Source organism: Salvelinus namaycush, chromosome 3 (assembly GCF_016432855.1).
Source record: "Salvelinus namaycush isolate Seneca chromosome 3, SaNama_1.0, whole genome shotgun sequence".
Classification (NCBI taxonomy): Eukaryota; Metazoa; Chordata; class Actinopteri; order Salmoniformes; family Salmonidae; genus Salvelinus; species Salvelinus namaycush.
In genome coordinates this window covers 59153094-59297272 of record NC_052309.1, presented here as the reverse complement: position 1 = coordinate 59297272, position 144179 = coordinate 59153094, and the positions used below count along the sequence as shown (strand labels likewise).

Below are 144179 nucleotides of genomic sequence, written 5' to 3'. Positions count from 1 at the left end.
ACGCGAGCTCTCTTCCACGAGCTCGGTGACGAAGATCTACCCGTCGTTCTATGCGGATGGCGAGTGCAATCAAAGAGTCCACGCTGGAAGGAACCTCCCGGGAGAGAATCTCATCCTTAACCTCAGCGTGGAGTCCCTCCAGAAAACGAGCGAGCAACGCCGGCTCGTTCCAGTCACTGGATGCAGCAAGAGTGCGAAACTCTATAGAGTAATCCGTTATGGATCGATCACCTTGACATAGGGAAGCCAGGGCCCTGGAAGCCTCCTTCCCAAAAACTGAACGATCAAAAACCCGTATCATCTCCTCTTTAAAGTTCTGATAAACGTTAGAACACTCAGCCCTTGCCTCCCAGATAGCTGTGCCCCACTCCCGAGCCCGACCAGTAAGGAGTGATATGACGTAAGCGATCCGAGCTCTCTCTCTTGAGTATGTGTTGGGCTGGAGAGAGAACACAATATCACACTGGGTGAGAAAGGAGCGACACTCAGTGGGCTGCCCAGAGTAACATGGTGGGTTATTAACCCTAGGTTCCGGAGACTCGGAAGACCAGGAAGTAGCTGGTGGCACGAGACGAAGACTCTGAAACTGTCCTGAGAGATTGGAGACCTGAGCGGACAGGGTCTCAACGGCATGACGAGCAGCAGACAATTCCTGCTCGTGTCTGCCGAGCATTGCTCCCTGGATCTCGACGGCAGTGTTGCGAGAATCCGTAGTCGCTGGGTCCATTCTTGGTCGGATTCTTCTGTTATGCTGGTGAATGAGGACCCAAAAGCGACTTAATAGAAACCGAGTCTTTATTCCAGTCTTTAACAAACAATGATACTCCTGGATATTATCCTAGGTAAATCCAAAACAGGAAACTGAAATCCTCTCGTCAGTAGAGAGGAACGACTGGAGACGCGACCACAGACTGCAGGTCGCTTCAGGAAGGCACAGGCCGTAGCTGACATAGACACCTGCTCACACGCAGCATCTGAAGAAGGCAAAAACACGACAGGGCGGAACAAGGACACAGAACAGCAAACATCAAACAAGAATCCGACAAGGACAGAAGCGGAAAACAGAGGGAGAAATAGGGACTCTAATCAGAGGGCAAAATAGGGGACAGGTGTGAAAGAGTAAATGAGGTAGTTAGGAGAATGAGAAACAGCTGGGAGCAGGAACGGAACGATAGAGAGAGAGAGCGAGAGAGGGAGAGAGGGAGGGGGAGAGAGAGGGATAGAAAGAGGGAAAGAACCTAATAAGACCAGCAGAGGGAAGCACAGGGACAAGACATGATGATCAAAGACAAAACATGACACACAGTCAGAATTCTCAGAACTGTTGTCTACGAAACTACTGCTTACTATGGTACCATCTAGTGCTCTAAAAACGCTAAGTCTTGTTTTATGGTCAGTTTTTTTCACGTTCAGAACGAGAAAGTGTTGGCTATATAGAAATAATGACACTCAAATTAAACATTATTAAACTAAATAATGGGGGTGTACAAAACATTAAGAAACACCTGCTCTTTCCATGACAGACTGACCAGGTGAAAGCTATGATCCCTTATTGATGTCACCTTAAAGAAGGATTTTTAAGCCTAGACACGGCTTGTGTATGTGTGTCATTCAGAGGGTGAATGGGCAAGACACAAGATTTAAGAGCCTTTGAACGGGGTATGGCAGTAGGTGCCAGGCGCACTGGTTTGAGTGTGTCAAGAACTTCAACTCTGCTGGGTTTTTCACACTCCAGGCTGTGTAAGGGCTATTTTACCAAGAAGGAGAGTGATGGAGTGCTGCATAAGATGACCTGGCCTACACAATCCCCCGACGTCAACCCAATTGAGATGGTTTGGGATGAGTCGGACAGCAGAATGAAGGAAAAGCAGCCAACGAGTGCTCAGCATATGTGGGAACTCCTTCAAGACTGTTGGAAAAGCATTCCAGGTGAAGCTGGTTGAGAGAATGCCAAGAGTGTGCAAAGCTGTCAGCAAGGGTGGCTACTTGGAAGAATCTACAATCTAAAATATATTTTGATTTGTTGAGCACTTTTTTGGTTACAACAGGATTGTTATATATGTTAATATATGTTATTTAATAGTTTTGATGTCTTCACTATTATTCTTCAATGTTAGAAAATAGTAAAAATAAATAAAAACCCTCGAATGAGTAGGTGTTCTAAAACTTTTGACCGGTAGTGTATGCCTAGCCATTTCTGAGAACCCTAACCTCGAAAGCCATTGACCAATTTATGAAGGTTGATATTGCTAATAATATAAATTGGAACCGGCAATTTAAAAAAATATTTTTTCATATCTAAAAAGCTTATTAAATAGGATCTGGTATGAGAAGTCAAACAGAGCTAATGTAGAATGTAGCGTTAGTACTATAACTTCTGTTCCCAGGAGGAAGGAAAATGAGGTACAACATACTATGAGGAGTCACACTCTCGCGACTTCGGTTGAAGGATCTGAAGTCAAACTTGACAAGGCCAATGAAATCCACGTGAAATTCAATGTGACCTTTGAGCCACGGTAATCTTGTTTATGCACTCTGGACATGCTTTAGTAGTATCCAACCTGCTAACTACCATCAGGTCTTAATGGCCTGGTACTCAGGGCTCTATTGTCCCTTTAACCACTCTAACATCAATACAAATGCAATCAGAAATCACATCAAACACTTTATCATAACAGTAGGCCTATTGTACTTTTTAAAACTCACCTCACTGTGATGAATTTGAATAAAGAATTTCAACAGCATGGTTGTTGTTTCAAAGCCTAACACAGGAAACAGACAGCGCTTTCTAAGGTGATGATTAATTCACAACACCCATACCATATTAGAGCTTATGCATATGATTGAGCCCAAGCCTGAAAGAAAAACCTGAATTAAAATTGTGCCATTATACAATACACAGTCTACCACATTTTAGGCATGGCAGAAAAACATAAAACAAAACTGATTTAAGATATCTTTGGTACATAATTGTTCTAGCATTTGAGTGTGGACTGTATTATTATGCATAGTGGGTGGACTGGATACCCTATGCTAAGCTCCAAAATGTATATCCATGAGTTAGGGAGAGAAGGTACAGCCCTAGGCAATGTTGCTGGTTCATTGATTATGCAGGGTGGCTTACAGTTAGCCTACAATTAGTGAGTTTGTATTTAATTTTGAATAGCCTAATAATAGGGATTCTTTTTTTATTTTCATAATTAATTGGGTGACACATTACCTTTAGCAATACAGAATATCTCACTACCATGCATTTACATCTCTTCCTCTCTGTCCTTTATTCCTTGCTCGAGCCGCAGATGGGCTGTCAACAGTTCAGTGAAATATGTTTCTTTACAAAAACATTTTACTTTTGATATTCCTGAACAGATTTCACTTGGTTTCCAAAATTAAGCACTGGGTAGCTGCAGAAACAAGGTTGATGAGCCCATGGCATTCAGAGTTTGGGCGTAATATCACCTGTCGGGCAGCGAGAGCATGCTCCTCAATCAGTGGTTGATGCATGGAGTGAAATAAGTGTTGTTATATTTACTTCTCAAAGCAAGTGCTCTGCTATAAAACAAACTAGCCTACAAAACGGACTGGCGGGAAAGCCCGTAGCCTCCATTCGCTACTCTAGTGCATACAGATGACGTATTTTCCCCTGCCCCTATTCCTGCCCATGGGCCATTCTAAATCGAAACAAATTTTACATATTAGTAAAGAGCAGATTAAATTGAGAATAGTCTGACGGGTAAAAATATTATCATTTGATGGGAGAACAGCTTGCAAATATTTTTTTTTGCTACTTTCTCAAATCATCAATAGCCTATAGTCACACCATGCAGCCCGTATATGTTTTGATTTCAAAGACATTCTATGGTTTATATCATTCACAACAAAAGTTGCCAAATAACTCTAAATCTAGCATACAGGACCTGTTTCAAATGATTGCTTTTATGCTCAACAACTTTACTCGCTCCATAATGGGAAAATATCCTTTCTATTTTATTCAGCTAAGTTCAATTATATTCTTCTTACTAAACTCAGCGACAAAAAAAACATCCCTTTTTCAGGACCCTGTCTTTCAACGAGAATTCGTAAATATCCAAATAACTGAACAGATCTTCGTTGTAAAGGGTTTAAACATGGTTTCCCATGCTTGTTCAATGAACCATAAACAATTCATGAACATGCACCTGTGGAACGGTCGTTAAGACACTAACAGCTTACAGACGGTAGGCAATTAAGGTCACAGTTATGAAAACTTAGGACACTAAAGAGGCCTTTCTACTGACTGAAAAACACCAAAAGAAAGATGCCCAGGGTCAATGCTCATCTGCGTGAACGTGCCTTAGGCATGCTGCAAGGAGGCATGAGGACTGCAGATGTGGCCAGGGCAATAAATTGCAATGTCCGTACTGTGAGACACCTAAGACAGCGCTACAGGGAGACAGGACGGACAGCTGATCGTCCTCGCAGTGGCAGACCACGTGTAACAACACCTGCACAGGATTGGTACATCCGATCATCACACCTGCGGGATAGGTGCAGGATGGCAACAACAACTGCCCGAGTTACACCAGGAATGCACAATCTCTCCATCAGTGCTCAGACTGTTCGCAATAGGCCGAGAGAGGCTGGACTGAGGGCTTGTAGGCCTGTTGTAAGGCAGGTCCTCACCAGTCATCACCGGCAACAACGTCGCCTATGGGCACAAACCCACCGTCGCTGGACCAGACAGGACTGGCAAAAAGTGCTCTTCACTGATGAGTCATAGTTTTGTCTCACCAGGGGTGATGGTTGAATTCGCGTTTATTGTCGAAGGAATGAGCGTTACACTGAATCCTGTACTCTGGAGCGCAATCAATTTGGAGGTGGAGGGTCCGTCATAGTCTGGGGCGGTGTGTCACAGCATCATCGGACTGAGCTTGTTGTCATTGCAGGCAATCTCAACGCTGTGCATTACAGGGAAGACATCCTCCTCACTCATGTGGTACCCTTCCTGCAGGCTCATCCTGACATGACCCTCCAGCATGACAATGCCACCAGCCATACTGCTAGTTCTGTGCGTGATTTCCTGCAAGACAGGAATGTCAGTGTTCTGCCATGGCCAGCAAAGAGCCTGTATCTCAATCCCATTGAGCACATCTAGAACCTGTTGGATCGGAGGGTGAGGGCTAGGGCCATTCCCCCCAGAAATGTCCGGGAACTTGCAGGTGCTTTGGTGGAAGAGTGAGGTAACATCTCACAGCAAGAACTGGCAAATCTGGTGCAATCCATGAGGAGGAGATGCACTGCAGTACTTAATGCAGCTGGTGGCCACACCAGATACTGACTTACTTTTGATTTTGTCCCTCCCTTTGTTCAAGGACACATTATTCAATTTATGTTAGTCACATGTCTGTGGAACTTGTTCAGTTTATGTCTCAGTTGTTGAATCTTGTTATGTTCATACAAATATTTACACATGTTAAGTTTGCTGGAAATAAACGCAGTTGACAGTGAGTGTAGCGATCGTCTTCGGGAGAAAGAGAGGAGGACCAAAGCGCAGCGTGGTAAGTGTTCATGATGATGTTTTTAATTAAACTCAGAACACTAAACAAAACAATAAACGATGTGAACAAACGAAACAGTACCGTGTGGCGACAAACACTGACACGGAAGACAAACACCCACAAACCAAAAGTGAAACCCAGGCTACCTAAGTATGATTCTCAATCAGGGACAACCATTGACAGCTGCCTCTGATTGAGAACCATACCAGGCCGAACTCAAAACCCCAACATAGAAAAACACACATAGACTGCCCTCCCCAACTCACGCCCTGACCATACTAAATAAAGACAAAACAAAGGAAATAAAGGTCAGAACGTGACAGTGAGAGGACATTTCTTTTTTTGCTGAGTTTATAAAATCACATAAAATAAAATAATGGCACGGGACTTAGAAGCATATTTTGTCAGCTAAATGAACGAGTCTACAGCCTATGGCATGGACCATAGGATGTTCCAAAGGCGCCCATCAGCCGTGTGGCCTGGAGACGCTAAACATGATTGTTGATTAATGGTCAATTACCATGAGACCAACAGTCTTTTGCATGGCAATAACCAGTTGACAAAATGGCTTGACTGCCACAGCCCTAGTCATAACGTGACATTCCCTTTCAGTCAGTCTACTCCAGTACAACATATTATGGGGAAATAGAATCTGACCCCATGCCGACCCAAAAGGATACTAAGCCCGGGCAAGATGCGGCAGTCTGGGTATTGCGCACATGGTGCTCTGCCTAGTGACTTTCCCCTGTCCCAGCTGTAAGCACACTGGGAGCAGTGACATCAAAGTGATAAAAACTCACAAAAGTCTGTGGTGATGCCCAACTCGCCTCAGCACAAATGTCTCCTACAGTCAACCCTTCTGTGACAACGAGCCTCACTCGGTTAATATGTGTCCCGGTAATAGGCTGGCACCCAGTAGACCCTGCGAAAAACTGTTATTATACCCAACAGTCATGGGTACCAGTGCCACAGAACCTTACAAGGTGCATGTCCATTTTTCATTCATTTTCCAGCTGGCAAAATATTCTGTCAAAGTGGAAGAATTTACATAATTATTCAACCCCCTGAGTCAATACATGTTAGAATCACCTTGCCATAGATTTTCAAGCAAATGTAATTCAAAACTAACTCGGCATTCACTGTCTTCTTGGTAAGCAACTCCAGTGTAGATTCGGCCTTGTGTTTTAGGTTATTGTCCTGCTGAAAGGTGAATTCATCTCCCAGTGTCTGTTGGAAAGCAGACTGAACCAAGTTTTACTCTAGGATTTTGCCTGTGCTTAGCTCCATTCTTTTTCTTTTATTATCTTGAAAAACTCCCCTGTCCATTATGATTACAATCACACCCATATCATGATGCAGCCACCACTATAATTGAAAATATGGGGAGTGGTACTCAGTAATGTGTTGCATTGGATATGCCCCAAACATAACACTCTGTAGGACAAAGAGTTAATTGCTTTGCCACATTTTTTGCGGTATTATTTAAGTGCCTTATTGCAAACAGGATGCATGATTTGGTTAGTATTGTGGAGTAACTACAATGTTGTTGATCCATCCTCAGTTTTTTCCTATCACAGCCATTAAACTCTATAACTGTTTTAAAGTCACTATTGGCCTCATGGTGTCACGCCCTGACCTTAGAGAGCCGTTTTATTTCTCTATTTGGTTAGGTCAGGGTGTGATTTGGGTGGGCATTCTATGTTTTCTATTTCTTTGTTTTTGGCAGCCTTTTTCCCACCTAATGTTGTGGGTAATTATTTTATGTTCTGTGAGTGTTTGTGTGCGCCACAGTTGCGTCACGGTCGGTTTTCTGTTTACCTGTGTTTGTGAAGGTTTCACTTGGATTAAAAGATGTGGAATTACATGCACGCTGCGCCTTGGCTCATTTATGACAGGGAGTTTGAAGATAGCGAACGTGACACATGGTGAAATCCCTGAGCTGTTTCCTTCCTCTCCGACAACTGAGTTAAGAAGGATGCCTGTATCTTTGTAGTGACTGGGTGTATTGATACACCATCCAAATTGTAATGAATAACTTCACCATGTTCAAAGGGATATTCAAAGTTGGCTTATTTCCATATTCAATGTCTTTTTCTTTTTTTTAAGTCTATCAATAGGTGCCCTTCTTTGCGAGGTATTGGAAAACCTCCCTGGTCTTTATAGTTGAATCTGCGTGTGAAATTCACTGCTCGACTGAGGGACCTTACAGAGATGAGGTAATCATGCAAAAACCTGGTTAATCCTTAAGAGTCTTGACGCACCTGTGAAATAATAAAAATATTCCCCATCTAAATCTGTCAATTTAAGCTAGAGATATCAGTTTTTGCATGGAATGAGTCTCAATCCATGGCATCCGTCTCTGTTGGCCTTCCGCATCTGTGGTGGATGGTGGCCGAGCTACAGCAGTGTTTCTCAGACCATGAGACAATCCAAAAATCAATTCTCACAAAAACGTCTGTAGCGTCCAAACTAATATGTGACTCGTTTCAGAAACTAGGCATATGTCGCACGTCACTACTTCACAGAAGCGCCATTTAAACAAACTTGGAAGAAATGCATTTCCGGAACATGTGAACTTTCATGTGCCTTAATAACAAACCTGTATGCCATCTGTAAATGCAAATACAATTGTTATATTACGAGCCTAGTTGGTTCAGCAACGGAAAAAGACGGCAACCTTACCACTAGCCATGATTGGCTGAGATAATGAGTGGGCTGGACATGCCGAGAGATGAGTTCGGATTGGTCTGCCATGTAGCACGTTTCTGTCTATAACATGAGCTGGTCAGTTTGAAAATCAGTGGTGTGATAGTTAAAGAGATGGAGAAAACTCTGCCGTTTGATTGCAAATATGCAGACAGAGTCAAACAGAGAACACACAGAAGGCTGTTGTATGAAACATCTGTCTCCGGATTACATCTTCAAACTAAGGGCAACCATTGCATCCGTGACAGAGAGGGAGAAGCGTCGATCCATGTATACGGGTAAGATAGTCTAGCAAGCTACATTTTCAGATATTACACGATACTAAAAATTGTCAGAAAGTAGTTTTCTTTTCAAGTTAAAATGTACTGTTAGCTAGCTAGCTAACGTTAGCTGGCTGGCTAGCTAGCTAACGTTACGCGTATGATCTGTGTAGTAATATTATTTGTATCTCAGAGCCATTTGCATTGCTAGTTATAGCCTAATGTTAGCTAGCTAACATTGAACCTGGTTGGTTAGCTACCTGCAGATTCATACAGGGTAGTACTATTATGAGTTGGGATGATGGTTTATTGCTTAGCTAGCTAGCTGCATGTCTGAACAACTATGCAAGTAACCACTTCAATAGAATGTGCATGATGCCACTACAAAAACTGTCGATAGACGTACTGTAGCTGGTAAAGTCGATCTGGCTATCTACTCCGATTTCAGAGCACTCTCTTCAGGTGTGACAGAGCGCAGAATAACTGACAAATTTACAAACGCTCAACACCCATTGAATATGGCCGGTGTCAGTAAACATTAAATATTGAATTAATTAATTAATAATTAATTCAAGTAATGAAATTGTTGCCAGCACATGGTTCTGGATAACATAAAAACAGTCTAACCAGCTCTGCTAGGGTGAGTAAAATGGTCAGAGTGAGCTGTTCTCTCATTTGTGTCTGGAAGTAGCTAGCCAACATTAGCTTGGGTGCTTGCCTATTGTTGTTTGGTCAGAATGCTCGGATAAACCCTACAGTCGTGGCAGCCCATTCTTGCATAATCAATGCTTGGAATTTGTCAGAATTTGTGGGTTTTTGTTTGTCCACCCGCCTCTTGAGGATTGACCACAAGTTCTCAATGGGATTAACCTGTTTGGGCTGCAGGGGGAGTATTGAGTAGCCAGATAAAAGGTGCCCATTTCAAACGGCCTCGTACTCAATTCTTGCTCGTAAAATATGCATATTATTATTACTATTGGATAGAAAACACTCTCTAGTTTCTAAAACCGTTTGAATTATATCTGTGAGTCAAACAGAACTCATTTGGCACAAACTTCCTGACCAGGAAGTGGAAAGTCTGAAATCGAGGCTCTGTTCTTCTTCCTGCCTATAAATGGGCATGATACGTAAGAGTATACGTGCACTTCATAGACCTTCCCCTGGATGTCAAGAGGCTGTGAGAGAAGAAATTTAGTGTTTATCTTGGTCTGAAGTGGAATACAAGCTCTTTGTATGACGTGTCCCTCATTTCCGGTACTCTGGGGAGCGCGAGGTGGACAGTGGGATTGCCTTCTGTTTAGCTGCCGTTATAGGCGACTACTATCTCCGGCTTTGATTTTATTTGATACATGTGACCATATCATCGTAAAGTATGTTTTTTCAATATAGTTTAATCAGATTATTGAAATTTTTTCGGGAGTTTTGCCGTGTTCCGTTCTCTGACTTTGTTTACGATGGAGAGATTCGCGCCACTTGGCTAGTGCGCTTGCTAAATCAAGAGGGAAAGTGGACGTTCTAAATCCAAACAACGACTGTTCTGGACAAAGGACACCTTGTCCAACATTCTGATGAAAGATCAGCAAAAGTAAGAAACATTTTATGATGCTATTTCATATATCTGTCGTACATGTGAACTAGTCGTGGGCGCCCACCTTTTGGGTACTCTAGCTATACCGAAGCTGGATGTCGTAATGAAGTTATTTTTTAGAATTCTAACACTGCGATTTCATTAAGAACTAATGGATCTATCATTTCCTATACAACATGTATGCTTTAGTTATGTTTATGACTAGCTATTTGGTCAGAATATGTGTGTCAGAAAAAGTGTCCGAAAAAAATCTGGGCGTTGTGGGAAATAGTAGCTAAGTTAGCAGAATGTATAACCATTGATTTCAGCTCTAAATATGCACATTTTCGAACAAAACATAAGTGTATGTATAACCTGATGTTATAGGACTGTCATCTGATGAAGAAAATCAAGGTTAGTCAAAAATTATATATCTTTTGCTTGTTTGTTACGATCGCTAACTTTTGCTACTGGGAAATTGCTTGTGTTTTTGGCTATTGTGGTAAGCTAATATAACGCTATATTGTGTTTTCGCTGTAAAACACTTGATAAATCGGAAATATTGTCTGGAATCACAAGATGCCTGTCTTTCATTTGCTGTACACTATGTATTTTTCAGAAATGTTTTATGATGAGTATTTAGTTATTTGGCGTTGGTGTCTGTAATTATTCTGTCTGCTTTCGGTGCAATTTCTGATTGTAGCTGCAATGTAAACTATGATTTATACCTGAAATATGCACATTTTCCGAACAAAACATAGATTTATTGAATAACATGTTATAAGACTGTCATCTGATGAAGTTGTTTGTTGGTTAGTTTGGTTGGTTCTTGGTTAGTTAGGTTGGCTTTGTGCATGCTACCTGTGCTGTGAAAAATGTCTGTCCTTTTTTGTATTTGGTGGTGAGCTAACATAAATATACGTGTTGTTTTCGCTGTAAAACATTTAAAAAATCGGACATGTTGACTGGATTCACAAGATGTGTATCTTTCATTTACTGTATTGGACTTGTTAATGTGTGAAAATTAAATATTTCTAAAAAATATCTTTTGAATTTCGCGCTCTGCCTTTTCCGTGGAATGTGGGAGGAGTTCCGCTAGCGGAACCCCGGTGCCAGACAGGTTAATGACTTTTTCATTGGCAAGATAAGCAAACTTAGGGATGACATGCCAGCAACAAATGCTGACACTACACATTCAAGCATATCGGACCAAATTATGAAAGACAAGAATTGTACTTTTGAATTCCGTAAAGTCAGTGTGGAAGAGGTGAAAAAACTATTGGTGTCTATCAACAATGACAAGCCACCGGGGTCTGACAATCTGGATGGAAAATTACTGAGGATAATAGCAGACGATTTTGCCACTTCTATTTGCCACATCTTCAATTTAAGCTTACTAGAGAGCGTGTGCCCCCAGGCCTGGAGGGAAGCTAAAGTCATTCTGCTACCCAAGAATAGTAAAGCCCCCTTTACTGGCTCAAATAGCCGATCAATTAGCCTGTTACCAACCCTTAGTAAACTTCTGGAAAAAATGTGTTTGACCAGATACAATGCTATTTCACAGTAAACAAACTGACAACAGAATTTCAGCATGCTTATGTAGGGAAGGACACTCAACAAGCACACCACTTACACAAATGACTGATGATTGGCTGAGAGAAATTGATGATAAAGGGATTGTGGGGGCTGTCTTGTTAGACTTCAGTGCAGCTCTTGACATTATTGATCATAGTCTGCTGCTGGAAAAACATATGTGTTATGGCTTTACACCCCCTGCTATAGGTCAGGGTGTATATACTACAGCGACAGAAATGACTGCAACACTCAACAAAGAGCTGCAGTTAGTTTCAGAGTGGGTGGCAAGGAATAAGTTAGCCCTAAATATTTCTAAAACTAAAAGCATTGTATTTGGAAAAAAACACTGACTAAACCCTAAACCTCAACTAAATATTGTAATAAATATTGTGGAAATTGAGCAAGTTGAGATGACTAAACTGCTTGGAGTAAACCTAGATTGGAAACTGTCATGGTCAAATCATATTGATAGAGCAGTAGATAAGATGGGGAGAAGTATGTCCATAATAAAGAGATGCTCTGCCTTCTTAACAACACTATCAACAAGGCAGGTCCTACAGGTCCTAGTTTTGTCGCACCTTGACTACTGTTCAGTCGTGTGGTCAGGTGCCACGAAAAATGACTTAGGAAAATTGCAATTGGCTCAGAACAGGGCAGCACGGCTGGCCCTTGGATGTACACAGAGAGCTAATATTAATAATATGCATGTCAATCTCTCCTGGCTGAATTGACTTCATCACCACTTTTATTTATGAGCGGTATTGACATGTTGAATGCACAGAGCTGTCTGTCTAAACTATTGGCACACAGCTCGGACACCCATGCATACCCCACAAGACATGCCACAAGAGGTCTCTTCACAGTCCCCAAGTCCAGAACAGACTATGGGAGGCACACAGTACTACATAGAGCCATGACTACATGGAACTCTATTCCACATCAAGTACTTGAAGCCAGCAGTAAAATTAGATTTAAAAAAAAAACAGATTAAAAAAACACCTTATGGAATAAGGGGGACAGTGAAGCAACACAAACATTGGCACACACACATACACACACAAACACACACACACACAATAACATACACATGGATTTAGTACTGTAGATACAGTTGAAGTCGGAAGTTTACATACACCTTAGCCAAATACATTTAAACTCAGTTTTCACAATCCCTGACATTTGATCCTAGTAAAAATTCCCTGTCTTAGGTCAGTTAGGATCACAACTTTATTTTAAGAATGTGAGATGTCAGAATAATAGTAGAGAGAATGATTTATTTCAGCTTTTATTTCTTTCATCACATTCCCAGTAGGTCAGAAGTTTACATACACTCAATTTGTATTTGGTAGCATTGCCTTTACATTGTTTAACTTGGGTCAAACACATCCTTCCACAAGCTTCCCACAATAAGTTGGGTGAATTTTGGCCCATTCCTCCTGACAGAGCTGGTGTAACTGAGTCAGGTTTGTAGGCCTCCTTGCTCGCACACGCTTTTTCAGTTCTGCCCACACATTTCCTATAGGACTGAGGTCAGGGCTTTGTGATGGTCACTCCAATACCTTGACTTTGTTGTCTTTAAGCCATTTTGCCATAACTTTGGACGTATGCTTGGGGTCATTGTCCATATGGAAGACCCATTTGCGACCAAGCTTTAACTTCCTGACTGATGTCTTGAGATGTTGCTTCAATATATCCACAGAATTTTCTTTCCTCATGATGCCATCTATTTTGTGAAGTGCACCAGTCCTTCCTGCAGCAAAGCACACCCACAAAATGATGCTGCCACCCCCGTGCTTCAAGGTTGGGATGATGTTCTTCGGCTTGCTAGCCTCCCCCTTATTCCTCCAAACATAATGATGGTCATTATGGCCAAACATTTTTGGTGCATTATGGCCATATTTTTGTTTCATCAGACCAAAGGACATCTTTCCAAAAAGTACGATCTTTGTCACCATGTGCAGTTGCAAACCGTAGTCTGTCTTTTTTATGGCGGTTTTGGAGCAGTGGCTTCTTCCTTGCTGAGCGGCCTTTCAGGTTATGTCGATATAGGACACGTTTTACTGTGGATATAGGGTTAGGGTACTTTTGTACCTGTTTCCTCCAGCATCTTCACAAGGTCCTTTGCTGTTGTTCTGGGATTGATTTGCACTTTTCGCACATAAGTACGTTAATCTGTAGGAGACAGAACGCGTCTCCTTCCTGAGCGGTATGATGGCTGCATGGTCCCATGGTGTTTAAACTTGCGTACTATTGTTTGTACAGATGAACGTGGTACCTTCAGGCGTTTGGAAATTGCTCCCAAGGATAAACCAGACTTGTGGAGGTCTACAATTTTTTTTTCTGAGGTCTTGGCTGATTTATTTTGATTTTCCCATGATGTCAAGCAAAGAGGCATTGAGTTTGAAGGTGTGCCTTGAAATACATCCACAGGTACACCTCCAATTGACTCAAATGATGTCAATTAGCCTATCAGAAGCTTCTAAATTCATGACATCATTTTCTGGAATTTTCCAAGCTGTTTAAAGGCACAGTCAACATAGTGTATATAAACTTCTGACCCACTGTAATTGTGATACAGTGGATTATAAGTGAAATAATCTGTCTGTAAACAATTGAATCCTACAGACGAAGAACCATATATGTGACAATTGTTCAATTTTAAGATAATCAGTTATTTTTATATTATTAATTGTGTGTACCACATTAGGTGTTTTATGGTTGACAAATAATTCACCATACCCATATCTTCCAACAACAATTAATATTTTTTTGTTATTTCAAAAAATATTTTTTTTATTGTCGTTTAAATTTTTAGAATGTGGAAGAACAGTATATCTCCAGTGAGGATTTCAGTTTGTGGAAGAACAGTATATGTGACATTTTGCATTACTCTTGTAAGATGTCCTTTTTTAATACCTGATATGATCTTTTAAGTACTTTCAAGTACAGATGCCCTTCATGTAAATAACTTAACTGCAATATGTAGTTAATTCATTTGTATGGAGGTTCATTTAAAGGTGGTCTATCAACTTCAGCACTGATGACTTTTCTTAAAAGTTGAGTCATGAAATCTTAGTCTCATTTAAAATGAAGCCCTCAGTGTGAACATACCATAGAATAACTACACAAATAGAATACAATTTAATTAATTCAATCAAAACAAGCACAACTTGTACATATCAAATATGGATCAATGTGATGTGCCAATATGCATGTCCATTATGCAGGTCCCTACGGTCAATATTACAAAACGTTCAGAAAACCATTCACTTTGCGTTTAACACTATGATCAGCAATTAAGTTTTGAATTGCATTAAACCCATGCTAAAGGCAAGAAATGTCCTTCTGTACTGAGGTGACAGCAGTAAATAAGTATTAACTGCTTAGAGTTAATGCTAAATGTGTCAGGACCCGGTGCGAGAAACAGTCACTAATAATCGGCAGAACCCAGAAGATGAGGCAGACACAGCAGTACTAGAGATGGTGGTTTAATTAAAGAACAAAATCTTCAGGCAAAGAATCTAAATCCACAATGTCCAAAATAAAGCAAAGAGGCAAAAAATGGATATCTTCCAAAATACAAAGAAAATCCACAAAGTGGTAAGAACAGCAAGGGAAAAAACAAACCTCAAAAGACTAATCCAAAATACACAAGAACAAAACCAGAGAACCTCTGGAAAATCCAACAAGAGAAAATATATGTTCAGAACAAGGCTTGGGCTGGGGCTGGGTGCTAACATACAAACACTGAGCAAAGAACTGAGGAACACACAGGGTTTAAATACTAACAAGGGAACGACACACAGGTGCAAACACTAATTAGAGCAAGGAAAAAACAAAAGGTACAAAAAAGGTGCAATGGGGACATCTAGTGACCAAAACCTGAACAGTCCTGGCCAAAACCTGACAAAATGTGGTGACAGAGAGACGTACTGTATATTGTAATGAATACAAAAAGGGAATCAAGATCAAATGAATACTCACTGTTTGTAATGACTTATTTGTTTTTAATTAATTCAGATTAAAAAATGTTCAAATGATCACACACAAAATAATTCTCAACAGAACACATTGTACATAACATTTTCTACACTATATTAATGCAATATATTGTGCTGGTTCAAATCCTACACAAATTGATTCACATAGAAAACACCTATACTATACATTTAATTTCCTACAATAGGGGTGACATGTCTTCTGAAATGTATTCAGATTCAACATACTATACAGGTTCAGGGGATCATAAACTCACAGAAAAAACAGTTAATTATGTAGCTTGGTTTAACAATAAATTATTCACTCTGCAGTGATTTATAAAAAGAGTGTGCAGCAGCTGGCAAGTAGTTGAGCATGGTCATCAGATCTTGGTACTTGTTTTTTTTGATGGGCAAAGGACTCTCATATGCTCTAGGGTAGTGGCTTGCAAAAAAGTGGAGGTTGAGGTGTAGCTCCTTGTTTTGGTTTGGAGATCAGCCACGATTTCCATCCCTCAAATAGACTGTGGCTCTGTATGGCGTAAAGATTCCAAGGATCAACTGAAATTAGAACAGAAACATTTTAAGTTCCTGACATCAATAAACAACTTTCATAGTCAAGCATTAGGATATTTTATTGTTAGAACAACATGTTGCATGTTGATGGGATGTTAGTAAACTATTCTCTGTGCAATACCTGTGACTTTTAACCACCTCACTGAGGTGATCTGTAGTCCAGCTGGTCGCTTGAGGACAGAATCTGGGAGGTGCCTGATGTCTTCACATTGCATCCTCATCACCTTGAATGGTTTTGCTGGTTGTGCTTCAAGTATCATCTTTGAAACATCATCAGGTGTATGAAGGACTGACACCTTGCACCTCTTCTCGATGGTGGCAAAAGATCGATCTCAAGGAAGAAAAGAATGACCAGACCATGAACTTCTGCTCAACTTGGGTAAAGTAACCCATAGAGACGAGCATCGACATCAGATTGAGCATCCGCCAGTTGTTATTCTGCCCACAGCATCTGTCACTGAAGATGATGAACTTGCGCACCTCTGGTTTGGTGAGTGGCGTGAATTTTGTCTTCTCCCACTTCAATATGCAGCTTGCCACCTCAATGAACCCTCGGTGTGCAATCCCCTCATGCCAAACACACATGTATGCAGGATCTTCTTTTCCAAGTTCCTGGATGCAAAGGTTAACATTTGACAGCTGCCGCTGGTAGTAGACATTGGAGTGGGTCAGATTAGGGGTGTACATCACCCCTGTAGATCCACAGAAATGACATGGCAGTCAGCATTGGCTTTAGCCCACTCAGTGTCACTTTGAAGCTGTGTGTAGGCCTTTTCGGCTTTTCGATGGTGCAACTCACTTTCAACTCCAATCTTCCTCTTCTCCTCTTCAGATGTTGCTGCTGACATCTTAGTGAAGAATGCGTCACATTTGCCACAGGTGTCACTCCTTGGTTGGCCGAAATTGAGACTCTGCTGTTTGAAAATGCTGTGGTATTCTTCTCTTCTCTTCATATTTTCACTTGCCTGAAGACAGCTGTTGGTTAGCTGGAACACAGACATGAAAGTGACCTTGCACATATTCAATCTCTGGCCTGCTTGCTGTACATGGTATTTAAAGGTTTATTTCCATCGTTTGTTCTCCTTTGTATCCTCAGGTTTACGTCTCCGTTTCACCTCATGCTGCAATAAAAATTGACAATGATAAATTCAGAATTGAATATACTGTAGCACATTCAGGGTATTGCTTGATCAGGACCTCCATCTTTCACACACTCCCAACCTATACACAGAATGAGTTTGTATTGCACCATTGTGTAACACTGCACTTTTAGAGTTAATTAATGTACGTATCATTACTGTCAAAGTTAAACTATGCAAGTGTTCAATATAGCTATTATAATAATAGGCGTTTTGTCTTATTTCTAACCTGTTCTAAGCCGGAGAGAATCAACGCTTGTTGTTTCTCGTATGGGACAGTGTAGAAACTGTTGAACAGATGCAGCTTGCCCTCATCAGTCAACTTTCCACAATCCTTTCTGCACGTCGTGGAACACGCTCTTCCCTGCAGGATACAGTGTAACGTTACCTATAACTAGCTAGCTACTGTAGCCATGTCGAATCATCCGGTGGATGGAGAAAAAGTAGCTAGCTATGTTTCTTCTATAATCTAGCAATAATATTTGTAACGATAATGTATAAGTCAGTAGCCAACGAACTTTAGCTAATATGTTTTCTCTATAGTTACAAATTAGACAACCCAGAACATACATGTTAGCTACTGTACTCTATAGCTAGCTTGATTGTTTGATATACGGTTCTTCCACATACCTCTTTTGGACAGCTTTTCCCAGTTTTTTTCTTGACCCTTACGATTTGTATAGGGTTTTCCCGCATCCCGTAAGATCTTCCTTTGCCTGTCTTTCCATTCTTTTAGTTTTGTTTTACGTTTCTTTCCCACATTTCGGCGATTTTCATCAGCAACAGAAAAGTTGTGCACTTGTCCGTCCATTCTGAGTGGTGCACATAAACGGTTATTCCACGAGAGCCTATCTTTAAATTTAAAATTATTGTTAATTAGCGCGTGGAAAGCTTGTGAAACCGGTTCACTATAGAAAAAGGTTGTCCAATAATGATTTTTCATGTATATCTCTTTTTTTTTTGTCACATATATGGGTCTTCGTCTGTAGGATTCAATTGTTGGAAAAATGACTTGTGTCTTGCACAAAGGAGATGTCCTAACCAACAAGAAATTTGTGGAGTTGTTGAAAAATGAATTTTATTGACTCCAACCTATGTGTATGTAAACTTCCGACTTCAACTGTACGTCTAACGACAGTTGTCGTAGTGGCATCATGCACATTCTATTGAAGTGGTTACTTGCATAGTTGTTCAGACATGTAGCTAGCTAGCTAAACAATAAACCATAATCGCAACTCATAATATTACTACCCTGCATGAAACTGCAGGTAGCTAACCAACCAGGTTCAATGTCAGCCAGCTAACATTAGGCTATAACTAGCAATGCAAATGGCTCTGAGATACGAATAATATTACTACACAGATCATTGGCATAACGTTAGCTAGTTAACTAACAGTACACTTTAACTTGAAAAGAAAACTACTTTCTGACAATTTAGTATCGTGTAATATCTGAAAATGTAGCTTGCTAGACTATCTTACCCGTATACATGGATCGACGCTTCTCCCTCTCTGTCACGGATGCAATGGTTGCCCTTAGTTTGAAGATGTAATCCGGAGACAGGTGTTTCATACAACAGCCTTCTGTGTGTTCTCTGTTTGACTCTGTCTGCATATTTGCAATCAAACGGCAGAATTTTCTCCATCTCTTTAGCTATCATACCACTGATTTTCAAAACTCGGTCCTCCAGTAAGTGGAGAGCTAATACGTGATATCTTTCAAAAAAGCGGCTTTAGAAAGGATTACCTACACAGCTCATGTTATAGACAGAAACATGCTACATGGCAGACCAATCCGAACTCATCTCTTGGCATGTCCAGCCCACTCATTATCTCAGCCAATCATGGCTAGCAGTAAGGTTGCCGTCTTTTTCCGTTGCTGAACCAACTAGGCTCGTAATATAACAATTGTATTCGTATTTACAGATGACATACAGGTTTGTTATTAAGGCACATGAAAGTTCACATGTTCTAGAAATGCATTTTGATTAAAAAAAATAAAGTTTACGTTTAAATGGCACTTCTGTGAAGTAGTGACATGCGACATACGCCTAGTTTCTGAAACGAGTCACATATTAGTTTGGACGCTACAGACGTTTTTGTGAGAACTGATTTTTGGATTGTCTCATGGTCTGAGAACCACCGCTGTAGCTCGGCTACCCTCCACCAATTTGCCGGAAGTTATGCATGCTAGTCAACATTAGCCATGATAAGGCTTCTAGTCTAAACTAGGCTAGCTAGCCTCTTTGACTGCAGCACGGTTCGTTGATATTTAGAATAACCAAGCGACTTAACGCTAGCTATGTATACTAAACAAGAGATTATTATTCCACTTTTAGGAAACCTGAATAGCTAGCCTGAATAGCTAGCCCTAATCTGTGAGTTAGCTAACCTGGCTAGCACGCTATGCAGCGCTTGTTAGCTAGATTGGTTTCGAAAGTTTACTTTGGACCGTAACCAGCAACAGAGCGCAATCCATCTCTACGTCCCTTAGCTCAAACTCAGCTGAGGTACGGGCACCGAGGAGAGGAGTCACCATCAGACACACCAAGCCCTCTAAAGAATGCTACACAATTGTCAAGAGAACCTGCGCCGCGGACTAGTAGGGGAACAGTGCCCGCCGTCTGCTAATCTTGCACACGAACTGATTCAAGTGAGGGCAGCGTGAGCATGCACCGAGCCCGAAATATACAAAACAACAAACCTGAGTATCTTTTAACTCATTGGGGCTTGGTCGCAAACCTGGCTTCTTAGACTTCATTGTTTTGGTCGCGTTAGCCATTTTACTTATTGCAATAGCCAGGTCAAGCTATCTGACGAATAATTAATTGTTCATCATTAGGAAACTTATGAGAACCATACAATCTTCCGCACCTAGCGTCCAAAGGGTGAGCACGCTCTACCACTAAGGGACAGTTCAGTTGGTGCAATGTAAGACAAATTGTTGCAAATTGTTTGTTTAAGTAGCATGAATCATTCCTGTTCACACTGAGGTTAAGAGCGGAATAATTGAAGGAATGAATCCAATCCTCAAGCTTATCCCCTGTGGAAGGCGGGGTTTCCAGCGAGGCGCGGATTTCATTTGCTTTGCCAGGCGTGATTTTAGATCCTTCGACCCAAGTCGCGAGAATGCGTATGTTGTACCTAAATTGACTGACTGAAAGGGAAGTGGAATCTGAGCACAGCTTGAGTTTGTTTTGAGTGACTGTCTTGTTGTGGGAGGTGGAGTTGACTGACCATTATGGGAGACAGTGTGCAGGAAGGAGTCATCCACCAGGAGGCAGTGTCCCTCTGACCAGCACTGAGGCTCTCCTCCCACTACCAGCTCACACTGAGGCGGGGTCTGCACTCCTAAAAAGTGGTGGTGTCAAAATGATAGATTCATGGCAATTATATAATTACACTGATTTGCATTGTATACAGCAGACCTGACCTGCATACTAACACTTTGTTAACAAACAGTGAAGTAAAAAAATCATTTTTGGGGGGTTATGATGGAGTTAGATAGTTGTACTAAGCTCATGAGGCATTTATCAAACGATATATCATTAATTTCAATGATCGTTAATATTAGACTGCACATTTAATGGACAAAATCATGCACAGAGAGCATGTAAGCAAAACTTTGTCAAGAACCATACTGAGACCCAATGATATGTGGGCTGGAACATGTCTGTCTCACTCACCGAGGTGGCAGCGTAGGCGAGTATTGGTGGGGCCATACACTCCCCCTAGTGTGGCCCCAGGCCCTAGCAGCCAGAACCCGGCTGACCCCAGGGAGTTGCTACTTATGAAGGTGCGCAAGGAGAGAAGAGTGCGGTAGGTGCAGGGACAGGAGCGGCAGTTCCTTGCTACACACACGCCTGCGCTGTACAAGGGGAACACAGCTTGGCCCTGAGAGAGACACATAGACCTGTTACACATAGACCTGCCTTGTCACACAAACAACTGTGTTAAATAAATGTTACACACACCACTGCACCATACAAACACAGCTATTTCAAACCCATGTACCCACACGTGTTTGTATTGTATGTGTTTTGAACTGCTGCACTGCAAGCACGTTAGCACTTATTTTTTTATGTATGACAATTTTATAGTTTTGATAATGTTGCCTCAATGCTTTTCCACTATACAAATAAGGATAACGTAGCCATGTGGCTTTTGTAGGCTGGTATTTAGTTTAATAATTACATTTGTGTGTCATTATTTGTATCAACGATAGAGCCTAGGGGAGAGTGGGGTAAGTTGAGCCAAAGGGGTATGTTTCTGAAAGATTTTACCAAATATTTAAGAAGAGGTCATCATTTCATTGAGTCTATGAAGGAAGAAACCACATGGAAAAAGTGGTAAGGAAGTTAGGTCCAAAAAACATTTTCATTAAGTCAAATTAATGTATTGTGTTAGAGGTTTCATGATGCTTGTCCTTAAGCCAAAGTAGTTAATTTTAAGAATGTTCTATACATCAGTTGGGGTCTCTATACGTTTCAATATGAGGTCTTAAACCTAGCATGAAAGTGCATCATTCTAGCTCAGTGGGTTAATACAGTCAAAATGTTTGTCTTCGGGCAAGTTGTGGCAATCGGAGGAGTTGAGATGGGACTTCATATACCAGAGGGACAGGCTAATGGCTACTGGCAAGCAGATTGTCCTTTCCGGCCCTATCCCAACATACGATTGTGGAGTTGATCGCTTCTTCCGGCTATTTGCACTAGACTCATGGATGAAATCCAACTCTGACCTGAAAAAGTGTTGGATTTTATCGACAACTTTGATTTATTTTGTGAGCAACCTCATTTCTCAAAAACGGAAGGCCTGAATAGAAGAGGAGCTAGAATCCTGAGTTCTAATATTGCAAATATACTAAACAAGTGATAGGATTTCAGTCCTGGCCCTCAACAGCTAACCCTCATTTATTCTGGTATCTTATACCATTTCAAGCCAGACCTACAGTATTTTTAAACAAGGGGTTACCTACTGAACATAGCACGTTTGTGCTAGAGACTGACCATTTGATCTGAAATCCTGCAGCTGTAGGCTTGGCCTGATTCATGTAAATACCATAAGTTTGATTTCGAAAATGGATTTTATAGTAATTCTGGCTTCTCAAACCAACGCAAACAGATAGTCTGAAAGATATTTGTACTGAGCTAAACTTAACTCCGCTGATAACTAAACCAACCTACCCCAACTTTAAACACCCTGATGAATCTACTCTTTTAGATATTACTCTGACAAATGTCCCTCATAAGTATATAGCCAATGAAATATTTGCTAATGAGCTCAGTGACCATTGTCCAATTGCCTGAATAAAATATGTTAAACTACCTAAATCTCAGCCATTCATTATTACAGATCTATTTTTATTTATTTTAATGAGTAACATTTGTCTTACCTGGGGTTGTGTGACAGGGGGTGGGGGGTGGGGGGGTGTCATCCATCTCTGAGTCGGATCTGGCCTTTAATTGTTTTACCTCTCTGTTCAAGATAAGCATGCTCCATTTAAAATAGACAGATCTAATCCATGATTCACCCATGAATTGTCTGAAAAAGTACAGGAAAGAAACTTAGCCTGGGCTAAGGCTAGGTTGACTGATTCTGCATCTGATTGGCAGTCGTTCAGACATTTGAGAAATAGATGTCTAACTCTGATTAGAAAGGCAAAATTGACATCTTACATTTTCTGAGCGTGGTGGAAATCCAGCTAACTTCTGGAAAGTGGTCAAGTCCTTGAAGCTAAATTCCACCCCCTTATTGCTCCAGCAGGTTATGACAGTCCCTGGTCCTCTAATAGATCAAATGAACATTTTTGATGCTTTAAATAGCTCTTTTGCCTCAGCTGGCCACCTATTTGAAAGAATAGTTTCTGAAAATTCCTTTAATTCCACCTTTAATTAAAAGAATAATAATTTAAAAAAAACAGCTTGCAGAGAATGATCCACTCCTAGGCACACATTCTTTATTTTCAACCGTTTGTCGTCTCTGATGTACTAAGTGCCTTGCTAAAAATCCATGTAAAAAATCTCTGCCCCACTTATTGCAGAAACATGAACCTATATTTTTTACTTGACAATTGTTTCTGGTATTATCCCTAAGATCTGGAAAGCGGCACATGTCCTCCCCTACACAAAGGCAGAGACCTTTGGAAATTGGATGGTAGTTATATATCGTGCCTTGTCAAAGTATTAGAATCCGTGGCCAACTCTCAACTAAGAACTTTTAACTTATCATTCTATTCTTAAATGTGCACCAATCTGGTTTTAGACCTGGACATAGCATAATTTCAGCTGCTACGCTTGTCTTAGATGATATGTTAAATTGCTTAGATCATAAAAAATATTGTGCTTCCTTATTTATACACCTGTCCACCACTACCTACTAATTCAAAGGTTTCTTGCAAGTGGTTTAAGAATTACTTGACAGACAGAACACAATGTGTATTTTCTGATGGTGTGAAGTCTAGTTTCCTTGATATTATGAAAGGTGTACTGCAAGGGTCAATTATTGGGACCTGTTCTTTTTACTGTTTATATAAATAGTATTGGTATATCTGTTAAAACCTGTAACATTCATCCATATGCAGGCGATACGGTTACGTATGCCATTTCCTCAACTGTTGACCAAGCTATGTAAGAGCTGCAAACTGACTGTTGCCATACAAAAAGCCCTTGTTGGCTTAAAACTAAATATGTTGTTTTCTAATTCATGCAAAAATGTCTCAGATGGATTAAACATTTATTCATTGGATGTTCTCTCATCCATCGAGTTTGCACCTATAAATATCTGGGCATTTGGATTGACAAACATTTTATGTAAAAAAAAAATGAGATAGTTAAGAAGCTGATATTTAAAGTGTTTTTTTAACAGACCATACCTCTCCCTAAACAGCAGGAAGCAGATTGTACAGTCAACCTTCCTGCCAGTCCTGCCAGTGACACACTATATCAGAATGCAGCCACTACTCTAAAACCCTTGGTGCAGTTTACCACAGTGCTCTGTACTTTACCACAGCTGACAGGTTTAACCTGTTTGGGCTGCAGGGGCAGTATTGAGTAGCCAGACAAAAGGTGCCCATTTCAAACGGCCTCGTACTCAATTCTTGCTCGTACAATATGCATATTATTATTACTATTGGATAGAAAACACTCTCTAGTTTCTAAAACCGTTTGAATTATATCTGTGAGTCAAACAGAACTCATTTGGCACAAACTTCCTGACCAGGAAGTGGAAAGTCTGAAATCGAGGCTCTGTTCTACTTCCTGCCTATAAATGGGCATGATACGTATTAGTATACATGCACTTCATAGACCTTCCCCTGGATGTCAAGAGGCGGTGAGAGAAGAAATTTAGTGTTTATCTTGGTCTGAAGTGGAATACAAGCTCTTTGTATGACGTGTCCCCCATTTTCGGTTTTCTGGAGAGCGCGAGGTGGTACCTGGATTTGCCTTCTGTTTAGCTGCCGTTATAGGCGACTACTATCTCCGGCTTTGATTTTATTTGATACATGTGACCATATCATCGTAAAGTATGTTTTTTCAATATAGTTTAATGAGATTATTGAAATTTTTTCGGGAGTTTTGCCGTGTTCCGTTCTCTGACTTTGTTGACAATGGAGAGATTCGCGCCACTTGGCTAGTGCGCTTGCTAATTCAAGAGGGAAAATGGACGTTCTAAATCCAAACAACGACTGTTCTGGACAAAGGACCCCTTGTCCAACATTCTGATGAAAGATCAGCAAAAGTAAGAAACATTTTATGATGCTATTTCATATATCTGTCGTGCATGTGAACTAGTCGTCGGCGCCCAACGTTTGGGTACTCTAGCTATACCGAAGCTGGATGTCGTAATGAAGTTATTTTTTAGAATTCTAACACTGCGATTTCATTAAGAACTAATGGATCTATCATTTCCTATACAACATGTATTTTTTAGTTATGTTTATGAATAGCTATTTGGTCAGAATATGTGTCAGAAAAAGTGTCAGAAAAATATCCGAACGTTGTGGGAAATAGTAGCTACGTTAGCAGAATGTATAACCACTGATTTCAGCTCTAAATATGCACATTTCCGAACAAAACATAAGTGTATGTATAACCTGATGTTATAGGACTGTCATCTGATGAAGAATATCAAGGTTAGTCAAAAATTATATATCTTTTACTGGTTTGTTACGATCGCTAACCTTTTGCTACTGGGAAATGGCATGTGTTTCTGGCTATTGTGGTAAGCTAATATAACGCTATATTGTGTTTTCGCTGTAAAACACTTAATAAATCGGAAATATTGGCTGGAATCACAAGATACCTGTCTTTCATTTGCTGTACACTATGTATTTTTCAGAAATGTTTTATGATGAGTAATTAGGTATTTGACGTTGGTGTCTGTAATTATTATGGCTGCTTTCGGTGCAATTTCTGATTGTAGCTGCAATGTAAACTATGATTTATACCTGAAATATGCACATTTTTCGAACAAAACATAGATTTATTGTATAACATGTTATAAGACTGTCATCTGATGAAGTTGTTTCTTGGTTAGTTTGGTTGGTTCTTGGTTAGTTAGGTTGGCTTTGTGCATGCTACCTGTGCTGTGAAAAATGTCTGTCCTTTTTTGTATTTGGTGGTGAGCTAACATAAATATACGTGCTGTTTTCGCTGTAAAACATTTTAAAAATCGGACATGTTGGCTGGATTCACAAGATGTGTACCTTTCATTTGCTGTATTGGACTTGTTAATGTGTGAAAGTTAAATATTTTAAAAATATATATTTTGAATTTCGCGCCCTGCACTTGAAGTGGCTGTTGTCATATTGTGGGCGGCCTCGGGCTGCAGCCATAAGAAGTTAATACTAATCACTGAATCCCGTATCAGAAGGTTGGCTGGACCTCACTAAAGTCCAGTAGATAATTCCATTACAAAGCTCTGCTCCACAAGCTTCCAGCATACCTCACATTTAAGATATAAAAACATGAACACCAAACCCGTTTACAAGGTTGGTTATCTCTTGAAGTCCCTGTAGTCTCCTTTAGTTTTCATGCCCCCCCCCCCCCCCCCCCCCATTTTGGAAGGGCCTTTACATCTTGATTCCTTAGTGCCTCTAGAGCAGTTTATCACTCTGATGATGAATGTGCTAAATGACAGCTGTTATTGTTTTGATTGAGTATAAAAATGTGTCTATTTTTGATTGTGGTGCAGAAATTGTAAATAGTAGTCTAACCAACTATAAATTGTAGAAATGTATGTAAATATAGAACACATTTAATGAGTAAACTAAAAGGTGTGCAACATGAAAATATTGTACCATTTTAATTGTGTAATTTATTGACGGTCCTTAATTTGTAGGGCTGGGATTGCCAGGGACCTTACGATACGATATCACAATACTTACAGTGGTTCGTCCTTTAAAAGTTGCAGCGTACTGCAGCACAGCTTGCATGGTGCCGCAGAATTCTATGGTACGTTATTTAAGTGCCAATCACTGGTACCATTAATGCTAGTTAGTGCTAGTTTGACCACCAGAGGGCATCTTTGAGAAGTATTTGATAGCCTTCAGCAGTGGCTGTACTAGAGAATTTAAAACCTTTTATGTAAGAAAATAGTATATGGGACTGATTTTAAGAAATTTTGCTTAATTAATTTGACTATTATTATGGTGTTTCTATTACAAGAAAAACAAAAAAAACTCTAGGTTTCCGTTAGGATGGAACGGAAAATATGGCGCTGTACAACGTGACGGTCGGGAGTAGGCTACAGTGCTGGGCTATTTAGCTAAAGAATCCCTGTGTCATGCAGGCAGGCCATGCGGGAGACCAGGGTTCAATTCCCCAACGGGGAGGAAGGAGTAGGCTGTCCTTGTAAATAAGAATTTGTTCATAACTGACTTGCCTAGTTTAATAAAGGTTACACTAAGAGAATAACATTTCCACTTTCTAATTCTAGTCTAACCAATACCCAAATGGAGATTCAGTGAAAATAAAAATCTCAAAGATTTTTCAAGACCAGTCCCCATGCTTGTCTCAGAGCAGCGCGAAACGGTGCTAAAATAGTTGTAAGCTAATGCTTCAAATCCTATTGTTTCTAACTTCAATATGCTCTTTAAATAAATAAGACCTACACCACTTTAACAGCACATTACTCAACACTAGTGAGACTCATGTCGCCTACGGTAGGCCTACAGTATATCGGAAAATATGACGTGACTCTCTGCCAATAATTACATATAGAGGATTGGAGGATTCTAAATTAAAACCAAAAGCCGCCTCATTGATCTCTTGGTGGCGGCCGGCACGGGTATATGTGGCAACGCATTTTGCATTGCGATGCGGTGACTTAGACAGCGGCACCACTGGGGAGGCCCCATCCACAAAGTATCAAAATACAGAGAGGTGTTGGTAAAGGTATATTGTCCTACTAATAGCCCATAATGGGCTATTATAATACTGTACATGGTGTCCAGGTCAGGATAACCAAAACATTTATTTATTAAAGACTATCAGAAAGAATGTTGGTACTTATTTATTTTGATCCAAAGCCATGAATGAGTGAGTCACTCAGCTTAATGCCAAAATAATATTTGTAAAGGCCAAAACATTTATTTCTGTTTTTAGAGGGAGAGAAACACTGGGCCAATTGTGCGCTGCCCTATGGCTCCCAATCACGGTCGGATCTGATACATAATAATAATAATACTTCACTGAGAACCTAAGAAATACATTTGATGATAGAATTCTCCCACTACCCTCCATCTAGGCAAGTCTATTGTCCAGCTACCTGCTAGAACAGCGGGAACGTTTCCCTAGTCAGCGCCATTATTAGTGCAATGCCCCTTAAAGTGTTGCTCTGTGCTACCCAGTGTGGCGGGTAGCACCCCCCCTCCCTCCTACTCCGTTCCCCATCTGCTAAGTCTGTCTTCTGTGCACGGCTCTGTGGCCCATCCCGTACCCCCTGCCCTCATACATTGAACCTTGCACGCTTTCAGTGGATACAGCTGGAGAACTGCAATCCCATTGTGCGCCACTCGGGAGCCATGACCAGTATATATTGTCTGCTAATAACAGGGTTAATAATTTATCTGTGAGAATATCCAAGGGGCTTTTATATAATTCTAAATTAATAATAATAATAATATTAATCGCTTTGTTTAAAAAATAACAATATTTTGGAGATGATTTCGTTTTCAAATAACATAAAATTAGCGAGAAAGATGCCATTCTTGAACATGGGATGAGACATTGTTACTAATTTGTAAATCAAGCCAGTTTGTTATTTAGAATAATTTATTTCTGTTTTTATAGGGAGCGAAACCAAAAACCTGCAGTCATCTCATGGGTCTCCCAGTCGAGGCCAGCACATGTATTGAACCAGCATCTGTAGCAACACAGCTTGCACTGCTATGCAGTGTCTTAGACCGTTGCATCACTCAGGCGCTGTATAACATGACTGGTCAGGAGTGGGCTACAGTACTACAGTAAGAGCCAAATAATCCTAACAGTTTTAGTAAGTAATACTGAAGTCGTACACAATTATCAGTTTCTATTTAGGTTTATGTCACCAATTCATTGTCAGTTAGAGACACAGTAGGACCCAAAAGCATAATCAGTGCTCTAACTCCCCCCTGCGCTGGTCTGGAGCAATGAAGTGGTGACGCAGGGTACCGTTCTAAACCACAAATTACCGCTAAGTACCGCAGCATAAAACTTTTAGTGGAACAACCACTGTAGGTGCTGATACGATATGTATTGCGATTCTCTTGATTCTATATGTATTGCGATTCGATACTGTAATTTTATATTGATTCAATGTTCCAAACTTATTGCTGCAGAGGGAAAAGTGAGAGTCATGAGATAATTGTCACGTTCTAACCATAGTTCTTGTGTGTTTTACTTGTTTTAGTGTTGGTCGGGACGTGAGCTGGGTGGGCATTCTATGTTGTGTGTCTAGTTTGTCTGTTTCTATGTTTGGCCTAATATGGTTCCCAATCAGAGGCAGGTGTTTTGTGTTGTCTCTGATTGGGAATCATATTTAGGTGGCTTGTTTTGTGTTGGGGTTTGTGGGTGGTTGTTTCCTGTCTTTGTGTTCGTTTCACCAGAGAGGACTGTTTCGGTTTGCCACGTTTGTTATTTTGTTATTTGTAAGTGTTCACGTTTTCGTCTCGTCTATTAAAACATGTTGAACACGAGCTACGCTGCGTCTTGGTCCGATCCCTGCTACACCTCCTCTTCAGACGAAGAGGAGGAAGGCTGCCGTTACAATAATGAGTGTTGATCAGTCATGTAAATTAAAGTGCTGAAAACTAATTGGCTCCCTATTTAAAAAGAAGATGGAGAACAAGCTATGATGGAAAAATACTGGAGTTTTGGTGCAGGTAAAGCAAACTAGCGCAAAAATTATATTGCGATATTGTCAAAACAATTCGATATATCTTCAAAAATAATATCCCGACATGTAACTGTATAGATTTTTTTCCCCCCCATCACTACTAACTAGCCCCATAGATGTCCAACCAGCTTTGTCAAGGTCGCACACCAGTTCAGCCGGCCGAAGTGAATTGGCTAAAGAAATTGGGTAGCTAGTCAGTTCAGCCCCCCTTTAAATCAACTTCCGGTGGATTGTGGCATAGCAAGAGTTAGAAGTGCACACTTGTGGCATCAAAGCTTAGTGGAAGCTTGACTGCAACGGTGCAGACTGCCTCCATTTGAAGTAAATGACAGGCTCAGAGGCTATGGAGACATGAAAAATGTATTCCTTCTCCCTCTGTTTTGGAAGGACTCACTAGTGTGACATGACTGGATCTGTGAAAGCTATGTAAGAGAACCCTTGCTTTCACCTAATTGTCCAATCAGGTTAGATTAGTGACTGAACAGGTACATGCTCATTGGGAGTTGTAGGTTTGTGTACCTTAGGTCCCAGGCCGGTCCAGCCAATCTTTGGATCAATGCCTCTCTGGTAGACCGCCTGAAACTCTGCGAGGATTATGGGATAGTTGGCCTCCAAGACCTCAATGTCATGTCGATGGGCGTCACGTGGGAAAAAAGGAATGCTGGGGACATCTGGGAGGAAGAAGAGATGAGGCTTTTGGATGGAGGAGCGATCATTTAATGTGGCCTGAGAAAGACAAATCACAGAGAAAGAACTAAACATTAGACATTGGTTAATACACATTTATTGTAATTGATTTACACTGAGGATGAAATCAAACAAAAACATGCAAGTGATGTTTTGTAAATATTTTTATTTTTGCTTTCTGTTCTTTAAATGCCAACTACCAGGACACCAAACACACACAGGGAGGCTGGGAACAACATATAGCAGCACCCCTGAAGCAGGTTAGGGATCGTCTTGCTCAAGGGCAAAACAGTAGTTCACACTTAGGAAAGAGTTCTTCAAGGGTTCTTTGGTAAGGGTGATGGTTCTATGTGAAACCATAATGACTCAAGAGCCCTTTGAGGCCTTAAAGGGGAAATCTTTACTTCAAATAATAACACATTTGCCACCCCGCCATTGTTTTAGTAAACAGTTGAGGGATGTCATAGGAGAAATGTCACGTGACCTCCGAAACATGATCCGCCAAGCCGCGCTTCTTAAAACCCACTCGCTTAATGCGGAGTGCTATGGGTCGGTAGTCATTTAGGCAGGTTACCTTAGTGTTCTTGGGCACAGGGACTATGGTGGTCTGCTTGAAACATGTTGGTATTACAGACTCAGACATGGAGAGGTTGAAAATGTCAGCGAAAACACTTGCCAGTTGCTCAGCGCATGCTCGGAGTACACGTCCTGGTAATCCATCTGGCCCTGCGGCCTTGTGAATGTTGACTTGTTTAAAGGTCTTACTCACATCGGCTATGGAGAGCGTGATCACACAGTCATCCGGAACAGCTGTTTCAGTGTTACTTTCCTCGAAGCGAGCATAGAAGTAATTTAGCTCGTCTGGTAGGCTCGTGTCACTGGGCAGCTCTCGGCTGTGCTTCCCTTTGTAGTCTGTAATAGTTTGCAAGCCCTGCCACATCCGACGAGTGTTGGAGCCGGTGTAGTACGATTCGCTCTTAGTCATGTATTGATGCTTTGCCTGTTTGATGTTTTGTCAGAGGGCAAAGCGGAATTTCTTATAAGCTTCCGGGTTAGAGTCCCGCTCCTTGGAAGCGGCAGCTCTACCCTTTAGCTCTGTGCAAATGTTGCCTGTAATCCATGGCTTCTGGTTGGGGTATGTACATACAGTCACTGTGGGGACGACGTCCTCAATGCACTTATTGATAAAGCCAGTTACTGATGTGGTGTACTCCAATGCCATCGGAAGAATCCCGGAACATATTCCAGTCTGTGCTGGCAAAACAGTCCTGTAGTTTAGCATCTGGCATATAGACCGAGTCACTGGTGCTTCCTGCTTTAGTTTTTGCTTGTAAGTAGGAATCAGGAGGATAGAATTATGGTCAGATTTGCCAAATGGAGGGCGAGGGAGAGCTTTGTACGCGACTCTGTGTGTGGAGTAAAGGTTGTCTAGATTTTTTCCCCCTCTGGTTGCACATTTAACATGCTGATAGAAATTAGATACAACTGATTTTTAGTTTCCCTGCATTAAAGTCCCCGGCCACTGGATGAGCGTTTTCCTGTTTGCTTATGGCGGTATACAGCTCATTGAGTGCGGTTTTAGTGCCTGCATCGGTCTGTGGTTGTATGTAGACAGCTATGAAAATACAGATTAAAACTCTAGGTAGATAGTGTGGTCTACAGCTTATCATGAGATACTCTACCTCAGGCGAGCAAAACCTTGAGACTTCCTTAGATATTGTGCACCACCTGTTTACATATATGCATAGGCCCCCACCCCGTGTCTTGAAAGAGGCTGCTGTTCTATCTTGCCGATAGAGTGTATAACCCGCCAGCTGTATGTTCTTAATGTAGTCGTTCAGCCACGGCTCAGTGAAACATAAGATATTACAGTTGTTAATGTCCTGTTGGTAGGATATACGTGCTTCAAGTTCATATTATTTTCCAGCGATTGAACGTTAGCTAGCAGGACAGAAGGCAAAGACAGATTAGCCACTCGTCGCCTGATCCTCACTGATTCCGCAAAATCTCAGTTTCCCTCGGCAGCGAATGACGGAGATCTGGGCCTGGTGGGGTGTCTGTAGTATAACCTCCTGTCCGACTCGTTGAAGAAAAACTCTTTGTCTAATCTGGAGGTGAGTAATTGCAGTTCTGATGTCCAGAAGCTCTTTTCGGTCATGAGAGACCGTAGCAGTAACATTATGTGCAAAACAAGTTACAACCAACGTGAAAAAACAAACAAAATAGCATGGCTAGTTAAGAGCCGATAAGACGGCAGCCATCCCCTCCGGCGCCATCTTTCATAACACTTTCATATACAGTGTTTGTTTACAAACAATAGAGTAAAAACAATGTCAATGATGTATATAAACCCTGGAAGCCACCGGCCGCTATATTGGTACACCTCAGAAGGAGCAGTCCTCCATAGGAATAAATGGAATTCTATTGTATTTCAATAAAATGTATTTAAACCACAGCATTATTGAATACTTGTTTCTGATTAGTTTGAAGGGAATTCTAGAGTGTGCATTATTTAAGTGTTAATGCCTTTGAAGCCGGTGTTTGGAGGAGATATTGGCACGGGTGTTGTTAGGTCCGTGCCAATATATCCTCCAAACACCAGCATTATCTCTGTTGTTGAAAACGAAATGATAGTCTAATGTGAGATAATGTCTAGATGCTTTTTATAGTGGAAATCAGGTTTACAAATTGCCTGGCTAGGCTGATGAGACAGTGGATTGTGCAGTCTGATGGAACATAGTAAATTAGCATTTTAACATAATAGATTTAGCCGGTGGTAACTTGTGGAATAGACACCGGCTGGAATGTGGTTTTAATCTTGAGAATATAGGGGGTGCTGTTTCGACTTAGCGAAAATTGGTCTCCAAATTAAACTGCCTAGTACTCAATTCTTGCTCGTACAATATGCATATTATTATTATTATTGGATAGAAAACACTCTCTAGTTTCTATAACCGTTGGAATTATGTCTCTGAGTGAAACAGAACTCATTCTACAGCACTTTTCCTGACAGGGAGTGAGATTTCAGAAATCTTGGCCCCTGTTCCCAGGTCAGTTTTAAGGTCCCTGTGAATGCTATGGGGATACAAACACTGCCTACGCCTTCCTCTAGATGTCAGTAAGTGGTGACAATTTGAATGGAGTCGATTGCGCAATCTGGGACTGTATAAAAGACCAAAGGGCGGAAGTACATTTCTTTTCCTCCCTGCGCCTGACGCACGATGGACGTCGGACTGGCCTCCTTCCAAGCTTTGGTTTAGCCAGTAATATATCTCCGGTCATGTTTTTACTCGTTATAGGTGTTAAAAACATCATAAGGTAGTTAATTTAACTTCTTGCCACTATAGGGGGTGCTGTTTCGCATTAGCATAATTTGCTCTACAGATTAAACTGCCTAGTACTCAATTCTTGCTCGTACAATATGCATATTATTGTTATTATTGGATAGAAAACACTCTCTAGTTTCTATAGCCGTTTGAATTATGTCTCTGAGTGAAACAGAACTCATTCTACAGCACTTTTCCTGACAGGGAGTGAGATTTCAGAAATCTTGGCCTCTGGTCCCAGGTCAGTTTTAAAGTCCCTGTAAATCCTATGAGGATACAAACACTGCCCACGCCTTCCTCTAGATGTCAGTAAGTGGTGACAATTTGAATGGAGTCGATTGCGCAATCAGGGCCTGTATAAAAGGCCAAAGACCGGATGTACCGTTCTTTTGCTCCCTGCGCCTGACGCACGATGGACGTCGGACCTGCTCTCTTTCCAAGCTGTTGTTTAGCCAGTAATATATCGCCGGTCATGTTTTTACTCGTTATAGGTGTTAAAAACATCATAAGGTAGTTAATTTAAACCGTTTTATAGCAATTTATATCCGTTTAGTGCGATTTTGAGGCATTGCTTTGTGATGCACTTTGAAGCGCCGGGCACGTTTCGGGGTCCCGGTCGAACGTTAGTGGGCATTTCGACGGACAAGAGGACATCTTTCGACCAAAAGAAGATTAGACCCAAGAAAGGATACATTGCCCAAGATTCTGATGGAAGATCACCTCATAGTAAGAAATATTTAAGATGATAAATCGTTGTTCTGTCGAAAAATGTTAAACGCATATTCCGCCATTTTTTTTGGTATAGCTTCGCTTGGCGAACCCTGTATTGCACAGTAAGGATAATTTTAGAAATGTAATTCAGCGATTGCATTAAGAACTAATTTGTCTTTCGATAGCTGTCCAACTTATATTTTTTTAGTCAGGTTTATGAATAGTTATTCATGAGACAAGATCACTGTGAAAGATGGCGCCCGACATTTTCAGGCTAGTTTTGCTAGTATTGTCATTGTATAACCACGGTTTTTTGTGGCTAAATATGCACATTTTCGAACAAACTCTATGTATGTTGTAATATGATGTTACAGGAGTGTCATCGGGAAGAATTCTGAGAAGGTTAGTGAAAAAATTTATATATTTTGGCGATGATAACGATATCGCTCTCTTTGGCTTGAATCAATGCTCGGGTAACGTTTGCATATGTGGTATGCTAATATAACGATTTATTGTGTTTTCGCTGTAAAACACTTAGAAAATCTGAAATATTGTCTGAATTCACAAGATCTGTGTCTTTCCATTGCTGTGAGCTGTGTATTTTTAAGAAATGTTTTATGATTAGTAATTAGGTAATACACGTTGCTCTCTGTATTTATTCTAGTCGAGTTGTGATGGTGGGTGCAATTGTAAACTATGATTTCTACCTGAAATATGCACATTTTTCTAACAAAACCTATCCTATACAATAAATATGTTATCAGACTGTCATCTGATGAGGTTTTTTCTTGGTTAGTGGCTATCAATATCTTTATTTGGCCGAATTGGTGATAGCACCTGATGGAGTAAGAAACTGATGGAGTTAGAAAAGTGGTGTCTTTTGCTAACGTGGTTAGCTAATAGATTTACATATTTTGTCTTCCCTGTAAAACATTTTAAAAATCTGAAATGGTGGCTTTATTCACAAGATCTGTATCTTTCATTTGGTGTCTTGGACTTGTGATTTAATGATATTTAGATGCTACTATTTAATTGTGACGCTATGCTAGCGATGCTAATCAGTGTGGGGGGGGTGGGGGGTGATCCCGGATCCGGGGTTGAGAGGCGGTAAAAGTTAAACCGTTTTATAGCAATTTATATCCGTTTAGTGCGATTTTCTGGCATTTCTTTGTGACGCACTTCCAAGAGCTGGGCACTTTTCCAGTACATGCCGAACGTTAGTGGCCATTTCGACAGGACAAGAGGACATCTTTCGACCAAAAGACGATTAGACCGGAGAAAGGATACATTGCCCAAGATTCTGATGGAAGCTCAGCTCATAGTAAGAACTATTTATGATGATAAATCGTTGTTCTGTTGAAAAATGTTAAACGCATATATCGCCATTTTTTTTGTGTAGCTTCGCTTTGGCGCACCCTGTATTGCACAGTAAGGATAATTTTAGAAATGTAATTCAGCGATTGCATTAAGAACTAATTTGTCTTTCGATAGCTGTCCAACTTATATTTTTTTAGTCAGGTTTATGAATAGTTATTCATGAGACAAGATCACTGTGAAAGATGGCGCCCGACATTTTCAGGCTAGTTTTGCTAGTATTGTCATTGTATAACCACGGTTTTTTGTGGCTAAATATGCACATTTTCGAACAAACTCTATGTATGTTGTAATATGATGTTACAGGAGTGTCATCGGGAAGAATTCTGAGAAGGTTAGTGAAAAAATTTATATATTTTGGCGATGATAACGATATCGCTCTCTTTGGCTTGAATCAATGCTCGGGTAACGTTTGCATATGTGGTATGCTAATATAACGATTTATTGTGTTTTCGCTGTAAAACACTTAGAAAATCTGAAATATTGTCTGAATTCACAAGATCTGTGTCTTTCCATTGCTGTGCGCTGTGTATTTTTAAGAAATGTTTTATGATGAGTAAATTGGTAATACACGTTGCTCTCTGTAGTAATTCTAGTCGCTTTGGGGAGATTTGTGATGGTGGCTGCAATGGCAAACTATGATTTATACCTGAAATATGCACATTTTTCTAACAAAACCTATGCTATACAATAAATATGTTATCAGACTGTCATCTGATGAAGTTTTTTCTTGGTTAGTGGCTATTTATATCTTTATTTGGTCGAATTGGTGATAGCTGGTGATGGAGTGAAAAAATAGTGTAAGAAAAATGGTGTCTTTTGCTAACGTGGTTAGCTAATAGATTTACATATTGTGTCTTCCCTGTAAAACATTTTAAAAATCAGAAATGATTGCTGGATTCACAAGAAGTGTATCTTTCATCTGGTGTCTTGGACTTGTGATTTAATGATATTTAGATGCTAGTATTTACTTGTGACGCTATGCTAGCTATGCTAGTCAGCTTCTTTACTGGTGGGGGTGGTGGGGGGTGCTCCCGGACCCGGGTTTCTGAGGCGGTAGAAGTTAACATCTTACATCTTAGTCATTTAGCAGACGCTCTTATCCAGAGCGACTTACAGTAGTGAGTGCATTCATTTCATACTTTTCTCTAACCAATCAGCATTCAGGATTAGACCCACCCGTTGTATAATTCTCTGTAATGCATGGCAATAACTAACAGTTACATGTTTGAGCTGTTTCTGAAAGCAAAAGTAAAATTGAATTAGATTTTCATAATAGCAAGCTAATATTTATGAGGACTGATGGTTTGGTTAGCTAACTACTTGTAACGCTTGTCGTGGTTGGAAGAAGAGGAGGACCAATGCACAGCGTGGTAAGTGTCCATATTGATTTAATACGAAATAATGAACACTGAACAAAAACAAGAAAACGACAAACGAACAATCCTGTACGGTGAAACAAAAACACAGAACAGAAAATAATCACCCACAAAACACAATGAAATACAGGCTACCTAAATATGGCTCCCAATCAGAGACAACGACTGACACCTGCCTCTGATTGAGAACCATACTAGGCCAAACACATAGAAAAGGACAATAGAAAAAAACATAGAAAAAACAACATAGAATGCCCACCCCAACTCACGCCCTGACCAAACTAAAATAAAGACATAACAAAGGAACTAAGGTCAGAACGTGACACTACTGTAGCTATCAAGTAAACTTGGTAGCTACTTCAGTGGATGTTGAAACCATTTCTAGCAGCAAATGTGTTAAATTATAGCAGTGGTATAAGCTGGATAATCAACTCAGGGCTCAATGCGTTCTCTGAAAATAATGCAACCCAACGGAAGGTTACTGCCAATCGTGGCACACACCTTCCTCGTCGTGAATTCTTTTCCAGAGAACGCATAGCCCCTGTTTGATTATCCCTTAAGTATTTCTTGTTGTAGTGGGGACAGTAACATCAGTACTCTAAAAATAAATACTTGAAGGAATATGTTTTTATTTATATACGGTGAGTATACAAAACATTAAGAACACTTGCTCTTTCCATTACATAAACTGACCAGGTGAATCCAGATGAAAACTAGAATAGAATAAAACTTTGTCCATCCAGGATGGAAGGAGCTAGGTAAAAATTTGGCAGTACGTCCAACCGGCCTCAAGTGTAACCACACCAGCCCAAGACCTCCAAATTCGTCTTCTTCATCTGTGGGATTGTCTGAGACCAGCCACTCGGACAGCTGATGAAACTGGGTTAGCACAACCAAAGAATTTCTGTAAAAACTGTCTCAGGGAAGCTCATCTGCGTGCTCGTCGTCCTCACCAGGGTCTTGACCTGACTGCAGTTCGGAGTTGTAACCAACTTCAGTGGGCAAATGCTCACCTTCGATGGCCACTGGCACACTGGAGAAGTGTGCTCTTCACGGATGAATCCCAGTTTCAACTGTACCGGACAGAGTGCACCATGGTGGCAGTGGGGTTATGGTATGGGCAGGCATATACGACGGACAACGAACACAATTCCATTTTTTATGAATGGCAATTTGAATGCACAAAGATACCGTGACGAGATCCTGAGTGTAACGGTTGTTCTCCTCCTCGTCTGAGGAGGAGCATGGATCGGACCAAAACGCAGCGTGTTGTGAAGACATGATGAATTTATTAGACAAGACGAACACGAAGTACACTTGATAAATTACAAAATAACAAAAAAACAACGTAGACCGACCTGAACATGAGAACTTACATATAACGAAGAACGCACGAACAGGAACAGACTAGACAAACGAAACAGTCCCGTGTGGTACATAAACTGACACGGAAGACAATCACCCAAAAAACAAACAGTGTGAACAGCCTACCTTAATATGGTTCTCAATCAGAGGAAACGTCAAACACCTGCCCCTGATTGAGAACCATATAAGGCTAATTGACAATGAAACTAAACATAGAAACAAACAACATAGACTGCCCACCCAGCTCACGTCCTGACCAACTAAACAAAGCTAAACAAAGGAAAATAAGGTCAGGAACGTGACACTGAGGCCCATTGTCGTGTCATTCATCTGCCGCCATCGCATTTCAGCATGATAATGCACACAGGATCTGTACAAAATGTCCCAGTTCTTCCATGGCATGCATATCCAGCATGTTTGGGATGTTCTGGATCGACATGTACGATAGCGTGTTCCAGTTCCCGCCAATATCCAGCAACTTCGCACAGCATTAAAGAGGAGTGGGACAACATTCCACTGACCACAATCAACAGCCTGATCAACTCTATACGAAGGAGATGTGTTGCACTGCATGAGGTAAATGGTGGTCACACCAGATACAGACTGGTTTCCTGTAAAGTACTTCAGTAAAATTACTTTGTCGCATCTGTACTTTACTATTTAACAACTTTTACTATTACTTCACTGCATTCCTGAAGAAAATAACGTACTTTTTACTCCATACATTTTCCCTGACACCCAAAAGTACTCGTTACATTTGGAATACGTAGCAGACAGGAAAATGGTCCAATTCACATACTTATCAAGAGAACATCCCTGATCATCTCTACTGCCTCTGATCTGGCAGACTAACTAAACAAATGCTTTGTTTGTAAATTACGTCAGTGTTGGAGTGTGCCGTTGGCTGTATGTAAATAAAATAAAAACATTGTGCCATCTGGTTTGCTTAATTATTTATATACTTTCTTTCTTTTTTAAACCAAATACTTTAAGTCTTGCTCAAGTAGTATTTTCTATTAAAAAGGTATCTTTACTTTTACTCAAGTATTATAAATTGGGTAATTTTTCCACCACTGGGTATTTGTGACCAACAGATGCATATCTGTATTCCCAGTCATTTGAAATCCATAGATAAAAGCCTAATATGTAGATGAAGGCCTAATGAATTTATTTAAATTGACTGATTTCCTAATAGGAACTAACTCAGTAAAATCTTTCAAATTGTTGCATCTATATTTTTGCTCTGTATATATTAAAACTATTAGTTCTTAACAGTAAGCTTTTTGAAAAATCTTTCCAACAATCTCCTCTTAATAATCACCAATCCTTGGTGTGAAATAGCAATGGAATTTATAGGCTTACTGCTGCTTTGGCCTATAGGCTATATATTCCAAACGATCATTTCTTTAGCCGCCAGTGGCTCACGGTGTATCAACGTGTCCATATGGCAGAGGCTGGTAATCTTGCATTAGTTGACTTTTAACATAGAGACGATCATTTTAACTCAGATTTTTATGATTAACCACGTGACAATGATTTTGAGAAACAAAAAAGATAATTGAAATTAAACTGTTCCACAAAAATGCACATATGAATATCAGATTTTTTTTAATGTAAGGCATAATAAGTATCCTATTTTCAAAAATCAAAATTGCACCATTTTCTTAACCCATGTTCTCTCAACTTCGGTGTCACATCTGCTGCTGCTCCGGCGTACGACGTTGCCAGAGTACTAACCACCGGTCCTGGGATTCATCATTACGCACACCTGGCACTCATCATTATGCGCACCTGTTAATCATTATGATTCACACCTGGACTCCATTACCTTCATCATCTCCTAGTGTTTACAAAGGTTTACAAAATTAGTTTACAAAAGGATAGTCTAATTAAGGGGTCTCCAACAGGTTGATCGTGAGCTAGAAGTAGCTCGCAGCCCATCTATGAGTAGCTCACCAAACAATTGATAGTACATGCAATTCCACCGCTAACTGTCAAACAAATCTCACAAGTATCAGACACCGCAATCTCCCAGCTACTATTTAATCAATGCAACATTGACATTATCCCACCCCTGTTTAGCCACAATTGGCTTAAAAAGCCAAACCTAACAATATCTGCCAATTAATTTCCAGCAATATTGTCTGTCTGTCTGTGTGGTACATGTGTTTGTCTCACTCCATGTGTAGCCAGTTGTGATAACTGTCTTGTGGGTTGACAGAAAAACTTTCCCCTAAACGCTCAATAAAATGCTAACCGCAAAGTAGGCTAACCTGGCAGAAGTACTGTATATCATGAGTAAGTATATCATTAGTATCTATTATTTGCAAATGTTGCGCTAGATTCTGAAGTAATCCTGCTGCTGCTGAAGGCTGTTCAGAGTGGCCATTGTCGCATTCCCGACACATGAGTATCCGTCAAACACCACAACAAAGTCGAGGACGGGACCAGTATATTAAATCAATGCCTAGGCTACATGAGTGTGTCTCCTGCTTTTCAGAGTCCAAAAGAGCCCCTTTATTCAGTTTGGCGTGGGAGGAGGAGAAGGAGGGTAACTACTCCTCCCTCTTTGGCCCAATGACTTGAGAGAAAGTTGACTGGGCTGATGTCGGGGGACACTCAAGAACTTGGATACCTGTGTCAACACCTGCTACCAACTAGCCAGCTTGCAATGGAGTTCGCGCCGCCTTGAATAGCTAACGAGCGTTTCCAGCGCTGTAGAAGCTGAGTTTGTTATGTTTTTGTCCGGTACAATATTGACAATCCAGAGCTCCAATGTAGCAATTGTTTGCTGGTGGAGAATTACAGGAATGAGGTGGCTATGCTTAGCAAACAAATCTCAATTATATGCAAACTTATGGGGAAAACTAATTGAAACCTTCTTAACTCGGGCCAGATGGATGTTTCCCCGCCTTGTCATCTGTCCCTATCCAAATGGCTTGTGCTACCTGGAACTTGCCTGCCTACGAAAGTATTTCCATCTGCTTCTCCTCATCCATCCTGTAGTGAAGTAGACTGAGAACAGCAAGAAGAATGTTCCAATCAGCGCTGGTCCCATTTCACAAGTAGTGGAAAACGAAGGCAGCGGCATGCTGCTAAGCGGACGGGAGTAACTGCGAGAGGTTCGGAGCAGATTGACATAAGGAATAGCTTCGCTGCACTGGTGCCTGATCTACCTGCGCCTTCATCGCTGGGACTGCCTGTGTCTGCGGCGGCGGTACTGACTCCAACTACGTTGTCAAGTTTAGCTCCTTTCCCCCTCTATGGATCTGACGGGGCACTGGCTGCTGTGGGAGGTCTAGACCTATCGCCGGGAGCAGCGGGCGTACGCTATTTGTATTTATTAGGGATCCCCATTTGCTGTTGCCAAGGCAGCAGCTTCTCTTCCTGGGGTCCAAGCATATTAAGGCACTTACATTACATGTAAAAGAAAATATAAAACAGTACATCATAACATTACACCACTACATAGCTACAATACAAAATGTATAATACCACCATACAACAATATTACAATGTACTGTACGTGTGTGCTAGTGCGCATATGCGTGTATCTGTACCTTTGTGTCTCTTCTCAGTCCTTGCTGTTCTATAAGGTGTATTTTTAGAAAAGACGGGGAGAAGCCTATCCATAATAAAGCATTGCTATCTGTCTTGTTTTGCACACTTTGTACAAAATAATAAAATGCAGTACTACAGGATATTTCTTAACGTAGCTCTTTATTAGCTAGCTATAACTGGCATGTTCACGTATCGCCAACCAGGATCAAACTGCCCATCACCTAACCATTTGGGTGGTCTTAACCAATCATAGCACAGTATGATATGGCGTAAAATGCATCCAATTATAATTCAGTATGTTTACACATATGAATATTACATCCCCCTTCTTTTAAAACAAAATAAAAATGTTTACATATTCTAAGAATTTCTTTTGAAATCATGCTCTGCAGTTTGAACTCAAGGTAAGTAACCATTTATATTGCATACTATACCAACTGAATCAACATAGACTGAAACAATAATCCAACATACTGTTACTTTTCAAACAAAGGATTCTCAGCAACTCAGCTTTCACTGTAGAAATAACATCTTAACATTTCAAACAAATACAATACCAAAGCATTTCAAGTGAACTTTCAATAACAAGTTTACAGTCTGGAACTCTTTTAGGGCAGCGATCCGCCTACACCCTTTGACATTTCACAGGTCTAGGACAGCTCTGGGCTTGACCTCTCTTCCTGACCTTGTGCGATATGATGCTGAGCATGCTTCTGTGTCAGTCAACAGTTCTTGTGGTGTTGCAGGTAAGTATGGTCTATGTTGTGCTGTGTGTGTGTTTAGTCCATCACGTTCTCTTTCAGGGGAACAGTTCATCTCATCAGTGTGTTGTTCTTTTGTGTTCAGTAGGTGACGGCGATTGCGGCGGTACACCGCTCCTTCTGCGGTGCGGACGTGATATGAACGTTCAGTGTCAGCTGGCTGGATGACGACTGCTGGCTTCCAGAGGCCATGCTCCTGGATTCTAACTGACTCTCCGTCGATCAGTGGTGGCAGTGGTCTAGCTGACCTGTCGTAGTATCGCTTTTGTTGTTGTTGTCTCTGTGCACGTTTTCCATGCATTTCCTTGTAGCTGACGACCTCAGGTTGCAGCTGCTGGTTGGTGCTGGGAAGGATTGAGCGAAGTCTGCGGCTCATCAACAGCTGGGCTGGTGATTTGAAGTTGTCAACTGGAGTGTTGCGGTATTCAAGGAGACTGAGGTAGGGGTCTCTCCTATCTGCTTTTGCTTTATCCATGAGTGATTTAGCATTCTGCACAGATCTTTCAGCAATGCCATTACTTTGAGGGTAATGTGGGCTTGTGGTGACATGTGTAAACTCCCATGCTTTTGTGAAGGATTCAAACTCATTTGATTTGTAACAGGGCCCATTGTCAGATATTAAAGTCTCTACAATGCCATGCCTGGCAAAGGCTGCTTTCAGCTTGTGTATCACAGCTGCAGATGTGGTGCTGTGAAGCTTGTCGAGTTCGAAGTATCTGCTGTAGTAGTCCACTGTTACGATGTAGTCCTCGTTGTTCCAGGTGAACAGATCGGTTGCCACGACCTGCCAGGGTTGGTCTGTGATACAGTGAGGTAACATTGGCTCTTTGGTGTTTGAGGGGCGTCGTTCAAGACATATGGCGCATTTACCAACAATGTCCTCTATTTGTTTGCACATTCCGGGCCAAAACAAAATGTCCCGTGCTCTCTGTTTGCACTTTTCCATGCCCATGTGTCCAGCATGGATCTTTGTCAAAATCTCTTCTCTGAGACTGGTAGGAATAATGATTTTCTCTCCTTTGAAAATAATTCCGTTGATCTGTGATAGTTCATCACGATGGTTCCAGAATTCTGAGACGCTCTGAGGGCATTTTCTCCTCTCCTCAGGCCATCCATCCTGTATGACTTTCCTCAGCTGTGCGAGTTGTGAGTCCTTTTCTGTTTCTGCTTGGATCTCCTTCAGTTTTGTGTCACTAACTGGTAAGTTGCTGTACACAGTGTGCACTTGCATGTCCATGCCTTCACTGAGGCTGCTGTCCTTATAGGTAAGAAACTTCCTGGAGAGTGTGTCTGCGACAGGGATGTCTTTGCCTGGACGGTGAGTGATTGTGAAGTCGTATTTTTGTTGTTGAAGGATCATTCTCTGTAGCCTTGGTGGGGCTGCGGCTAGTGGTTTCCTCATGATTGACTCAAGGGGCTTGTGGTCGGATTCCACAATGACTTGTCGTCCATATATGTACTGATGGAAACATTTACATCCGAACAGAATGGCGTAGAGCTCCTTTTCAATTTGAGCGTAGTTGATTTCACAGTCTGTGAGAGATTTGGAAGCGTAGCCGATGGGCTTTCCTTCTTGCAGTAGCACTGCACCTAGTCCATACTTCGACGCGTCCACTTGGAGTCTGAGCTCTTTGTCGGGGTCGTAGTAGGCAAGGATTGGTCCTGGTTCTCTCGTGATCAAGTCTTTCACATTCTAGAAAGCAATGTCGTGTTGCTTGTCCCAGAGAAACTCACTGGACTGCTTTAGCAGTTGATGCAGGGGTGCATTAGCATTGGAAAGGCTGGGTGCGAACTTGGCTAAGTAGTTGACCATGCCAAGCACTGTTTCCAGCTCTGCACAGTTCTTTGGTGGCTCCATTTCTTTTATGGCTAAGATCTTCTGTGGATCTGGCTTGATTCCAGTCGCTGTAAGAAGATGTCCAAAGTAGCTGACCTCTGTAGCGCCGACTGTGCTCTTCTCGGGGTTGAGCCGGACTCCTCTCTCGCGGGACCTTTGCAGCATCGCGCGGAGGTTTCAGTCGTGCTCCTCTTTGGTTCGACCATAGACAAGGATGTCGTCCACAATTGCCACAACTCCGTCAAGGCCTTCGTACACTTCGTCGATCTTTCGCTGAAACTCGTCTTGGGCTGAGATAATCCCAAAAGGCAGGCGACGGAACCTGTAGCGTCCAAACGGTGTGTTGAATGTTGTGAGCTTAGATGACTCTTCTGTGAGCTTGATAGCCCAGTCGCCTGATCTAGCGTCCATGACACTGAAGTAGTGTGCTCCCGCTAGCTTGTGTGTGATGCCATCTAGCGTCGGTAAAGGATAATGGGGGCGTTTGATAACCTTGTTCAAGTCTCTTGGGTCGAGACATACTCTGAGCTTGCCTGTGCGTGGTTTCTCCACCACCACTAAGGCGTTTACCCAGTCAGTCGGTTCTGTAACCTTGGTGACTATGTCAGATTGCTCCATGCTCTCCAACTCTTTCTTCAGACGGGCACGGAGAGCAAGGGGAATCTTTCTCGGTGGGTAGACCACAGGGATTGCGTCTGGGTCAAGGTGAATGGTACATTCTCCTGGGAATAATCCTATTCCTGTAAAAACATCAGCAAACTCCTCCAGTACATTGTCTGTCTCTACTGGTGCTGTCACTGATAAAACTAGCTTGATGAGGTCCATGTCTAAACATGCTTTAAGACCTAGCACTGCAGGTGCTCTAGTGTCAACAACATAAAAGTCCAACATCATGTCACTTTCCTTGTATTTGCATTTGAAAGTGCATGTGCCTTTTACTGGGAGCTGTTCACCACCATAACCAGTCAGTCTGCGCGTGGTGGGCTGTAGCTCGCACTCAGATGTCAAGCTGCAGTACTTATTCAGAGGAAAAATGTTTACTTGTGCACCAGTGTCTAGTTTGAACTTTAGCTTTGTGCCTTGTGTTCCTATCTCAATGTCAGCAAAGGCTTACTCTGTCTCTGATATTTGACTTTTCTGTGTCACTGAATCAATAAACAGTTCATCAGCGTTTGACTCTTTGATTGACATTTCATCTTCACTCACTGTGTGTACTGTTTTTCCACGGTAAGCTCTGCACACCTTTGCAAAGTGATTCCATTTTCCACATTTAGTACACTGTTTGCCTTTAGTTGGGCAATTTCCTTGTTCGCCATGCACTTTGTATCCACAATATCCACATGTTTTGGGGCGTTTTGAGTCTGTGTCGCTCTGTTTTGGAGTTATGTCTCTCTCCGTTCTAAAACGCGCTCTCTGCGCACCTGAGGTGTGCTTTGATGTCTGCCAGACTGTGTGCACTGCTTGTTCACGTGATGCACTCGTGCTGACGCGCAAAATGGTTTTCATCTGAGCCTGTGCTAGCTCGTGAGATCTGGCTATGTCGATAGCTTTGTCCAGCGTTACCTCAGACCCAACATTCAAAAGTTTCTCTCTCACTCGCGGTGAGTGTATTCCAAATACAATACGGTCCCTGACCATCTCATCCTTGTTTGCATAATCACAGTCTTTCACAAGCAGACGCAGCTCTGTCACAAACTGTTCAAAAGACTCGCTAGCTCCCTGTACTTTCTCATGGAATTTGTACCTAGCGAATATCGTATTGGTCAACATATGCTTCAAAACGATCGTAGTATGTTTTCAGTACCTTTGATTCAGCCTCGGTAAGTGTCCATGTGTTGTAAATATCTCTCCCTTTTTCACCGATCCAGAGGAGTAGGTAGCTGCACTTTTCCTCTTCTCCTCTTTCCTTCAGAGGACCCGTGAACATGAGCTCCACATGCTGTTTGTACTTACGCCATGCATCGGGTAAGTTTGTAGACTCCCAGTCCATTCGAGGTGAAGGAACTCCATCTTTTAAGACCTTTTATTCTGACACCATGTCTTGTTTTGCACACTTTGTACAAAATAATACAATGCAGTACTACAGGATATTTTTTAACGTAGCTCTTTATTAGCTAGCTATAACTGGCATGTTCACATATCGCCAACCAGGATCAAACTGCCCATCACCTAACCATTTGGGTGGTCTTAACCAATCATAGCACAGTATGATATGGCGGTAAAATGCATCCAATTATAATTCAGTATGTTTACACATATGAATATTACACTATCAACAAAGCAGGTCCTACAGACCCTAGTTTTGTCGCACCTGGACTACTGTTCAGTCATGTGGTCAGGTGCCACAAAGAGGGACAAAAATTACAATTCGCTGAAGCACTTCTTGGAAGACCTTTGACATTAAATTCAATCCTTGGTCCAAATGCACTACCTGCTGAAGCCCAAACGTTGAAAATAATTTCACCAGGACCTTAATATTGGGAGCCGTGATTTTCCTCATTGGAATGGCCTCAGGGAAACGAGTGGCAGCACACATTATGGTTAAGGGAAACCGTCTACCACTCTTGGCTTTGGGCAATAGACCCCTGGTCTAATAGCTTGGCTAGGTGTGAATGCTGTGGTCAGTCATCTGAGTGAGGGTAGGAGCGCAGACTGTTCACTAGAAATAGACTTCGAATTCAATTTGTGCCACCACAGTTCACAATGCATTAGCAAGCTGCGAGAACACTGATACCTGACGGTAATAGCGTGTCCTTTATTTATTTTGTATTAGACCTTCCCCAAACCATAGCCCTAACCTTTACCACTTGGAATTATTAACCTTGAGTTATTTCTGTTTTAACCCTGTAACCACACAAAATTAACCCTGTAACCACACAGAAATGTGGAACGTTACCAAATAAATAATAGCATTTAGTTGCATTGGTAGAGAGGTAGGCAGAGAATGGAGTGAAAGTGCACTACAAATCTGTGGGCTAGGTGTAAATGGTTTGGCAGCCTTTCCAATAAATTGGAATACAAAAGAAGCCATCCACCCTTGATGGGCTATCAGACAAGAGAGCGAATAGACAAGAGAGCAAGGGCTCCTGAGTTCTTCTGCAATATAGAATTAAATATAGAATTAGAGTTGGATGAAAGTATATTTTAAAAATGTGCAAGGATTTATACAGTATATTAACCTCAACATCAAAATCTTCATTCCAATTCCATACCTAAAACCTTGATTTTTGGACAAAATTACCTGGATTGGAATATTACTACCAACGACAATGAAGAAAAAAAACTTCTAACAAGCCAAAACCTGCAGAAGAAACAAAGCGGAACCTGGAAATACCATCCAACACAAAGTTGAGTGAGTAATGTTCAGTCTGAACCTACTTTCCGAAGCCAAAAAGTAAAAGACAATCTCTAGGTAATTTTTTTATATAAAGTTGATTTATTAAGGCTACCAAGCTGCTAGGAAAGAACCTGACTGAAATTAACACTGAAAGTGTGAGGTGTGAAAACTCACTTTTATAGATAACTTTGACACCTTCTGGAAACAGAAGATACTCTACAGGAATGATGGAGTCCATCCAAACCATCTTGGCTCCTGGACTCTGTCCACGCATTTCAAGGCTGCGTTGAAACAATGACTTATCAATGACCCAAGACCAGCTCAGTTAATCCCTACCATTGTGACAATGAGTCATCATAATGCTGCATCAAATGTACATTATCCCAGGGGCATTAGCAGACAATGTAAGTAACTTAAAAATTATGTCCCACTAATTTCCCTGAATACCTGTCACGTTCCTGACCTATTTCTGTTAGTTTGTTGTATGTGTTAGTTGGTCAGGACGTGAGTTTGGGTGGGCATTCTATGTTTTCTGTTTCTATGTTGGTTTAAGGGTTGCCTGGTATGGCTCTTAATTAGAGGCAGGTGTTTTGCGTTCCTCTAATTGAGAGTCATATTTAGGTAGGTTGTTTCACAGTGTTCGTTGTGGGTGGTTGTCTCCTGTGTCAGTGTTTGTCGCACCATACGGGACTGTTCGGTTTGTTTTGTACTTCGTCATTTTGTGTAGTCTATTTTTCCCTGTTCGTGCGTTCTTCGTGTTTATGTAAGTTCGTCGTCCAGGTCTGTCTACTCCGTTTGTTGTTTTGTTAGTTATAGTGAAGTTCGTGTTTTTTCGTCTTGTCTTTAAATAAATTATGTGTTCACAACCCGCTGCGCCTTGGTTCCATCACTACTCCTCCTTTTCGGTTGAAGAGGAGGAGAACAACCATTACAGAACCACCCACCAATCCAGAATCAAGCAGCGGTGTAATCAGAGGAAGGGACAGCGCAAGAAGGAGGAATGGACTTGGGAGGATGTTTTGGACGGGAAAGGTTGCTACACATGGGAGGAGATCCTGGCTGGAAGGGATCGCCTCCCATGGGAACAGCTGGAGGCACTGAGGAGAGCAGAGGCAATCGGAGAAGGGAACCGGCGTTATGAAGGGACGCGTCTTGCACGGAAGCCCGAAAAGCCCGTGAGTACTACCCAAAAATTTCTTGGGGGGGGGCTAAGAGGTAGTGGGCCAAGGGCAGGTAGGAGACCTGCGCCCACTTACCAGGCTAACCGTGGAGAGCGGGAGTACGGGCAGACACCGTGTTACGCAGTAGAGCGCACGGTGTCTCCTGTATGTGTGCATAGCCCAGTGCGGGTTATTCCACCTCCCCGCACTGGTAGGGCTAGATTGAGCATTGAGCCAAGTGCCATGAAGCCGGCTCTACATATCTGGCCACCAGTACGTCTCCTTGGGCCGGCTTACATGGCACCAGCCTTACGCATGGTGTCCCCGGTTCGCCTACATAGCCCGGTGCGGGTTATTCCACCTCCCCGCACTGGTCGGGCGACGGGGAGCATTCAGCCAGGTAAGGTTGGGCAGGCTCAGTGCTCAAGGGAGCCAATACGCCTGCACGGTCCGGTATTTCCGGCGCTACCTCCCCGCCCCAGCCCAGTACCACCAGTGCCTACACCACGCACCAGGCTTCCAGTGCGTTTCCAGAGCCCTGTTCCTCCTCCACGCACTCTCTCTATGGTGCGTGTCTCCAGTCCGGTGCCTCCAGTTCCGGCACCACGCACTAAGCCACCTGTGCGTCTCCAGAGCCCTGTACACACTGTTCCTTCTCCCCGTACTCGTCCTGATGTGCGTGCACTCAGCCCGGTGCCACCAGTGCCGGTACCACGCACCAGACAAATAGTACGTTTTGAGAGTCCAGTGTGCCCTGTCCCTGCTTCCCGCACTAGGCTTGAAGTGCGTGTCTCCAGTCCGGTGCCTCCAGTTCCGGCACCACGCACCAGGCCTACAGTGCGTCTCAGCCGGCCAGAGTCTGCCGTCTGCCCAACGGCGCCTGAACTGTCCGTCTGCCAAGCGCCGCATGAACTGCCCATCTGCCATGAGCCTACAGAGCCTTCCGCCAGACAGGAGCAGCCAAAGCCTTCCGCCAGACAGGATCAGTCTGAGCCATCCGTCTCCGCAGCGCCATCTGAGCCATCCGTCTCCGCAGCGCCATCTGAGCCATCCGTCTCCGCAGCGCCATCTGAGCCATCTGTCTCCTCAGCGCCATCTGAGCCATCTGTCTCCTCAGCGCCATCTGAGCCATCCGTCTCCCCAGCGCCATCTGAGCCATCCGTCTCCCCAGCGCCGTCTGAGCCATCCGTCTGTCCCGAGCCATTAGAGCCGCCCGTCTGTCCCGAGCCGTCAGAGCCGTTAGTCAGTCAGGAGCCGCTAGAGCCATTCGTCAGTCAGGATCTGCCAGAGCCGCCAACCAGACAGGATCTGCCAGAGCCGCCAACCAGACAGGATCTGCCAGGGCCGCCAACCAGACAGGATCTGCCAGAGCCGCCAACCAGACAGGATCTGCCAGAGCCGCCAACCAGACAGGATCTGCCAGAGCCGTCAGTGAGCCATGAGCGTCCAGAGCCGTCAGTCAGCCATGAGCGTCCAGAGCCGTCAGCCAGCCATGAGCGTCCAGAGCCGTCAGCCAGCCATGAGCGTCCAGAGCCGTCAGCCAGCCATGAGCGTCCAGAGCCGTCAGCCAGCCATGAGCGTCCAGAGCCGTCAGCCAGTCATGAGCTGTCCCTCAGCCCAGAGCGGCTATTTGTCCAGAACTGCCCCTCAGTCCAGAGCTGTCTCTCTGTCCGGAGCTGCCTTTCAGTCCGGAGTTGCCCCTCTATCCTGAGCTACCTCTCTATCCTGAGCTACCTCTCTATCCTGAGCTATCCCTATGTCCTGAGCTATCCCTCTGTCCTGAGCTATCCCTCTATCCCGGTGCTGCCCCTTGTCTCGATGTTACCCAAAAGATTAAGTGGGTGTAATATGAGGGTGGTCATTTGTAGGGGGAGATGTAAGCTGGGATTGACTATGGTGGGGTGGGGACCTCGCCCTGAGCCTGAGCCACCACCGTGGTCAGATGCCCACCCAGACCCTCCCCTAGACTTTGTGCTGGTGCGCCCGGAGTTCGCACCTTAAGGGGGGGGTTATGTCACGTTCCTGACCTATTTCTGTTAGTTTGTTGTATGTGTTAGTTGGTCAGGACGTGAGTTTGGGTGGGCATTCTATGTTTTCTGTTTCTATGTTGGTTTAAGGGTTGCCTGGTATGGCTCTTAATTAGAGGCAGGTGTTTTGCGTTCCTCTAATTGAGAGTCATATTTAGGTAGGTTGTTTCACAGTGTTCGTTGTGGGTGGTTGTCTCCTGTGTCAGTGTTTGTCGCACCATACGGGACTGTTCGGTTTGTTTTGTACTTCGTCATTTTGTGTAGTCTATTTTTCCCTGTTCGTGCGTTCTTCGTGTTTATGTAAGTTCGTCGTCCAGGTCTGTCTACTCCGTTTGTTGTTTTGTTAGTTATAGTGAAGTTCGTGTTTTTTCGTCTTGTCTTTAAATAAATTATGTGTTCACAACCCGCTGCGCCTTGGTTCCATCACTACTCCTCCTTTTCGGTTGAAGAGGAGGAGAACAACCGTTACAATACCTCTGATCCTACAGCTATTGTGTGCAGTAATCGTGAGCCAATGAACCAGAGTTACACTGTTAGCACTGAGGCGGTGTGCCCTAGTAGGAAGACCACTTTGTGCAGCTCATCCTGCACTATCAGCTCCAATATAACTAACATGAGCAAGTCTACTTCTGATAAGCTTCCCAGTAAAGCATTACAAACAATCAAGAATCCCAGAAAAGTGCAAAAAATTGCTCATATTAACATATTCAGCCTGAGAAACAAGGTACATGAAGTCAATAACTTGCTTGTAACAGATGCCATTCATATTCTGACTATCTCTGAAACTCACTTAGATAATACCTTTTATGATACAGTGGTAGCAATACATGGTTATAACATCTACCGAAAAGACAGAAATGCCAACGGGGGCAGTGTTGCGGCCTATATTCAGAACCACATTCCTGTAAAGCTTAAAGATGATCTAATGTTAAATACTGTTGAAGGAATATAGATACAGGTTCATCTGCCTCACCTAAAGCCCATTCTTGTGGGAAGCTGCTATAGACCACCAAGTGCTAACAGTCAGTATCTGGATAATATGTGTGAAATGCTTGATAATGTGATATCAACAGAGAAGTATATTTTATGGGCGATATAAATATTGACTGGCCCACTCAAGTAAAAACTTCAAACTGTAACCAGTGCCTGCAACCTGGTTCAGGTTGTCAGTTAACCTCCAGGGTATTTACAAATAGCACAGGAATGAAATCATCAACATGTATTGATCACATCTTTACTACTGCTGCAGAAATTTGCTTTAAAGCAGAACCCAAATCCATAGGATGTAGTGATCCCAATATAATAGCGATATCTAGGAAAACCAAAGTTCCAAAATCTGGGCCTAATATAGTGTATAAGAAGTCATACAAGAAGTTTTGTAGTGATTCATATGTTGATGATGTAAAGCATATTTGCTGGTCTGTGGTGTGTAATGAGGAGCAACCAGACGCTGCACTTGATACATTTATGAAATTGCTTATTCCAGCTACTAATAAGCACACACCCATTAAGAAAATTAGTAAAAACTGTTAAATCTCATTGGATTGATGAGGAATTTAAAATTGAGGCAAAAGGTATGGCAAATATGTTTGGCAGCACAACTGATTGGCTAACGTACTGCAAAATAAGAAATCCTGTGACTAAACTAAATAAAAAGAAACTACACCATGAAACAAAGATAAATTATATAAAGAATGATAGTAAAATGCTTTGGAGCACCTTTGTCAGGATTCCAAAAGTGGTGAGTGAAGGAGTCAGGCGCAGAGAGCAGGGTAGTTCAAAAAGGACGTGGATTTAATATTCCAAAATACCAGAGAGACGGTCACGCCACACACACAAGGGCGTGTAAAGTCACAGTCCAAACAAACAGGACTAAACAGAATAGGAACAGACACCACTAGAATGAACGAAACACCACAAACAGAAAAACAAGCCCGCGAAAAGTCGGCGGGCCAACTGGGTTTAAATAGCCCACAATCAAACCTAAACACGAAACAGGTGCAACAAATCAGACACAACTAAATGAAACAGAAAAGGGGATCGGTGGCAGCTAGTAGGCCGGCGACGACGACCGCCGAGCGCCGCCCGAACGGGAAGAGGCACCATCTTCGGCGGGATTCGTGACAACCTTAAATGACATTTTGGGAAAAAAAGCCAACTCGGCTACATCATTCATTGAATCAGATGGCTCATTCATCACAAAAGCCACTGATATTGCCAACTACTTTAATGACTTTTTCACTGGCAAGATAAGCTAATTTAGGGATGACATACCAGCAACAAACGCTGACACTACACATCCAAGTATATCTTACCAAATTATGAAAGACAAGAATTGTACTTTTGAATTCCATAAAGTCAGTGTGGAAGAGGTGAAAGAATTGTTGCCTATCAACAATGACAATCTGGATCGAAAATCACTGAGGATAATAGCGGACGATATTGGCACTTCTATTTGCCACATCTTCAATTTAAGCCTACTAGAAAGTGTGTGCCCTCAGGCATGGAGGGAAACTAAAGTCATTCCGCTACCCAAGAATAGTAAAGCCCCCTTTACTGGCTCAAATAGCCAACCAATCAGCCTGTTACCAACCCTTAGTAAACTTCTGGAAAAAATGGTGTTTGACCAGATACAATGCTATTTCACAATAAACAAATTGACAACAGACTTTCAGCACGCATATAGGGAAGGACACTCAACAAGCACGGCACTTACACAAATGACTGATGATTGGCTGAGAGAAATTGATGATAAAATGATTGTGGGGGCTGTCTTGTTAGACTTCAGTGCAGCTTTTGACATTATCGATCAGTCTGCTGCTGAAAAAACTTTTGTGTTATGGCTTTACATTAACTGCTATAATGTGGAATTACTTGTCTAACATAAAACAGAGGGTGTTCTTTAAATGGAAGCCTCTCAAATATAATCCAGGTAGAAGCAGGAATTCCCCAGGGTAGCTGTTTAGGCCCCTTGCTTTTTTCAAATTTGACTAACGACATGCCACTGGCTATGAGTAAGGCCAGTGTGTCTATGTATGCGGATGACTCAACACTATACACGTCAGCTACTACAGCGACTGAAATGACTGCAACACTTAACAAAGAGCTGCAGTTAGTTTTGGAATGGGTAGCAAGGAATAAGTTAGTCCTAAATATTTCCAAAACTAAAAGCATTGTATTTGGGACAAATCATTCACTAAACCCTGAACCTCAACTATATCTCGTAATGAATAATGTGGAAAGTGAGCAAGTTGAGGTGACTAAACTTCTTGGAGTAACGCTGGATTGTAAACTGTCATGGTCAAAACATAATGATACAACAGTAGCTAAAATTGGAAGAAGTCTGTCCATAATAAAGCATTGCTCTGCCTTCTTATCAACACAATCAACAAGGCAGGTCCTACAGGTTCTAGTTTTGTTGCACCTAGACTACTGTTCAGTCGTGTGGTCAGGTGCTACAAAGAGGGACTTGGGAAAATTGCAGTTGGCTCAGAACAGGGCACCATGGCTGGCCCTTAAAAGTACACAGAGAGCTAACATTAATGGCATGCATGTCGATCTCTTATGGCTGAAAGTGGAAGAGAGATTGACTTCCTCATTACTTGTTTTTGTAAGAGGTGTTGACCAGCTGAAGGTACCAAGCTGTCTGTTTAAAATACTAGCACACAGCTCGGACACCCATGCATACCTCACAAGACATGCCACCAGAGGTCTCTTCACAGTCCCCAAGTCCAGAACAGACTATGGGAGGCGCACAGTACTACATAGAGCCATGACTACATGGAACTCTATTCCACATCAGGTAACTGATGCAAGCAGTAGAATCAGATTTAACAAGCAGGTAAAATACACCTTATGGAACAACAGGGACTGTGAAGAGACACACACATGCATACTCACACATTATGATATTGTTGTATGGTGGTATTGAACATTTTGTGTAGGGATGTTAAATGTACAGTTTTATCTTTAGCTCATTCAGTACAAACATTTACCTTTTGTTTTATGTATATGTAATGTGGGTGCTTTGGTGTGTTTGGACCCCAGGAAGAGCTGGCCTGTCTCCCCATCTGGTACAGGTACCCCCGCCACACTCCCCCCTCTCTCCCGAGTTTCGCTCTCCAGCAAATATGCACAGTTGAGGCGAGTGACTGAACTTACAATGGCTAGACCCAAGTTGTTATATTTTTAGCTTGTGCTTTATGCTATTTGCCTCATGACTCCTGCGTGCTTTGTTGACTATGAACTTGCTTGTTTACCCAACCGTGGGACAGTCTGTTTGTTCCCACACTCGGGACTCTGACTCTATTGGTTACACGGACTCTTGGCCTTCCATCCTATTCTAACCACCTCATGTTACCTGATGAAATTGCTGTACAATATGATCTTGTTGCCATCTAATGCACATTCAAATGTTATAAATGAACACTACAGAGCTCTCCCTGTCCTCTGCCTTAACCTGATTGTATTACTACTGATTATATATGGAAATGTGCATGTACACCCTGGCCCATCTACTGTTGCGAGCCCCAATTCTGATTTCTACTCTCGTAAAAGCCGGTGTTTTCTGCACGTTAACACCAGAAGCATATTACCTAAAGTTGATCAATTGAAAGTGTGGGTTCACAGCTCCAATCCAGATGTGTTGGTCATTACTGAGACGGGGTTAAGAAAAAGTGTTTGAACACTGACGTTAACCTTTCTGGTTATAACCTTTTTCGGCAAGACAGATCTTCCAACGGTGGTGGAGTGGCAATCTTTACCAAGGAACACCTTCAGTGCTTGGTTGTCTCCACCAAGTCTGTCCCCAAACAATTTGATTTGCTGGTTTTACACATTAAACATTCAAATGCCTCTTTGTTGACTGTTGCTAGGTTTAATCAGCCACCATCAGCACCGGCTTGTACCCTAAATGCCCTAAGCTCTCTCCTGGCCCCTTACACTAAGTCTGAATTTGTCCTGCTAGGTGACCTAAACTGGGACATGCTTAAAATCACCAGACCAAGTCCTAAAGCAATGGGACTCCCTAAGTCTTTCTCAGAATACCAATCCACAAGGTATGACTTCAAAACACCATGAAAAGGCTACTCTCCTTGATGTTATCCTTAAAAAATAATCCTGATAGGTATCAGTCAGGTGTTTTCTGTAATGACCTTAGTGATCACTGTTTTACAGCCTGTGTTACAAATGGCTGCTTAGTGAAACATCCTGTCCTGACTTGTCATAGACGCTTGAGCAAGCATTCCTTCATGATCTGGCCTCTGTAAATTGGTATAGAATCAGCTTGATCCCCTCTGTCGAATACACTTGGACCTTTATTAATATTTTTTGTGGTATCGTTAACAAATACACGTCCAAAGTTTGTTCCTTTAAGGAGCAGTTCTCTCCATGTGGGTCTAACCCAAAGAAGTTCTGGAAAACGGATAAAGAGCTGGAGAATAAATCCTCCTCCTCACAGCTGCCCATGTCCCTTAAGGTTGCTGCCCCCATCCTCGCCAAGCCTGTCTCTCCTCTCTGGGGAGGTTCCCATTGCTTGGAAGGCAGCCACGGTGCGTACTTTATTTAAACAGGGAGATCAATCTGATGCTAATTGTTATAGGCCAATTACTCTTTTGCCCTGTTTATCAAAAGTGTTGGAAAAACTTGTCAATCAACTGACTGGCTTTCTTGATATCTATACTATTCTCTTGGGTATGCAATCTGGTTTCTGCTCAGGTTATGGATGTGTCACTGCAACCTTAAAGGTCCTAAATTATATCACCATTGCCCTTGATTCTAAGCAATGTTGTGCTGCTATTTTTATTGACTTGGCCAAAGCTTTTGATACGGTAGACCATTCCTTTCTTGTGGAGTATTGGAGTATTCGTGTCTGAGGGGTCTTTGGCCTGGTTTGCTAACTACCTCTCTCAAAGAGTGCAGTATATACAGTCAGAACATCTGTCTCAGCCACTGCCTGTCAACAAGGGAGTATTTAGATTTCTGTATTTTTATATCAAAATGCTGAATTTCCTAAATTACCTAAAATGCATTAAAAACAGTATTTATTATTAAATAAACAATGATTGTTGTCTCTGCATTGAATTGCCAAATAAATGTGTTTTTTATTGCATTGTACCCGAGTGCATTAATGTTCCAGTCAGCTACAAATACACTACTCATTTCCACTCGTTTCCTGACCACGATTGAGCTTTGTGATCTGGCTCCAGGCCATCTGACATCCTGCTTATGGTGTCGATATGACGCCTGAAGTCATTCACCGGCTGTGTTTGACTGTGGCCAGTGATCACTTTGTGGACACTGACTACAATGGGGACCGGTTGAAACCTGGTTCTGTTCCCACCGTATTTTCACCATTGACGGGAAAGCTCCAACCATTCAAGATATGTTGCTAGCTAGCTAAGTTGCTAACACTCGTAGCTCGTCACCACAAAGTAATTTTTAATGTTATTTGTTTGCCATTCCTTTTACTAGTTTATGGTGTTTTTAACTTAGCTACTACTGTTAACGGTAATGTTACGCTGTCCTACTGACTGTTTTTTTTATTTTGCTTTGTGATGCAAGTCCCTTTTTCATCATAACGTTACTGATAAGAAATAGTATATTCTTTTCTACTAGTCATCACAGTTTTCTGTAGAGCTATTGATTGCATAAAATGACTTGCCCTAGTTAAGCTCCATGAGTAGGACACAGCCCTAGCCAGAGCCATATAGATAAATATATGGCTCTGGCTCTAGCTGGTGCATGAGATGTAATGACAAGAATCTAGCCCAACCTTTACATTATTTCAATTAAAACATTTATAATATCAGCTCCTGAATTGACATGCAATGACTGACTTTCTGTTTATTCCCGGGGAAAAAAATACCCCAACCACCAAAACGCACGGTCAAGATGCGCGGTCAAATGACAAAAACATTAGTAGACTAAACATCCGCCAACTGGCCTTGATAAATAGTGAAACTCAGCACAAAAGCAATAATGGAAGTATAATGAATGTGTCGATAAGACAACAATAAAAAATTATAAATTATTGTCAGCTTATGCTTGTGTGCATCTTCATGCAATGGCCTCAGTTGGATTTCATTTAGCTGTTATCCCTTGTCCTAACAATTGACACAATTTTCGTAACTTTCACTTGCTTGACACACTTTGACATACCTTTGGTTGTAGTGCGTAATAATCTCCAGTTTTCTCTTTATTGTCCCCCCACAATCTTCAGCACTGTTGCGGAGTACAACGGCTGTGCAAGTGCCTCATTTTGTGCAGAGGGAGGCAGCCCCTATCTCACTTTGTTCATGTTGCCGGGCAGACATGTTTTCTTTGCAAGCAACTGGTTTGTCAATGACAGTGAAGTGAAGAAATTGTCCATGGTGACATTTCGCCCCTTGCTAACTTAAGGTTTCACGAGCGTTATCACCACATTCTCCATCACTCGCTCACCTGCTGCCCGTAATGGATATTTTCCCAGATATTGAAAGCCATTCAGCATGTACAATTATGCACACTCACACGTGCTTCTACACACGCTTGCTGTTTGGGGTTTTAGGCTGGGTTTCTGTACAGCACTTTGAGATATCAGCTGATGTAAGAAGGGCTATATAAATACATTTGATTTGATTTGTAGCCTACTCCAAGTAGACTGATAAGACTGCTTTGATTAGGTGGACTGATATAGGGTACATACCATTTTAAAGCCATGTAACTTTTTGGGCGACCTTACCAAATTCATATAGAAATGTGAGTCATTCGCACTGAAAGCAAGTCTAAGAAGCAGTAGATCTGTTCTGTGTGCACTATTTCTAAACTTCCCATTCTTAAGTTTCGTTTTAGCATCTTTTACTTTCAGTTTCGTACACCAGATTCAAACAGCTGAAATACAATATTTTTTGACAACGGTTTACATGGTATAATGATTCTCTACTACATTATACTTGCTTGTTTTGTCAACTGTTAGAATTTTAGCAAACAGAAAATGGCAGAGCGATTTCTGCATATTGCATCTTTAATATTATAATTAGAATGGATCAATACAATGGAATAGCCCACCCTGTTCTTCATTCATAAGTGGTGATTACATAATTATGCATCACTGTTTCCCCTTGCTTATCAACTCATCCATTCTACCCCTTTCTCCCCATTATACTTGACTTAATCTTTTTAATCTGTTGTTATATGTGTTAAACTAGTTTAGGTTCAGTTTCAAGGAAATTATCGGAGTGTGTCACGTTCCTGACCTTATTTTCCTTTGTTTTGTCTTTGTTTAGTTGGTCAGAACGTGAGCTGGGTGGGCATTCTATGTTATGTGTTTCTATGTTGGGTTCATTGTTAATTAGCCTTATATGGTTCTCAATCAGGGGCAGGTGTTTGACGTTTCCTCTGATTGAGAACCATATTAAGGTAGGCTGTTCACACCGTTTGTTTGTGGGTGATTGTCTTCCGTGTCAGTGTATGTACCACACGGGACTGTTTCGTTTGTCTAGTCTGTTCCTGTTCGTGCGTTCTTCGTGTTCTGTAAGTTCTCATGTTCAGGTCGGTCTACGTCGATTATTGTTTTGTAATTTCTCAAGTGTGCTTCGTGTTCGTCTTGTTTAAATAAATTCATCATGTATTCCACACAAGCTGCGTTTTGGTCCGATCCATGCTCCTCCTCAGACGAGGAGGAGAACAATCGTTACAGAGTGATTATCTGTTGGGCACTGCACTTTTTTGAATGGGAAAACCATTCAAAAAATGACAGGCCCTCCTAAAACTCCAGTTCTGTTTGTGATATTAAGATTCTAACACAGACAGTATGTTATACAGACTTATTTAGAAAAAGTCTTATAACTTATTTTAAAAATTGCAGAGTAATAAATGAAGATAATTCATGAGCAGCCAGAATGACTGCTTTAGCGTTAAAGGTGGACTCAGCAATATGATGTAGATGCAGAAAGAAAATGGCATCGTGGGTCAATTTCTGCAACAAGTAAGAGCATTGAAGTGCGAGGCTCAACTCCTCCGCTGTTTTGGTGCACATGCACAGAAAGTGTGACTGTGTGAGAGCGAAATGTTGCAAATATCACCATGTTAAAATCTTTAGTGTTGCTCTTGGTTAAGTCATTTAGCGGAGTCTACCTTTAAGAAAGGGCTTTTCACAGGACCATAAAAGTTCTATATAGAACCTTTTGAACATGGTTGTTTATAGAACCTTTCAAAAGGGGTTCTATATACACCAAAAAGGGTTCTGCTATCGTTACAAGCCAAATAACCCTTTTCTGGTACTATATAGAATCATTTCTGTGAAAGACTGCAGTCAAAATTCAGTTTGTGTCATATTTGTACAACAGCTGGTGAAACTAACACTGTAAAAGTGTTTTTTAAATGTGATCAGTGTTATTGCTGATAGTTGCTAGCTGAAAATACAATCTACACAGGACCTTTTTGGCCTGCCTGGTGACATCACCAGACGGTATAAATGAATAGACCAATAAGAAACAGAGTTCCAAACCTCTCTGCCAATAACAGCTAGTTTTCAGGTTACATATTCCTCCCAAGTCCTTCACTCAGACCACTCCTAGACAATCCTAGCAAAATTCTTCCATGAGAAAAGTTGTATTTTCTAAAAAGCTATTTTTGTTTTGTTTTGAATATTTTAATGGAAAACAGTAAGGTTGTTCTGATAGCTGTACTTCTGTACAAACTATTATATCTAGTGGCGAAGCTGGTTAACGTTACTGTAGCTTTTAATTTGCTAACTCTCGGTGCAGAGCTATTTCCTGTCAGAACAATCCGAGCAACAACAACAGACAGACTAGCTCAATTTTATCTAAATCTTACTAGGCTTTGGTTAAAGACGAATCTGTAAGTACTTTGAGTTATTAGGACATGCGTTTGCTATTTCAAATTGTGTTTCTAGAATATTGATGTTGTTTACATTTATTCTAGTTTTCTAAATTCCGATGATGCTAACTAGACTCTTAAGTCCACATTGCCGTTCAATAGCCTCATCCTTTATATATATATGGAAATGAAAATCAATAGAAGAAGATTGAGGCTCTTCCACCTAAAACCAAGCCTGGGCACCAATATAGATTCCCACATATTTCAGTCTGAGCTATAGTGGCAGTTACTTTAGCAAGAAGAAGAATAAAGATACGCATATTACTGAACAGGAGCACGTGAGAACTCACACTACTGCTTCATGATCAGATTCGAATAAAAAAGTTATTAAACGCATTTTTTTTTAAACTACAACAGCACCTCCAGTAGACTTCAACCTCAAAATCTCTACAGCAAACATTCTGTAAAAGATGGAGACAAGAATACCTGGTGACCCTCCAGTCATGCAGATGGCAAGTTGACAAACCTAATCTGCAAGTTGGAGATGTCGTCTTACTAAAAGACACGCAAGTCCACCGAAATGAATGGCCTGTTGGACTCATTGTCAAAACTGTACCAAGCGGTTATAACAAAGTCAGGGATAGTGGAAGTGAGAGTCATGAGACAGGGCACCCCTACGGTGTTCTTCAGATCTGTCTCCCAATACTTTGTTGTCATCTAGTGGCGAAGTTGGGTACTGTAGCTTTTAATTTGCTAACTCTCGATGCAACGCTTATTCCTGTCAGAACAAACCGAGCAACAACAACAGACCGACTATTTTTCCATTTTACTAGGATTTGGTTAAAGATACATTTGTAAGAACTTTGAGTTATTAGGACATGCTTTCGCTAATTCAAATTGTGTTTCTAGAATATTTATGTTTTTTACATGTTTATTCTAGTTTTCTAAGTTCCGATGATACTAAGCTAATTGCGCTAACTATCGCCCATTCACTTAACATTGTGTGTTAGCATGCTAGCTAACGTTTCGTGACGGAATTTAGCTTCTTTGGGTTTTGGATGTATATAACTATTTTAAGTGTTCAGATATCTCGTGACAGAGGTAAATTATAGTTATTAAGCTATATGGACACTTAGATTGTGTGTATATGTTTGTGATGTAAATTGTCATCATTTCTGCATGGTCATGTTGGCTAGATAGGCTTATTTTCTTGTTGCTAGCTCGTGATAGAAATGCTGTTCTTTATTTGTATCCATTTGTGTGAATGTATATAGTGATTTTTCTAATACATTTTCTCCTTTCTGTATCTGTTACAGTTTTACAAACTAAATATCTTCTACTAAAGATTCTTAACAATACCAGTGCCTCCCTAATTCTTTATTGGAAGAGTGTAAGCTGTCTGCCAAGCTTTGTAGCTTACACATTGTGAGGGCAGAACAAAAGTACTTAATTGTTACACAGAAATGATTTGATATTGAGATAAAAACAGCAGAATTGGGCCTTTTAAGTGTGTAGGTGGAACCTGAGATTCTGATTCACCTTTAATATCGGTTTCATCTGGTGTCTTTTAAAAATGCAGACAATTCTTTCCAGTATTGGCACAGATACACAAACACTTGGTTTACAAACAATGGAGTAAATCAACCACTAACAATTTATTTTTATAGTCCATCTGTAGATGCTCTACAGACTATTAGTAACATTTCAACTAAATATCTACTAACCCTAAGCCTTAACCCTAAACTTAACCCTTGCCATAACCCTTACCTTTATTCTATACCTATCCCTAATCGCAAAACGTAGAAGGGGTTAGGATAAATGCGGAAGACACATTTCAGTTAAATGCATTCAGTTGTACAACTGACTTGGTATCAATCACCCCTTTCCTTTCCAGTTGCTTATGAAAATATAGTTTGTTGATAGTATGACCATCTGTAGAGCATCTACAGATAGATTATCCGTACTATCCAAATAAAGTGTGACCAACCAACCATCATCTTTTGGGTTATGATGGAGTTAGACAGTTGTATTAAGCTCATGAGGCATTTCATATTATTCAAAAATCAATAGTTATATCATTCATTCATTGAAATGACTGTAAATTTCAGATTTCACATTACCTGCTCCCGGAGTCCTTTATGAATGCGTCCCATGCCAGCCCAGCTGTAGCGTTTTGCATACTCCTGCAGTGCTGCATACAGCTTCCTGCCACTCGCTGTGGCCTGGGCTGGGAACAGGGCATGGCTCAGCACAGGGGTCAGGTATCCTTGCCCCTGCTCCTCCTCTCCCGTCTCCATGGTGATGCAGGGAGTCCCCCGATCGCCAGTGGCCACATTTGATGTGGCACTGCACACTGCTCCAGCACAGCTGCCGGCGCGGGACAACACAGAGCGCCTGGAGCCGGACTTGTGCTTACCTGGGATGGCTCGGCCTGGAGCTGGCGGGTCAGAGCCCACCCTGTAACAATACCATAGGAAGAGGAGCAGCAGGGTCCACAGAAGCCCATTCAGAGGACAGACCCCCAGCTCAGCACAGGGGGGCAATGGGAGCAGATCCATGGGCCAGTCCATCCTACAGTGATGAACTGAAATAACAGAGGGGAAGTAAAGGAGAAAGAGCAGGAGATAAGTATGCTATAGAAGGAGGAAGCGAGAGAGATATCAATAGGTGCCAGTTTTCCAGACACAAATAAAGCCCTGGACTATAACTAAATAGGTCTATCTTCGGCATTCCAGGTGACTACCTCGTGAAGCTGGTTGAGAGAATGCCAAGAGTTTGCAAAGCTGTCATCAGGGCAAAGTGTGGCTACTTTGAAGAATCTCAAATATAAAATATATTTTGATTTGTTTAACACTTTTTTGGTTACTACATGATTCCATATGTGTTATTTCATAGTTTTGATGTCTTCACTATTATTCTACAATGTAGAAAATAGTACAAATAAAGAAAAACCCTGGAATGAGTAGGTGTGTCCAAACTTTTGACTGGTACTGTAAATATTCAGACCTTTTGCTATGAGACTCAAAATGAAGCTCAGGTGCATCCTGTTTCCATTGATCATCCTTGAGATGTTTCTAGATCTTGATTGGAGTCCACCTGTGGTAAATCAATTGATTGGACATGATTTGGAAAGGCACACACCTGTCTATATTAGGTCCCACAGTTGACAGTGCATGTCAGAGCAAAAACCAAGCCATGAGGTCGAAGGAATTGTCCGAGGAGCTCAGAGTCAGGATTGTGTCGAGGCACAGATCTGGGGAAGGGTACCAAAACATTTATGCAGCATTTAGGTCCCCAAAAACACAGTGGCCTCCATCATTCTTAAATGGAAGAAGTTTGGAACAACCACGACTCTTCCTAGAGCTGGCCGCCCGGCCAACCTGAGTAATTGGGTGAGAAGGGCCTTGGTCACTCTGACAGAGCTCCAGAGTTCCTCTGTGGAGATGGTAGAACCTTCCAGAACGACAACCATCTCTGCAGCACTCCACCAATCAGGCCTTTATGGTAGAGTGGCCAGACAGAAGCCACTCCTCAGTAAAAGGCATGAAAGCCCACTTGAAGTTTGCTAAAAGACACCTAAAGGACTCTCAGACCATGAGAAACGAGATTCTCTGGTCTGATGAAACCAAGATTTAACTCTTTGGCCTGAATGCCTAGCGTCACGTCTGTAGGAAACCTTGAGAGGTTCTGCAGAGAAGACTCGTGGCTGTAATCACTGCCAAAGGTTCTTCAACGAAGTACTGGGTAAATGGTCTGAATACTTATGCAAATGTAATATTTCAGTTTTTTGTTTTTAATACATATGCTAACATTTCTAAAAACCTGTTTTTGCTTTGTCATTATGGGATATTGTGTGTAGATTGATGAGAGAAAAAATTTATTTTATCAATTTCAGGGTAAGGTTGTAACATAACAAAATGTGGAAAAAGTCAAGGGGTCTGAATACTTTCCAAATGCATTGTTTATTCATTCAAAATAAATGCTCTGTAATGTTTACCTTGGGTATTGGGATCAGAGTAATAAGTTCCAATTATTGTTAAAGACGACAGGTTAAAACAATGTGGTGTAAACTCATCAGCAGGCGGGATTTTACCTGCAGTTCTTTCAGATCATGCTTTTAGTCGTGTTACTAAGTTTATTTTTTCTTTCTTCTTTTTTTTCACCTTTATTTAACCAGGTAGGCCAGTTGAGAACAAGTTCTCATTTACAACTGCGACCTGGCCAAGATAAAGCAAAGCAGTGCAACAAAAACAACAACACAGAGTTACACATAAACAAAGGTACAGTCAATAACACAAAAGAAAAAAAAAAATCTATGCAGCGTGTGTGCAAATGTAGAAGAGTAGGGAGGTAGGCAATAAATCGGCCATAAAGGCGAAAATAATTACAATTTAGCATTAATACTGGAGTGATAGATGTGCAGATGATGATGTGCAAGTAGAGATACTGGGGTGCAAAAGCGCAAGAGGGTAAGTAATAATATCGGGGTGAGGTAGTTGGGTGTGCTATTTACAGATTGGCTGTGTACAGGTACAGTGATCGGTAAGCTGCTCTGACAGCTGATGCTTAAAGTTAGAGAGTAAGATATAAGACTCCAGCTTCAGAGATTTTTGCAATTCGTTCCAGTCATTGGCAGCAGAGAACTGGAAGGAAAGGCGGTCAAAGTAAGTGTTGGCTTTGGGGATGACCAGTGCAACATACCTGCTGGAGCACGTGCTACAGGTGGGTGTTGCTATGGTGACCAGTGAGCTGAGATAAGGCAGGGCTTTACCTAGCAAAGACTTATAGTTGACCTGGAGCCAGTGGGTTTGGCGACAGATATGTAGTGAGATTGTTGGGGGCTACTTTGTAAATGACATCGCCGAAGTCAAGGATCGGTAGGATAGTCAGTTTTACGAGGGTATGTTTGGCGGCATGAGTGAAGGAGGCTTTGTTGCGAAATAGGAAGCCGATTCTAGATTTAATTTTGAATTGGAGATGCTTAATGTGAGTCTGGAAGGAGAGTTTACAGTTGTCCACATATTCTAGGTCAGAACCGTCCAGAGTAGTGATGCTAGTCGGTTGGGAGGGTGCGGGCAGCAATCGGTTGAAGAGCATGCACTTAGTTTTACTAGCATTTAAAAGCAGTTGGAAGCCACGGAAGGAGTGTTGTATGGCGTTGAAGTTCGTTTGGAAGTTTGTTAACACAGTGTCCAAAGAAGGGCCAGATGTATACAGAATGGTGTCGTCTGCGTAGAGGTGGATCAGAGAATCACCAGCAGCAAGAGCGACATAATTGATGTATACAGAGAAGAGAGTTGGCCCAAGAATTGAACCCTGTGGCACCCCCATAGAGACTGCCAGAGGTCCGGACAACAGGCCCTTCGATTTGACACTCTGAACTCTGTCTGAGAAGTAGTTGGTGAACCAGGCGAGGCAGTCATTTGAGAAGCCAAGGCTATTGAGTCTGCCGATAAGAATGCGGTGATTGACAGAATCGAAAGCCTTGGCCAGGTCGATGAAGACGGCTGCACAGTACTGTCATTTATCGATGGCAGTTGTGATATCGTTTAGGACCTTGAGCGTGGCTGAGGTGCACCCATGACCAGCTTGGAAACCAGATTGCATAGTGGAGAAGGTACAGTGGGATTCGAAATGGTCGGTGATCTGTTTATTAACTTGGCTTTCGAAGATTTTACAAATGCAGGGCAGGATGGATATAGGTCTATAACAGTTTGTGTCTAGAGTGCTTTCTCGGTCTTCAATGAGAACTAATTGAAAAAAAACTAACTATACTCAATTATGTAAGCTACTCAATTGTGTTAATTTAATATGTATGGATAAAAAATGTGTTCACTATTGCTGGATTCTTACAGGATAAATAGCTGGATGTAAAGCCTGGTCTCAGAGACAGACATAACATAGTACAAGTAAATCTAAGACACTCAAATTAGTATGATATGTTACGTTTGCTATGGAACATAAGACAGAAGGTTACGTAACGCAAAAACAAAAGGAGGGTAGGTGAATAATTTGAACGTCTAGCAACCCAAAGGTTGCGTGTTAGAATCTCATCACGAACAACTTTAGCATTTTAGCTAATTAGCAACTACTTAGGGTTAGGGGAAGTTTAGATAACATGCTAACTGTAACCCTTTTAGCTAACTCTTCCCCTAACTTTAACCCTTTAACCTAACTCCTAACCTTAACCTTAGCCTCTAGCCTAGCTAGCATTAGCCAGCTAGCTAACATTAGCATTAGCCACCTAGATAATGTTAGCCACAACAAATTGGAATTCGTAACATATTATACATTTTGAAAATTCATTACATATTGTACGTTTTGCAAATTCGTAACATATCATATGAATTGTAATTCATAATATATCATACAAAATGGATGATGGCCATTGTTACCGGTTTTGGTTTTTCCATTTGTATTTAGAGGTAGCGCGTTAGCATGTTAGCACGTACGTAGGGCGCACCAATTTGTTTCGACACGTTTAGTAAGTATGTGTTATACCTGTGTTGGCTTGTCCACCTCATTAGTCAGAAGGTGGTTCACCTAGCCCTGGTGATATTTAAGAGTGGCTGGTCCAGTACTCCAATTGAGCTTAAGAGATGTTGGGAAAGCTACACTTCACGGCAGCTGAGGTGCAATTTCGAGCTCAACCTATTTTAAGTTTGAAAGAAGCCTGATTTTTGGTGTTTCTCCTGTTTGTTTTGCTCCATATTCTTTTTACTCTCTATCCTAAATTGTGTTTTTTTTTATTTTCGGAGGCAGACCTAGTGGGCATCCTTGGTGGGTGTCTTTAGAAACCCCTTACTAGTGGCTTTGCCAACTTTCAGCGGGAACCCACATGGGTGCCTTTCAGAACCCCTTTAAAACCTCTTTCCTTTCTTGTGGTTGTCAAAGTTATTTTTCTTTGTTAGATCCCTTTGTTGTCAGCGACATTTTCAGTTTGTCAGTTGGGAACGTTACAAAATGGGGCCCCGTCCAGGATCTTGGTTCCCATGAGTATGATAGAGGCTCTCATCACCTACTTTGAAGCTCTGCTGTGCCCAGATATTTGAGTGTTCAAAATTCAGTTTTCTGGTAGAGTTTGTCACTGACATCCACCCAAAAGGATTATAAGGTTGGTCCAATAATTTTGAAAGTTGCATAAACACACAGGTTTATAAAAAAAATCCATGGACTTTAAGTTGGAAGCATTTGTGGAAAACCCTACATGGGGGATGCTAGATAAATGTAGTAAGGCAAATCTGCTCATCGTTGCAAAGTATTATGACATCAAAGTGGCATCTGGCAATCCAAAAACAGTAGTCAAAGAGTTGATCGGTACTGTTTTGGCGAGGCTGATGAAAAGGGTGCTACGGGTGGTGGGGGGAGTCCCATAGACGTGCAATTGAGGGTGTAAGAACTATAGGCAAAGTTGGAGCAACAGAAATGAAACCTTGAGCACAAGGAAATAGAACCTAAGGAGAGATTGGAGCCACATAAATGAGTTGGAGCACAGGGAAAGACAAGATGAGGGAGGAGCCAAACCACAAGATCAGGAATGTGAACATTCCATTAGATTAAGAGATGGATCTGGAAGCCCTCAGAATCCAGTCAGGCCATCCTGCACCCTCAGAGTTTGATCTTGGTCGGAACAGCCGGCTTGTACCGCCTTTCAACAAAAAATATGTGGATGTATATTTTACTCTGTTTGAGCGGATTGCTACATCCCTAAAATGGCCGTGAGATATTTAGTTACTGCTCCTCCAAAGTGTTGTTGTGAGAAGGGCTCAAAGTATATGCCACTTTATCTCTTGACCAGAGTTCAGATTATGACACTGTTAAAGCTGCTATCCTTCAGGATAGTTTCTCTTGATCATTATGTGCGCTGTTACTCGTTTCCCTGAGGTCAATCCTCTGAGGAAAATCACATCTCCAAATATTGTTAAGGCCCTGGTAAAATTATTTTCAACATTTGGACTTTAGCAGGTAGTGTAGTTGGACCAAGGTTCGAATTTCATGTCAAATGTCTTCCAGCAAGTGCTATAGCAATTGGGTGTTACCCATTGCCCCTCTAGTGCCTACCACCCAGAGTCTCAAGGTGCTCTTGAGCGACTTCATCAGACTTTGAAGTCTATGTTGAGAGCTAACTGTTTTGAGGTTGAGAATGACTGGAACGAAGGTGTCTTCTGCTGTTTGCAGCGTGGGAGGTTGTTCAGGAATCTTTCGGTTTTAGTCCAAATGAGCTCATGTTTGAATATCATGCCAGAGATCCTTTGAGTTTGCTGAGAGAGTGGTTGTTGCAAGGCAACAAGAACAAAACAATGCCTGTGTCATGTCAACATGTTGAAACCATACTTCACCCGTTACGATCAGGCGGACAAGTCGGTGGAAACCGATAGTGATGTTCTGCTGCTGTCACTGTTGACTATAGTCTTCCTCAAGAGCACAAGGAAAGCCCAATACACCCTGTGTATATTGGACGGTTGAGTAACTCAGAGATTCTAGAAAACCTTGATGTATTTTTGGCACACTCGTCTCCGAAGGAAAAAGGAAACAATGTTTCACTGCTTTGAGAATATCAGGGTTTATGCTCAGATGTGCCAACTCAGACAAATGTACTAGAGCATGACATTTGGGGACTCTGATCCAATCACACAACATGCCTATCGAGTGAATCCTGAAAAGAGAGAGAAGCTCCGCAGTGAGGTGGAGTTCATGCTTGAGTATAGCATTGCACAACATGACAACAGTCAGTGGAGTTCGCCCTGTATTTTAATACCTGCGGTTTTGTTTTCCGATTTCTGGAAACTCAATGCCATTACTAAGTCGGACTTGTACCCTTTGCCCAGGGTCGATGATTGTGTGGACCTTGTTGGTGCTGCTAAGTACGTTAGCAAGTTTGATCCGCTGAAGAGATATTGGCAGGTCCCTCTAACTGAGCGTGCCTACCTTTGTCTCCCATTCAGGTTAGGAAACGCCAGAGCCATGTTTCAAAGACTCATGCACATCGTGCTATGTGGCCTAGAAAATGCTGAAGCATATTTGGATGTGGTCATATTTAGCACCACCTGGCCCCAACACCTTCAGGATATTAGGAGTCTGTTCGGCGTTTCGCAGCTGCCAACCTGACAATTAACCTGTCAAAGAGTGAAATTGCCCAAGCAACAGTGAACTATCTCGGGAAGGTGGTGGGGCAAGGGAGAGTCCGAAAAAGTGGAGGCCATCAATAACCTTCCAGTGCAAGCTTCTGTGCTGATTCTTGGGAATGGCTGGCTACGACTTGGCTTTTTGCAAGAACTTTGCCCAGGTTGATGCACCACTTACAGATTGACCAGTCCGAAAGTAATTTTCTGTTGGAGCCTCGACAGTCAGGAGGCATTTGAGAAGACAAAGACTATTTTGGTCTCTGCACCGGTGCTAGCTGCTCTGGATTTCCGTTGTCCATTTGCTTTTTACACCGATGCCAGCAATGTAGGAGCAGGGGCTGTGCACCTACAGAAAGACGATACAAATGTTGAGCACCCTGTGGGGTATTTTTCAAAGAAATTGGCCTCATATCAAAAACACAACTCGACTATCGAGAAGGAGACACTTGGTACTGGCTCTTTAGCACTTCGAGGTTTATGCATCGGTCTCTACACCTCATCTCACCTCATCTCATTTTCCTGCAAAAGACAAGTTCCACGAACCGCCGACTCCTTCACTGGAGTCTCATATTACAGGTATTTCCCCTTGAAATCAGACAAGTCCGTAGTAAGGACAACTTGGTTTCTGATTTTGTCTTTCAAGGTTGGGCAGTCAATACGTTTTTGTGTTTAGCCAGTATGTATCCCAGGCTTACAATTTATTTTGACTGCACGTTCTGCCATATTGGAGATTAGTTTTGGTTGTGCTCGTCCAAAGGGATGAGAGAACATACATGATTTTACTACTTTTTCAAAAGTTCTGTGTTTTAGGCAACTATATATAGAAAAATATTTATAGAGAAAAAAATAAAAAGGTGGCTGTTTTTTTCTTGTATTTAATTGTTGACAGTCAGTAGACACCATGTTTATATTGTAAAAGGCGACACATTTAAGTAGCGATGGATATAAGTTAATGGAAGTTATTTTCTGTTGGAAGGTGTTACCGGTTTTGGTTTTTCCATTTATATTTCGAGGTAGCACGTAGGGTGAACAAATTTGGTGTCATCTTGCTAGTAAGTATGGGTTACACCTGTGCTGGCTCGTCATCTCGATAGTCAGAAGTCACCTGGAATGCATGTCAATTAACAGGTGTGCCTTGTTAAAAGTTAATTTGTCAAATTTCTTTCCTTCTTAATGCGTTTGAGCCAATCAGTTGTGTTGTGAAGATAGCCCTATTTGGTAAAAGACTGTATACCACCCCTACCTTGTCACAACCCAACTGATTGCCTCAAACAAATTCAGAATGAAAGAAATTCCACAAATTAACTTTTAACAACACACCTGTTAATTGAAATGCATTCCAGGTGACTTTCTCATGAAGCTGGTTGAGAGAATGCCAAGAGTGTGCAAAGCTGTCATCAAGGCAAAGGGTGGCTAATGTAGAAAATAGTAAATAAAGAAAAACCATGGAATGAGTAGGTGTGTCCAAACTTTTGCTGGGAATGTACAAGCAAAATATTTTGCGCCTCTGCCTTTGACAAAGTGAGCACTGTTTATCACAGGATGGCATCAGCGCTCACCTAAAAAGCCCATCGTTTTTATGTGTTGTTGGGGGTGTGTCTTGGTCAGTTTAGCTCAGAATATGTCGTCCTCTCAATCTGCCACCATAGCAGGCCATCTAATAAGTGGTCTCAGGGATGGAGAACTCTGGAAGTTCCTTTGGTCTCTACTGAGTTAGCTAAATCAGATTTTTGTGTTCTTGCAATTTATTGTTCCACAAATCTTCAAAATGTTCTTAAATGTGATGTTCTGGTGCCTCTATGGCAATTCATAAAGCTGATTGAGGACCTTGTTACTTATGAATGTGTTTGTTTTTTATGACAGTTTTTTACTTTCTGCTTGCATTTCGTGTTTATATTTTGATGTGTGTATTTTCTACAATTTCTGTAAATTAGGGCTCATCTGTAAAAGAGACATTGGTCTCAGTATGACGCCCTGATAAAATAAAGGGGGGAAAATAGCAGTTGAGGAATCATATTATAATTTGTCTGAAATTAGTTTACAATCTTGCACACATCCAAATGCATAGGCCTATTAGATTCAGTATCCCGCATTTACAGGATTTTACTGTATGAGCGAAGGTCTTTTTTGGTTTACACAAAAAGCACCCTCTAGAACTGTCCCCTCCGGTGCATTAACAAGGTATCATCGTCAGCGCACATTTCAGTAAACATATTGACAACATAGCACAACTGCGCAGATACTTCCATCACAGCCTTTCACTTGTAGTTTTGTCGATGACAATCATTGTAAGCGTTCCCGGGATAATGTCCAAATATAAAGAGGGGGTGGACAAAGCATTGAGTAGCCTAGGCTATTTATTCTGACAATAGTCGACATCTAAATATATAAGTTAATTTCTAGGCTACCATTTAAAAGGTATCTGGTATGCGTGCATGCATGGTTCCTAATACATTTTAATTGTAGCCCAATGACTCACCACTGTCTATCTGTCTTGATGGGCTGCGCCGATGCAACTCGATACAATTTGTTCCGCATTCGATGTTTCCGCAAAGCGCCAGAGTATAATGTCCTCCTTTACGGAAAATACCGAAGGGTATAGGATTTTAGACTTATTTATTTATCGTCTGGTCAATTGAAGTGAAATATATTTTTGTATTCTATTTAGCTTGGTATAGGCAATCTTAGTTTAAATGTTGCATGCTATCCAATCTCTAGCCTGGGCATTTAGATGTGTGTTGCTGTTTCAGCACTGTTGGTGTACAGCTCTTCGCCAAGAGAACCAAGTTCATGCAAATCTGCGAACATCCACCAGGGCGCATCTGTGAGCTATGACTCCCGACTTAAATGCCCTCACACACACCAACGCGTCAACCATACAGGTAGAACCAGCTACCAGCGTTCCACCCACCCGCTCGCTCCGGGGCCTAGAAATAAGAGAGAGGCGTATAGACATACCATCAACGAGAAAGGGGGGCGCGGAGTCAGAAGACAGCAAGATACCTTTACACATATTTGGGAAGATCAATGGTAGTGATTAGGATATTAGAGGGGTGCAGTCACAAAGCCCCCTGCATACTCACACAAAGAGCAGGGCCGTGTGGGAGCAAATTATAATTTTAACACATTTTATGTGCAGTATCAGCGCTGGTATTTTACGTAAGGGACTCGAAGGAACGCAGTAAAAGAGAACGTAGCTCAACCAACAATAGCCCGATTTTTGACTGAAACGCGAATACCGGTGTGTAAGAGAAGCGCATAATAATAAGGGAATAGATCAGGACGTGATTTTCCAGGTACGTATGCTTCCCTCGCTGCTAACTATTACGCATAGGCCTAATAATTAGCGCAGGTCTCTTTTTCTAATCCATCACATTGCACAACAAACGCTACCTGCATTGACATTTTAAACCATACAAAAAATACTCCGGATTTTCTCTGACGCAAATACAAATTAGGCCTATTCATTTTTGATAGCCGTCCGGTGAGAGTGGTTATCGGGCAAATAGAATGATTTGGTGGATATTTTGAAAAAGAAAACGGAACGCCATTGAAAGCATGAAGGAATTAAACATTCTCCTGCGATGCATAACTTAACATTATAGGCCTATTCTATGAGGCCTATCATGTTTAGTTTAATGTAGCTATACAGATATATGATCTCTATTACAGTATTTTAGATCTGAGTGACCGTGACAGCACAGAAGGCATGTCATACGACCACGGATCTAATCCCCCTTGGGCCTTAGGACCCGCATAATGTAAATACGTGTTCACAATCTGAAATGTGATAGCCTTTTCCTCTTTATCTTATATTGTGAGATAGATTTACACGGTGAGACATTGATGGAATGCAACACTAAAAAGCACCAATGATAATGCTGCACTGCTGATATATATATCACGTTTTGAGCAATTTTACCTTTACCAAGGCACTTTTATTGTAGGTTTAAAGATACAAAATGGGATATGGGGATATGTTCAATGACATTGAAATGCTTGATATAACCATTGATAGAATTTATATGTCTCTTAAGCTTAGCACAATTCTTATTTACAGTGACGCCTATACCGGCCAAACCCGGACGACGATGGGCCAATTGTGCGACGTCCTATGGGACTGCCAATCACGGCCGGTTGTGATAGACTGGATTCGGACCAGGGTGTCTGTAGTGATGCGTATAGCATTGAGATGCAGTACCTTAGAACGCTGCGCCACTCGGGAGCAAGCTTAGCCTACCCTATCATAACCTAAAATAAGGTTTCTTTACCCCATTGTTTACAAATAACAATAGCATGAACAAATGTAAATACATGTTTTAAACTATCACCTGGATTACATTAATTTGTCTTTGAATTTGAGAGGGGTTTGTACATTAGGGATGGCTGGGTTGGGGAAATGTAACCCTCCCTAATACACATTTTGTAAATGTAGAATTTGTTCTTAATTTACTTGCCTGGTTAAATAAAATAAGTAAACATGTTTAAACATTTTGAAGCTATACCTTGTTTGTTTATTGTTTGTAAACAATGGAGGGAGCAATATAACCTTTGGCTTATGATGGAGTAAGACAGTTGGGCTAAGCTCATGTGTATGTGATATTCTTTACGAATCAAAAATGTAAATGACCATTGAACAGATTCCCAGGTCCAAGACTGCACATTTTAATATCTGTCTCTCTAAAACAGGGGTGTCCAATTCATTTTGCTCTGGGGGCCTCATTCGGTCTTCGATGAGGTCCGAAGGGCTGCACTGAAATTGGTTATATTTCTTGCCTGTTTAAATATTTTTACTCCACCTGCGAGCCGGATTGGACCCCCTCCGTATGTTGACACCCCTGCTCTAAAGCTTATGTTTTTAATATATAATCAGTGTAGTTGCTGGTGCTGTTGTTCTGATTGATAAAGTACAATACTGCAGTAAGGAATCATTTAGGTTGTATCTGCTCTTCTTTCCTTCCTTACAATCTCTTTCCCTCCCCTCTTCTGTTTCCCTCCCCTCTCTGTCAGGCTGTTCTGATACTAAACCATGGTGTCTACAGTTCTTGCTGTGACACTATCTGTCACCATCCTCCACCTAACTACAGGTAACTAGTGTGTGTGTGTGTGTGTGTGTGTGTGTGTGTGTGTGTGTGTGTGTGTGTGTGTGTGTGTGTGTGTGTGTGTGTGTGAGTGCTGAGCGATTAATGTTGGTTATTTTTCTGCAGTTTCTCTAGAGATAAATCAGATCATATGCCCGAACTGTGCTTAGTAGTTGGGAGTTGTAGTTTCCAACAGGCCAATGTTCTATATATATAGTTTACTGTAGAACATTTGATAATTAACTACAATGATCATAATCCATTGCGCGGCTAAACTTGTTCGGTCTTTGTATCTTTTACGCCTGCTACTTAAGAGAGAAGAATGCGCAATCAAGAGGGGATACATAGAGAGCAGTTTATTTGCGAGGTATCTCTACCTGAAAATACCGTATATGGATCTAAGTGATTGATAGTTGGCATTCAGCAGTCATAAAAGTATGGATAATTTACTTTGAAAAACCACTAAAATAGTGACTGTCAGACAGCATGGCCAGCAGCTCTATAAAGATGAGATGATGACTTGGAATTAAATAAGTCATCAACTAAATTAAATGTAATATACACAAGTAATGTGAATAGCTGATGGTTAATATATAAGTGATGAACAGTCATGGGCAGTCCCTACCATCATGTGACTTTTATTAATTGATTTACTGTGTTACAGCATTCAACCTACATAATGCATAGTGCATTTAATGTTTTAAAAAATTATCAAAATTGTGATACATTTTTAGTAATCGAACTGACCTCAAAGCTCCAATCGCTCAGCACAAGTGTGTGTGAGAGAGAGAGAGAGAGAAAGAGGCAGAAATGTTTCTTGTGACAGATGTTTCTTGAATTAAAAAAATAAATAATTTGCCAATCATAGTTTAAATTCCTCCATTTCCTCTGAAGTAATTTTTTTTCCCAAGTCATTATATATCTCTTTCCTCTTAGGCTTGAGCTTTGTGACCCCTGACCCTGAGGCTCCTCCCACAGCAAGTCCTGGTCCCCATCCATTGGGCAAGCTGATCCATGCAGCCCTTCTGAGTAAGGAGTACCTGGGCCATGCCCCAGTTGATACAGGTAGCATAGCTCACCAGTAGCTGTTTTAGATTATTATATCAGTACTGATATTCATTCATATGCTACTACTAATTAATAATAACAATAACAGTAATACTGTATTTTTATTTGTAAAACCCTTTTCAAATATACCAAAACCAACTGCTTAAATAGAATCACGATGGCATCAGTGGTGTAGGGTAGGTGGGGGCCACGATGCGGACCAATCAGCACACTCATGACAAAACTGTGCATGTTTTGATGGGGGTGGGGGCCACAAAAGACCCACACATGCAGTCCTTTTGGGGCCCTAAGTGAAATTAAGTTGTACAGTTAATTTCCTGCAATTCTACACATTTTGCCATGGGGTGTTGAGAAAATGTATACATCTTGTAAATAATTTCATGCAATTCTACTCATTTTGCCATAGGTTGTGGAGAAATGTTAGCATTTTTTTATATGATATCTGACTGAGTGATTTGTTATCAACGTGGGCCCCCCGGTTTTATTTCAACCATTATTACTAGAAGTTTAGATACCTGACCACAAAACTAACTTACAATCAACATGAGTGACTTTCAGTGACTGACATCACAAGAGAAAACTGCTGATGCAAAACCATATTTTGAAATTGCACCTTGTGTATTCCACAATTCTAACTCTCAACAGTAAGTTGAGACCTCGAGTGAGTCCACCCCTGCCAAAAATATAAACTAAACATGTAGAGTGTTGGTCCCATGTTTCATGAGCAGAAATGAAAAATACCAGAAATGTTCCATACGCACAAAAAGCTTCTTTCTCTCAAATTGTGTGTACAAATCTGTTGACATCCCTGTTGTTGAGCATTTCTCCTTTGCCAAGATAATCCATTCACGTGAAAGGTGTGACATGTCAAGAAGCTGATTATACAGCACAAGGTGCCGCAGACCATGTGTATGTAAATTTGGACTTGAACCCGATCGAACATCTCTGGAGAGACCCGAAAATAGCTGCGCAGCAACGCTGTGCACCTTGTGCTGGGGACAATAAAAGGCCACTCTAAAATGTGCAGTTTGCCACACAACACAATGCTACAGATGTCTCAAGTTCTGAGGGAGTGTGCAATTGGCATGCTGACTGCAGGAATGTCCACCTGTCACGGATGAATAGGAGTGGAAGGTAGGAGTCAGGTGCAGCGAGCAGAGGGTTCAAGAAAAATAGGCACTTTTATTCCGGCACAAATGGTCATGCCCAAACACAGGGCGGAAAACACTGACCAACCCAAAACACAGGGTAAAACGGTCCGGAGCACAAAACCACAGCCAACACTAAACGTGAACACAAAATAATCCCGCACAAAATAGAACGGGCCTAACAAGCTTAAATAGGCTAGAAAATCAAGAAAACACAAATAGGAACAGGTGCAACTAATAAGACTAAACTAACAGAAAAGGAAAAAGGGATCGGTGGCGGCTAGTAGGCCGGTGACGACGACCGCCGAGCACCGCCCGAACAGGCAGGGGAGCCAACTTCGGCGGGAGTTGTGACACCACCAGAGCTGTTGGCAGAGAATATAAGGTTAATTTCTGTACCATAAGCCGTGTGGGCGAGTGGTTTGCTGATGTCAACATTGTGAACAGAGTGCCCCATGGTGGCGGTGGGGTTATGGTATGGGCAGGCTGGCCAACGAACACAATTGCATTTTATCGATTGGCAATTTGAATGCGCAGAGATACTGTGACAAGATCCTGAGGCCTATTGTCGTGCCATTCATCCGCCGCCACGACCTCATATTTCATCATGATAATGCAAGGCCCCATGTCGCAAGGATCTGTACATAATTCCTGCAAGCTAAATCTTCCAGATCTTCCATGGGCTGCATACTCACTAAACATGTCACCCATTGAGCTCTGAATAGATGTGTACGACAGTGTTCCAGTTCGCGGCAATATCCAGCAACTTCGCACAGTCATGGAAGATGAGTGGGACAACATTCTACAAGCCACAATCAACCGCCTGATCAACTCAATGCGAAGGAGACTGCATGAGGCAAATGGTGGTCACATTAGATACTAACTGGTTTTCTGATCTCCACCCCTACCTTTTTTTAAAGGTATTTGTGACTAACAGATGCCTATCTGTAATCCCAGTCATGTGTTATACATAGATTGGGGCCTAAGGAATTTATTTCAATTGACTGATTTCCTTAAATGAACTAACTCAGTAAAATCATTCAAATTGTTGCATGTTGCGTTTATATTTTTGTTCAGTGTATGTACAGTGCATTCGGAAAGTATTCAGACCCCTTGCCATTTCCACATTTTGTTACATTACAGCCTTATTCTAAAATGTATTCAATTGTTTTTTTCCATTATCTACACACAATACCCCGTAATGACAAAACAAAAACAGGTTTCTAGAAATGTTTGCAAGTGTATTAAAAATATTTACATAAATATTTACATAAGTATTTAGACCCTTTACTCAGTACTTTGTTGAAGCACTTTTGGCAGCTGTTATAGCCTCGCGCCTTCTTGGGTATGACGCAGCAAGTTTGGCACACCTGTATTTGGAGTTTCTCCCATTCTTCTCTGCAGATCCTCTCAAACTCTGTCAGGTTGGATGGGGAGCATTGCTGCACAGCTATTTTCCGGTCTCTCCAGAGTTGTTCGATTGGGTTCAAGTCCGGGCTCTGGCTGGGCCACTCAAGGACATTCAGAAACTTGTCCCGAAGCCACTCCTGCATTGTCTTGGCTGTGTGCTTAGGGTTGTTGTCCTGTTGGAAGGTGAACCGTCGACCCAGTCTGAGGTCCTGAGCGCTGTGGAGCAGGTTTTCATCAAGGATCTCTCCGTACTTTGCTCCGTTCATCTTTCCCTCAATCCTGACTAGTCTCCCAGCCCCTGCCACTGAAAAACATCTCCACAGCATGATGCTGCCACCACCATGCTTCACCGTAGGGATGGTGCCAGGTTTCCTCCAGATTTGACGCTTGGCATTCAGGCCAAAGCGTTCAATCTTGTTTTCATCAGACCAGAGAATCTTGTTTCTCATGGTCTGAGATTATTTAGGTGCCTTTTGGCAAACTCCAAGCGGGCTGTCATGTGCTTTTACTGAGGAGTGGCTTCCATCTGGCCACTGATTGGTGGAGTGAAAGGCCTAATTGGTGGAGTGCTGCAGAGATGGTTGTCCCATCTCCACAGAGGAACTCTAGAGCTCTGTCAGAGTGACCATCGGGTACTTAGTCACCTCCCAGACCAAGGCCCTTCTCCCTAAATGTTTTATTTTTATTTACCCTTTATTTAACTAGGCAAGTCAGTTAAAAACAAATTCTTATTTACAATGACGGCCTAGGGACAGTGGGTTAACTTGTTCAGGGGCAGAACGACAGATTTTTACCTTGTCAGCTCAGGGATTCGATCTAGTAACCTATCGGTTACTAGTCCAATGCTCTAACCACTAGGCTATCTGCCGCCCCAATTGCTCAGTTTGGCCGGGCGGCCAGCTCTAGGAAAAGTCTTCCTTTTAAGAATGATGGAGGCCACTGTGATCTTGGGAGCCTTTAATGCTTCAAACATTTTTTGGTACCCTTCCCCAGATCTGTGCCTCGACACAGTCCTGTCTCAGACCTCTACGGACAATTCCTTCAACCTCATGGCTTGTTTTTTTTCTCTGACATCCACTGTCAACTGTGGGACCTTATAAAGACAGGTGTGTGCCTTTCCAAATCATGTCCAATCAATTGAATTGACCACAGGTGGACTCCAATCAAGTTGGAGAAACATCTCAAGGATGATCAATGGATAGATCAACAGGATGCACCTGAGCTTTGAGTTTCATAGCAAAGGGTCTGAATACTTATGTAAATATGTTATTTCTGTTTTTTGTTTTTTTAATCAATTTCAAAAATTTCTAAACACCTGTTTTTGCTTTGTCATTATGGGGTATCATGTGCACATTAATTAATAATTTTTTTGTATATATATTTTTCAAGTTTTACAAAATGTACATCAATGTATTTTTATTTATTCAACCTTTATTTAACTAGACAAGTCAGTTAAGAACAAATTCTTATTTACAATGACGGCTAACACTGTCAATGTTAGTACAAAGATTTGACCATATCCCAACCTTCCTTCCTTCCTCCCTCCATACAACACATCCAAAAAAGTGGAGCAACAGAAATAAATAAGTAAATAAATTATTAGTAAACCTTAGACAAACTTGCTTGGACTGGATAGCATTATATTGATGACTGTACCTAGTATGTAATGACTACGGGAAATACCTACTGGGAAACCTTAAAGCATCTCATCAGAGGGGAGCCTCCGCAAGCCATTGAAGTATGATATAAATGGTTGCCATTTTCTAACAAATGTATCAGTGGAACTCCTAAGAGAATACTTAATTTTCTCAAGCTTTAGGAAGAACATTACATAATTTTGCCATTGAGAAGTAGAGGGGGGCTGCTGAGCAGACTTCCACTGGAAAATACATCTATGTCGAGCTAATAAGGATGTAAAAGCAACAACATCAGCATGTTTGGGGTCTAAGGAGAACAAGTATTCTGGAATACCAAAAACAGCTATCAAGGGACATGGCTGCAGGTTAATTTCAAACACCATTTTAAAAATAGAATCCCAGTAATTTTGTAGTTTAGAGCATTAAATGAATATGGGTCTACGGTCACATGTTGAGACATGACATCTATCACACTCATCATTTACATTTGGATATATTTCAGACAATCTAGATTGTACTTTATCAATCGCCTCATCCCACCACTCGTGTAAATTCAACACCCATTTCCCGTTCCCAAGCAGATTTAGTTTTGTTGGTGGAGTGTTTGTCCAATGACATAATACACCGATAGATCAGAGAAATGACTGCTTTCTGTCGAGGTAATAGAGTCAATATGCCATCCCAGGGTTAGCAAGGGGGTGGAGCAGGGAAGCCAGACAATTGGGAGGAGACACAATGCCTAATTTGAAGGTAACAGAAAAAGTGTGATGGATGCAAAGAGTATTTAGAGGGTAAATTGGGAAAACTAGAAAAAATTCCATATATTCTACATATAAGTCTTTCCTTGTCCAGTAAGAGAAAGCATTATCTATTAGGGAAGTGGGGAATAAGTGATTCTTATCAATAGGACCCATAGTAGATGCAGAGGAGAATTTAAAATGCCTTCAAAACTGGTGTGGAAAAAGTGTGGAAAGCACTACAGGATTGCCAGTATAGCGAGAGGGGGATGCTGGGAGAGAAGAGCAGAGTAAAGCAGGAAGAGAAGCAGAAATACAAGAATGTGCCTCTAGGTGGCACCTGGAGTATGTAACCAGAATGGCAATTTCTGAAAGTTGTCTGCCCAGTAATAGTATAAAAAGTTGGGTCGTGCAAGCCCTCCACTAAACTTGCATCTCTGAAGTAAAGATCTACTCACTCTGGGTACCTTTCCTCCACAGACAAATGTGGTAGCAGCCTGATTTGATTGACTTTAAAAAGCACTTTGGTAAAAACAATGGGTTAATATTTTTTAAATGTATTTTACATTTTTTTATTTAACCTTTTATTTAACTAGGCAAGTCAGTTAAGAACAAATTCTTATTTACAATGACGGCCTAGATTGAAATAAGATAATGGAACTTGGGTAAACTGTTCATTTTTACAGCATTAATCCTGTAAGCTACCCCATCTCTGAAAATCTGTTTTAATTTGCGTAAGGAGGGGAGCAACGTTTGCAGAAAAAAGAGCATGTAATGAACGAGTTACCTTCACTCCAAGATATTTGAAACCAGAGCGGCTAAGCTGAAAATCCAAGTCCGTCTGCTGGAGCTGTAGCACTGCTGTATTGATTGGGAATTTGGAATTTCTTAAATAACTCAGTTGGAAACCCATCAGGCCCTGGAGCTTTGCTGCTCTGCATTGACTTGATAGACTGAATAACCTCTTCAAGGATGAGAGGAGAATCAAGATCATCTGCAGTTTCAGCTTCAACTGTGGGAGTCTCCAGTTCACCCAAAAATGTAGTCATATTGGCAGTATCTGATGGAAATGCAGATGTATACAGGGAGGAATAGAAAGACCTGAAGGTGTCATTGATCCCCGTAGGGTCAGAAATCAAGTTATGAGCGGAATCGTTAATTTGGGGAATCAGACGGGTTGCAGCACTGCGTTATAATTGGTGTGCGAGCAGACGACTTGCCCTGTCGCCATGTTCATAGTAGCTACCACGTGAATGCAATAGTAACCATTCTTTATCTGTAGTGGACAAGAGATTGAAATCAGATTGTAAATTCAAGCATTGCCTATATAGCCCTGGTGATGGCGTCAAGGCATATTGGTGGTAGTTCTTCAAGTTTAGCTTCCCGAGTTTTGTTTAAATGAGAAGAATAATGTCAACAGGGAAGAGGCGACTCCGGGATGCTGGCCTTCTAGGCAGAGTTGCAGAAACAGCCATATCACAGACTGGCCAATAAAAATAAAAGATTTAAGATTGGCAAAAGAACACAGACACTGGACAGAGGAACTCTGCCTAGAAGGCCAGCATCCCGGAGTCGCCTCTTCACTGTTGACGTTGAGACTGGTGTTTTGCGAGTACTATTTAATGAAGCTGCCAGTTGAGGACTTGTGAGACGTCTGTTTCTCAAACTAGACACTAATGTACTTGTCCTCTTGCTCAGTTGTGCACCGGGGCCTCCCACTCCTCGTTCTATTCTGCTTAGAGCCAGTTTGCGCTGTTCTGTGAAGGGAGTAGTACAAGGCATTGTACGAGATCTTCAGTTTCTTGGCAATTTCTCGCATGGAATTGCCTTAATTTCTTAGAACAAGAATTAGACTGAGTTTCAGAAGAAAGTCTTTGTTTCTGGCCATTTTGAGCCTGTAATCGAACCCACAAATGCTGATGCTCCAGATGCTCCAGGCCAGTTGTATTGCTTCTTTAATCAGTACAACAGTTTTCAGCTGTGCTAACATAATTGCAAAATGGTTTTCTAATGACCAATTAGCCTTTTAAAATGATAAACTTGGATTAGCTAACACAACGCGCCATTGGAACACAGGAGTGACGGTTGCTGATAATTGGCCTCTGTACGCCTATGTAGAAATTCCATTAAAAATCAACCGTTTCCAGCTACAATATTAATTTACAAGAGTGAGAATTTCACGTTCTTCTCATGAAGGTTGCGTTTCACATTGAGGAATTTAGCTCTTTTCTTGGTGACACTCGTGCTGAGGCCAGGAAAGATGAACACCTAGTGTCCGCAGAAGTGTAGCCTTGCCTCTGAAGGATGCGTTCCTTGTCACGGTGGTACTGAAAATGGACGATAAACACTCTAGACTTGGAGTTGTCGTCTCCTCCCGCTGGGGAGGGGCCAATGCGGTGGGCTCGGTTCAGCTTCGGGGTGATGGAATGATGGCCGGACATAGCACCTACGTGAAGAAGTCTGACATGAACTTAACTGAGTCCACTCCTTTACCAGTTTCTCTGGTATACCAACAACCCAAAGATTGCAACGGTGAGAATGGGATTCCAGGTCATTGCAATCATTGCAACACCTAACAAAGAGCTGCAGTTAGTTTTAGGATGGATGGCAAGGAATAAGTTAGTCCTAAATATTTCAAAAACTTAAAGTATTGTATTTGGGACAAATCATTCACTGAAACCTTAAACCTTGAAATTGAGCAAGTTGAGGTGACAAAACTGCTTGGAGTAACCCTGGATTGTAAACTGTCATAGTCAAAACATGTTGATACAACAATAGCTAAAATGGGGAGAAGTATGTCCATAATAAAGCCCTGCTCTGCCTTGTTAACAAAACTATCAACAAGGCAGGTCCTACAGGCCCTAGTTTTGTCACACCTGGACTACTGTTCAGTCGTGTGATCGGGTGCCACAAAGAGGGACCTCGGAAAATTACAATTGGCTCAGAACAGAGCAGCACGGCTGGCCCTTAATTGTACACGGAGAGCTAACATTAATAATATGCATGTCAATCTCTCATAGCTCAAAGTGGAGGAGAGATTGACTTCATCACAGCTTGTTTTTGTAAGAAGTGTTGACAGGCTGAATTCACCGAGGTGTCTGTTTAAACTACTAGCACATAGCTCGGACACCCATGTATACCCCACAAGACATGCCACCAAAGGTCTCTTCACAATCCCCAAGTCAAGAACAGACTATGGGAGGTGCACAGTACTACATAGAGCCATAGCTATGTGGAACTCTATTCCACATCAGGCAACTGATTGCAAGCAGTAAAATCCGATTTTAACAACAGATAAAAATACACCTTATGGAACGTCGGAGACTGTGAAGAGACACACATACAGTACTGTCACGCCCTGATCTGTTTCACATGTCCTTGTGCTTATCTCCATCCCCTCCAGGTGTCGCCCATCTTCCCCACTTATCCTCTGGTTATTTATACCTGTGGTTTCTGTTTGTCTGTGCCAGTTCGTCTCGTTTGTCAAGCTTACCAGCGTTCGTCCTGTCAACTCCTGTCTTTTCCCAGCCTCTTTTTTCTCGTCCTCCTGGTTTTTGACCCTTGCCTGTCCTGACCTTGTACCCGCCCCCCTGAAACCTCTGCACGTTCCTGATCCTGAGCCTGCCTGCCGTCCTGTACCTCTGCTCCATCTCTGGATTACTGAACTCTGCCTGTCCCCTGACCTTAAGCCTGCCTGCCATCCTGTACCTTTGCTCCTTCTCTGGATTGTTGACCCCTGCCTGCCTTGACCTGTCGTTTTCCTGCCCCTGTGGGTACAATAAACATTGTTACTTCACACAGTCTGCACTTGGGTCTTACCTTGATTCCTGATAGTACGAACTGGCCATGACTGACCCATCAGACTTGGACCAGCTCCGCAATGCCATCTCCTCCCAAGGAGCCACCATTGGTAGGCACGAGAAGTTGCTTCATGGTCTGATGGAAGGGTTCCAGGCCGTGGTCGAACGTCATGACCTAGCCTTGGATGCATTGCCGGAGCAATTCCGTGGGTTGCCTACTAGGCAGCCTACCACAACGGTAACCTCCCAGTCCCTCTGTAACCCGGCTGGTAGCAACACCGTTTTCCCGGGAAACCCGCTTACCTCCCCCAGAGCGCTACAATGGAGATTACAGATCCTGCCAGGCCTTTCTCTCCCAGTGCTCCCTCGTTTTCGAGCTGCAGCCTCCTTCGTTCCCCTCGGACCACTCGAAGATAGCGTACATTAGTACGCTGATGTCCGGGAGGGCACTCGCTTGGGCCACGGCGGTATGGGAGCAACAATCCAGCATCTGCCTCAGTCTGGAGGTATTCGTGGCTGAGTAGAGAAGTTTTCGAGGCTCCTGTGTCCGGGAGAAAGGCTGACCGGAAGTTACTCCAGTTTCGGCAGAACACCCTCAGTGTGGCAGACTATGCAGTGGAGTTCCGCACGCTAGCAGAGGGTACCTGGAACACGGAAGCGCTGTTCAACATGTTCTTGCACGGATTATCGGAGGAGGTAAAGAATGAGCTGGCAGCCCGAGAACTACCGACGGATCTCGACTCTCTCATCGCTTTAACCATCCGGATCGATGGTCAGCTGAGGGCACGTAGGATGGAGAAGAGGTCCGATTGTGGTCCCAATCGCTCACTCAGGGATCCCACCTTGCAGCTGATGAACTCCGGAAGTCCCCGACGTCTACGTCCCCGAGAGGATCCGAGTTTACCCGAGTTCCTCCAAGAGCCTCCGGAGACTGCCGATTCACCTCTTCCCGAGCCGATGCAGCTCGGTAGGTTTAGGCTGTCTCCAGCCGAACGCGTACCAGACTTGAGACCCAGAGTTGTCTGTATTGCGGTATTGCCGGTCATTTTGTGTACCCTCCATACTTTTCTGTGTCTAGAGGGTCAAAAACCAGGAGGACGACGCTGTACCCGCCCGCCTGACTACTCTGCTCGTCCCTGACCTTGAGCCTGCCTGCTGTCCTGTACCTTTGCTCCTACTCTGGATTATCGACCTCTGCCTGCCTTGACCTGTCGTTTGCCTGCCGCTGTGGTTACAATAAACATTGTTACTTCACACAGTCTGCACTTGGGTCTTACCTTGATTCCTGATACAGTACACATGATGAGACACACACTTTACATACACATACACATGGATGTTTTTTTCTAATATATGTGAATGTGGAGTAGTGGCCTAAGGGAACACACTAAATGTAAATGGTAAAGTGTTATGTAATGTAATATTTTAAACTGTAAGTAAATGCCTTATGTTTCTGGACCTCAGGAAGAGTGGCAGCAGCTAATGGGGATCCTTAATAATTACAAATGCAAACCGGTGTGCCTGGAACCTACTACCATACCCAGTTCAAAGGCACTTAAATCTTTAATCTTGCCCATTCACCCTCTGAACAGCACACATACTGTACATAATCCATGTCTCAATTGTCTCAAGGCTTAAACATCCTTCTTTAACCGGTGTCCTCTCCTTCATCTGCACTGATTTGAGGTGGATTTAACAAGATTTAACATCAACAATATGAAGGGTGATGTGTTGGATTTTCCCTAAACATAATACTTTGTATTGAGGACATAAAATGTATTTCTTTGTCACATTTTACGCATATTTACTTTAGTGCCTTATTGCAAACAGGATGCATGTTTTGGAATATTTTTTGTACTTACTCCGCAATAATAATCCAAGTGACAGAGTAAAAAGAAGGAAGCCTGTACAGAATTCAAATAGTGTTTCTATGGGCTATAGTAGTAATGGGCTTTAGTAGTAGTATTTAGATTTTGGTATGACCATCTTAGAACAATTCCATATGTTAGCTTAGTAGAATCCCCCCTCCATTTTGACATTATGGAGTATTGTGTATAGGCCAGTGAATATCTCAATGTATTACATTTTAATTTCAGACTTAATGTGGAAAAAGTAAAGAGGAAATTGTACTTTCTGGAAATTGATCCACCTACAAAAGAGGGGTTCCGCGGGCCGCTAGTTGCCAATCTCTGGTTTAAACACTCTGCCTTGATTGCAGGTACAACCACCAACCCTACTCAGGCTGTACCACAGCTTGGGCAGACTGAGCCTGCAGCCACTGTGATGCTACCAGGGGTGCTAACCACGGCGCTGACCTCATCGCCTCCAGTTAGCCTATCAGGAGCAGGGAGAACTGTAACATCCTCACCCACAGAGGAGGAGACGACAACCACTTTGATCACCACAACGACCATCACCACGGTGCACATGCCGGGTAAATGCATTGTGGGATTGCAAGCCTAACATGTTAGGCTGATGCTCGTGTTGCACAGGCATTACTTCCATAAGGTTGAGATATTTGTGCATTTTCAGTCAAGTGTCCTGACTTTCTCTCTCCAGTGCAGTGCAATGCCAGTCTCTCTGGGATGGAGGGCATTGTGGAGTCTCCAGATCCTCTCTCCTCATCCCCTTATTCTCCTCTGGAGTGCACCTACAGCATCACGGTGTATCCGGGTTATGGAGTGGAAATTCAGGTAAGTCACCGTTAGTCATCATCATCATGCCACTATTGTTTATTTTTGTATTATTTGCACACAAGAAAAATACAAAGCAATGGGATGAGAGTTTAAGAAGCAAGTGAAAAGTGCATGTATGGGAAAGGGTCTGGAAAGGCTCCTTGATGTTGTAGGCACAAAGCGTCTAATGAAGGGGGCTGTGCTTTTATACTGATTGGTTCTCTTGTGTCTTTCTCACTCAAACAACCACTTGGACAGCCAAAAATAAAATTTTGGTTTTCATACATTTTTACGATATAGCCAATTTTGACTTTGTGGCTGTGGACTCTAGTGGAAGACGTTTATCAAGCACATAGGCTTAAATATCACAGCACCAGTTTAAGCACTACCTTCTCCCAATTCTGATTTGTCAAAATAATCTATGAAGAAAACCCAGAACCAGGAACTACTCCAGCGTTGCCAATTTAGCAACATTTTCGGTATATTTAGTGAGTTTTCAGACCCCTCCAACAACTTTTAGTGGTAAAGATTCAAGCAAGAAATGCAGTTACTTTTCGGGCTGCCTTCAGGGAGTTTGACACTGAGGGATTCTATGGTTTTGATAGCATTTAGCTAGTCTTGCTAATACCAGCCTCTCTACGTCCTTGATGTGAGAGTCTGGAACGGCTGCTTTGATGTGTCGACAAGAAGCGACCATAATGAAGGGGCTGTGCCCTCAGACTTCAAAGCAGCATCCTACGCTGGTAGGATATCCCCGTTTTTGAATTTAATCATGATCTATTGTTTTACATAGGACTGCTTAAGCCCTTCCGCTTCCAGGATTAGCAAACACTGTCGAAGGAGACCATGGTCTTGTTGTGTCTTTGGCTATACCGGATTAAGTGTTATGACATGCTATTCTATAAAATACTTTCTCCGTAATTAATATTACCTGGTTGAACTAATCATGTAAATGTAATTAACTAGAGAGGAGGGGCACCACAAAATAATATTTATAGAGCTGTTATCTTCCGAATAAACTCTTAAAGACCTAGTAATATTTTACATCAATAGCAGTCAATATTAATCGTCACCTTATTTCAGTCTCATCTGAAAGTTGTAAATTCTTGGTTATCTTCACGAACCCTGGCTAACAAGTTGAATCAGCAATACAAAATTGGGTTTAATTATTTATTTACTAAATACCTAACTAAATCACACAGAATTACATATACACAGAATAAATCATACCTTGATTACAAATTACGTCATAAAGGAAAACGTCCCTAGCGGGCGGAACAGATATGACAGCTTGTTACACACAAGAAAAAGGGCTGGGTTTGAGTGAAAGAGCGGGAAGACTGAGGAACAAAGGGCGAAGCTGTGCTATCGTAAATACAATATCTTATGCATTCTAAATTACCGCCCATTTGGAAAAGGAAAATGCAATAAATATTTACTCTGAGCTGCGCTTCAGTAGGTTGGTGGTAGATGGAAGGCCGTGTTGCCAAACCGGGTCCTTTGTCCTTTGAAGAATGTCTCTGCTGCTGCTGGTAAATTGAATACGTTGTAGTAACGTCGTTGGGTGGTAGACGGGATACTCTGTCTGTCCTAATTTACGTTTGCAGCTGCTGTTGCTAACTCAACGTCTAGGAGGTATCACTTCTATAGTGAATACGAGTTCAAAGTTCATATCATTCGCAACCAAAGCTCATGCTGAGGTTGGCTTAGTTCTGTAGTTGACATGTTATCTGAACCATTCTGACATTGGACCGTCGTCCTCACATCCTCGGAACAGGAAGTAACATTTTTGTCAATGGCTTATATAGTGGAGGGAGAAGGGTGTGTCTGAAAAGTTTATAACCCATGTCTCTTCACAGGGGCGGGCCACTGGTTGAGCAGAGCCCTAAACTTATGAAAACCCAAATCTCTCATTTGGAAGCTAAAATTACATTTAATCTCTTCACAAATAATTTCATATTCAAACATTTGAATTAAACAACAATTCCATGTGAATCCGATACCTCTGATGTGCAGACTTTCCACAGTAGAGTTTATGTCATTCTATCATTGATGAGAATGTGCCAGATGACAACCGAACTGACATAATATACCTTAAGTACCACCGCATATGTTCACTTGGTCGGATTACCAGAAAAAAGTTCATTTCCCCCCAACTTCTGATGTTCCCAGAATCTCTATGTTAACCAAAGGGGCTTTCTAATGTCACATCAGTAGAGTAGGGAGAGGAAAGGGGGGGAAGAGGTATTTATGACTGTCATAAACCTATCCCCAGACCAACGTCATGACAGTCTCAATGGGTTTTCCCTGAATTAACTGATGACCTAGTAACTGTTTTTCATTAATGTTGAGTTTTGTATTGATTGCTGTTTTATTTGACATTGTTTTGGTTGTTATCAGGACCCCCTTGCGAAGGAGCAAGGGGGTCCACCACTACCACATATCTACAGTACAAAATCCATGTGTATGTATGTGTATAGCGTGTGTCTGTGCCTATGTATGTGTTGCTTCACAGTCCCCGCTGTTCCATAAGGTCTATTTTTTTATCTGTTTTTTAAATCTAATTTTACTGCTTGGTAATGATGGACTGTCGTTTCTCTTTCCTTATTTGAGCTGTTCTTGCCATAATATGGACTTGGTCTTTTACCAAATAGGGCTGTCTTCTGTATACCATCCCTACCTTGTCACAACACAACTGATTGGCTCAAATGCATTAAGAAGGAAAGAAATTCCACAAATTAACATTTAACAAGGCAAACCTGTTAACTTCTTATGGCTGCAAGCCCGACGTCGGTACACTTATGACAACAGCCAGCTCAAGTGCAGGGCGCGAAATTCAAAATATATATTTTTTAAATATTTAACTTTCACACATTAACAAGTCCAATACAGCATATGAAAGGTACACATCTTGTGAATCCAGCCAACATGTACGATTTTTAAAATGTTTTACAGCGAAAACCCCACGTATATTTATGTTAGCTCACCACCAAATACAAAAAAGGACAGACATTTTTCACAGCACAGGTAGCATGCACAAAGCCAACCTAACTAACCAAGAACCAACCAAACTAACCAACAAACAACTTCATCAGATGACAGTCTTATAACATGTTATTCAATAAATCTATGTTTTGTTCGAAAAATGTGCATATTTAGAGCTGAAATCAATGGTTACACATTGTGCTAACTTAGCTACTTTTTCCCACTACGTCCGGATTTTTCCTGACACTTTTTCTGACACACATATTCTGACCAAATAGCTATTCATAAACATAACTAAAAAATACATGTTGTATAGGAAATGATAGATCCATTAGTTCTTAATGAAATCGCAGTGTTAGAATTCTAAAAATAACTTCATTACGATATGCAGCTTCGGTATAGCTAGAGTACCCAAACGTTGGGCGCCCACGACGAGTTCACATGTACGACAGATATATGAAATAGCATCATAAAATGTTTCTTACTTTTGCTGATCTTCCATCAGAATGTTGGACAAGGGGTCCTTTGTCCAGAACAGTCGTTGTTTGGATTTAGAACGGCAACTTTCCCTCTTCAATTAGCACGCGCACTAGCCAAGTGGCACGGATCTCTCCATCGTCAACAAAGTCAGAGAACGGAACACGGCAAAACTCCCGAAAAAATTTCAATAATCTGATTAAACTATATTGAAAAAACATACTTTACGATGATATGGTCACATGTATCAAATAAAATCAAAGCCGGAGATATTGGTCGTCCATAACGGCAGCTAAACAGAAGGCAATCCCACTGTCCACCTCGCGCTCCCAAAAGTACCGGAAATGAGGGACACGTCATACAAAGAGCTTGTATTCAACTTCAGACCAAGATAAACACTAAATTTCTTCTCTCACAGCCTCTTGACATCCAGGGGAAGGTCTATGAAGTGCACGTAGACTCTTACGTATCATGCCCATGTATAGGCAGGAAGTAGAACAGAGCATCGATTTCAGACTTTCCACTTCCTGGTCAGGAAGTTTGTGCCAAATGAGTTCTGTTTGACTCACAGATATAATTCAAACGGTTTTAGAAACTAGAGAGTGTTTTCTATCCAATAGTAATAATAATATGCATATTGTACGAGCAAGAATTGAGTACGAGGCCGTTTGAAATGGGCACCTTTTATCTGGTTACTCAATACTGCCCCTGCAGCCATAAAAAGTTAATGGAAATGCATTCTAGGTGACTACCTCATGACGCTGTTTGAGAGAATGCCAAGAGTGTGCAAAGCTGAAATGTATATATTTTTTGATTTGTTTAACACTTTTTTGGTTACTAAATGATTCCATGTGTGTTATTTCATAGTTTTGATGTATTCACTATTATTCTACAATGTACAAAATTGAAAAAATGTACAATGTACAAAAAAGAAAAACCCTTGAATGAGTAAGTGTTCTAAAACTTTTGACTGGTACTTTGTATGTACAGTTAAAGTCAGAAGTTTACATACACCTTAGCAAAATACATTTAAACTCAGTTCTTCACAATTCCTGACATTTAATCCTAGTAAAAATTCCCTGTCTTAGGTCAGTTAGGATCACCACTTTATTTTAAGAATGTGAAATGTCAGAATAATAGTAGAGAGTTGTCACGTTCCTGACCTTATTTTCCTTTGTTTAGCTTTGTTTAGTTGGTCAGGACGTGAGCTGGGTGGGCAGTCTATGTTATGTGTTTCTATGTTTTGGGTCATTGTTAATTAGCCTTATATGGTTCTCAATCAGGGGCAGGTGTTTGACGTTTCCTCTGATTGAGAACCATATTAAGGTAGGCTGTTCACACCGTTTGTTTGTGGGTGATTGTCTTCCGTGTCAGTTTATGTACCACACGGGACTGTTTCGTTTGTCTAGTCTGTTCCTGTTCGTGCGTTCTTCGTTATATGTAAGTTCTCATGTTCAGGTCGGTCTTTGTCGTTTTTGTTATTTTGTAATTTATCAAGTGTACTTCGTGTTCGTCTTGTCTAATAAATTCATCATGTCTTCACAACACGCTGCGTTTTGGTCCGATCCATGCTCCTCCTCAGACGAGGAGGAGAACAGTCGTTATAAGAGTGATTTATTTCAGCTTTTATTTCTTTCATCACATTCCCAGTGGGTCAGAAGTTTACATACACTCAATTAGTATTTGGTAGCATTGCCTTTAAATTGTTTAACTTGGGTCAAACGTTTCGGGTAGCCTTCCACAAGCTTCCCACAATAAGTTGGGTGGATTTTGGCCCATTACTCCTGACAGAGCTGTTGTAATTGAGTCAGGTTTGTAGACCTTGCTCACACGTTTTTCAGTTCTGCCCACAAATTATCTATTAGATTGAGGTCAGGGCTTTGTGATGCCCACTCTAATAACTTCACTTTGTTGTCCTTAAGCCATTTTGCCACAACTTTGGAAGTATGCTTTAACTTCCTGACTGATGTCTTGAGATGTTGCTTCAATATATCCACATAATGTTCTGTCCTCCAGATGCCATCTAGTTTGTGAAGTGCACAAGTCCCTCCTGCAGCAAAGCACCCCCACAACATGATGCTGCCACCACCATGCTTCATGGTTGGGATGGTGTTCTTCGGCTTGCAAGCCTCCCATTTTTCCTCCAAACAAAACGATGGTCATTATGGCCAAACAGCTCTATTTTTGTTTCATCAGACCAGAGGGCATTTCTCCAAAAAGTACGATCTTTGTCCCCATGTGCAGTTGCAAACCGTAGTCTGGCTTTTTTATGGCGGTTTGGAGCAGTGGCTTCTTCCTTGCTCAGCGGCCTTTCAGGTTATTTTGATATAGGACTCGTTATACTGTGGATATAGATACTTTTGTACCTGTTTCCTCCAGTGTCTTCACAAGGTCCCTTGCTGTTGTTCTGGGATTGATTTGCACTTTTCGCACCAAAGTACGTTCATGTCTAGGAGACAGAATGCATCTCCTTCCTGAGCAGTATGACGGCAGCGTGGTCCCATGGTGTTTATACTTGCATACTATTGCTTGTACAGATGAACATGCATTTGGAGATTGCTCCCAAGGATGAACCAGACTTGTGGAGGTCTACAATTTTTTTTCTGAGGGGCACTGAGTTTGAAGGTAGGCCTTGAAATACATCCACAAGTACACCTTCAATTGACTGAAATGATGTCAATTAGCCTATCAGAAGCTTCTAAAGCCATGACATCCTTTTCTGGAATTTTCCAAGCTGTTTAAAGGCATAGTCAACTTAGTGTATGTAAACTTCTGACCCACTGGAATTGTGATACAATGAATTATAAGTTAAATAATCTGTCTGTAAACAATTGTTGGAAAAATGACTTGTGTCATGCACAAAGTAGATGTCCTAACCGACTTGCCAAAACTATAGTTTGTTAACAAGAAATTTGTGGAGTGGTTGAGAAACGAGTTTTAATGACTCCAACCTAAGTGTATGTAAAGTTCCGACTTCAACTGTATGTGCTGAGAGAAGGACAGTGCACCGTCTAGCCATACTCCCAAGTACTTGTATGAGGGGACTACCAAAAGCTCTAAACCCTCAGAGGTAGTAATGACACCTGTGGTAAGAGGGGCGTTCTTCTTACCAAATCACATGACCTTTGTTTTGGAGATGTTCAGAAAAAGGTTAAGGGTAGGGCAAGCTTTTTGGACACTAAGAAAGCTTTGTTGTAGAGTATTTAACACAACATCCAGGGAGGGGCCAGCTGAGTATACGACTATCATCTGCATATAAATGGATGAGAGAGCTTCCTAATGCCTGAGCTATGTTGTTGATGTAAATTGAGAAGAGCGTGGGGCCTAGGATTGAACCTTGGGGTACTCTCTTGGTTACAGGCAGTGGCTGAGACAGCAGATTTTCTGACTTTATACACTGCACTTTGTAAGAGGTAGTTAACAAACCAGGCCAAAGACCCTTCAGAGACACCAACACTCGACACAAGAATGGAATGGTCTACCGTATCAAAAGCTTTGGCCAAGTCAATAAAAATAGCAGCACAATATTGCTTAGAATCAAGGGCAATGGTGGCATCATTGAGGACCATTAAGGTTGCAGTGACACATCCATAACCTGAGTGGAAACCAGATTGCTTACCAGAGATAATACTATAGACATCAAGAAAGTCAGTAAGTTGATTATTGAGAAGTTTTTCAACACTTTTGATAAACAGGGCAAAATAGAAATAGGCCTAAAACAGTTAGGATCAGCTTAAGCTCCCCCTTTAATTATGGCTGCAAGGGAAAGTATTGAGTAGCCAGTGAAATCGTGCCCATTTCAAACGGCCTCGTACTCAATTCTTGCTCGTACAATATGGATATTATTATTACTATTGGATAGAAAACACTCTCTAGTTTCTAAAACCGTTGGAATTATTTCTCTGAGTGAAACAGAACTCATTTGGCAGCACTTTCCCTGACCAGGAAGTGGAATGTCAGAAATATATGCTCTGTTCAACTTCCTGCCTATACATGGTCATGACACGTAGGAGTCTACGTACACTCCATACGCCTTCCTCTTGGTGTCAAGAGGATGTGAGAGAAGAAATTTTGTGTTTATCTTGGTCTGAGGTGGAATAAAAGCTATTTCTTTGACGTGACCGTCCACTTCCGGTACTCTGAAGCGCGCGACTTGGAAGTGGGATTGCCTTCTGTTTTGCTGCCGTAATGGACGACAACTATGTCCGGCTCGGATTTTATTTGATACATGTGACCATATCATCGTAATGTATGTTTTTTCAATATAGTTTAATCAGATTATTGAAAATTTTTCGGGAGTTTTGCCGTGTTCCGTTCTCTGACTGTGTTTACGTTGGAGAGATCCGTGCCACTCGGCTAGTGCCCATGCTAAATGAAGAGGGAAAGTTGCCATTCTGAATCCAAACAACGACTGTTCTGGACAAAGGACACCTTGTTCAACATTCTGATGAAAGATCAGCAAAAGTAAGACCCAATTTATGATGTTATTTCATATATCTGTCGTGCATGTGAACTGGTCGTGGGCGCCCAAGTGTTTCTGGCTATTGTGGCTACGCTAATATAGCGCTACATTTTGTTTTCGCTGTAAAACATTTAATAAATCGGAAATATTGTCTGGAATCACAAGATGCCTGTCTTTCAATTGCTGCACACTATGTATTTTTCAGAAATGTTTTATGATGAGTAATTAGGTATTTGACGTTGGTGTCTGTAAATATTATGGCTGCTTTCGGTGCAATTTCTGATTGTAGCTGAAATGTAAACTATGATTTATACCTGAAATATGCAAATTTTTCGAACAAAACATATGCTATACAATAAATATGTTATCAGACTGTCATCTGATGAAGTTTTTTCTTGGTTAGTGGCTATTTCTTTCTTTATTTGGTCGAATTTGTGATAGCTAGTGATGGAGTAAGAAACTGATGGAGTTAGAAAAGTGGTGTCTTTTGCTAACGTGGTTAGCTAATAGATTTACATATTTTGTCTTCCCTGTAAAACATTTAAAAAATCGGACATGTTGGCTTGATTCACAAGATGTGTATCTTTCATATGCTGTATTGGACTTGTTAATGTGTGAAAGTTAAATATTTTTAAAAAATATCTTTTGAATTTCGCGCCCTGCACTTGAGCTGGATGTTGTCATAAGTGTACCGGTGTCGGGCCAGCCAGCCTAACAGGTTAAATGAAGGATGAACTGTGGCTGCCTTCCAAGCAATGGGAACCTCCCCAGAAAGGAGAGACGGGTTAAAATGTTTGGAGAAAGGCTTGGCGATGATTTGGGCAACAACCTTAAAGAAGAAAGGGTCTAAACCATCTGACCCAGATGTTTTTTTGGGGTGAAGTTTAAGAAGCTCCTTTATCACCTTGGACTCAGTGACTGCCTGCAGGGATAAACTTTGTAGCGGGGCAGGGGAAAAAGAGGGAGAAACATCTGGGATAGTCACATTAGAAGGGGTGGGAGATGAGGAAATGTTGGACGCGCAGGGAGGCATGGCTGAGTCAAATAGGAATCCTGACTTAATGAAGTGGTGATTAAAGAGCTCAGCCATGTGCTTCTTGTCAGTAACAATCACATCATCAACATTAAGGGACATGGGCAGCTGTGAGGAGGAGGGTTTATTCTCCAGGTCTTTAACCATTTTCCAGATCTTCTTGGGGTTAGACCCACAGAGAGAGAACTGCTCCTTAAAGTAACTAACTTTGGCCTTCCCGGGTAACCTGAGTGCACTTATTTCTCATTTGCCTGTACGATAGCCAGTCAGCCTGAGTATGCATGTGCCGAGCCTTTCTCCAAATTCAATTCTTGAGGTGGAGTAACTCTGCAAGATCACGGTCGAACAAGGGGCTGAACCTGTTTTTAATTCTAATTTTTAACAATACCATTACCATTGAAAATATCAAAAAAGAAGTCCAAGCGTCTTCTACTGGGGTAGAAGAGAAAGAAAAAGTAGGCGGGCTTGGATTCCCCAGGTACCTGTTTGCTCAGAGTAGTCCTCTGCAAGCAAACAGTTGCAGTATACATCATGTGAAATCCATTCGACATTGTGGAGAACTAGTTTTGAATAATGTAAACATGGTGGTTGGCAACCAGTGTTAGGCATTTTTACTCCTCAATGATTCCTAAATGAGTCACTAGATGTCCACCATCTCCCCTCTCCTCAGGTGAAGAAAGTGAAACTGTCCAAGGACGAGTCCCTGACTATCCTTGGCTATGGAGGGACGGGACCAGAACTCTTAGCCAATGAGACCCTAATGAGTGAGGGTCAGGTGATTCGAAGCTCAACCAATCAGGTGCAGATTTACTACCGCAGTCTCCGGCAGACCGATCATGGCATGTTCAGCCTACACTATCAAGGTAAATTCAGAGTGGTGTCTTTTCTTTTTCCAATAAAATATTTTTGAGTCATTAAAATGTTATTTTAAGGGTGCTGTCCACAACAACGAGGGGAAGCACACCATAACTGGAGGTTATTATCTTAGTTTAATAAAAATAAAAAATGAAACAAAGACGCATGAATTTTTGCATGAATTATCAAGGTATTCCATCCCAGTGAGCGCTTTGAGTGTGATGGTTTGTTCACATGTCATCCTGCCTTGTTTTGTGCAATTAATCTGTAGCTCTCTCTCTTTCCTCCATCTTTCTCACTCCCTTAATCTGTCCTACATGCAACAGCCTTCCTCCTCTCCTGCTCATTCCCTCTCTCTCCTGAGGGAGGGGGTGTTACAGTAACGGACATCCACCCCGGAGGCCAGGCCCACTTTCACTGTGACCCTGGCTTCCAGGTCAGGGGCCACGAGGTAGCCACCTGCTTGAACATGACTCAACCTCATTGGAGCTCTCCTGAACCTCAGTGTGTGGGTCAGTGTCCGCTATCTTCTGACTGTAGAATCTTTGACCATGTCAATATGATTCAACAATTGTCTGGCCTGCACAGAAAATGTGTATCTGAAACATACAATGCAGCTTTGTTGTGGCCAGTATGGGTACTGTGAGCTCATGAGAAATTATGTTTGTCCACGGAAGGCCCCACATCTCACACAGTTGAGGGAAGTGTTGATGTTTCTGTGGCTGGCCCCAATGCCAGTGTCCACACACTGTGTGTATAACTGATGACTCTTGATTGTTCTTCCCAACTGTCAGCTGTGTCATGTGGAGGGTGGATCCGAAACGCGACCGTGGGTAGAATCTTCTCGCCGCCTCCTCCGTCTGCGAGTAACCACAGCAACGCCAATAATCTGAGCTGCCATTGGCTACTGGAGGCCAGGGAGGGACACAGGCTTCACCTCCACTTTGAGAGGGTTGCGCTGGACGAGGATGATGATAAGTAAGTTAAGATGTTAAATGGGCAATCTGCGATTGCTACATCAATTTCTTTACTTTTAAATTCATGATATGTACCTTTTAATCCTTGAAAAATATAATTTATAAATGCCTCATGAGCTTCAACTGTCTTACCCCATCAGTACCCAAAATATAACCTTGTTTTTACTTCTATGTAATTGTAAACAAACACTGTATAACGTCAAAACATGTAGAAGTCTCATGGATGGTCAGTCTATGAATTTGAGAGTGGTTACATTTCTCCAGCCCCATCCCTCAGCTATTTACCAAATCAGTGGCAGGGTGACAGCGGTGTTATTGTTTAAACTGCAGATTCAGCTGCTCAATTCTACATGAATAATGTAAAACCCATCTTAGTACAATTCTATTTTCTTACCCAGTACTGTGTATTGGTTAGATAATAACTTCCTTCTCATGGACTGAAAAAGTGAAGTTTCAAAAGTACAACAATAATTTGGCTGCATTGTATTGTGAGTTTCCTGCTAAAAAAAATACAGCATAGACCATCATAGGCTGGTCCAGTATAAATGCTGGTTTTGCTGGTGACCAGCCTTCGCTGAGCCTTCACTGTGTTTTTGATGGTGACCTGCTTTCACTGTGTTTTGGACACTGGTGCTAGGTTCTGACAAACAGAGTGAAAAACGAACGGAGTACCCATCGTTGGCTTCACCCCTCAGCATCCACTCCACCTTAAAGGAAGGGGTATAATAGTGGCCCACTAGATGTGACCTGTTTCACCTTGTAGCATGGGTTCGAACGGTGGAGGAGTGGCAATTGCATATACAGTGGCTTCAAAAAGTATTCAGACCCCTTGACTTTTTCCACATTTTGTTACGTTACAGCCTTATTCTGAAATGGATTAAATAAAATAAAAAATCCACAGCAATCTACACACAATACTCAATAATGACAAAGCAAAAACAGGTTTTGAAAATGTGGCAAAATAATTTAAATTAAAAACATAAATACCTTATTTACATACACTACCGGTCAAAAGTTTTAGAACACCCACTCATTCAAGGGTTTTTCTTTATTTTTACTATTTTCTACATTGTAGGATAGTAGTGAAGACATCAAAACCATGAAATAACACTTATGGAATCATGTAGTAACCAAAAAAGTGTTAAACAAATCAAAATGTGTTTTATATTTGAGATTCTTCAAATAGCCACCATTTGCCTTGATGACAGCTTGCACACTCTTGGCATTCTCTCAACCAGCTTCCCCTGGAATGCTTTTCCAAAAGTTTTGAAGGAGTTCCCACATATGCTGAACACTTGTTGGCTGCTTTTCCTTCACTCTGCAGTCCGACTAATCCCAAACCATCTCAATTTGGTTGAGGTTGGGGGATTGTGGAGGTCATCTGATGCAGCACTCCATCACTCTCCTTCTTGGTAAAATAGCACTTACACAGCCTGGAAGTGTGTTAGGTCATTGTCCTGTTGAAAAAAAATTATAGTCCTACTAATCCCTAACCAGATGGGATGGCGTATCGCTGCAGAATGCTGTGGTAGCCATGCTGGTTAAGTGTGCCTTGAATTCTAAATAAATCACAGACAGTGTCACCAGCAAAGCACCCCCACACCATAACACCTCCTCCTCCATGCTTTACGGTGGGAAATACACATGTGGAGATCATCCATTCACCCATACCGCGTCTCACAAAGACACAGTGGTTGGAACAAAAAAATAACAAATTTGGACTCTAGACCAAAGGACAAATTTCCACCAGTCTAATGTCCATTTCTCGTGTTTCTTGGCCCAAGCAAGTATCTTCTTCTTATTGGTGTCCTTTAGTAGCGTTTTCTTTGTAGCAATTCAAACATTAAGACCTGATTCACACAGTCTCCTCTGAACAGTTGATGTTAAGATGTCTGTTACTTGAACTCTGTGAAGCATTTATTTGGGCTGCAATTTCTGAGGCTGGTAACTCTAATTAGGGATAGGCGTCCCGTCAATGGGACAGTTGTAAATCATCGCGGTGAAAGTTGAAAGCAGCAGCCTTTGGCAATAGGGGCCTCCTTGGCAGTGGTAAGCCCGGACCGGATACATACTTCAAACAGCTCCACCACCCTGGATCCAAAGGTTCCGGCGCCTTCGTCCCTGGGGACTTCCACTTTGAGATCAGATGCGGAGGTACCTGCATCTTCGTCCCATGTTCTGTCTCCCTCTCTGGTGGCTTCTACCTCGGTTTCAGATCTTCAGAGCTCCCACCTTCATTGGGCCATGAGGGTGTCTGGGCGAAAGAAAGACCGGACCGCCTCAGCCATTTCACCAGCTTTCATCATCGGTAGCTCTATGGTGAGAAACATCTCGGTTCCCAGGGAAAAAACCCTGTGCTATCCCAGACCATGAGTACAGGTCATTACGAGGCTCTCTCCTACCATTCTCCGACAGCTGTTGGGGGCTGATGCTATCGTAGTGCATGTTGGGTTAAATGGCATTAGGAGGGCTAGCTCGGAACTGCTGAAAATGGATTTTGAAGAACTGATTCTGGCTCTGAAAGATTCCAAAAAGCGGCCAGTTATTTCAGGCCCGATGCCATCACTGGGCCACGGCTGTGAAAGATTCAGCAGGCTACTGGTATTACACATCTGGCTAAAATACATCTGTAGATCTGTTGCATAGCTTTTATAGATAACGTTGACACCTTTTGGAAACAGAAGATGCTCTACAGGAATGACAGAGTCCATCCAAATCATCTTGGCTCCTGGACTCTACCCACGGATTTCAAGGCTGCATTTAGACAATGATTTATCAGTAACTAAGCCCTGCTCAGATAATCCCTACCATTGTGTTGCTGAGTTGTCGTAGTGCTCTTGCAAATGCGCATTGTTGCAGGGGCGTTGGCAGTCATAATATGAGTATCCTAATTTATGTCCTTCTAACTCCTCAATGCCTCTGTCAATCCTACAGCTATTGTATGCAGTAATCATGCGCCTAGTTAGCACTAAGGCGGATTGCCCTAGTAGGAAGTCCACTGTGTGTGCTCACCTTGCATTATCAGCTCAAACAAAAATATCACTGTCATATCTACCTCTGATAAGCCTCCCAGTAAAGCAATAAAACAATCAAGAATTCCAGAAAAGTGCTAAAAATAGCCCACATTAAACTGGTACCTTCAGATGAGTCTTGTGAGGTTTATGGGCATCTAAGGGCAAAACAACCGACAAGTACACTTCTGTTCAAAAGTTTGGGGTCACTTGGAAATGTCCTTGTTTTTGAAAGAAAAGCAAATTTTTTGTCCATTAAAATAACATTAAATTGATCAAATGCAGTGTAGACATTGTTAATGTTGTAAATGACTATTGTAGCCGGAAACGGCTGATTTTTAAAGGAATATCTACATAGGTGTACAGAGGCCCATTATCAGCAACCATCACTCCTGTGTTCCAATGGCACGTTGTGTTTGCTAATCCAAGTTTATAATTTTAAAAGGCTAATCATAGAAAACCCTTTTGTAATTATGTTAGCACAGCTGAAAACTGTAGTACTGATTAAAGAAGCAATAAAACTTGCCTTCTTTAGACTAGTTGAGTATCTGGAGCATTTGTGGGTTCGATTACAGGCTCAAAATGGCCAGAAACAAATAACTTTCTTCCGAAACTCATTAGTCTATTCTTGTTCTGAGAAATGAAGGCTATTCCATGCGAGAAATTGCCAAGAAACTGAAAATCTCGTACAACGCTGTGTGCTACTCCCTTCACAGAACAGCGCAAACTGGCTCTAACCAGAATAGAAAGAGGCCAAACTGTTCGGACGCTACATAAATTTTTTATTATGTGAATTAACATTCCCCTACCCAAGAATAGCAAAGCACCCTTTACTGGCTCAAACAGCCGACCAATCAGCCTGTTACCTACCCTTAGTAAAAAAAAAAAAAATTGACCAGTGTTTATTTCACCTTTATTTAACCAGATAGGCTAGTTGAGAACAAGTTCTCATTTACAACTGCGACCTGGCCAAGATAAAGCAAAGCAGTTCGACACATACAACAACACAGAGTTACACATGGAATAAACAAAAATACAGTCAATAATACAGTAGAAAAAGTCTATATACAGTGTGTGCAAATGAAGTAAGATAAGGGAGGTAAGGCCATAAATAGGCCATAGTGGCAAAAAAATTACAATTTAGCAATTAAACACTGGAGTGATAGATGTGCAGAAGATGAATGTGCAAGTAGAGATACTGGGGTGCAAAGGAGCAAAAAAATAAATAACAGTATGGGGATGAGGTAGTTGGATGGGCTATTTACAGATGGGCTATGTACAGGTGCAGTGATCTGTGAGCTGCTCTGACAGCTGGTGCTTAAAGCTAGTGAGGGAGATATGAGTCTCCAGCTTCAGTGATTTTTGCAGTTCGTTCCAGTCATTGGCAACAGAGAACTGGAAGGAAAGGCGGCCAAAGGAGGAATTGGCTTTGGGGGTGACCAGTGAGATATACCGCATGCTACGGGTGGGTGCTGCTATGGTGACCAGTGAGCTGAGATAAGGTGGGGCTTTACCTAGCAAATACTTGTAGATGACCTGGAGTCAGTGGGTTTGGCAACAAGTATGAAGCGAGGGCCAGCCAACGAGAGCATACAGGTCGCAGTGGTGGGTAGTATATGGGTCTTTGGTGTGTGGTGGCATATTTCTGCTTTACCAAATGAGGAGAGTTACAAACTTCACACACCAGTCAGAGTTATACTTAAACTACATCTTTAATCATAAGAGCTTTGCAATAGCCTTTGACTTTCAATGATGCGCTATCTCTAATGAACCATTGAAAAGTGTCAACAGAAAAGTACAAAGATCTTTTATAGCCAAGATACACCCTTGTCAACTTACATGATGGACCACAGATCTTAGGAACTGTTCACAAAGAAATACTTTTACTTGAGAGAGAGGAGTATCCCATAGCAAGATAGCATTCGCTATAAATTATCGTTCAGTTTGGTCCCTAAGACGAGGTTCTAATCTCGTTCCTGGTACTTCATAGCACAAAAACATTACCTCATTTTATCTGGAATGCTCTTTAGGTTTTATCACCCAAAGACATCGTAAATCTCCTCTGTCATTGCTATCTCATAGAGGCCCATCCTCCGTGGAACACACACACAATAGTTAACAGAATACTCTATTCTGTCGAATAAAACAACCATTATAATGCAATAAGCATTATAACATAATCTTGCAATTTTCCACGACAGGTGACAAAACGGTTGGCACTGTGATAGACTGCATCTAATTTGTTGAGTAGAGTGTTGGAGGCTATTTTGTAAATGACATCGCCGAAGTCGAGGATTGGTAGGATGGTCAGTTTGGCAGCAATAGTGAAGGATGATTTGTTGTGAAATAGGAAGCTTAGTCTAGATTTAATTTTGGATTGTAGATGCTTAATGTGAGTCTGGAAGGAGAGTTTACAGTCTAGCTGTCACACTCTGGCCTTTGTTAAATTGATTTTCTTTATTAGTTTAGTTAGGTCAGGGTGTGACATGGGATGTTTGTGTGTTTTTGTCTAGTTTAGGGTGTGTGTATTGTTTAGGGGGTTTTGTAGTATGTATGGGGTTGTGTTCAGTGTAGGTGTTTAGGAAAGTCTATGGTTGCCTGATTTGGTTCTCAATCAGAGACAGCTGTTTATTGTTGTCTCTGATTGGGAGCCATATTTAAGGCAGCCATGGACTTTAGGTGTTTGTGGGTAATTGTCTATGTTGAACGTTTGTAGCTTGTGTATGCACTTACGTTTGTAGCTTCACGGTCGTTTGTTGTTTTGTTTTGTAAAAGTGTTTGTTTCGTGTTTCGTCATCTTTAATAAAAGAAGATGTCTTCATATCCCGCTGCGCCTTGGTCCGCTTATTATGATGATCGTGACACTAGCCAGACACCTAGGTATTTGTAGTTGTCCACATATTCTAAGTCAGAACCGTCCAGAGTAGTGATGCTGGACGGGCAGGCGGGCAGGTGCGGGCAGCGATCGGTTGAAGAGCATGCATTTAGTTTTACTTGCATTTAAGAGCAGTTGGAGGCCACGGAAGGAGAGTTGTATGGCATTGAAGCTCGTCTGGAGGTTAGTTAACACAGTGTCCAAAGAAGGGCCAGAAGTATACAGAATGGTGTCGTTTGCGTAGAGGTGGATCAGAGAATCACCAGCAGCAAGAGCGACATCATTAATGTATATAGAGAAGAGAGTCGGCCCGAGAATTGAACCATGTGGCACCCCCATAGAGACTGCCAGAGGTCCAGACAACAGGCCCTCCGATTTGACACACTGAACTCTATCAGAGAAGTAGTTGGTGAACCAGGCTAGGCAGTCATTTGAGAAACCAAGGCTGTTGAGTCTGCCGATAAGAATGTTGTGATTGACAGAGTCGAAAGCCTTGGCCAGGTCAATGAATACGGCTGCACAGTAATGTCTCTTATTGATGGCGGTTATGATATCGTTTAAGACCTTGAGCATGGCTGAGGTGCACCCATGACCAGCTCTGAAACCAGATTGCATAGCGGAGAAGGTACGGTGGGATTCGAAATGGTCGGTGATCTGTTTGTTAACTTGGCTTTCGAAGACCTTAGAAAGGCAGGGTAGGATAGATATAGGTCTGTAGCAGTTTGGGTCTAGAGTGTCTCCCCCTTTGAAGAGGGGGATGATCGCGGCAGCTTTCCAATCTTTAGGAATCTCAGACGATACGAAAGAGAGGTTGAACAGGCTAGTAATAGGGGTTGCAACAATTTCGGCAGATAATTTTAGAAAGAGAGGGTCCAGATTGTCAAGCCCGGCTGATTTGTAGGGGTCCAGATTTTGCAGCTCTTTCAGAACATCAGCTATCTGGATTTGGGTGAAGGAGAAATGGGGGAGGCTTGGGCGAGTTGCTGTGGGGGTTCAGGGCAGTTGACCGGGGTAGGGGTGGCCAGGTGGAAAGCATGGCAAACCGTAGAAAAATGCTTATTGAAATTCTCAATTATAGTGGATTTATCGGTGGTGACAGTGTTTCCTAGCCTCAGTGCAGTGGGCAGCTGGGAGGAGGTGCTCTTATTCTCCATGGACTTTACAGTGTCCCAGAACTTTTTTGAGTTTGTGCTACAGGATGCACATTTCTGTTTGAAAAAGCTAGCCTTATCTTTCCTAACTGCCTGTGTATATTGGTTCCTAACTTCCCTGAAAAGTTGCATATCACGGGGGCTATTCGATGCTAATGCAGTACACCACAGGATGTTTTTGTGCTGGTCAAGGGCAGTCAGGTCTGGAGTGAACCAAGGGCTATATCTGTTCCTGGTTCTAGAATTTTTGAATGCGACATGCTTATTTAAGATGGTGAGGAAGGCACTTTTAAAGAATAACCAGGCATCCTCTACTGACAGGATTATGTCAATATCCTTCCAGGATAACCGGGCCAGGTCGATTAGAAAGGCCTGCTCGCGAAGTGTTTTAGGGAGCGTTTGACAGTGATGAGGGGTGGTCGTTTGACCGCAGACCCATTACGGACGCAGGCAATGAGGCAGTGATCGCTGAGATCTTGGTGGAAAACAGCAGAGGACTATTTGGAGGTCAAGTTGGTTAGGATGATATCTGTGAGGGTGCCCGTGTTTACGGATTTGGGGTTGTACCAGGTAGGTTCATTGATAATTTGTGTGAGATTGAGGGCATCAAGTTTAGATTTTAGGATGGCCGGGGTGACCTCTTGGCGCACGGATCCCTTTAACGGGATCATTTTCATAAACAACCGCTGAATTGCAGAGCGCCAAATTCAAAAATAATTACTAAAAATATTTATTTTCATGAAATCACAAGTGAAATATACCAAAACACAGTTTAGCTTGTTGTTAATCCACCTATCGTGTCAAATTTTGAAACTATGCTTTACAGCGAAAGCAATCCAAGCGTTTGTGAGTTTATCGATCACTAGACAAAACATTACGAACAGCTAGCAGCAATATAGATTGGTCACGAAAGCCAGAAAAGCAATAAAATGAATCGCTTACCTTCGATGATCTTCGGATGTTTGCACTCACGAGACTCCCAGTTCCACAATAAATGTTCCTTTTGTTCGATAAAGATAATTTTTATATCAAAAAAACTAAATTTGTTTGGCGCGTTATGTTCAGTATTCCACAGCCTTAGGCATGTCATCATGGGTTGACGAAAATTCCAAATAGTATCCGTAAAGTTCGTAGAAACATGTCAAACGTTTTTAATAATCAATCCTCAGGTTGTTTTTAACATTAGTAATCGATAATATTTAAACCGGACTGTAAACTATTCAAGAAAGGAGAGAAAGAAAATGTTGAGCTATCAGTGCATGAACGGACATCCGTCTATCCACCGACGCGATTTGATAAATCCCGCTCATTTTTCAGAATAAAAGCTTGAAACTATGTCTAAAGACTGTTCACACCCTGCCGAAGCCATAGGAAAAGGAATCTGGTTGATATCCCTTTAAATGGACAAAAGGCAGGCAATGGAACAGTGATTTTTCTAAATAAGAGTCACTACCGGGTTGGATTTCCTCAAGTTTTCGCCTGCAAAATCAGTTCTGTTATACTCACAGACAATATTTTTGACAGTTTTGGAAACTTTCGAGTGTTTTCTATCCTACTCTGTCAATTATATGCATATTCTAGCATCTGGACCTGAAAAATAGGCCGTTTGCATTGGGAACGTTATTTTTCCAAACATAAAAATTCTGCCTCCTAGCGTCAAGAAGTTAACTTCTGTCCCAGTTTAGGTCAGCTAGCAGCACGAGCTCTGAAGATAGATGGGGGCAATCAATTCACATATGGTGTCCAGGGCACAGCTGGGGGCAGAGGGTGGTCTATAGCAAGTGGAAACGGTGAGAGACTTGTTTCTGGAAAGGTGGATTTTTAAAAGTAGAAGCTCGAATTGTTTGGGTACAGACCTGGATAGTAAGACAGAACTCTGCAGGCTATGCAGTAGATTGTAGATTGCAGTAGATTGCAACTCCACCCCCTTTGGCAGTTCTATCTTGTCGGAAAATGTTATAGTTAGGGATGGAATTTTCAGGGTTTTTGATGGTCTCCCTGAGCCAGGATTCAGACAAGGCAAGGACATCCGGGTTGGCAGAGTGTGCTAAAGCAGTGAATAAAACAAACGTAGGGAGGAGGCTTCTAATGTTAACATGCATGAAACCAAGGCTTTTACGGTTACAGAAGTCAACAAATGAGAGCACCTGGGGAATAGGAGTGGAGCTAGGCACTGCAGGGCCTGGATTAACCTCTACATCACCAGAGGAACAGAGGAGGAGTAGGATAAGGGTACGGCTAAAGGCTATAAGAACTGGTCGTCTAGTACGTTCGGAACAGAGAGTAAAAGGAGCAGGTTTCTGGGGGCGATAGAATAGATTCAAGGCATAATGTACAGACAAGGGTATGATAGGATGTGAATACATTGGAGGTAAACCTAGGCATTAAGTGATGATGAGAGAGATATTGTCTCTAGAAACATTTAAACCAGCTGATGTCACCGCATGTGTGGGAGGTGGAACTAAAGTGTTGGCTAAGGCATATTGAGCAGGGCTAGAGGCTTTACAGTGAAATAAGACAATAATCACTAACCAGAACAGCAATGGACAAGGCATATTGACATTAGGGAGAGGCATGCGTAGCCGAGTGATCATGGGGGTCCAGTGAGTAGTTAGGCTGGCTGGAGACACGGCGATTCAGACAGCTAGCAGGCCGGGGCTAGCAAGCTAGCAGAAGGGCCTTAGAGGGACGTTGTGACGGAAGAAGTCGATTATAGCCTCCTCGTGTGGTTACGTCGATAGACCAGTCGTGATGGATTAGTAGGGTTCCGTGTAGCAAAGGGGTCCAGTCCAATTGGCAAATAGGTAGAGTGGCACAATACATTGGCCGATGGATCTCTTAAGCTAACAGTCCAATATGCTCTAGACAGCTAACAGGCCGTGGCAAGCAGGCTAGCAGATGGGCATTCAGGGGATGTCACGACGGAGGGGCCTGTTGGGGAAAAAATAACAATGTGCTTCCACAATGCTATTTCACAGTAAACAAATGAACAACTGCACGTTTATAGGGAAGGGCATTCAACATGTGCAGGACTTACACAAATGACTGATGATTGGCTGAGAGATATTGATAATAAAACGTTCGTGGGATCTGTTTTATTAGACTTCAGTGCAGCTTTTGACATTATTGATCATAATCTGCTGCTGGAAAAACATATATGTTATGGCTTTACATCCACTGCTATATTGTGGATCAAGTGTTACCTGTCTAACAGAACATGGGGGTGTTCTTTAATGGAAGCCTATCCAACATAATCCAGTTAGTCAGGCATTCCCCAAAGCAGCTGTCTAGGACCCTTACTTTTTTCAATCTTTACTAATGGCCAGCCACTAGCTGTGCGTAAAGAATGTGTGTCTATGTATGCTGATGGCCCAACACTATACACGTCAGCTATCACAGCACATGAAATCACTGCAACACTTAACAAAGAGCTGCTGTCAGTTTGGGTGGCAAGAAATGGGTGGCAAGAATGGGTGGCAAGAAATAAGTTAGTCCTAAATATTTCAAAAACTAAAAGTATTGTATTTGGGACACATTCACTAAACACCTAACCTGATCAAAACATATTGATGCAACAGTAGCTAAGATGGGGAGAGGTCTGTACATAATAAAGCGCTGCTCTGCCTTCTTAAGAACGCTATCAACAAGGCAGGTCAACAAGGCAGGTCCTACAGGCCCTAGTTCTGTCGCAACCTTGACTACTGTCCAGTCGTGTAGTCAGGCGCCACAAAGAGGGACCTCAGAAAAGTACAACTGGCCCAGAACAGGGCAGCACGCCTGGCCCTTAATTTACACGGACAGCTAACATTAATAATATGCATGTCAATCTCTCCTGGTTCAAAGTAAAGGAGAGATTGACTTCATCACTACTTGTATTTGTGAGAAGTATTGACATGTTGAATGCACTGAGCTGTCTGTTCAAACTACTAGCACACAGCTCAGACACCCATGCATACCCCACAAGACATGCCACCAGAGGTCTCTCACAGTCCCCAAGTCCAGAACAGACTATGGGAGGCGCACAGTACTACAAAGAGCCATGACTACATGGACCTCTATTCCACATCGCGTAACTCATGAAAGCAGTCAAATCTGATTTTAAAAAACAGATAAAAATACATCTTGTGGAACAGCGGGGACTGTGAAGAGACACTTGCACAGGCAGACACATGCATACACGCACGATAACATACGCACAACACACACACGTACACAGATTTTCTGTTGTAGATATGTGGTAGTAGAGTAGTGTCCTTGGCAGCGGCAGCGGCTAATGGGGATCCATAATAAATACAAATAAAATTATTAAACGTCTTGAAGGAATAACCTCTCTCCCTTCACTCTTCTTTTCTCCCTTCTTTCCTTCCTTTTAACTTTCTTTCCTTTCTACCGTCCTTCCTTCCTACCCGCTATTCTTCCTCCCTCTGCCCTTCATTCTCCCCTTTCTCCCCACCTTCCGCCTCTCTACTCTTCTTTCTTTCCCTTTATCCTTTCTTCTCCCTCTTTGTCAGGCTGATTGTGCGCAGCGGAAACAACTCCATGTCTCCGCTGCTCTTTGACTCAGACCTGGATGATGTTCCAGAGCGTGGCATCGTGAGCGAGGGCTCCATACTCTACCTGGAGCTCACAGCCGACTCCTCTTCCATCCCGTTACTGCTAGCTCTGCGCTATGAGGGTGAGACCTTAAAATGCTCCCAGCATCAGTACACACAGTTTCTCTTGTCTCTTTCTCACTCTTATTTGTAATTTACTGTGATATGACTGTGCAATACAGACACTGCTGGCTGCTTTAGTTTAGGGCTGTCCGCAACAAAAACATTTTTGGGGTTGACCGAGAGTCGTTCTTTCGACCAATAGATTGGGCAAAATGTTTAAACTTGTTTTTCCATATGTGTTTGAATAAAACCAATTAGGTATGCACTGAGCTTGTCTAATGGTTTAAGCACACTGTTTGATTAAGTCACACAAATGACTCAAGAAAGAGCCCGATGGTCACACTGTTAAAAAAATTGACAGCGAGTGTCTGTGTGACTGGCGCACGTTGTCTCGCTCTCCTACCATGCATGTGACCAATAGGGCCTGACCTATAGCCCACCATAATCGAACCAATAAATTGGTTATAACAAACTCCGAACACAGTAATGTCAACAGCAAAATGGAGGCGGAGGACGTAAAAATGAAACACGAAACGGGCGAATGTTTACTGGTTGCTCAGGAGGGAAAGGGGAAGTCAGATCTGTGGAAGACATTTGACTCAGAGCATGCGCAGACCAGCTGGCTGGTGTGTTTAAGGACATATTCAATCAATCCTTATCCCAGTCTGCTGTTCCCACATGCTTCAAGAGGGCCACCATTGTTCCTGTTCCCAAGAAAGCTAAGGTAACTGAGCTAAACGACTACCGCCCCGTAGCACTCACTTCCGTCATCATGAAGTGCTTTGAGAGACTAGTCAAGGACCATATCACCTCCACCCTACCTGACACCCTAGACCCACTCCAATTTGCTTACCGACCCAATAGGTCCACAGACGACACAATCGCAACCACACTGCACACTGCCCTAACCCATCTGGACAAGAGGAATACCTATGTGAGAATGCTGTTCATCGACTCAGCATTTAACACCATAGTACCCTCCAAACTCGTCATCAAGCTCGAGACCCTGGGTCTCGACCCCACCGTGTGCAACTGGGTCCTGGACTTCCTGACGGGCCGCCCCCAGGTGGTGAGGGTAGGTAACAACATCTCCACCCCGCTGATCCTCAACACTGGGGCCCCACAAGGGTGCGTTCTGAGCCCTCTCCTGTACTCCCTGTTCACCCACGACTGCGTGGCCATGCACGCCTCCAACTCAATCATCAAGTTTGCGGACGACACTACAGTGGTAGGCTTGATTACCAACAACGACGAGACGGCCTACAGGGAGGAGGTGAGGTCCCTCGGAGTGTGGTGTCAGGAAAATAACCTCACACTCAACGTCAACAAAACAAAGGAGATGATTGTGGACTTCAGGAAACAGCAGAGGGAGCACCCACCTATCCACATCGACGGGACAGTAGTGGAGAAGGTGGAAAGTTTTAAGTTCCTCGGTGTACACATCACGGACAAACTGAATTGGTTCACCCACACAGACAGCGTTGTGAAGAAGGCGCAGCAGCGCCTCTTCAACCTCAGGAGGCTGAAGAAATTCGGCTTGTCACCAAAAGCACTCACAAACTTCTACAGATGCACAATCGAGAGCATCCTGTCGGGCTGTATCACCGCCTGGTACGGCAACTGCTCCGCCCACAACCGTAAGGCTCTCCAGAGGGTAGTGAGGTCTGCACAACGCATCACCGGGGGCAAACTACCTGCCGTCCAGGACACCTACACCACCCGATGTCACAGGAAGGCCATAAAGATCATCAAGGACAACAACCATCCGAGCCACTGCCTGTTCACCCCGCTATCATCCAGAAGGTGAGGTCAGTACAGGTGCATCAAAGCGGGGACCGAGAGACTGAAAAACAGCTTCTATCTCAAGGCCATCAGACTGTTAAACAGCCACCACTAACATTTAGTGGCCGCTGCCAACATACTGACTCAACTCCAGCCACTTTAATAATGGGAATTGATGGAAATTATGTAAAAATGTATCACTAGCCACTTTAAACAATGCCACTTAATATAATGTTTACATACCCTACATTACTCATCTCATATGTATAGACTGTACTCTATACCATCTACTGCATCTTGCCTATGCCGTTCTGTACCATCACTCATTCATATATCTTTATCCCTTTACACTTGTGTGTATAAGGTAGTAGTTGTGGAATTGTTAGGTTAGATTACTTGTTGGTTATTACTGCATTGTCGGAACTAGAAGCACAAGCATTTCGCTACACTCGCATTAACATCTGCTAACCATGTGTATGTGACAAATAAAATTTGATTTGATTTGACTTAGCTTTGGAAACTACTGAAGATCAAGAAAAAGGAGTGTATTGGAGCAAGTGTTACGTTAGTATTGTGTGTGCCAAACAATTGCTGTTAGATTACAATATTATAATCTTTCTGAACATTCGGAACAGTGTAAACAACACTAAATAAAAAAATGTACCAGAGAGTCTGTTCTAACACAAAATAAATCATATACAGCCTTTATTACAGCAGACAAAAAATAGTTGCATGCATTCTTGAATTGCGGTATAGTCGTCCCCGGGGCGGAGTGGTGCCTGGGAGAAGGTCAATCCCACAGCCATATGGTCGGTGCGGAAGCAGCGAAGTGGCCTGGGCCTTACTGAACAACTTCCAGGGGTCCTGGTACTCCGCCATACCAATGGTCCGTGGCAACCTCCGAGCTCCCAGGAAGACATCCCGGGGCAGGCTGCGCTGACTTCAGGCAATGAGCTTGGCAGACCGGGCTACAGCCCATGATGGCACCGGCAGACCAGTCAATGAAGGGATTGTGTCGCTGGAGCCAGGAGAATCCCAATACCCTGGGAACCTGAAGAGACTTAATGAGCAGGAACTGGATCATTTCGCTGTGGTTCCCTGACACACCTAGGTTGATGGGGGTGGTACTCTGGGTGACCCGGCCTATAGAGTGCCCGTCCAGTGCTCTAACATCCATGGGAATGGAGAGGGGCTGAGTGGGGATATCCAGCTCGGAAGCCAGGGTAGCATCCATAAAGCTCTCAACGGCCCCAGAGTCGATGAGTACCCAGAGAGATTGACTGGTTCCCCCACAGCAACATGGCATGAAAGGGGGTGCAAGTAAGGGGAGAGGAAAAGTTATCCTTATGGCCCGCCAAAGTACTCACTCCTACCGGTGAGCCTGGTCTTTTAGTGGACAGGTGGAGACGAAATGACCAGTAGTCCCGCAATACAGGCAGCTCTTAGTGTGAAGCCTGTATAGCTGTTCAGCTGGAGACAGCCTAGCTCTGCCTAGTTGCATGGGCTCAGGAAGAGGTAAATTGGCAGTCTTTGGAGGCCCTTGGAGGAACACGGGTAGCCTCGGGCTCTCTCGACAACGGAGCCGTCGGGGACTTCCGGGATTCCTCGGAGGCGAGGTGGAATCCATGGACGGGCGGGCAAAATCGAATCTCCTCTCCTTCCGTTGTTCCCGTAGTCGCCCATCGATCCGAATGGTCAAGGCGATGAGCGAGTCGAGATCCGTCAGTAGCTCTTTTACCTCCTCCGATATGCCGTGCAGGAACATGTCGAACAGTGTGTCCAGGTTCCAGGCACTCTCAGCTGCCAACGTGCGGAATTCCATTGTGTAGTCTGCCACACTGCGGGAGCCTTGCCAAAGCTGGAGTAACTTCCGGGCAGCCTCTCTCCCAGACAATGGAGCATCGAAAACTTTATTTTCCTCTGCCACAAACTCCTCCAGACTAAAGCATATGGCCGAATGTTGTTCCCATACTGCCGTAGCTCAGGCCAGAGCCCTGCCGGACATCAGCGGGAAGAGGTACGCTATCTTATTTATAATACAGGGGCAGGCAAATGACAGGTCAAAGGCAAGCAGGGGTCAGTAGTCCAGAGAAGGTGCAAAGGGTCCAGAACGGCAGGCAGTCTCAGGGTCAGGGCAGGCAGGCGTCAATAATAATGGGGCAAGGTATAGAATAGCAGGCAGGCTCAGGGTCAGGGCAGGCAGAAACATTAAAACCAGGAACGACTAGGAAACAGGAGCAAGAAACAAATGCTGGTAGGTTTCACAAACAAAATGAAGTAGCAACAAACAAACAGAGAACACAGGTATAAATACATAGGGGATAATGCACTTTGTGTTAGCTAATCCAAGTTCCGGGATGCTGGCCTTCTAGGCAGAGTTGCAAAGAAAAAGCCATATCACAGACTGGCCAATAAAAATAAAAGATTAAGATTGGCAAAAGAACACAGACACTGGACAGAGGAACTCTGCCTAGAAGGCCAGCATCCCGGAGTCGCCTCTTCACTGTTGACGTTGAGACTGGTGTTTTGCGAGTACTATTTAATGAAGCTGCCAGTTGAGGACTTGTGAGACGTCTGTTTCTCAAACTAGACACTAATGTACTTGTCCTCTTGCTCAGTTGTGCACCGGGGCCTCCCACTCCTCTTTCTATTCTGCTTAGAGCCAGTTTGCACTGCTCTGGGAAGGGGGTAGTACACAGCATTGTACGAGATCTTCAGTTTCTTGGCAATTTCTCGCATGGAATTGCCTTCATTTCTTAGAACAAGAACAGACTGAGTTTCAGAAGAAAGTCTTTGTTTCTGGCCATTTTGAGCCTGTAATCGAACCCACAAATGCTGATGCTCTATATACTCAACTAGTCTAAAGAAGGCCAGTTTTATTGCTTCTTTAATCAGTACAACAGTTTTCAGCTGTGCTAACATAATTGCAAAAGGGTTTTCTAATGATAAATTAACCTTTTAAAATGATAAACTTGGATTAGCAAACACAATGTGCCATTGGAACACAGGAGTGATGGTTGCTGTTAATGGGCCTCTGTATAGCCTATGTAGATATTCCATTAAAAATCTGCCGTTGCTACAATAGTCATTTACAACATTAACAATGTCTACACTGTATTTCTGATCAATTTGATGTTATTTTAATGGACAAAAAATGTGCTTTTCTTTCAAAAGCAAGGACATTTCTAAGTGACCCCAATCTTTTGAACGGTAGTGTACATAATATAACCATTTACAATTTCAGTATCACATGTCTTAGAGTGATGGACTGTGCCATCCCTGTGGCCTCCGCATTGGATTAGTCCACTGAGACAGGCGTGAATCAGGCGTGAATCATGTGCACCATGAAAAAAATATTAACATTGCGACTGCTCAACTAAAGAAATCTCGTTTGACCAACAGCCTATCAACCAAACAATCGACCGGTTGACTAAATGGTGTCAGCCCTAGTTTAATTAATCTTATATTATGCACTTATCCTACTTCTCTCCTTTTCTCTCCTCATATTCACACGTGCACACTGTTTTATCTCTCTCGCTCTCTCTCAGCCTTTGACGGGGAACACTGTTATGAGCCCTACTTGCCCCATGGGAATTTCAGCAGCAGTGACATCACCTTTCCGTTGGGCACCACAGTCACCTTCTCCTGCTCCCCAGGCTTTGTCATGGAGCAGGGCTCTGGGGTCATTGAATGTGTGGACCAAAGCGATCCACACTGGAATGAGAGCGAGCCTGTGTGTAAAGGTAATACTATTGAATACTACCATTACATTATGATAATTTGTTTATAAAGCCCCTTTCATTCACGAAACTAAAAACTAAAGACAATAATACAAGTAATGTTACAATAACTTTTTCCCTGTGCTACTACCTCACACCCTCTCTTCCCACCCCCTCTCAGCTTTGTGTGGGGGAGAGTTGACCGATCCCTCCAGTACTGTTCTGTCCCCCGATTGGCCACAGAGCTACACCAAGGGGCAGGACTGTGTGTGGCAGATCCATGGCAATGAGGAGAAGCGCATCGAACTGGACATCCAGATGTGAGTTTGGCCTCACCAACACCCAACAGGCATAATTCTGGTCTTTGAAGCTGTGGTTGAAGCAATTGGGAGAGGGAATTGTTCTCCTTTAATTTTCCCTTTCCTCTTTTGCTTCTGAAACCTCACTGCATAACATGAGCGCTCCCTTTGCATATTATTTTCCCCCACTACACAAGAGGTATATGATGGAGGTAGAACTCAAAATAAGCATGTTTATGTTTCAGAAATGTGCATGTTTTGTAAGGAATATACTTGAGGTATAAAATGTAGGTCGAACAATGTGAGCCTTGCGTTTCATTGATGGCTACTTCTGTGGCTGGTGTAGCGCCGTCTTTTTGATTATAGTGGGTGCATGTCAACTGTGACTGACAGACATAAAAAAACTGATGTGATGCTTCCAGTGAAGTTTTTATTGTAAGGATTGGAAATGACAATGTTTGTGAGAAGCTACATTTCATGATTCCATTTGAAGTGACATTGTGATTTAAAGTGAAAGTTGTTTTCCTCTCCATGTATTTTGTCGCTCTCAAAGTTTGAATATCCGCCACAACGACGTTCTCACCATATTCGATGGTCACGACCTCATGTCCCATGTGATTGGCCAGTACCTGGGGTCACGAGAGCGTTTCCAGGTCGTGTCAGGTGGTTCTGAGGTCACTATTCAGTTCCAGAGTGACCCTGACGACTCCTCCTTTATTCTGAGCCAGGGGTTCCTTATTCACTACCGTGGTACGTACACATACAGGACTTTTACATACAAGACATTACATACACATAACATGATATGCAAAACATTGATTGCCCATACATGACATCACACAAATACAAAATCTACATTTTATGTTAACAACTTTGTAGATATAATATGAACAGACAACACGATGACGTATTCTACCTCAATTGTGTGTTCTACACGATATATTTAAATCTGAATGTTCTGTAACATTATATCCTCCTGAACAAGCACCTGGTTTATCCTACATCTAATGACATCTTTTTTTTCATCCAGAGGTAGAGCCTAATGACACCTGCCCTGCCCTCCCTCAAATCGAATTTGGCTGGATTAGCTCCTCCCACACCTCTCCCGTGAGGGGAAGTGTGTTGACCTATCAGTGCCAGCCGGGGTATGACATCAGTGGCTCTGACATCATCACTTGCCAATGGGATCTTTCCTGGAGCAACAGCCCACCCACCTGCATCAAAGGTGAGCTAAATCATATATTATAGCAATCTGGTGCCCAACGGCACAGTCAATGTGGCATGCAATCATTGGTTGATGCAATGCAACAGCTGAGTAGGGGAACACAACCCTATACTTCCAACAACACTTCGGGCGTGTTTGAGAGCATCGATTTTACTCTGTTGCACGTCACCGACTGAGCATACTAGCTGATTTACAAATCACTTTACATGTTAGAGGTTGAGTAAAAGGCCTAGATTTAATCAGATCGAGCGTTAACTGGCGATAGCCGACAACCGCATAGCTGATGTTTTGGTGGTGTCGGAGGTGGAACTGCATTGGAGCTTTCAAATCAGTGAGCAGCTGCTCTTGATCATTGTCACAAAGCCACACCTGTCTCACTCGCGTTAGAAGTTCAGAACAAGAAAGTGTAGGCTATATAGAAATAATGACGCTCAAATTAAAAATCATTGAACTAAATAATGAGGATTTCTCTCAGCCTAATCAAGGTGTAGATTACATCTCATATTCCAGTGTTTGACCTTGTAAGCAAGGCTACATGGGATTTATCTTAATGCGACTCTGAGCAGCCAATGGCAATGTCCGCTTTAGGTAGAATACCAGGAGCTGTTTGTAGATTTGACAGCTCTAACGCAGTTCCACCTCCGACACCGCCAAAACAACCACTATGCAGATGTTGGCTAAATTGAATAGAGCCTTTGAAGATTATAGAATTAGGTTGCTTTTATACATTATAATTGGTTTCATCCTTCCAATTAAAAGTCCCAATTTGACATATCACTTTACATATGCGTTTTGGGAGAAATTTACATTTTATCAGAATTTGACCGAAGAATAACACACGAGTGAATACACAGCAGGAGTGAAGCCACTGTCCACATAAGACGGTAAAGACCCACATCATACCGAGTCCTCATTGTTTTTGAAAATAAAAATTGCCACTGATTAAAATCAACTTATCATCTGAGCATATCCTCTGATTTATTTATTCTGTATCAGCAAAAAATTGGTTTATCACTTATACGGTGTGCAGGCTTTTAACATAGCCCTTTATACATCCCTGCTGGTTTGCCCCTACTAGCTAATGTAACAGTATAACTTTAAACCGTCCCCTCGCCCCGACCCGGGCGCGAACCAGGGACCCTCTGCACACATCAACAACAGTCACCCACGAAGCGTCGTTACCCATCGCTCCACAAAAGCCGCGGCCCTTGCAGAGCAAGGGGCAACACTACTAATAGGTTTCAGAGCAAGTGACGTAACTGATTGAAACGCTACTAGCGCGTACCCGCTAACTAGCTAGCCATTTCACATCCGTTACACTCACCCCCCTTTCAACCTCCTCCTTTTCCGCAGCAACCAGTCATCCGGATCAACAGCATCAATGTTACAGTATACTCTTAAACCGTCCCCTCGCCCCGACACGGGCGCGAACCAGGGACCCTCTGCACACATCAACAACTGACACCCACGAAGCGTCGTTACCCATCGCTCCACAAAAGCCGCGGCCCTTGCAGAGCAAGGGGCAACACTACTAATAGGTTTCAGAGCAAGTGACGTAACTGATTGAAACGCTACTAGCGCGTACCCGCTAACTAGCTAGCCATTTCACATCCGTTACACTAACCACTAGCAGCCTTGAAACACATAACTTACTAGCAGTTCAGCACATCAGCATTTCTCATGCTTTTACACAAAATCAAGAAACTTTTACCATTATAGTAGACATTGACCGTTTATAACCTAAACTCTGTTGTTGGCTGATAGTACAGTGGTTCTTCCTTTAAAAGTTGCGTCATACTGCAGCACAGTTTGTGGCACGCAAGCTGTGCTGCATAATCGTATGGCACGTTAGAGTGCATGAAGTCATATTATTTTACTGTCAGCCGTTGTTGCCATTAATGCTAGTTTGACCACCAGAGGGCATCTTTGAGAAGCAAAGTTATTGAAATGACTTGGAGCTGTAGGCCGAAATACCAAAGGGAGCCTTGAATAATTAAACAATGAAAAAAATCGCAACATGTCGGCTAAAGCGTTTGAATTCACGAATGCATTTGGCTTTTTTTTATTATTGGCTGTACTAGAGACTTTAAAACCTTTTTTTGTAGATATTTTGCTTAATTGATTAATATTATGCCGGTTCTATTCCAAGAAAAGCGGAAATGCATTTTACAGTAGCCTCAGGGTTTCTGTAAGAAAAAAATTACGCTGTACCATGTGACCGGTCGGGAGTAGACCTAGGCTACTAACTGACTGCGAGTGAAGAGCAAAATAATCTTAACATTTCCATTATGCAAAGAGATGGGAGAAGTGACATGCCTCGCAAACATCCATTAATATATTTAGTCCGTTAGGAAAATATGACACTGTACAACGTGACTGGTCGGGAGTAGGTCTAGGATACTAAGTGACTGCAATTGTAGGCTAACCAATACCCAAAGATGTTGATGAACAAATACTGTAAATGTGCGTGTAACATGGTCCAGTTACAACTTCTTCTGACAAAGTAGAGAAAAACAGTGTCTTTTTTTTGTGTGTGTGTGCGCGAGACAGAGGTTGAGCAATTCTTACACTATAGTTTTAAATTCAATCACTCTCTTCTTCTTCACCCTCATCATTCAGTTAATTCAAATTCAATTGAAATATATTTTGTCACTCCCATGGCAAAGTTTAAAAACAGCCAGATTTGTGAAATTGATTTATCCAACATTTTGTGGTTGCATGAGATTTGGTGATCACAGAATCAGTAGGATATTAAATTAACACTCAAATAGGCAACAGAAGCAGGAAAAGCATAGGGCTGAATGACTCACTCATTCCTGGCTTTCGTTCAAAATAAGTTATATTATAATGCAGGGTTAAAGACACATTCTTTCACATTCTTTGACATTGAGTTAGAAATGTAAAACTTTAGAGTACTTAATCATTGAATACTTTGCAAGTTTTCTATTTTTTGGCCATTAGGCTACTACACTTTACAATAGAACTCAACTCTTCACTGACCGTAGCATCTATCGGTAGTCTAAACTGTGGCACAAATTGGGGGATTTTTCACACCTTGTTGATTTCCTCTATCGCTTCTAGAGGCCTACTGTCCACCTGGTATGTGTGGTTCCAAAGGTTAAAGCGTCACCTTCAGGTGGATGTGTGGTTTCAGAGAGAAGCCAGTTTCGAGCCTGTGACCAGGCACGGTGGATGACATCCTTTTTCTGCAGAGTAATTTGAAGAAATACAGTGATGAATGGACTATTTTTTAAGTTATTGTTTTACTATATTTATTTGTTGTCTAATATTAGAAGGCTCTTTAAAGCAATTTGAGTTGTCAATGTGTCGCATTGCATATATATCCGTTCTTAATTCATGGCGTGGTTTCTTTTTAGCCAAATGTTGAATAGACATGCAGACAAATTAATTAATGCAGGGAGGAAAAGAGGAATTATAGGCTACTGTCTGTAGTCATAAATACAATTAGGCTAAATAAATGTATATTATTTTTTGGGGTAACGGATCGGCTCTCAGAACTCATTAATAGGCGGCTTCTATCGTCAATATAATCATTCATTCAGACATGTAAACACAAACGGTGCAGTTTGGGGCCATGTGGCAGAGAGTGATGCCGGCGCTGGAGATGGGGGTGTAAGCAGGTGGGTCTGGGCAGGTGTGATGTAGTTGTCGTTTGTATGTGTAAATAAAGCCAGTTTGTTATTTTTAATTATTTATTTCTGTTTTTAGAGGGAGAGAAACCAATGCCCCCGTGACTATTTTTCGAAAATTGTCAGTCCACATGTCAAGTGTAATTGCGCCATCGTATTTAACCCAAGTTCTCGCTCAACTTCAAGAACACCCACCAGCAAACATTTTTGGGTCCTGATGCCGGACTCTAGAGAGACAAGAAGAGAGACTCTCAGACTGAAACATTCACACCTCCATTAATTTACGAAAAGATAGTCAATTTGTGCCACAGTTTAGACTACCGATAGCTCAGTGTTCGAACTCCCCCTTGTGATAGTGTGGTGCAATTTACCACAATCTGCCACTATCTACCACAAACGGTCACGGCATAAGCTCAAAACTTTTAAAGGAAGAACCACTGTAGCTATAGCTCGCCAAATGCTAACCTGAGTGCTAACATTACTAAAATGACTAGCAGCAGTAACAGTAAAATCCAGGTATAATGGCAAACACAAACATTGGCTATCATGATATCCTGCAAGTTGTATCCGCCAATAAAGATCAGGTAGTTCAGCAAAAATAAAGACATATCTTGAAATATATAATGACATTAATCTGATTCGTATTTCACCATTCATTTCTGCAAAACATACAGTGTTGGAGTTGCTGTAGCTTGCTTGCTAACTATCTAGCTAGCTTATTCCATCAGCAAACACCATGCTAAATCTGAATGGGCCAGCTTGTTTTGCATGGCCAGTTGCACTTAGCCAGCTATCTATCTTAGTTTTTAATCATCTACTAGCAACATAACATGACAAAACATTTTAGGCCACTTTAGTACCTACTTACCCGATTCACCTCCATCACAGAAGTCGTCCGCCGTTGTGCTGTAACACCGGTGGTGTCAGTGGACTTGGAGCCGGCAGGATTTAACTGTGGGCAGAGAACTGGTTTTTACTAGCCCGAGCTTCATGGTGAATGCACTATTCCACTGTTGGTAGCCATCGTAATCCTTTGCGGCAGAGTGGGACGAAACCATTTTTTGGGTGGTTTTTTTGCAAATGTATTACAAATAAAAAACAGAAATACCTTATTTACATAAGTATTCAGAACCTTTGCCATGAGACTCGAAATTGAGCTCAGGTGCATCCTTTTTCCATTGATCATCCTTGAGATGTTTCTACAAATTGATTGGAGTCCACCTGTGGTATCAGATATGAAGGTAAGACCGAGATGCAGACCACGTCGGATAACGAATAGTTTAATAATCCCAAAGGGACAGGCAAATACAGCCAGAGAAGTGGGGAAAAGGTACAGGATGGCAGGCAGGGTCAGGGGCAGGAAGAGTGGTCAGGCAGGTGGGCAGGGCAATAGTCGAAACCAGGAGGGCGAAAGCAAGGGTCGAAACCAGGAGGGCGAGAAAAAGAGAGACTGGGGGAAAAGCAGGAGCTGAAACAAAACGCTGCTTGGCTTGAACAAACAAGACGAACTGGCACAGACAGACAGAAAACACAGGTATAGATACACAGGGGATAATGGGGAAGATGGGCGACACCTGGAGTGGGGTGGAGACAATCACAAAGACACGTGAAACAGACCAGAGTGTGATGTGTGGTAAATTCAATTAATTAGACATGATTTGGAAAGGCACACACCTGTCTTTATAAGGTCCCACAATTGACAGTGCATGTCAGAGCAAGGAATTGTCTGCACAGATCTGGGAAAGGGTACCAAAAAATGTACTAAAAAATGTCTGCAGCATTAAAGGTCCCAATAACACAATGGTCTCCATCATTCTTAAATGGAAGAGGTTTGGAACCACCAAGACTCTTCCTAGAGTTGCCGCCCGGCCAAACTGAGCATTCGGGGGAGAAAAGCCTTGGTCAGGGAGGTGACCAAGAACCCAATGGTCACTATGACAAAGCTCCAGAGTTCCTCTGTGGAGATGGGAGAACCTTCCAGAAGGACAACCATCTCTGAAAAACTCCACCAGTCAGGCCTTTATGGTAGAGTGGCCAGACGGAAGCCACTCTTCGCTAAAAGGCACATGACAGCCTGCTTGGAGTTTGCCAAAAGGCACCTAAAGGACAATCAGACCATGAGAAACGAGATTCTCTGGTCTGATGAAACAAATATTTACCTGTTTTGCCTGATAGCTAAGTGTCTGGCTCATCACCTGGCTAATACTATCCCTACGGTGAAGCATGGTTGTGGCAGCATCATGATGTGGGTTTGTTTTTCAGCGGCAGAGACTAAGAGACTTGTCAGATTCGAGGAAAAGATGAACGGAGAAAAGTACAGAGATCCTTGATGAAAACCTGCTCAAGAGCTCAGACCTCAGACTGGGGTGAAGGTACACCTTCCAACAGGACAACGACCCTAAGCACAGAGCCAAGACAAAGCAGGAGTGGCTTCGGGACAAGTCTCTTAATGTCCTTGAGTGACCAAGCCAGAGTCCGGACTTGAATCCGATTGAACATCTCTGGAGAGCCCTGAAAAGAGCTGTGCAACAACGCTCCCCATCCAACCTGACAGAGCTTGAGAGGATCTGCAGAGAAGAATGGGAGAAACTCCAAGTGCAGGTGTGCCAAGCTTGTAGCGTCATACCCAAGAAGACTCGAGGATGTAATCGCTGCCAAAGGTGCTTCAATAAAGTACTGAGTAAAGGGTCTTAATACTTATGTAAATGTACTATTTCATTTTTAATACATTTGCAAAAAATTCCTAAAACCTGTTTTGCTTTGTCATTATGGGGTATTTTGTGTAGATTGATGAGGGAAAAAAATATTTTATCCATTTTAGAATAAGGCTGTAACGTAACAAAATGTGGAAAAAGTCAAGGTTGTCTGAATACTTTCTGAATGCACTGTATTGTGCAACCTTCGCTATTTATTGTACCAACAACATCTGCAAATCCCAATAAAACTTTCACGTTTCAAAGTTTACTTTCCTTGCTTTGTCCAACAACACTATTATGAATCTAGCAAATAAGTTTTGTGGTTCAGAGTGCACTATTTATTTAGTTCCATAGTGCAAATATTTGCTAGCAAGTTTCTCACACTGGCTTTATTTTTATTTTTTTATTTCACCTTTATTTAACCAGGTAGGCTAGTTGAGAACAAGTTCTCATTTACAACTGCGACCTGGCCAAGATAAAGCAAAGCAGTTCGACACATACAACAACACAGAGTTACACATGGAATAAACAAACATACAGTCAATAACACAATAGAAAAGTCTATATAGAGTGTGTGCAAATGAGGTAAGATAAGGGAGGTAAGGCAATAAATGGGCCATAGTGGCGAAAAAATTACAATTTAGCAATTGTTAAATTACAACTGAACAATTTAGCACATTACTTCCGGCGCCGGCCGAGATGGCCGCCTCGCTTCGCGTTCCTAGGAAAATATGCAGTATTTTGTTTTTTATGTGTTATTCCTTACATTGGTACCCCAGGTAATCTTAGGTTTCATTACATACAGTCGGGAGGAACTACTGAATATAAGAGCAACGTCAACTCACCATCGTTACAACCAGGAATATGACTCTCCCGAAGCGGATCCTGTGTTTTGCCTTCCACCCAATACAATGGATCTGATCCCAGCCGGCGACACTAAACAATGACGCCGTAAAAGGGGCAAACGAAGCGGTCTCCTGGTCAGGCTTCGGAGACGGGCACATCGCGCTCCACTCCCTAGCATACTACTCGCCAATGTCCAGTCTCTTGACAATAAGGTTGATGAAATCCGAGCAAGGGTAGCTTTCCAGAGAGATATCAGAGACTGCAACGTTCTTTGCTTCACGGAAACATGGCTTACTCGAGAGAAGCTAACGGAGTCGGTGCAGCCAGCTGGTTTCTTCACGCATCGCGCCGACAGAAACAAACATCTTTCTGGTAAGAAGAGGGGCGGGGGTGTATGCCTTATGATTAACGAGACGTGGTGTGATCATAACAACATACAGGAACTCAAGTCATTCTGTTCACCAGATTTAGAATTCCTCACAATCAAATGTCGACCGCATTATCTACCAAGGGAATTCTCTTCGATTATAATCACAGCCGTATATATTCCCCCCCAAGCAGACACATCGATGGCCCTGAACGAACTTTATCTGACTCTTTGTAAACTGGAAACCACACACCCTGAGGCTGCATTCATCGTAGCTGGGGATTTTAACAAGGCTAATCTGAAAACAAAACTCCCTAAATTCTATCAGCATATCGATTGTGCTACCAGGGCTGGTAAAACCTTGGACCATTGTTATACTAACTTCCGCGACGCATATAAGGCCCTCACCCGCCCTCCTTTCGGAAAAGCTGACCACGACTCCATTTTGTTGCTTCCAGCCTACAAACAGAAACTAAAACAGCAAACTCCCGCGCTCAGGTCTGTTCAACGCTGGTCCGACCAATCTGATTCCACGCTTCAAGACTGCTTCGATCACGTGGATTGGGATATGTTCCGCATTGGATTGGGATATGTTCCGCATCCAACAACAACATTGACGAATACGCTGATTCGGTGAGCGAGTTCATTAGAAAGTGCATTGACGATGTTGTACCCACAGCAACGATTAAAACATTCCCAAACCAGAAACCGTGGATTGATGGCAGCATTCGCGTGAAACTGAAAGCGCGAACCACTGCTTTTAACCAGGGCAAGGTGACCGGAAACATGACCGAATACAAACAGTGTAGCTATTCCCTCCGCAAGGCAATTAAACAAGCTAAGTCCCAGTATAGAGACAAAGTAGAGTCGCAATTCAACAGCTCAGACACAAGAGGTATGTGGCAGGGTCTACAGTCAATCACGGATTACAAAAAGAAAACCAGCCCCGTCGCGGACCAGGATGTCTTGCTCCCAGACAGACTAAATAACTTTTTTGCTTGCTTTGAGGACAATACAGTGCCACTGACACGGCCCGCTACCAAAACCTGCGGGCTCTCCTTCACTGCAGCCGAGGTGAGTAAAACATTTAAACGTGTTAACCCTCGCAAGGCTGCAGGCCCAGACGGCATTCCCAGCCGCGTCCTCAGAGCATGCGCAGACCAGCTGGCTGTTGTGTTTAAGGACATATTCAATCAATCCTTATCCCAGTCTGCTGTTCCCACCTGCTTCAAGAGGGCCACCATTGTTCCTGTTCCCAAGAAAGCTAAGGTAACTGAGCTAAACGACTACCGCCCCGTAGCACTCACTTCCGTCATGATGAAGTGCTTTGAGAGACTAGTCAAGGACCATATCACCTCCACCCTACCTGACACCCTAGACCCACTCCAATTTGCTTACCGACCCAATAGGTCCACAGACGACGCAATCGCAACCACACTGCACACTGCCCTAACCCATCTGGACAAGAGGAATACCTATGTGAGAATGCTGTTCATCGACTACAGCTCAGCATTTAACACCATAGTACCCTCCAAACTCGTCATCAAGCAACTGGGTCCTGGACTTCCTGACGGGCCGCCCCCAGGTGGTGAGGGTAGGTAACAACATCTCCACCCCGCTGATCCTCAACACTGGGGCCCCACAAGGGTGTGTTCTGAGCCCTCTCCTGTACTCCCTGTTCACCCACGACTGCGTGGCCATGCACGCCTCCAACTCAATCATCAAGTTTGCGGAAGACACTACAGTGGTAGGCTTGATTACCAACAACGACGAGACGGCCTACAGGGAGGAGGTGAGGGCCCTCGGAGTGTGGTGTCAGGAAAATAACCTCACACTCAACGTCAACAAAACAAAGGAGATGATTGTGGACTTCAGGAAACAGCAGAGGGAGCACCCCCCCTATCCACATCGACGGGACAGTAGTGGAGAAGGTGGAAAGTTTTAAGTTCCTCGGTGTACACATCACGGACAAACTGAATTGGTCCACCCACACAGACAGCGTTGTGAAGAAGGCGCAGCAGCGCCTCTTCAACCTCAGGAGGCTGAAGAAATTCGGCTTGTCACCAAAAGCACTCACAAACTTCTACAGATGCACAATCGAGAGCATCCTGTCGGGCTGTATCACCGCCTGGTACGGCAACTGCTCCGCCCACAACCGTAAGGCTCTCCAGAGGGTAGTGAGGTCTGCACAACGCATCACCGGGGGCAAACTACCTGCCCTCCAGGACACCTACACCACCCGATGTCACAGGAAGGCCATAAAGATCACCGAGGACAACAACCACCCGAGCCACTGCCTGTTCACCCCGCTATCATCCAGAAGGCGAGGTCAGTACAGGTGCATCAAAGCGGGGACCGAGAGACTGAAAAACAGCTTCTATCTCAAGGCCATCAGACTGTTAAACAGCCACCACTAACATTTAGTGGCGGCTGCCAACATACTGACTCAACTCCAGCCACTTTAATAATGGGAATTGATGGAAATTATGTAAAAATGTATCACTAGCCACTTTAAACAATGCCACTTAATATAATGTTTACATATCCTACATTACTCATCTCATATGTATATGTATATACTGTACTCTATATCATCTACTGCATCTTGCCATCTTTATGTAATACATGTATCACCAGCCACTTTAAACTATGCCACTTTATGTTTACATACCCTACATTACTCATCTCATATGTATAGACTGTACACTATACCATCTACTGCATCTTGCCTATGCCGTTCTGTACCATCACTCATTCATATATCTTTATGTACATATTCTTTATCCCTTTACACTTGTGTGTATAAGGTAGTAGTTGTGGAATTGTTAGGTTAGATTACCTGTTGGTTATTACTGCATTGTCGGAACTAGAAGCACAAGCATTTCGCTACACTCGCATTAACATCTGCTAACCATGTGTATGTGACAAATAAAATTTGATTTGATTTGAGTGATAGATGTGCAGAAGATGAATGTGCAAGTAGAGATACTGGGGTGCAAAGGAGAAGAAGAAAAAATAACAGTATGGGGATGAGGTAGTTGGATGGGCTATTTACAGATGGTCTATGTACAGGTGCAGTGATCTGTGAGCTGCTCTAACAGCTGGTGCTTAAAGCTAGTGAGGGAGATATGAGTCTCCAGCTTCAGTGATTTTTGCAGTTTGTTCCAGTCATTGGCAACAGAGAACTGGAAGGAAAGGCGGCCAAAGGAGGAATTGTCTTTGGGGTTGACCAATGAAATATAATACTGCTGAGCGCATGCTACGGGTTTGTGCTGCTATTGTGACCAGTGAGCTGAGATAAGGCGGGGCTTTACCTAGCAAAGACTTATAGATGACCTGGAGCCAGTGGGTTTGGCGACGAGTATGAAGCGAGGGCCAGCCAACGAGAGCATACAGGTCGCAGTGGTGGGTAGTATATAGGGCTTTGGTGACAAATCGGATGGCACTGTGATAGACTGTATCCAATTTCCTGAGTAGAGTGTTGGAAGCTATTTTGTAAATGACATCGCCGAAGTCAAGGATCGGTAGGATAGTCAGTTTTACAAGGGTATGTTTGGCAGCATGAGTGAAGGATGCTTTGTTGCGAAATAGGAAGCCGATTCTAGATTTAATTTTGGATTGGAGATGCTTAATGTGAGTCTGGAAGGAGAGTTTACAATCTAACCAGACACCTAGGTATTTGTAGTTGTCCACATATTCTAAGTCAGAACCGTCCAGAGTAGTGATGCTGGATGGGCGGGCAGGTGCGAGCAGCGATCGGTTGATGAGCTTGCATTTCATTTTACTTGCATTTAAGAGCAGTTGGAGGCCACGGAAGGAGAGTTGTATGGCATTGAAGCTCGTCTGGAGGTTAGTTAACACAGTGTCCAAAGATGGGCCAGGGTGTAGCCATGGGTGGAGCAGGGTGGTTGCCTAGCAACCAGACCTGGGTTCAGATGCTATCTCTATGAAAACAAAAATACTCAGTTTTAAGTGAGAAGTCATTGGTCTGAAGCCGAGACATAAAGGAAATTCACAAGCACCACAATGCCTGCTCTATCAAGGTTTTCCAGCACACAGCTTTGACCTACAATTATACTTCAAACAATGAATAGGCATGTTGTTTAGGATTTAAACCTCACCAAACCTTGCTGTGCCGTGTGGAGATTATAAGAGTACATGGCCATTAAGGCCAGCTCGTTCTTCATGATGTTCAAACGTTCATAGATGACCAGCAGGGTCAAATAATAATCACAGTGGTTGTCGAGGGTGCAACAGATCAGCACCTCAGGAGGTAATGTCAGTTGGCTTTTCAGAGCTGAGCATTCAGAGGTGGAGACAGCAGGTGAGGTAGAGAGAGAGAGAGCGAGAGAGGGAGGGAGAGAGAGAGAGAGAGAGAGGGTCGAAAACAGCAGGTGCGGGACAAGATAGCACGTCTGGTGAACAGGTCAGGGTTCCATAGCCACAGGCAAAACAGCAGAAACTGGATCAGCAGTACGATCAGGTGGACTAGGGACAGCCAGGAGTCATCTGGCCAGGTAGTCCTGAGGCATGGTCCTAGGGCTCAGGTCCAGAGAGAGAGAGAGAGAAACTCCTTCAGAAAGTATTAACATCCCTTGCTAACAAAGCAAAAAGTTAAATAGATATAATTTTTGTATACCTACAGGGGTCCTAAAATTCCAAATCAAATGGCTAAATGATGAAACAATTTCATAGGTTAGCTTAGTAGATATTGCGATCTAAGGGCTTAGACTTACAGGGGTTAAACTGGTAACTACAGAATTTACATGAGCCAAGTGATAACTGACAGAGTTGTGGACTCGAGTCACATGATTTGGACTCAAGTCTACTGTAACCTAAGTCACAAATTTGATGATTTGAGATTCGACTTGACAGAAAATAAAATGACTTGGACTTGAGACTGATGACTTGAAATTATTTGGCCAGGTTTGTAATGTTGTGGCACAGAGACTACGTGGATTACTCTACACGCAGCCAGAGACAGTAGCCGCAGCATCGCCCATGCAAAAAAACCTGCAACAGATTGGCTAGTGAAACGCACAATGGGCTCTATTATTGGACCAGCAAACTGTCAATTAACACAGGTCGGGTTCTGAGCTGGCGAACAGATTGTTGATTTTCTGTACAGCTATAGGATTTGGTGCAGAGCAAACGTCAAATTATAGGAAGAGAGGATTGCCATAATAAATAAATATGCAGCTCCAAAAATTGTTTGGTAATCAAGAATATTACTTTGCAAACTCATCAGCAATGGGGCAACAATTACTAGCATAGGCCTCCTGGTATTTTGGTATGTAACAATTGCTTGAAATTGATCATTTACATATGAAGCTTGCATTTGGAATTTGTTTAAAAATTATTATTATTATGGCACCTGTCACGTTCTGACCTTAGTTCCTTTTTTATGTCTTTATTTTAGTTTGGTCAGGGCGTGAGTTGGGGTGGGCATTCTATGTTTTTTCTATGTTTTGTTCTGTGGTTATATTTCTATGTGTTTGGCCTAGTATCGTTCTCAATCAGAGGCAGGTGTCGATCGTTGTCTCTGATTGAGAATCATACTTACGTAGCCTGTTTTCCCACTATGGGTGGTGGGTAGTTATTTTCTGTTTAGTGTTTTTGTTTGCACCTTACAGAACTGTTCGTTTGTTGTTTTTTTGTTCAGTATTCATTCTTTATTAAATTATTATGAATACGTACCATGCTGCACTTTGGTCCTCTTCTCCTTCCACCAACGACAACCGTTACAGCGCCATACTCCCGCCAGTGGAGAGTGTTTTTTACATACACTATGCCTTTAAACAGCTTGGAAAATTCCAGAAAATGATGTCATGGCTTTAGAAGCTTCTGATAGGCTAATTGACATAATTTGACTCAATTGGAGGTGTACCTGTGGATGTATTTCAAGGCCTACCTTCAAACTCAGTGCCTCTTTTCTTGACGTCATGGGAAAATCAAAAGAAATCAGCCAAGACCTCCGAAAAAAGACGGTGGACCTCCACAAGTCTGGTTCATCCTTGGGAGCAATTACCAAATGCCTGAAGGTACCACGTTCATCTGTACAAACAATAGTACGCAAGTATAAACACCATGGGACCATGCAGCCGGCATACCGCTCAGGAAGGAGACACGTTCTGTCTCCTTGAGATGAGCGTACTTTGGTGCGACATGTGCAAATCAATCCCAGAACAACAGCAAAGGACCTTGTGAAGATGCTGGAGGAAACGGGTACAAAAGTATCTATATCCACAGTAAAACGAGTCCTATATCGACATAACCTGAAAGGCTGCTCAGCAAGGAAGAAGCCACTGCTCCAAAACCGCCAGACTACGGTTTGCAACTGCACATGGGGACAAAGATTGTACTTTTTGGAGAAATGTCCTCAGGTCTGATGAAACAAAAATAGAACTGTTTGGCTATAATGACCATTGTTATGTTTGGAGGAAAAAGGGGGAGGCTTGCAAGCCGAAGAACACCATCCCAACTGTGAAGCACGGGGGTGGCAGCATCATGTTGTGGGGGTGCTTTGCTGCTGGAGGGACTGGTGCACTTCACAAACTAGATGGCATCATGAGGGAGGAAAATTATGTGGATATCTTGAAGCAACATCTCAAGACATCAGTCAGGAAGTTAAAGCTTGGTCGCCAATGGGTCTTCCAAATGGACATTGACCCCAAGCATACTTACAGTTACAACAGCTCTGTCAGGAGGAATGGGCCAAAATTCACCCAACTTATTGTGGGAAGCTTGTGGAAGGCTACCCAAAACGTTTTACCCAAGTTAAACAATTTAAAGGCAATGCTACCAAATACTAATTGAGTGTATGTAAACTTCTGACCTACTGGGAATGTGATGAAAGAAATAAAAGCTGAAATAAATCATTCGCTCTACTATTATTCTGACATTTCACATTCTCAAAATAAAGTGGTGATCCTAACTGACCTAAGACAGGGCATTTTTACTAGGATTAAATGTCTATAATTGTGAAAAACGGACTTCAACTGTATTTGTCTGCCTTGATGACATCCTGGTTTTCTCTCGTTTTGCCCAAGAACACGTTCTCCATCTTTGACAAGTCCTTCAGCGCCTCCTGGAGAATCAGTTGTTTGTAAAGGCTGAGAGGTGTGAGTTCCACCGCTCCACTATCTCCTTTCTGGGATACATCATTGCTGAAGGGAATGTCCATGTGGATCCGGAAACGCTGAGAGCGGTGGTGGATTGGCCCCAACCCACGTCCAGCTACAACGGTTTCTGGGGTTTGCTAAGTTCTACCGCCATATAATTTGCGGCTACAGCACCCAGGCGGCTCCCCTCTCTGCTCTCACCTCCCCCAAGGTACCGTTCACATGGTCCCCAGCAGCGGACAGGGCTTTTATGGATCTGAAGCTGCGATTCACTACTTCCCCCATCCTCATCCATCTGGACCCGACCCGTCAGTTTGTGGTTGAGGTTGGCGCTTCCGACGTGGGAGTAGGGGCCGTCCTTTCTCAGCAATCCGTCCGGGACCAAAAGATAAATCCCTGTGCCTTCATGTCCCATCGTCTCAACTCTGCAGAAAGGAACTATGACGTTGGGAACCGGGAAATCCTGGTGGTTAAGATGGCTCTGGAGGAGTGGAGGCACTGGCTGGAATGGGGCGTAACATCCATTTTTGGTATGGACTGACCACAAGAATTTAGTATACCTCCGCACTGCCAAACGCCTTAACTCTAGGCAAACCGTCGGGCCCTGTTATTCACCAGATTCAATTTCACCATCTCCTACCACCCAGGGTCCAAAAATGTGAAGCCGGACGCCCTCTCTCGCCTGTACAGTTCCGCTGCCAAATCCTCTGAATCTGAAACCATCCTCCCTGCCTCATGTCTGGTGGCTTCGGTTCTCTGGGGTATTGAGACCCTGGGTAATATCTAGGTCAACTAGAAAATATACACTATATTTACAAAAGTATGTGGACACCCCTTCAAATTAGTGGATTCGGCTATTTCAGCCACACCCGTTGCTGACCGGTGTATAAAATCGAGCACACTGCCATGCAATCTCCATAGACAAACATTGGCAGTAGAATGGCCTTACTGAAGAGCTCAGTGACTTTCAACGTGGCACCGTCATAAGATGCCAACTTTCCATTAAGTCAGTTCGTCAAATTTCTGCCCTGATAGAGCTGCCCTGGTCAACTGTAAGTGCTGTTATTGTCAAGGAGCAACAACGGCTCAGCCGCAAAGTGTTAGGACACACAAGCTCACAGAACAGGAGTGCTGAAGCTTCTAGTGCGTAAAAATTGTCTGTCCTCAGTTGCAACACTCAATACCGAGTTCCAAACTGCCTTTGGAAGCAACGTCAGCACAATAACTGTTCGTCGGGAGCTTCATGAAATGGGTTTCCATAGCCGAGCAGCCTCACACAAGCCTAAGATCATCATGTATTCCAAGCGTCCACTGGAGTGGTGTAAAGCTCGCCGCCATTGGACTCTGGAGCAGTGGAAACACGTTCTCTGGAGTGATGAATCACACTTCACCATCTGGCAGTCCGACGGACAAATCTGGGTTTGGCGGATACCAGGAGAATGCTACATGCCCTAATGTATAGTGCCAACTGTAAAGTTTGGTGGGGAATAATGGTCTAGGGCTATTTTTCATGTTTCGGCTAGGCCCCTTAGTTCCAGTGAAGGTAAACTACAGCATCCAATTATATTCTAGATGATTCTGTGCTTCCAACTTTGTGGCAAAAGTTTGAGAAAGGCCCTTTCCTTTTTCAGCATGACAATGTCCCCGTGTACAAAGCGAGGTCCGTATAAAAAATGGTTTGTCAAGATCAGTGTGGAAGAGCTTGACTGGCCTGCACAGAGCCCTGACCTCAACTCCATCGAACACTTTTGGGATGAATTACTTGACTGACTTTATTGTCCCCATGGGGAAATTTTGTTGCAGTGTTTAGTGTTTAAAGTGATGTTTAAATACAAAACAAATTGACAATACAACTTTCATAACAGTTACATACCAATAAAAAGAGACAAGCCTGCTGGCCTTACTGGGTCGATAGGAACATTAGCCCGAGCTATTTAGGAGGGATTTCACAGCTGGCACAAATTATTGTCTCATTCTGTTTTTCCTGCCGAGGGGAATTAGAACGCCGACTGCGATCCAGGCCTTAATCGCCCAACAACAGTGCCCGACCTCACTTATGCTGTTGTGGCAGAATGGAACCAAGTCCTCGCAGCAATGTTCCAACATCTAGTGGAAAGCCTTCCCAGAAGAGTGGAGGCTGGTATAGCAGCAAAGGGGAGACCAACTCCATATTAATGCCCATGATTTTGGAATGAGATGTTCGATGAGTAGTTGTTTAAATACTTTTTGTCATGTAGTGTATTTTAAATCAATGTTGTGATGATGTACTCAAATAAAATGCCATTATCCATGAGTAAGATTTTTGGCACTGACAGCTGATCTTCTCATGTATCTGAAGAAAATTCTAAATTGCAACAGCTGCTCTGTCAGTTGGAGGTGGGCTGGGGGCGGGGCTCGGGAACATTTCAAATTATGATTGACAGCTCAGGAATTTCATGCATCTCTTCTTTTTTTTTAACAGTTGATCGTTCTATGGTTCATAAGTTCATACGGATTCAGCATGATACATGTGGCGCCAAAATATATTTATAATAAATAATAATAATAAAAAAATATATATGTTATGATTTTCTCAAGTAAAAAAAAAAAAAAATCCTGCATATACTGTATGTACATACACAGAGTGTGCAAGACATTAGGAACACCTTCCTAATATTGAGTTGCACCCCTTTTTTCCCTCAGAACAGCCTCAATTCGTTGGGGCATGGAGTCTACAAGGTGTCGAAAGCGTTCCACAGGGATGCTGGCCCATGTTCACCCCAATGCTTCAGGAGGAGGCTGCTGAGGGGAGGACAGCTCATAATAATGGCTGGAACGGCGCAAATGGAATAGCGTCAAACATGAAAATCATGTGTTTGATGTATTTGATACCATTCCACTCATTCCACTTCAGCCATTACCACAAGTCCACCCTCCCCAATTAAGGTGCCACCAACCTCCTGTGCTTCCCACAGTAGTGTCAAGTTGGCTGGATGTCCTTTGGGTGGTGGATAATTCTTACCAGCAGCGTTGCAGTTCTTGACACGCTCAAACCGGTGCGTCTAGTAGATACGCCGTTCAAAGGCACTTAAATCTTTTGTCTTGCCCATTCACCCAATGAATGGCACCATACACAATCCATGTCTCAATTGTTTCAAGGCTTACAAATCAATCATCTACATATCAGAAAATAGGTGTACTGGAGTTCACTCATTTAGCTCTGTTTCATCTGTAATGCCAGGGTAGATTAAAAAAAATGTATACAAATATTACATCATGTCTTGTATACCCTTATCGTCCGCAGTCCAGCAGTGTCCTGATCCGGGAGAGGTGGTGAACGGAGCGCGTTCGGTACGCCCAGAGTCTGGATTCGCTGTTGGAACAGTGGTGCGCTTCTCCTGTAACCAGGGTTACCAGCTGGAGGGCCCTGGCCAGATCTCCTGCCACGGACGGGATACGGGCACCCCCAAGTGGAGTGACCGCAGCCCCAAATGTGTCTGTGAGTCACTTCCCTGGGTGTTTGTTTGTGTGTGTTGAGATTGATGTCAAACACTGTAATTCTATGGGACTATACACTGTCTTCAGAAAGTATTCACACCCCTTGACTTTTTCCACATTTTGTTGTGTTACAAAGTGGGATTAAAATGGATTTAATTGTCTTTTTTTTGCCAACGATCAACACATAATACTGTAATGTCAAAATGGAAGAAAAATTCTAACATTTGTAAAAAAAAAAAAAAAAAAAAAGTATGAAAAATAAAACACTGGATTAGATAAGTATTCAACCCCCAGAGTCAATACATGTTGCATCAGCTTTGGCAGCGATTACATCTTTCTAGATAAGTCTAAGAGCTTTCCACACCTGGATTGTGCAACATTTGCCCATTATTATTTTGAAAATTCTTCAATCTCAGTCAAATGTGTTGTTGATCAATACTAGACAACTATTTTCAGGTCTTGTCATAGATTTTCAAGCAGATTTAAGTCAAAACTGTGACTCGGCCACTCAGGAACATTCACTGTCATGTTAAGCAACTCCAGTGTAGATTTGGCCTTGTGTTTTATGTTATTGTCCTGCTGAAAGGTGAATTCATCTCCCACTGTCTGGTGGAAAGCAGACTGAACCTTTCCTCTAGGCGTTTGCCTGTGCTTAGCTCAATCACATTTCTTTTTTATCCTGAAAAACTCCCCAGTCCTTAACAATTACAAGCATACCCATAACATGATGCTGCCACCACTATGCTAGAAAATATTGAGAGTGGCACTTGGTAATGTGTTGTATTGGATTTGCCCCAAATTTCTTTGCCACATATTTTGCAGTATTACTTTAGTGCCTTGTTACAAACAGGATGCATGTTTTAGAATATTTGTATTCTGTATAGGCTTCCTTTTTTCACTCTGCCAATTAGGTTAATATTGTGGAGTAACTACAATGTTGTTAATCCATCCTCAGTTGTCTCCTATCACAGCCATAAAACTCTAACTCTAACACCTTTGGCCTCATGGTGAAATCCCTGAGTGGTTTCCTTCCTCTCCTTCCTCTCCTGTATCTTTGTAGTGACTGGGTGTATTGCTATACTATCCAAGTGTAATTTATAACTTCACCTTGCTCAAAGGGATATTCAATGTCTGTTTATTTAAATTTTTTACCCATCTACCAATATATCTTTGTGGTTGAAACTGTGTTTGAAATTCACTGCTCGACTGATGGACCTTACAGGTAATTGTATGTGTGGGGTACAGAGACAAGGTAGTCATTCAAAAATCATGTTAAAAACTTTTATTGCACACAGAGTGAGTCCATTCAATTTATGTGACTTGTTAAGCACATTTTTACTCCTGAACTTATTTAGGCTTGTCATAACAACGGGGTTGAATACTTATTGACTCAAGACATTTTAGCTTTTCATTTGTAATTCATTTGTAAACATTTGAAAAAAACATAATTCCACTTTCACATTATCGGGTATTATGTGTAGGCCAGTGACAAATAATCTCAATTTAATCAATCTTAAATTCTGATTGTAACACAACAAAATGTGGAAAAAGGGCTGTTGATATTTTCTGAAGGCATTGCTCTCTCTCTCTCTCTCGCTCTCTCTCGCTCTCTCTCTCTCTCTTTCCCTCCATCTTTATTTCCTTTCCCTAAACAGTGAAGTATGACCCATGCCCAAACCCAGGTGTGCCAGACAATGGTTACCAGACATTGTACAAGCATAGCTACCAGGCAGGAGAGACGCTACGTTTTTTCTGCTATGAGGGCTATGAACTCATTGGGGAGGTTATTATCAACTGTGTCCCGGGCCACCCATCTCAATGGAACAGTCCACCACCCTTCTGCAAAGGTGACAATCTACATTGGACTGCTGGAAATGAGGTTGAGGGGTTAGAGGGATTTCAAGAAATTCTGCATGAGAATTGAAACACACTTGAACATTTTGTAAAGAATGAATGAGGAATGATGATGATTATAATAATAATCTGCATCTCTCCATCTACCAGTGGCATACGAGGAGCTGTTGGATGATCATAAATTAGAAGGTGATTTTTCGTCTTCTTCTACGTCTTCTTTAGGGGAATTTCTGCACTTTTCAACTTCATATTCATTCTCCAGTTACTTACAAAGACTATGAGATTCATGGTGACACAGGGAGGAGGAAAATGCCTCCCCCTGGCTAGAAACTCGTAGTAGGTTTTGAAAATCACCGTTTTTTACTTTGAATGCAATTTGATGATGTCAGAACCTTTCTTCTTATTTCTAACTACAGAACATAGAAACGTCATGGTAACCAATTTTCAACATAGACAAATTGTATGATGAATTTGTACTTTAGAAACAACGTCAGATCTTCAACTTTATCTCCACGATCAGATTTCATTTTTAAATCCAGTTAATAATTGTTATGTTGGATTCACATCTCCATCTCAACCAAAAATCTAAGTTAAAGAATAGGGCTGGATTCAATCTGATCACGGGTTGTGGAAAATGTGGATTGTAAGGTCAATGTTCCCGTGTTCATGGTAAATGCTGCAGATTCCATCTCAATCGTAGTGATAACACACTGGGAATTCAACAAACTTTTGGCTGTCTTTTTGAGTGGGTGAATATAGGTTGTAATCTCATTGATCAATGTCTCAACCAAATATTACCTAATTGCTCACGTTGAAATGATGTGGTGTGCTCAGTGGGATGGTAATGGAAATAATGAAAATTGGGTTGAAAAGTGGTGGAATTCCCCTTTAATTGCCTTTCTTTAACTTCTTCTTTAATTTAATATTTTGGATTATTTCCCTAGTATCCCAGTCATTTGAGCCCTCCCACCAGATGCTAAGTGAGAACATTGCCTTGGCAATCATCCTGCCAATCATCCTGGTCATCCTTCTGATTGGTGGAATCTACATGTATTACACAAAGTAAGTGCTGCGCAGTTCAGTAGTCACAATTCAAATGCATTCTTCTTACTTTCACCAGATATTGGCATGGTCTGACCTAACACACACACACAACAGTACTGAGCCATTGCATAGATCAGATATCAGAAGTTGACTGAATTCTGTATTCTCTCCCTTTAACCTTTATTTCCCTTTTCCCTCTCCCTCAGTGTATGTAGACTGCAGTGGAAGCCACTTTTCTGGAAGTCTCTCTCTCACACCCACTCATACAGCCCAATTACTGTGGAGTCTGACTTCAACAACCCTCTATACGAGGCAGGGGTGAGTATTTTCTCTATTTTTGCCTAATCTAATCAAACTTTATTTGTCACATGCGCAGAATACAACAAGTGTAGACCTTACCGTGAAACTTACAAGCCCTTAACCAACAGTGCAGTTCAAGAAGAGTTAAGAAAATATTTACCAAATAAACTAAAGTAAAAAATTATAAAAAGTAACACTATAACATAACAATTATGAGGCTATATACAGGGGGTATCGGTACCGAGTCAGTGTGCGGGGGTACAGGTTAGAGGTAATTTGTACATGCAGGTAGGGGTAAAGTGACTATGCATAGATAATAAACAGCGAGTAGCAGCAGTGTACAAAACAAATGGAGGGGGGGTCAATGTAATAGTCCGGTGGCCATTTGAATAATTGTTCAGCAGTCTTATGGCTTGGTGGTAGAAGCTGTTAAGGAGCCTTTTGGTTCTAGACTCCGGTACCGCTTGCTATGCGGTAGCAGAGAAAACAGTCTGTGACTTGGGTGACTGGAGTCTCTGACAATGTTATGGGCTTTCCTCTGACACCGCCTATTATATAGGTCCTGGATTGCATGAAGCTTGGCCCCAGTGACGTACTGGGCCGTATGCACTACCCTCTTACGGTCAGATGCCGAGCAGTTGCCATACCAGGCGGTGATGCAACCGGTCAGGATGCTCTCGATGGTGCAGCTGTAGAACTTTTTGAGGATCTGGGGACCATGCTAAATCTTCTCAGTCTCCCGAGGGGGAAAAAGCGTTGTCGTGCCCTCTTCATAACTGTCTTGGTGTGTTTGGACCATGATAGATCGTTGGTGATGTGGACACCGAGGAACTTGAAACTCTCGACCCGCTTCACTACAGCCCCATTGATGTTAATGGGGGCCTGTTCGGCCCGCCTTTTCCTGTAGTCCACGATCAGCTCCTTTGTCTTGCTCACGTTGAGGGAGAGGTTGTTGTCCTGGCACCACACTGCCAGTTCTCTGACCTCTTCCCTATAGGCTGTCTCATCGTTGTCGGTGATCAGGCCTACCACTGTTGTGTCGTCAGCAAACTTAATGATGGTGTTGGAGTCATGTTTGGCCACGCAGTCGTGGGTGAACAGGGAGCACAGGAGGGGACAAAGTACACACCCGTGAGGGGCCCCAGTGTTGAGGATCAGCGTGGCAGACGTGTTGTTTCCTACCCTTACCACATGAGGGCAGCCCGTCAGGAAGTCCAGGATCCAGTTGCAGAGGGAGGTGTTTAGTCCCAGGGTCCTTAGTTTAGTGATGAGCTTCTTGGGCATTATGGTGTTGAACGCTGAGCTGTAGTCAATGAATAGCATTCTCACATAGGTGTTCATTTTGTCCAGGTGGGAAAGGGCAGTGTGGGGTGCGATTGAGATTGCATCATCTGTGGATCTGTTGGGGCGATATGCGAATTGGACTGGGTCTGGGGTGTCGGACGTGAGTGCTACTGGGCGGTAGTCATTTAGGCAGGTTACCTTCGCTTCCTTGGGTACAGGGACTATGGTGGTCTGCTTGAAACATGTAGGTATTACAGACTCAGTCAGGGAGAGGTTGAAAATGTCAGTGAAGACACTTGCCAGTTGGTCCGCGCATGCTTTGAGTACACGTCCTGGTAATCCATCTGGACCTGTGGCTTTGTGAATGTTGACCCGTTTAAAGGTCTTGCTCACATTGGCTACCGAGCGCGTGGGGTACATAATGGGTGAGTATTGCCCAAGCCCTCTCACTTTGGGGCTAGATTCTATCAGATCCGCATAGTGGTTGTTTTGGCGGTGTCTGAGGTGGAACTGCGTTAGAGCTGTCAAATACACAAGTGGTTCCTTGCGTTACCCTATCACGGACTCTGCAATTGCATGCAACGAAACCTCACCCGACTTAATACCAGACAAGTGAAGCAGCCTCATTACAAGTTCAAACACTCTAATGTGTGATGTTCTATTGTCTACACCTCGATTAAACTGATAGAAATCCCCCCTTCCAATTTAACATGTAAACATGCATTAGCCTGTCATTATTCCTATTATGTATAGAAGCTATGGTTTCTATCGCCATTTTGAACTTCTCATGAGGTAATAGGGATAATAAGAAAGGGAGTAGTTGGTGGCACAAGAGCAGGTGCTCACCAATTTGTCATTTCATACCGCTGTTACACCTCCAACACTGCCTCTTAACGCTCGGTCTGATTGAATCGAGGTCTTAGCTATAGCTGGGTAGGGACTAGCTAACCTGAAACCCTAACCAGGACACGATTAGCCCTGTCTGTGTAACCAACTGGGAATCAAACCCAAGGTATAGCAGAATTTTACTTTGTTGTGGAGTTATCTATGTCAATGAGCTGGAGTTTAATGTAGAGGTATATTGTATCAACTTTAATAAACTGCCATTTATTTTTTCAACTTTTCACCTTTTGACTAGTATTTAGGAAAATGTTATCTGTAACTTTGCTTTTTATTTGGCTGGAAGTTGCCATGCTATTGACTGTAAGTTAACGAAAAGTGTATATTTCTAGTCCGTTGCTTATGAATCCTGGAGATCGCATGTCCTAAACTGCTGCGGATATTTTGCTGTAGCATTTTCTTCTTCAAATTAATTGTTATTTGGGTCTGTTGTATTGCTACATGGTTCCTAGGACACACGGGAGTATGAGGTGTCCATTTGAAGAAGAAACGTCTTGAGAAGAATTAAAACCCACAGATCGACAAAGAGATCTGGAGGAAGAGGAACAATTTTCTTTGTCTTTTAGATGACTTCTTTCACTTCCCTCATCTCCCATCCTGCTATTTCCTCTTCCTTGCCTCTCACTTTCGTTCTCTCTCTTTATCTTTGAGTTTGTGTCTTTACACCTAATTTTTATTTTGTTTGTGTCTCTCTAATTTCCCAGTCGCTCTTTCTGTCAGTGATTGTAGGTTTGCGTTTCCTTGGGCCAGATTCAATCCGATTGTGTTTTGTCCGCTATGCAAAACAATGTTAAAGGCAATGTTCCAGCGCTAGTGGAGACGACATTCACGGTAAACTCTGCATATGTCGGTTCAATTGGAAATTACCTTTAAATGTCAATCGCACTTTAACGTGGATTTTCCACAGCCCAGATTGAATCTAGGCCCTTGTCTTCATCTGTTCATAGTGTGCAGCGATGACTGTCTCCCAGTGGTGTGCTGTTTTCCACAGTCCAACTTTTTGTCTAAAATTATGATTGGTGCCTTACAGAGGTTAAGCGATGGATAATATGGAAGGAGAGACAGAAAGAGGGAGAGCTGAGATATATTTATGAGGTAAAATCACATAAAGAGAAACAAAAAAGAAAAGGGAGAGACAGGAAAGCAGACACACTCTCATGCTCAGTTGCACACAGTATACACACACAGACACACAGAGAGAGAAAGAGAGAGAGCGAGAGAGATGCATACACACATTGAATGTAAATATTTGATGGAATATTGAGGCTCATATATACAGAAAATTCAGTGCCAAAATATAACATTGCATAATGTAATGTAACTTCATGTTTCAACTCTCGTTGCCATAGTAAAATGTAAAATTACAAAGCCAGCATTTCATATTGTTCTTTGCCATTTCTGAAGTGTATTTCCACTTGACTGAGAAAAAAGGTGAAGACCTGAATGTTGTCACGCTTATAGCACGCAATGATTGTATATTTTACCGCTTCTGCTGAATCATGTTATGATTATCAACGATTATCATTGTTATCAGTGCAAATTTGAAGATGTTGTATATGCACTATGTTGAAGAAAATAAGCTAACTTGGCTGCTTGCTGTGATGCAGTATTTAACTGATATGCTTTTTGAATTTCTTACCAGTTTATTGTCTGAACAGTAAATCTACTTTAATTCACTGTGCCAATATAGGGGTCCAGGCGACTCTTTTGCATTGTAAAGGTATTATTTGCATTATATTTTGTCATGAAGGCATTATTTATTTGCTGAAATGTAATATTAAATAAAAGTCTCTGAATGGTGAAAGGAGGTCTTGTCTTCATTAAATACCAAATGTATATAGGCCCGTGTGGCTCAGTTGGTAGAGCATAGTCTTTGCAACACCAATGTTGTGTGTTTGATTCGCTCGGGGGTCCAGTATGAAAAGTAATGCACTCACTACTGTAAATCCCTCTGGATAAAAGCATCTGCTATATTCTTTAAACATTTGTTATAGCTTTTAAATTATATTGTGCATGTACAGAAGACTGAATGCCCAAGACAAAATATCAGATGTGTGCATTGTTTATAGTTTGATCTGTTATACTCTATGGAGCGACTGCTCTGTGGAGGAACAATCACACCAATGTACTGCTGTTAATCTGTTAAATAGATTGAAGAACAGGTTGAGTTGACCAACCCTTTAAGCCTGTCACCCATATTTAATGACATAGGAGATAAGGGTGACAGCACAAACTTAAGTCAGTGCAACACAGTCAAAGACAGTACACTAATTGATACAAAAACATAACATAAATATGGTGAGGAATGGGTCACACAGCAAATTATACACTGTTTTGTTTCTGTAAATCACCAAATAACAGTAACTGAGCAATGCTAGCATGTGATATCTGTGCAAATTGGTATCACTTTCATTGTGTTGAACTATTTCCAGATAGTCAAAAGGATGTGGAATCAGAATCATGTCGAGTTCAAGTACAGTCATTGCAAAATGGATTTAGTCTTAAAGGGGACTGTGACACATTTATACATTCTATTGCTAGTGACAACAAGGTGAAATTAAACAAAATAGTACAAACAGAGAATGTATATGAGGCTCATGTTCAAAACCTATTGCCTGTGGAGAGTTCAAATGAGGGAATGTCAATTGCTCAGAGAAGACCCTCAGACTGCCAACTTAATATGCAAAATGTACTTGCTTCTATTTTTCAACCTGATGTAGCCAAGAATTTGTATGAGAAAGTGTCAGTGATTTAGATTTTATTAGGATCCCCATTAGCCGACGCCAATGGCGACAGCTAGTCTTACTGGGGTCCGACACATAACGAAAAATACATTATAGACAACAACAAAAAATATTTAACTAGGCAAGTCAGTTAAGAACAAATTCTTATTTATAGTGACAGCCTAGGAACAGTGGGTTAATTGCCTTGTTCAGGGGCAGAACAACAGATTTTTACCATGTCAGCTCAGGGATTCAATCTAGCAACCTTTCGTTTACTGGCCCAACGCTCTAACCACTAGGCTACCTGCCACCCCCTAGGATACCTGCCTGCCAGTTATCAAGGGGTTCATTCATGTTTTACTAATATGACCAAGCACAGTGCAGCATTTGCTAAGTCCTGTGGAGCATAACTAATTCTTCATTGGTAGAGCAGAGTATTGTCAATGTGAATAGTCAAGCAGGAAAGTTGAACAGCCATTCTAAAAGTGAACCATGCAATTCAGTTAATGAACTGCAGTGCAGATTATTTGAGCAACTGGGCAATGAGGAAGTTCTTAAAGAAGCAAAATCACCTTTCATTGAGCGTTTCATTGAAATACAGACACAAAGCATCAAAGACAATAGTATTAGTTAGTGTCCAATGCACATATCAAAACATCAAAAGGGCTGTT

General features: G+C 42.3%; 2 protein-coding genes across 2 annotated transcripts in view; one reads left to right on the top strand and one right to left on the bottom strand.

Moving 5' to 3' along the window:
* asphd1 (aspartate beta-hydroxylase domain containing 1) overlaps nucleotides 1-44881 on the bottom strand; it is a 49391-nt gene extending 4510 nt beyond the window's left edge. Inside the window, exons 1-6 of the mRNA XM_038988547.1 lie at nucleotides 44813-44881; nucleotides 44356-44572; nucleotides 43511-43677; nucleotides 30235-30441; nucleotides 21024-21231; nucleotides 20575-20688 (exon numbers count right to left, since the gene is read on the bottom strand). Coding sequence (XP_038844475.1) covers nucleotides 20575-20688; nucleotides 21024-21231; nucleotides 30235-30441; nucleotides 43511-43677; nucleotides 44356-44572; nucleotides 44813-44881 — 982 coding nt within the window. The remainder of the gene's footprint in view (nucleotides 1-20574; nucleotides 20689-21023; nucleotides 21232-30234; nucleotides 30442-43510; nucleotides 43678-44355; nucleotides 44573-44812) is intronic.
* A 30331-nt stretch (nucleotides 44882-75212) lies between these two features.
* On the top strand, nucleotides 75213-142573 carry sez6l2 (seizure related 6 homolog (mouse)-like 2). The gene is made up of 18 exons (XM_038980124.1): nucleotides 75213-75271; nucleotides 76202-76330; nucleotides 87284-87499; nucleotides 87625-87758; nucleotides 97368-97560; nucleotides 97879-98064; nucleotides 98347-98530; nucleotides 110078-110241; nucleotides 115552-115746; nucleotides 115904-116042; nucleotides 116575-116771; nucleotides 117052-117246; nucleotides 135210-135404; nucleotides 137059-137250; nucleotides 137408-137446; nucleotides 138202-138319; nucleotides 138508-138619; nucleotides 141238-142573. The coding sequence occupies exons 1-18, from the start codon at nucleotides 75214-75216 to the stop codon at nucleotides 141265-141267; spliced, it is 2676 nt and encodes an 891-aa protein (XP_038836052.1). The 5' UTR covers nucleotide 75213; the 3' UTR covers nucleotides 141268-142573.
* Nucleotides 142574-144179: the final 1606 nt, after the last annotated feature.

What these genes read in the sequence shown, in the direction of transcription:
- sez6l2 (XM_038980124.1), top strand. Translation starts at nt 75,214, where the DNA reads ATGGTGTCTACAGTTCTTGCTGTGACACTATCTGTCACCATCCTCCAC. An exon ending in TCCACCACCCTTCTGCAAAG is followed by an intron (nt 137,251 to 137,407) that starts GTGACAATCTAC and finishes TCCATCTACCAG; the next exon opens with TGGCATACGAGGAGCTGTTG. An exon ending in ATCTACATGTATTACACAAA is followed by an intron (nt 138,320 to 138,507) that starts GTAAGTGCTGCG and finishes CCTCTCCCTCAG; the next exon opens with TGTATGTAGACTGCAGTGGA.